At 40.1% G+C, this 144,179-nt stretch overlaps 1 protein-coding gene across 2 annotated transcripts; it reads left to right on the top strand.

Moving 5' to 3' along the window:
* The first annotated feature begins 64,453 nt into the window (after positions 1-64,453).
* Positions 64,454-137,328, top strand: CORO2A (coronin 2A). 2 transcript variants are annotated; one of them, XM_072154707.1, is made up of 12 exons: positions 64,454-64,847; positions 112,554-112,754; positions 113,646-113,762; positions 115,254-115,403; positions 116,937-117,116; positions 118,191-118,307; positions 119,747-119,851; positions 119,928-120,024; positions 121,524-121,636; positions 121,812-121,902; positions 130,788-131,065; positions 132,274-137,328. In XM_072154707.1, exons 1-12 carry the CDS (start codon positions 64,833-64,835, stop codon positions 132,400-132,402), a joined length of 1,593 nt encoding a protein of 530 aa, XP_072010808.1. In that variant the 5' UTR covers positions 64,454-64,832; the 3' UTR covers positions 132,403-137,328. The 2 variants fall into 2 exon arrangements, with proteins under 2 accessions (XP_072010808.1, XP_072010798.1); XM_072154697.1 differs by lacking the exon at positions 64,454-64,847 and adding an exon at positions 85,388-85,562.
* The last annotated feature ends 6,851 nt before the right edge of the window (positions 137,329-144,179 follow it).

Genomic DNA, 144,179 nt, shown 5'->3' with positions numbered 1-144,179 from the left:
ACAACTAAAAGGTTCCCTTGGAGCCCTGCAGGTGTAAATTCCAAATGCATTGCAAATGCATGAGCCCTGTTGTCTTGTGGGCTTTTATTTTACATCTTTCTCTGTGCGCCCCAAATGTCATGTATACAGGCGGTCCCCTACTTAAGAACACTCGACTTACATACGACCCATAGTTACAAACGGACATCTGGATATTGGTAATTTATTGTACTTTAGTTCCAGCCTACAAAAATCAGCTGTAACAATTATCACAGGCATCTGTAATGAAGCTTTAGTGTTAATATTGATTCTTATGACAATCCAACAAAATCCAATTGTCACAGAGACCAAAAAAGTTCTGTCTGGGATTACAATGATAAAATATACAGTTCCGACTTACATACAAACTCAACTTAAGAACAAACCTACAGACCCTATCTTGTATGTAACCCGGGGACTGCCTGTACTTTATTCTTTGGCTCGGAGCGTTCATGGGGGATAACAAATTTGTATAGGTTTTACAATGTTTTCATACATTTACAAAAATGAAAACCTCCAGTACAAATTTTTTTTTTTAGATTTTGCCAACTTCTAGCACTAATAAAATGTTCATACTTTGGAGTATGGAGCTGTGGTTATTGTCATTTTTAGTGACTTTTGATGACATTTTCGATGCTACCATTTTTAGGATTCTATGACCTTTTGATAATTTTTTATTGAATTGTATATATTTTTCTAAATGGCAAAAAGGTGCCATTTTTGACTATGGGTGCTATTTTCCGTTACAGGGTTAAATGCAGTGAAAAAACGCTAAACTATGAGACGAAAGATCTCCTGACAGGAAATCAAGTTGCGGGTCCAACTACAATTAACAGGGTCGTAACCCCCGGGGCATCATCTTTAAAATGTTTGATGTTCATATACCTAAAAAACAATACGCTGTCTTGTAGCAACTGGAGTGATGAAAATGTTTTCTAGAAATGTATTTCTTTGTTTTATCTGATTGATGTTATGATGTATTACAGTTGTGTAATGAAAATAAAATGTGTAAACTTATTTTGGAGAGTGCTCAGCCTGTGATCTTTCCATACTCCTTTAACGTCACAGAGACTGCTGAACTTGATAGGGTTAGTGAGACAGACAGGGACTGTGATTAAGGACAGGTGGAAATTTTAAAGAAATCTGAAGAACTGCATGATGCTACTCATATACACCAAAAAAAGGAGGGCGGGAGTGTAGTAATCATACAAACAAAATATAAAATTTCAAAATTTTATTTGATATAAAGACATAAAAAATATATAAATGTACAAATTCCAAAGACAAATTATCATATGGAGAAACCAGAAGACATATCACATATAAGTATGACTGGCTACAAAGTGGGTAGATATAGAAGCTGCCGCAGCGTGAGTGTGCACCAGGCAAGGGACTGATGTCAGAAAAACCTATGAGGACAATACCAGTTATAACATGTCCTCATAGGTGTGCTAATGGTATTATTGAACACAAGGAATATGAATATACTATAGTGCTACTCGGGATGAGGATATAAGTGATCACTAAAAAGTTAAATACAAAGGTTGGTGAGCTGAGAATCAAACAGTGGCGGAGGATCGCGTAGTAAGAGAATCTCCCCCACAAATAAATGCGTTAGTCAGACCCTTGTATACCTTGTGTCATCTTGCCAGGAAAAACACAGACACGCCGCGGTCCAAGAACCTCGACGTACGTTTCACCCTGCGGCTTCGTCAGGAGGCGTGTAGAAAGAATGAAAGAGGAAGTATATATGCTCTGAATTGATTGATCAATACATTATACCTGTGTTGAGACTCCGCGGCGCACTTCCGCTGTGATGTCGGGATCCCGTCACGTGACCGCGCACGTGATCGGAGCTCAAGCCGGCCCCTGGATGATGTCACCAGGAGTATCCTGGCAACAGTAGTGAGTGGCGCAGTCACCAGACGGGATCACAGACAGCGCACGCGCGGAGCGCGCTCCTATCGAACTCAGGTAAATGTTGTCCTAAACCCGATATATGATAACTTTAGAAAGATTTATGACACCTTACAGGGCACAAAAGGAAGTGCATCAATAACTATCGCAACAATAAGTACATATTATATACATTTAAATGATACAATTTATTGTTCAACACATTTATTCTGAGCAATTGGGTATAGAAAAAGTGAACCAAACATGTTTGATTAAACAATTAAAGTGCAGTAAGTGCATGACGTGCCAATATGTGTGGACCGTTGTCTAAACACATAATGGTACAGTACAAGGGTTCAATATGATGAGGTCAAAACAAAGTGCATGTGCATTATGATAGTGCTACATTTAAAGAGACCTTATATTAATTCACAAAAACTAATAGTGCATACTTTTATCAAAGACCGTATCATATAGGATATCATCAATATGTACTAGCCATAAGTTAGACTAAAGTGCATAAGTGCAAAAAGACAAGGTAAAATAACTAAAGTGCAATAGTGCCATGAGAATAAAAAAAGGAGGAGTGACATGGAAAAAATATTACAATTTATGTCTACTATTGTGCATGACAAAAAATAATATATACCAAAAAGAGCTCAGCTATTGAACATAGTTATTGTAGAATATGATGATACATATTGAGCTTCTTCAAGTAGGTGCCCATGATGTATGTATACATATCGAATTTCAAATCATTTTGGATTTAATCTAGATTAGTATATCATCAAAGTGGAATTTTTAATTATCTGGCTTGAAGAGTGAGTAGTAACCAACCTAAAACAGAGAATTTAGACAACATATAATCAAACAAACAAAAATTATACATACTTCCAAGACGAACAATATACATATATCACATATTAAAAATTGTTATTATAAAACATAACACTATTTCAGGAATGAAGCAATAAGAATGAATGATCTGTCATGGAGACTCACAGAAATGGTCTAAAACTCACTGATTCATTAAGGCCCGCGGGAGAGTGTGTGTTAAGAGTTACTATCCATTTGGTCTCTTTTTGTAGAAGGACCCGTTTAAGATCTCCCCCTCGACACCCCATGTACGCTCTATCAATGCCCCGAACCTTGAAACCTTTTGGGTTACAGGAATGGTATTCACGAAAGTGTCGGGGTATGGTGTCCAGCGCATCTAGGCGTTCAGCCTGGGAGGCCCTCGAGATGCGACTGATATGTTCCAACACTCTTACCTTTAAGGCTCGGGTGGTCATGCCTACATAAAGATGATTGCAGGGGCATTCTGCCAGGTAAATGACACCCACCGTATTGCATGTGATATTGTGTACAATTTTGTATTCTTTATTCCGTGCCGAATTGGAGAAGGTGGTGCATCTTACGATGTTCTTGCACGCTGCACAATGTCCACATGTATATGTCCCCCATTTTGGTCCTCGGGTACCAAATGTGTTTTGTTTGGGAGGTATATAGTGACTGGCTGTTAGAATGTCGCCCAGATTTTTTGATCTCCGCCAAGTCACTGAAGGGGATGATGGTAAATGTGGGGTCAAATCGGGATCAGTGAGTAGTACTGGCCAGTGTTTGTGCAAAATATCTTTCACCAAAGTCCAGTCTGAGCTGAATGTGGTGATGAATCTCACTTGTGTATCATGGGTTCTATTTGCTTGTGATGCATTTGTTTTACTTACCAGTAGGGAATCTCTTGATGTATTTTGTGCTCTTCTGAGTCCTTTTTTGATTTGTCGGGAACTATAACCCCTCTCATAAAAGCGTTGGGTCAGGTCCATAGATTGTTTTTTAAAAGATCTCTCATCAGAGCAAATGCGACGTGCCCTCAGAAATTGGCCAACTGGAATAGCCTGTTTCACTGGAGGGAAATGTGAGGAGGTAGCATGCAGTATCGAATTAGTGGCTGTGGTTTTCCTAAAGATATCGGTGGAGACAAAACCAGAGGCATCAACGTTAATTAGTAAATCCAAAAATTCCACCTGTGAGTGGCTGCATTTCCAAGTCAATTTAATATTCAAGTCGTTGCTATTTAGACGGTCTATAAATTGTTCCAGATGTGACGTGGAGCCCTGCCAGATGAACAGCACGTCATCGATATACCTGTACCATTGGAGTACGGCCTCGTGTCCTGGAGTGTTAAGTACCACCTCTCTTTCCCACAGTCCGAGGAACAAGTTGGCATAAGATGGGGCACAGGTTGCCCCCATTGCTGTTCCTCGGAGCTGCAGGAAAAGACGATCTTTAAATAGAAAGTAATTATGGGTAAGGGCGAATTGTAATAATGACATTACAAAATCTATCAGATCAGGGTCCAAATTTAACATGTTTAAAAAGAATCTCGAGGCTCGTACTCCATGGTCGTGTGCTATAGAGGTATACAGGGACTCCACGTCACAGGTTACCAGTAGCATGTCTTTGTCCAAATGCAGTCCATTCAATCGTCTTAGCATGTCGGTCGTGTCTTTAATGTACGACGGTAATGTCTCAACGCATTGTTGTAAATAAAAGTCCACAAACCTGCAGATGTTGACACACAGGCCGCCTATGCCAGAGACAATAGGACGGCCCGGTGGCTTCTCTGCACGTTTGTGGACCTTGGGCAATAAATAAAACGTGGGCTTGACAGGGGAATCAACTGTCAGGCCCTCTGCTAACTTGGATGAGATTATTTGTTGCGCGACTGCGTCCATTATTAGTCCGTCTAATTCAATTTTGAAATGTTCTGTTGGATCTGAGTCCAGACGTTTATAGCAGTCTACCGTACGTAGTTGTCGAAAGGCCTCCTCCTCATACATGTACACCGGCCAGATCACAATATTCCCCCCCTTGTCAGCCGGTTTTATCACTATATCATCCAACTTTTTTAGTTGCTGGATGGCTAGTCTGTGAGACCTAGAAAGGTTTGAATGAGATTTATGTTGGGGAATTAATCTCTCAAGATCGTTTTTCACCAGCTTGAAGAAGATATCCACAGAAGGGCAGGCCGACAAGGGGGGGAAATACTGCGACCGCCTGTACAGATGCTTGGGAATATTGGAGCTAGAGGCGCCTTCCTGTTCCTCCAAAAGTGCACACAAGTCGACAAATGCCTGTCTCTCAGTAGGTGAAATCGGAGTTAGTTCGTCATTGCCCTGACTAAAATGTTTCTTAAAAAGTAATTTGCGTGAGAAAAGTGCTAGGTCTTTGATTGTGTTAAAGATGTCTGACTTATCCGTCGGAGAAAAGGTAAGCCCTTTTTGCAGAACTTCAATCTGGGGTTCTGTCAATATATGTGTGGAGAGATTAATTACCTTTAATTCCTGCTCCTTTTGTCTCTGTCGTTCTGTCGGGCGCCTTTGCGTTTCACTGAGGGGGTTCGGAGATTGAAGGCGGGACCGACCTCCCTGGAGTCCCGCCGCTCCCCTAAAAAAGACTCTCCACATTCTGTATCCGATGTTGAGGATGTTATAGAACGTGTTTGTGAGGTGGAACGGAAACGCCTCTGGTTTGTCTTCCACCGATAAATCTTATTGGATTGATAATCAGCCAAGTCTCTCTGAAATTTTTTGGTCTTATTTAATTGTATCTCCTTCTCACATTTATTCAGATCCACCTCCAAAGTTTGATCGAATGTAATAATTTCCTCTGCAGATAAACACTGCTGTATTTTTTCTTTCAGTTGGTCAATATCTTTCTCAATAGTTTCCAATGCTTTTTTATCAGCCCCGATCAGTAGCTCCACCAAAGTGCGGGAGCATTTAGTTAGGGTTTCTTCCCATCTCGAAATAAAGTTAGGGTCATCAATATCGAGAGTGGGAAAAACTTGTACCCTTAATCCTCGGGGAATAATTCCCTTCTGCAAATAATTTTCTAATGCTGCTTTATTCCACCACAAGCGCATTCGTTTCCTGAGTAACTCAGAGATCTTTTGCTTCAATTCCTTAGTGTTACGAGCTTCAGTATCACCCACTGTTTTTTCTCCAAATACGGAGCCCAGCTGGGTCAACCAGTTAGAGTCCCGTTTTTTATAGTCCATATAGACTGAGGTATTTTCTGAAATGAATCAGACACAAACATAGGTTAACCAAAAGAGAACCTCAAAAAAATAGGGGGTCATCACCCAATGTCCCCACTCACTCGACTCAAAGAGCCACTGCTATACACCAAAAAAAGGAGGGCGGGAGTGTAGTAATCATACAAACAAAATATAAAATTTCAAAATTTTATTTGATATAAAGACATAAAAAATATATAAATGTACAAATTCCAAAGACAAATTATCATATGGAGAAACCAGAAGACATATCACATATAAGTATGACTGGCTACAAAGTGGGTAGATATAGAAGCTGCCGCAGCGTGAGTGTGCACCAGGCAAGGGACTGATGTCAGAAAAACCTATGAGGACAATACCAGTTATAACATGTCCTCATAGGTGTGCTAATGGTATTATTGAACACAAGGAATATGAATATACTATAGTGCTACTCGGGATGAGGATATAAGTGATCACTAAAAAGTTAAATACAAAGGTTGGTGAGCTGAGAATCAAACAGTGGCGGAGGATCGCGTAGTAAGAGAATCTCCCCCACAAATAAATGCGTTAGTCAGACCCTTGTATACCTTGTGTCATCTTGCCAGGAAAAACACAGACACGCCGCGGTCCAAGAACCTCGACGTACGTTTCACCCTGCGGCTTCGTCAGGAGGCGTGTAGAAAGAATGAAAGAGGAAGTATATATGCTCTGAATTGATTGATCAATACATTATACCTGTGTTGAGACTCCGCGGCGCACTTCCGCTGTGATGTCGGGATCCCGTCACGTGACCGCGCACGTGATCGGAGCTCAAGCCGGCCCCTGGATGATGTCACCAGGAGTATCCTGGCAACAGTAGTGAGTGGCGCAGTCACCAGACGGGATCACAGACAGCGCACGCGCGGAGCGCGCTCCTATCGAACTCAGGTAAATGTTGTCCTAAACCCGATATATGATAACTTTAGAAAGATTTATGACACCTTACAGGGCACAAAAGGAAGTGCATCAATAACTATCGCAACAATAAGTACATATTATATACATTTAAATGATACAATTTATTGTTCAACACATTTATTCTGAGCAATTGGGTATAGAAAAAGTGAACCAAACATGTTTGATTAAACAATTAAAGTGCAGTAAGTGCATGACGTGCCAATATGTGTGGACCGTTGTCTAAACACATAATGGTACAGTACAAGGGTTCAATATGATGAGGTCAAAACAAAGTGCATGTGCATTATGATAGTGCTACATTTAAAGAGACCTTATATTAATTCACAAAAACTAATAGTGCATACTTTTATCAAAGACCGTATCATATAGGATATCATCAATATGTACTAGCCATAAGTTAGACTAAAGTGCATAAGTGCAAAAAGACAAGGTAAAATAACTAAAGTGCAATAGTGCCATGAGAATAAAAAAAGGAGGAGTGACATGGAAAAAATATTACAATTTATGTCTACTATTGTGCATGACAAAAAATAATATATACCAAAAAGAGCTCAGCTATTGAACATAGTTATTGTAGAATATGATGATACATATTGAGCTTCTTCAAGTAGGTGCCCATGATGTATGTATACATATCGAATTTCAAATCATTTTGGATTTAATCTAGATTAGTATATCATCAAAGTGGAATTTTTAATTATCTGGCTTGAAGAGTGAGTAGTAACCAACCAGTAGGGAATCTCTTGAGATTCCCTACTGGTTGGTTACTACTCACTCTTCAAGCCAGATAATTAAAAATTCCACTTTGATGATATACTAATCTAGATTAAATCCAAAATGATTTGAAATTCGATATGTATACATACATCATGGGCACCTACTTGAAGAAGCTCAATATGTATCATCATATTCTACAATAACTATGTTCAATAGCTGAGCTCTTTTTGGTATATATTATTTTTTGTCATGCACAATAGTAGACATAAATTGTAATATTTTTTCCATGTCACTCCTCCTTTTTTTATTCTCATGGCACTATTGCACTTTAGTTATTTTACCTTGTCTTTTTGCACTTATGCACTTTAGTCTAACTTATGGCTAGTACATATTGATGATATCCTATATGATACGGTCTTTGATAAAAGTATGCACTATTAGTTTTTGTGAATTAATATAAGGTCTCTTTAAATGTAGCACTATCATAATGCACATGCACTTTGTTTTGACCTCATCATATTGAACCCTTGTACTGTACCATTATGTGTTTAGACAACGGTCCACACATATTGGCACGTCATGCACTTACTGCACTTTAATTGTTTAATCAAACATGTTTGGTTCACTTTTTCTATACCCAATTGCTCAGAATAAATGTGTTGAACAATAAATTGTATCATTTAAATGTATATAATATGTACTTATTGTTGCGATAGTTATTGATGCACTTCCTTTTGTGCCCTGTAAGGTGTCATAAATCTTTCTAAAGTTATCATATATCGGGTTTAGGACAACATTTACCTGAGTTCGATAGGAGCGCGCTCCGCGCGTGCGCTGTCTGTGATCCCGTCTGGTGACTGCGCCACTCACTACTGTTGCCAGGATACTCCTGGTGACATCATCCAGGGGCCGGCTTGAGCTCCGATCACGTGCGCGGTCACGTGACGGGATCCCGACATCACAGCGGAAGTGCGCCGCGGAGTCTCAACACAGGTATAATGTATTGATCAATCAATTCAGAGCATATATACTTCCTCTTTCATTCTTTCTACACGCCTCCTGACGAAGCCGCAGGGTGAAACGTACGTCGAGGTTCTTGGACCGCGGCGTGTCTGTGTTTTTCCTGGCAAGATGACACAAGGTATACAAGGGTCTGACTAACGCATTTATTTGTGGGGGAGATTCTCTTACTACGCGATCCTCCGCCACTGTTTGATTCTCAGCTCACCAACCTTTGTATTTAACTTTTTAGTGATCACTTATATCCTCATCCCGAGTAGCACTATAGTATATTCATATTCCTTGTGTTCAATAATACCATTAGCACACCTATGAGGACATGTTATAACTGGTATTGTCCTCATAGGTTTTTCTGACATCAGTCCCTTGCCTGGTGCACACTCACGCTGCGGCAGCTTCTATATCTACCCACTTTGTAGCCAGTCATACTTATATGTGATATGTCTTCTGGTTTCTCCATATGATAATTTGTCTTTGGAATTTGTACATTTATATATTTTTTATGTCTTTATATCAAATAAAATTTTGAAATTTTATATTTTGTTTGTATGATTACTACACTCCCGCCCTCCTTTTTTTGGTGTATAGCAGTGGCTCTTTGAGTCGAGTGAGTGGGGACATTGGGTGATGATGCTACTCATAGGCTGCTATAGTGGAGGGGCAGTGTTAGTACAGTTTGCATTTCCAGCATCATAAAGCAATACCCTAAAGGCAGCAGTGTTAGTACTATTTGTATTTTGAGCATCACCCAGCAATCCCTTGCCCAAACCTATATAACAGTATGTCAGCGTGCAACAATTTTTTATATGGAGAGGGCTCATTGGCTGAGCCCTCACCACACAGAAAATATTTTCAAAAAATAGTTAAAAAAGCAACTAAAAGTTCAAATCACCCCCTTTTCCCTAGAACTGATATAAAAATACAAATCCTAAACATGTTAAATATAACCATATGTCCAAAAAGTCCCTGTATATTTATCAATTTATTTTTTATTTTATATCAATATATAAAAATGGCTATTTTATTACGGTGAACCCTGTAATGGAAAATATTGCTCAGAGACAGAGACCATCAGAGACAAATACAGAGACAGTCACTGAAAGAGACGGTCAGAGACAGTCACTGAAGTTCAGAGACAGAGACTGTCAGTAAGAGTCACTCAAAGAGACAGACAGAGACAGTCGGAAACAGTCAGTCAGCGATAGAGTGAAACAGAGAGAGTCAGAAAGAGACAGAGAGAGATCGATACATATAAAATATTTTTTGTTAACTAATTCTACACTCACCGGCCACATTATTAGGTACACCTGTCCAACTGCTCGTTAACACTTAATTTCTAATCAGCCAATCACATGGCGGCAACTCAGTGCATTTAGGCATGTAGACATGGTCAAGACAATCTCCTGCAGTTCAAACCGAGCATCAGTATGGGGAAGAAAGGTGATTTGAGTGCCTTTGAACGTGGCATGGTTGTTGGTGCCAGAAGGGCTGGTCTGAGTATTTCAGAAACTGCTGATCTACTGGGATTTTCACGCACAACCATCTCTAGGGTTTACAAAAAGAAAAAACATCCAGTGAGCGGCAGTACTGTGGGCGGAAATGCCTTGTTGATGCCAGAGGTCAGAGGAGAATGGGCAGACTGGTTCGAGCTGATAGAAAGGCAACAGTGACTCAAATCGCCCCCGTTACAACCAAGGTAGGCAGAAGAGCATCTCTGAACGCACAGTACGTCCAACTTTGAGGCAGATGGGCTACAGCAGCAGAAGACCACACCGGGTGCCACTCCTTTCAGCTAAGAACAGGAAACTGAGGCTACAATTTGCACAAGCTCATTGCAATTGGACAGTAGAAGATTGGAAAAACGTTGCCTGGTCTGATGAGTTTCGATTTCTGCTGCGACATTCGGATGGTAGGGTCAGAATTTGACGTCAACAACATGAAAGCATGGATCCATCCTGCCTTGTATCAACGGTTCAGGCTGGTGGTGGTGGTGTCATGGTGTGGGGAATATTTTCTTGGCACTCTTTGGGCCCCTTGGTACCAATTGAGCATCGTTGCAACGCCACAGCCTACCTGAGTATTGTTGCTGACCATGTCCATCCCTTTATGACCACAATGTACCCAACATCTGATGGCTACTTTCAGCAGGATAATGCGCCATGTCATAAAGCTGGAATCATCTCAGACTGGTTTCTTGAACATGACAATGAGTTCACTGTACTCAAATGGCCCCCACAGTCACCAGATCTCAATCCAATAGAGCATCTTTGGGATGTGGTGGAACGGGAGATTTGCATCATGGATGTGCAGCCGACAAATCTGCGGCAACTGTGTGATGCCATCATGTCAATATGGACCAAAATCTCTGAGGAATGCTTCCAGCACCTTGTTGTATCTATGCCACGAAGAATTGAGGCAGTTCTGAAGGCAAAAGGGGGTCCAACCCGTTACTAGCATGGTGTACCCAATAAAGTGGCCGGTGAGTGTATTTTGTTATAGCTAAGAGCACCACGGGCAACACCATGATCTACAACTAGTCCCTTGAAAAGCTCCATACACAGAGAAGAAACTCATTAACCCCTTAATGACCTATTCCTTTTTTGTTTTTTCATTTTCGTTTTTCACTCCCCACCTTCAAAAATCTATAACAGCTTGTTTTCTGTGTAACAAATTGCACTTCATAGTGATGGTATTTAACTTTCCATGTCATGTACTGGGAAGCGGGAAAAAAATCCAAATGCATGAGCACCATTGTCTTGTGGGCTTTTATTTTACGTCTTTCTCTGTGTGCCCCAAATGACATGTCTACTTTATTCTTTGGGTCAGAGCGTTCATGGGGATAACAAATTTGTATAGGTTAGGTTTTACAATGTTTTCATACATTTACAAAAATGAAAACCTCCAGTACATAATTTTTTTTTTAGCTTTTGGCAACTTCTGGCACTAATAACTTTTTCATACTTTGGAGTATGAAGCTGTGAATGTTGTCATTTTTTGTGACTTTTGAGGACATTACCATTTACCATTACCATTTGTACCATTTTTAGGACTGTATGACCTTTTGATAATTTTTTATTGAATTTTTTCAAAATGGCAAAATAGAGCCATTTTTTTTACTTTGGACGCTATTTTCCGTTATGGGGTTAAATGCAGTGAAAAAACGTTAGTATATTTTGATAGATCGGGAATTTTGCAGCAATACCTAACGTGTTTAGGCTTTTTACTGTTTATTTAAATTTATATGACTTCTAGGGAAAGGGGGGTGATTTGAATTTCTAGGGATTTTATATATTTTTTTAACCTTTTTTTATTTTTAATTTCACTATTTTTTAGAGTACTTTAACCCTAGGTTGTCTGATCGAACCTGCCATCTACTGCCATACTACAGTATGGCAGTATATGGGGATTTTCATGCTTATACATTAAAATGTGCAATTAGCACATTGTAATGAATGGATTAAACCGAGACAGCCTTGGATCTTCTGAAGACCCAAGGCTGTCATAGCAACGGATCGCCGCTCCTCGATGACGTCGATGAGATAACACCCATGATTGATGCTAGCACAGATCGCGGGTGTCACCAGTAAATCTATGCAATTTGCAGCAAAGACTTACCAGCTAGGGAGAGGGCTCAGCCTGTGAGCCCGTGAGCCCTCTCCATGCACCAACACCCGACGCGTGCCATACTATTAAGGCGTTCATTGGTAAGGGGTTAAAGAAAGGGAGCAATCCTTTCCTCCAGTTGCCTCCTCCTCCTCCAACTCTGCTTCCTCCTATCCTGTTTTCTCTTCCGTGCTGTGCAACATCGCCCACCGGGGCCAAGCCTTTTCTGTTTTGTGGGCAGAGCTAGGTGTCTCTGAGCAGAGGGGGTCCCTGGGACTGGACACCAGGACTGGAGACCTTGATAGAGGCGTAAAGGAATGTAGTTTTCAGACAGAAAAACAGGAGGGGCTCCGGTACTGGTTTGGTGAATGTGAGGCTACAATTTCATATAAAAACCATCTATTATGACCATGTCATTTCAGTTTTTCTTGTTTAATAAACTAGCAAAAAATTTCTACATTTCAGGGGGTTTTTTTCTGTCATGGTGGGATGCAAAGTGTACATTAATGAGCAAAAAAAGAACTTTATTTCATCTTACCAATCGCCTGCTATGAAACAAAGAGTGAAAAATTTAATGGGGTCTGAATACTTTCTGTACCTACTACAGTGGGGGAGATTTACTTAACCCTTCGACTGAGTTCACCTAAAGTGCATTGTCCTACAATGATGCACTCTGCTGCGATTCACTAAGATCGTGCGCCCGATATCCTGCATCTGTTGCTTCCACTCAGGTCTGATGGAGTTCACAGTCATCTTTGTGGTGCATGTACGAGGGTGGTACAATAAGTACCCGTGTTTGAGCGTTGCTGAGGGAAGTTGGTGTTATCATCGTGTGCTGCCATCTATCAAACGATGGCAAAACAAATTGCAGACTGATTGATTGGTTAGTTTGGATTTGGCAGCCATTTGAGTAAGACATGTTTTGTGATTTAGAAAAAAAGAAGAACGATCACTGGACAATACTACAGTGAGTTATTGGACTGCCTCGACAAAAAATTTAAAGAGACACGGCCGCATTTGGCAAAAAAGAAGGTGCTGTTTCACCATGATAATGCACCAGCACATTCATCTGGAGTTGTCACCACCAAACTGCATGAATTGCGTTATGAATTGCTGCTGTACCCCCCATATTCACATGATCTGACTCTCTTTTTCTTGTTCCCTAACATGAAGAAATGGCTCACGGAAATGTTTTTAGCTCAAACGAGGAAGTCATCGCCAAGACAGAGGTGCTCAGTCCGAATCAGTCGGATCGTCCAATGGCATGCCCCCCAATTTCTGTTGCATAAAAGCCAGCATAGCTGCTTCACAATCCGATAGCGAGGGACACAATCCCAGCACAAACCCATTAAATACCTGTCAAAGCTGTGCAAATACTGAAAACGGCAAACAGTCCGACGAAAGTGCAATCCGCGGCCCTAAGTAAATAAGCCTCTGTATGTCATTATTTTAAGCAATTTTCTTAGCCAATTTCGTCAGGACAACTGCCCTGTTATTACCACCAATTTTCAGCCCTCTGCCCCTTGCTACTTCCATTTTACAGGAATTTTGGAGTGTTAAAATTCAGGACCCCATTTACTTCAGTGGGGTGTTTGTGTTCTGTTTTTTTTCACGATCTTCAGACAAACTTGACAAACCCGCTTATCACTAATAATGACCTCGACAATTGTGAGGTGGAGTAGTGAAGTGCAGTAAATACCGGGGGCATTTGTTTTAGACTGCCAGGTTGCTGTAAGAAGCAATTTATTATTTTATGATCCCCTGTAGAGCTCTTTTACAGGCTTATATCAATAAGCTAATTTGTGTGGTCTTTAACACTTACATATACAAAGCTTCTTTAGATTCAGATATAAATTACTCACAGAAATTTGGGAAATTAAATACAATATGATTCATGAAAATAATAAAGGCTTGCTTTCCATTGTTAGAATATTTTTCAGAAAGCAGGAAAACACTTGTGCAAGATTAATCCTGCATGTACTGTACTTGTCACATCTATTCCTTTATGCCTTGTGTGACCTCTTGAATCATTTCACTATGTCAGTAAACAACAAGACCAGGAAGAACTGCTTACTGTCATACTATGACACATTAAAAACTTTTCTTTTAAGTTGACTAATATACATCCGTTGTTGAAACACAGAATTTCCAATTCTTCCTTCCACTTCCTAAATGTATGCAGTCATAAGTATTTAACAGGTAACATAAATCTTGTGTTTGTATTGTGTGTCCTGAAGCAGATTTACCACACATTACTCAGTGTGGAGAATTTGCTGCATTTACACACCGTATACAAGGGACTTGAGAGTACCTAAAAACTTTGATGTTTGAAAGATATATGGCATTTACCATATATTCTCATATAATGCAGATGCATTTCTTGGGGTTTTTGACGTTATATAAAAACTTTGTGAAAAAAATCTTCCAGGCATGCTTTCATTTGGAAGTCCCCAAATTAAAAACCAAATGCTCTGTATCAATTCTTGGTCAATTGTGACAATTCTTTATTTCAGTACTTTGTATAACTTATGTATTATTTGCTTTCTTCTGGTTCTACACACTGAACTATTATTAGTAAGAAAATCTATTTTGTGACACCAACACTTGAACACGTTATATCATAGTTATATAGTTATATCATAATCAGTGTTGCCAACTAGTTCTCCTGTGGATCTTACACTAACAAGGACCACACTTGTTCTAGAAGGATATTGGGGTAGATGTACTATGCTTTCTCAGACAGTTTTTGATCATAGTGGGTTGGGCAGGGCCACCTGGGTGGTTGGAAAAGTCTCAGCTCATCATAATTACTATAGTCTCCACTGGAAAACTGATAGAGACTTTTAGAGTAAATTTTTGCCTGGTCTGACCTTAGAATATTCAGAAATTCATGTGAGATTGAATAAAAAGGGGGGACTGGTGGCCAGTGCAAGAAAAACTAAGTGCCCCATTACCCTATGGCAGTTGGTACCTGTTCTAACAACCAGGATTGGAAAAACCATGCTTACTATGGCATGTATGTCATATCTGAGGCAGGGAAACTGACTCCATTCGATCTTTTATCATTTATCTTTGATAATTAGTATGTTAGTGAAGGAGTCTAAATTATTAAACAGCTATATTTACTGGTATGGGATTAGTCACACCTGCAGGTCTTATTAATTTACACACTGCAAATCATACAAAATATTGATATTAATTCTATCATAGCTCTTACAAACAGCATATAGAAAATCAATTTAAGAAACAAAATTGGATTTCGTAAGTTTAGAATAAGGTTAGAGACATAACAATAAGTGACTAGTACAGCAGAGATGCACTCATAGTATAATGTTCTCAAAAAGTATGCACTCATTCAGCACTGAAAATATATATTTATATCAAAAAATGTATGGATTATTTCATTATCATAATAAGATGTAGAGATGTACATATAAAACATTGATATTTTATTATACGGCTTTATAAATAGATACACCTTGGAAACCTCCACACATGACTAAAACCTGACATAAACACATGACACTAAGGAGATGTAAGTATACGGTATGTGGTATGTAGCCCCCTAATCTTTTTAAAGGAAACCTGTCATCAGGAAGGTATTTTTGATGATGGGTTACAATAGCCTCTCGCATGTTGATTTAAAAAATGCCTTTGGATAATTCCAGTGCTTTTTAACCCTTACAGAACTCGGACCTTTTTTTGCGTTTCTGTTTTTTTTACTCACCTCATACAAAAAACCATAACTTTTTATTTTTCAGCTTACTGAGATGTATGAGCTTGTTAGCTGTGGGACAAATGATACTTTTTAGTGGCACCATTTAATATTCCATACAATGTACTGGAAAGCAGTAAAAAAAAAATCCATGTGCGGTGAAATTGACAAAAAATGGATTTGTAGCATTTTCTTGTGGGCTTATTTTGCTTATTAATGTACACTCTGCATGACAGGACAGGAAGAAATACAGAAATGTAGATATTTTTTGCTAATTTATTAAACAAGAAAAACTGAAATATCACATTGCCATAAGTAGTCAGATCCTTTGCTGTGACACTCATATGTAACTCCCATGCTGTCAATTTCCTTCTGATGCTCCTTAGGACGGTTCTACTCCTTCATTGGAGTCCAGCTGTGTTTAAATAAACTTACGAAAGGCACCCACCTGTCTATTTAAGACCTCACAGCTCACAGTGCCCAAAAAGCTCAGAGTCATAATTGAGGGTAGGCACAGATCCGGTCAAGGTTATAAAAGAATTTATGCAGCACCCAAGATTCATAAGAGCACAGTGGCCTCCAAAATCCTTAAATGGAAGCAGTTTGGGGCAACCACAACTCTTTCTTGACCTGGCTATCCAGCCAAACTAAGCAATCATGAGAGAAGAGCCTTGGTGAGAGAGGTTCAGAAGAACCCCAAGGTATTTGAGAAGGAGGAGGAAGCATTGAGAGGGAGTATAGTTGAGAAGAGGTGGAGTGCAACTATGGGAGGAGGAGCAGAAGCAAGGATTGTATGAAAGGGGGAGAAGGAGGCATTAACCAAGAAAGTATGGCAGAGAATGGAGTGAGTAAGGAGTATAAATTTGTGGAAAAGAAGACGGTGAAGCAGGTGGTATAGAATGGGAGAGGAGCAGGCATTGTTAAAAGGCACATTTGTTATGGGAGAATCAGTAATTATATAGGAACTATGAGAGGGCAGTTGGAGGTGGCAGTTTGTATAGAATGAAAGCGGTAGGGATGAGGACATATGGCAGCAAGAAGAAAGAGAAGGCGATAAAGGAGGGGGCACGAGATGGTGAAGGAAAGTCAGGGTGGTTTAACCGCTTACTGACATGTGACGTAGTATAACGTCACATGCCGGGTGTCGGTGTATGGAGAGGGATCACGGGCTGAGCCCTCTCTATAGCTGGTAAGTCTTTGCAGCAAAGTCTTGCAGTAAGACTTTGCTGCATATTGCAGCAAAGGCTTACCGGTAACACCCATGATCGGTGCTAGCCATGATCGGTGTTGGCTGTCGCCATCTTGACAAGGATTGTTGCCGCCCGTGACGTCATGGGGGAGCAGCGATCTGTCAGTTCCGAAGACCCAAGGCTGTCTCATTTTAACCCCTTCAAATGAATGAGGTGGAAAATCCCCATATACTGCCATACTGTAGTATCGCAGTATATGGTAGGATCGATCAGACAACCTAGGGTTGTAGTACCCTAAGGAGTCTGAAAAATAGTAAAAATAAAAAAAAAGGTTTTCCCGCTTCCCAAATTTTTGAAGTGTAATTTGTTACGCAGAAAATAAGCCATAACACAGCTCTGTACATGGATAAATAAAAAAGTTATACATTTTTGAAGGTGGGGAGTGAAAATTCAAAACGCAAAAACGAAAAAGGGCATCGGTGTGAAGGGGTTAAGAACATTTACTAAGGGCCATGTGCCAGTTTTCTGTCAGACTTTACATTCTTTTCAGTGCAAACTGAACATGTACTTGCACGTATATTTAAGATGTGTCTGAGACACATTTGTGGTGCGACTACACTATACTCGATGCAATACAAATTTCTGCACTAAAGGGGGCGTTCCTGTGCTCAGTCGGGCCGTGTGGCAGATTTAACATGCAAAGTCCAACACATTTGTGTTGCACGCCTTGTAGAAAATGTGCACCAAAAAAATGGTGCACTCTTTTGGAGCAGTGCAGAGCGTGCCAGATTAATGAAGAACATGCACCACAAATCCTGAATCTGGCGCCCTCTGCACACTACACAGGCAAACTGCTTATAGTGATGTTGGGATGTAGGCAGATACAGAAGTGGAATGCAGAGGAGAATAGGAGGCTGTGATAGAAGAGATATGGGGGGAAAGAGGAAAAGGCAGTAATGTAGAGAAACAGACAGTGATGGCAGAGATATATGAGGTGAAGAGTGATTGAGGAGGTATGGAAGAAATCATGCCATATTAGGAGTTCTTTCTAGGTATGAGGAACCAGGGGTAGTGGACCCACTGGACCACCATGGACGATGACGTAAGCCGACACCTGGAAGTGGAGTCTAAGTGGCACCAGGTCACTCCACAAATGCGACTTTGTCCACGATGGAGGCCAAGGTATAGTACAGAGTCGTAAGGCAAAACCGTGGTCGGGGACAGGCAGGAGGTCGATATAGTCAGCACAAGAGGTAGGTCAGGACAGGCATCTCGAGATTAAAGTCACTAACGGAATCGGGGTCACAACAGGAATTTGCAATGTAAGCACAGAGCATAGGAAACAAGCTTTCTCAATGGCAACAAGGCACAAAGATCCAGCAGGGGACACAGGATGGGGTGGATAAAGGAATAGGCAGTCGGCCAGCACCAATTATCTGATAGCAGGGGTTCTGGGGAGCAGAGAGGGTCATGGGTGCGCCTGCGACTTGGGACATGGGTTGCAGGAGCACCTGTGAGACTAGGTATATCTTGTCTGAATTTTATCCACCCCTTGAATTACAATGGTAACCTGTCAACTAAGAGCTTTAATTAAAAGTATATCCCTCTGCAGATTACAAATTGCAATGGTTGAAAAGAGTCCTAATTTTATACAGCCAATCATGACTGTCGGAAAAGACATGGGGCACATTTATTATGTAGTCTATGCCAGAATTCTGGCGAAGACTACACAGAAAAGTAGTTGCACATGTATTTATGAAGTTTTTGCACTAGTATTGTGTCAGGCCTGTACTATGCGCCCTGCAACACAATCCCGCGAAAAAATTCTGGTGCACACAGTCCTGCACGTGCAGCGTGCACAACATTCATGAAAACCGAGATCCAGTCTTTCTGAATGTATTGCCCACTGCAAACTTCCTTACTATTAGTGACTGTGGGTCATTGGCTTGCAAGTGATGAATATTTTAGTATGTTCCACAATAGGGTCATACCAATGTACAGCTTAATATGCACCAGGGTGTTTAAAATATAAGAACTTTATATCTTGTATCTCCATTCGATTAGAACCTCACGAACACATACATAGCATAATATTTATTTTTATGTTTATTTCCAGGTTTATTACAAATCACATTCGAAAATGTATTTTTCCAAGTAAATGATAATAAGTATTTCAAATTTCTTTCAACAAATTACTCAATTATTGTGACCTGTCAGAATATTACAGAGTTTATCTCTTTCTATTTTTTGATAGCCTCAAGATTAATATAGCAGATACTTATTTAAATGAGATTTCCTGTATATACAATGATATAGGTAGACGCCTTGAGAAGTGAAGAATGCATTTGTCATAGATATGCAGACAGTGTGCCAAGTTGTTTTTCTTGTTCTACATGAACTGACCTTCCTGATATTTGTTTAGACTGTTTTACATATTGTAGGAGGAGACAGCAGGGAAACTACGGTGAGTCAAACGTCTAACTGGGTTTGAGGATAAATTCATGTGTAACAGCCTTTTCTCAGTAAGAGGACACTAGCATACTGTAGCCATGGCATCAGCAGGAGACAAGATACAAATTAAGCATGTATTTATGGCCATCATCGTCATCGTGTCAACCTTGTCATTCGTTGCATCAATTGTAATGATCACGATCGGATACCTGAATCCTTTTGGCACAGTTGGACTTGGAATACTAGGAGGAGGCTGTGTTTTATGGTTTTCAGCTGTTCTCTTTCTCTGCGCTGGCAGCATATGGGTGAAAAACAGATACTATGCTGATGAAAATGACTTTGGAGAAAAGTGGTCCCAATCATCCAATGAGGATATATCTCTTTTAAAACCATCTGCAAATGTTATTTCACCTGCAACAATCGAAGCAGGATACATAGAAAAGACTGAAAGTCAGTCAGATAATATAGTTCCTTTGTGGTCAGTATCCGAAGTTTATTCCTCTGTTTCTTCATCTGTCTCTACAGTTCCGGACAAAACTGTATTATGGCAAGGAGGTGATGCTGAGGGGGCTTTGGACTTTGATGTCTTCTCCTCATCTCTTACTACCATGCAACACACAGAAATGAAGTTACAAGAAAAACTGAAATTAAAACAAGGATTGACAGAACAAATTAACCCTGAAACATCATCTAACTGCAATATAAAAGATGTGAAAAAGAAGTTGATGGCAGATTCACCTATTATTCAAAGTATTGGAAAATCTGTATCTGATATTCCTCGCCAACGCAAACCTATGGTGATGGATTCTTTGGGAACCTCATATTCCAATGCTGAAAAAAAACAGATTATGATCCACCCAATTAATGTCCAAAGTAAAGAAGGAAATATACATACACAGATGTGTAATAGAAACAATATGCCTGTGATGTCATACCCAATGGAAGACCCACCAAGTTCCGCAGCTCAGTCCAAGCATCATCAACACATGGCTGAGCAAATAAAACAAAGTTATGAAGGGAAGGAAAGAAATGAATTCACAAAAAATTATACTAAAGAATGCAAGCCAGCTTTGGAAAAAAGGAAAGTACACACTGGTGAAAAGGACAGCCAGACACCCGATAGACATTGGAATGTCATCTCAGGAGAAGAATCTTGGATACACAACCCCAGGGCTCAATTATCTACATGTAATTTGCCAACAGCTATTTCCAAGACTGAGAAAAAACATGAATCATGTGAGAAGCTTCATAAGATCAGTCATGAGAAAACAGAAATACCTCTGCAAAATCGACTTCCAAACACTTGGATTGATCAATCAGAAAAATTACAATTGTCCAGTCAGACGACAACAACAGAACATCTAAATTCAAAGGGTAAATTTATGACGAAAGCTGAAGCTAGAAAAGGTTTCTGAGACTTGCACTTCCTAAGGAATCATGTCTGTTTCCAAGGGAGAAACTTGGACAAATGAATACCTAATTTTTTGTCTCTTTTTGTCTCTGAATTTTTATTTTTGGATGAAAACAAATGTTCTGAAGAAGGTAAATAAAATGCTAATGTATCTCAATAACTGATACTTGTAGGGTATGTTAGGTCTTATTTACATGTGTATAATGACTGTTGTGAGTTTTGGGAGGGGCCCTGTAGTGGGCGAAGGAGCCCAAAAAAGGGCAACAATGCGCAAATTTTTTGAAAATTAAACAGATGGCACCCTAGTCAATTATTAAAGGATGTGTTAAACAAATACTCCATTTGTACAAGTTCACTATGTTTGTATATTTATTGCCCCAAAATTAAACAAAATTATTACAAGAAATAAAAGCCACCTTATAAAACTGATATTCCCTCTGATATGAATAATATTGGCAATAATTCAGTCAACATTGTCCCTCCACCTATAGTGAAATCAGCTCAAGATTCACTGCCTCATGTCTGGGGTCAGCAGTATTGTTACGTGTAACCAACATTTATAAGTAAAAGCCTCCTTCTACATGTTTACATATTCATTTGTTATTGTTACACAATTTTGTATATGATCATCTAGTCATAAGGGTTTAGTGACTCTAAGCACAACAGAAAGCTTAGTCATGTTGTATTCTCTTGCCAGCAGCTAGTAACCACAGTGAGAATTTGTACACATTTTAAGAACAGAATAAAAATTATTATTGTTTCTGACTGTATGATATTGTCCTATTTATTAAACATATTTTTTTCAATTTACAAGACTTTGTGCATTTATGTTGTCAGAGCTGTTAAGGGTTATTAGGCTCAGGCATACACTGATATAGCCACTAATGGAAATGCTACTGGTATCCTGCTGCATAATCCAGTAGCAGCATCTTGGGTGAGATTTTATACAATCTTACCCCATTCTGTAACTAATTCAAGTAGCATGAAGTGACCTGTAGCATATCAATTTATACTTGGCTGTCGCACAAGATTTTTAACCTTTGCAAAGTGAAACCATTGCCACTGTAAAATAATATCTAAGATAGCAGAAACTTTTAAGGAATTTAGCAGTGAGTCTACCCTGTGCAATACCAATTTCAAGAAAAATTTAATCATCATAATGTTTTTGATTGATCATGTATCTGTTAGGTTATTTAAAATAAAAATATATATATATTTCCGAAATGGACTCGTTGTCCCTGTCTCTACCTCTACCCTTCCCCCTTATGTGTCTCCCCGTTGTTCTTTCCCTTTTTACTGAGTGTTTCTTCCTGGTTTCTATCAGCATACGGTATTGCTGTTTTAGAATTTTCTTATAACATTTTTGAGTGCTCTGCAATTTTGCAGTGTTTTGATATTTTCAGACTCATATCCTCTCAATCTGCCACATGATGTATTGTTGCTGTGATACTTTGCAGTATCTTTAATAAAAAGATTTACCATAAAATAAAAAATATAAACATCATTTTATATAATTTGACTTGATGGTAGTATTTCATTTATCATTTTTACATATCCTTTTGAAACTTTAGGGGCTGAGCAAGTTCTAATAACTAACGATTATAGAAAACATTACAAAGTTCAATACTTCAAGACACTTTTATTAATGCAGTTAGACCGGTTTACCTGTTATTCAAGGGTGAAATCCACAAGCAGAGGGAAAAGACTGTAGATTCTGTATTTCTATAGAGTCTATAGCTGTACAAGACCATTGAACACATTGCACAGCTCTGTTGTCTACATCAATGTTACTATTACATAGAAAAGGAACATGAATTATTTATTTCTAGAACAATACAAAGACCAGAACTCATCATTTATTTATAGCAGTAAAATTTTGTAAGAACACAACAGGGGAGGTAGTCTTGACAAATAGAATGATAGCATAAGGGTACATCCACATTATCAGGATTGCCCTCCTTAAAATCTGCAAACATGTTATAGGTCAGTTAAACATTCAATAGATTGTATAGGAAGTACAGATTGGAATTGCAATAGAAAATGTACTTACTACATGTACATGAGATTATTCTGGTACTGTGAATGCAGTAATATTTGTAATCCATGGCCTCCTTCCTTCTAAAATCAACTTTTAAAATATACTAATTAGTCAGAAGTGCTATAGGGGGTGTTACCTGAGAAACCCTGTGCTGTATTTTCACAGGCTGTTACACTGCATGAGCACTTCCCCTTATCACTGTGTGCTGAGGGAGCAGGAGGACAGGAAACAATATAATAGTCTGTGAAGCTGTAACACAGAGTGGCTCTAGTAATACTGAAATGCCATTTGGCTCATTAGCATAATTTTAAAAGTTGATTTTAGAAGAAAGGAGGTCTTTGATAACAAATATAAGAAGATTACCATATTCAGAGTGCCTGGATCTACGAACAAGTGTTCCTGGTTGTATCATGATGGATTTTGATTAAAAATCCGTATTCTTGATGTTAAAGTGAGCACAGGCGACCAGGCATTATGCCAATCCAAAATAATTTAATACATGGACACGATGGGGGTTATGTATCATTAGGAAGGCTTTTTGTGACAGTATTAAAATGGTGGGATACATTGCAATTTATTCTGCTTTTTATATTTCATTTATGTTACTTCCCGCAGATTATTTGGTAAGATCTTACTTTTTGCTCTGTGTACTCCTTATTCTTTACCTAAGACCACATTTCTAAAACAAACTGATAATGAATACAGTTGGGCTTATTTACTAATGGTCCGCAGTTCACATTTCCGTCAGACTTCCCGACGTTTTCAGGATTTGCGCCACTGGGACAGGTATTTAGAAGGGGATCGTGTCACACGCGATTGGAATTTGGCGCAGCGGCGCTGGCTTCCATGCGACAGAAATCGGAGGGGCGGGCCTTCAGACGATCCTACTGATTCGGACTGAGCGTGGGATTCAACATTTAAATTGTGTCACGTCCAATGCACTTACATGCACCAGGAAGGAGGTGAACTCCGGCGGACCTGATCAGGGAAGCGACACATGCAGGATATCGGGCGCACGATGTTAGTGAATCGCGGCACAGTGAATTTCGGTCGGACAATGCACATCATGGAACCGATGGCATGCCCCCATTCTGTGTTGCATTGAAGCCAGCGCAGATGCGCCAAAAAACTATCACGTGACACAATTCCATAAGCAGACACCTGTTAAATACCTGTCCAAGCCGTGCAATCCCCGAAAACGGCAAACAGTCCGAAGAAAGTGCAATCCGTGACCATTGAATGAGTAATTAAGCCCTACTCTATTGAAGTGCTGGACCACCTGGATTCAACAATCATTATCCACAGGACAGCTGTAGAGCATGCAGTAACGCCTATCAATTTCATATGCTAAAACTATTTGTTCTTTATGCCATCACTCCAGCAGCGATGGTTGTATCAAAGGACAACATTTTTTGTGTTTAAGTTTCATTTCTGATTTTGGCTTCCAAATACTGAAGCAAAAACACCAGAATATTGCAGTGTAAAACTTATATAAGTCCCCTAGTTATTCATGTGTTCTTTGATATACAGCCTTTCCCCTCTCATGGCATTCATGGTAAATCAATCTCTAGCAGGTGCCCTTTAGTCATACGATCCAATGTTACACGGTACACCAGGCTAAAGCATTTCTTCACGCCACACCTAGTACCTGCCACATAACTGCAGATCAGAACTTGCTCACTTTTCCACTTTCAGAGCTTAGTGAAAGTGTAATGGGACTTTCATATTCAGGTAGCTGTCAGGTTGTCTGCCAACATAAACTATGTACACAATATAAAACACGTAGATAGTGACTTTAACCACCTCCAATGCTAAACTTTTTATATGTGAAATAAATAAATATTGAAGACGACTGGTGACATGCTGGATTTACATTTTTCTACTTGTGAGCTCTCTTCAAGCCTCAAGACTGTCCTGGCACGACGGAGGCCTGTCACTAGGGGTGATGAGCGCATGTTTCCTCACATATGGCATGACTTTATTGTGTACATGCCATTACAGCTGCCATTTAAAACATTTGCTTATTAGGGATATGCAAATGTTTCAGGTAAATTCAATCAACTGTAAAATAATGTGCATTGCACAAAACACAGCAGGCCAGCTGAATGGTAGTGGATTTTACTCCTTATTCTTGTAATTTGAGCTGTTTTCTCCAATATGTTGGCAGCAGTGCCATACTGTATAGGCTTGCCAGAATCCTAGCATATTGTGAACCCTTCACAAGAAATAACAATCGCTAAACCCATTAAAGATGTAATAATGCCAGGAGATATAATGAGTAGGTGTTATTAGTTATTATTTCTAAGTTTTACTGGATTCTGCTGTATTCAGTTTATTTTATTGCACTACTGTATAGAATTTTATAAGATCATGAACTTGTAACTTCTACCCATACTTTATTGGACCATATGATGACCATATTATGGGATGGTGGAGTAAAAAACGGAAAAAACAGGAGAAAGAAGCTATCGTGGGGCGCTAATAGGCCAAATCGTATCTACAATAGTGATAAATAGCACAGATTATTTCCAGCTATTTATCACTATTGTAGATACGATTTGGCCTATTAGCGCCCCACGATAGCTTCTTTCTCCTGTTTTTTCAGTTTTTTACTCCACTGTCTACACCGGCCTCTATTCGAGGTCCGGGTATTTTGGAGCTGTGGGAGCTGCTTAGAACAAACCATCCATCTACTCCTGCTATTGGCTTCAATTAGCCATACGATCCGGAACCCTTCCCCAGGGTGGGCTACAAACTGCACTGTAACAAGGTGCTTTCAGGTGAGCAGTACTCTCTTCTCTCACCAACCATTGATCCCAACAGTATTACACGAGGCGCCGTCCTCTCTTGTTGTTTTTTCATTCTGTTTACATATTATGGGATGACAGTTATACACCCCTTGCAAAACATTCTGTCAACTTGGCCATGATAAATTAATTGTAACTACAATACCTTAAAAAACAAAGGATGCCATGAGCCTGCAATGAGGATCAGAATGAATACATTAAACAGTTATTATTTCCTAGAAGCCTCTGTACCGACGGTATATGATTATGTCAACATTTAACTTGGGAACAAAAGTGCATTTAAGCATTACTTTTGGAAAAGTTGGCTTGTTTAAAATTCCACCATCCAAGCCTGATAAACAGACAAACATTGCCATTCGTGAAAACTACTTTGATCTATATGGAGTGCACAGAGAGGGGAGGATCCGTGTTGGCTTCGGTTTGCAGATGGAAAGAAAAAGGAGTTTCCAGCACTTCAATTGTTCGAAAAATATAAAACTTCACTTTTTTTAGACATGATAAAAACTAGAGATGCACATCCACAGAAATCTCAAGCAGCGTAGATCTTTTTCTATAGATGTCTAGTTTTTATCATGTCTAAATAAAGTTTTTTTTATATTTTTCTAATAATTAAAGTGCTGAAAATTCCTTTCTCTTCCCATCTGCACTTCAATGTCTTAGATTTTAAGAGCCAGTCAACCCATGTGTACGTCCAATCAACGGGAAGTGCCTAAGCATCAAGATTTTTAGCTTGCTAATCCAGTGCAATGTGTGTGCTTCTATTGTGATCTAAATTTGTGTTTTCCTGCTCTCGTCCATATCTACCCTGCACTGCCACCCGGCCTAACGTTAAGGTATCTGTACTTTTCCAGAGTGGTAGAAGACTAGGGTTCCTGCCATAGTAAAGTTCAGATTCCTGAATGTGGGTTAAAAGGTGAATACAGACAGCTTGGGTAATGTCCTTGGAATTAGCCTTTAGATTGTTTTTTTTTTCCCTTTAGTCAATCCAGTCTTATGGCACAGAAGTGGCCAGCAGGGTTTCACAAAATTACACAGAAAAAAACTTGGGATTCCTGCTTTTCCAGAGTCAGTAAGTTAAGTGGCTTAATACCAAAAACAGCCCTAACTTGATTATATGCAAAAGATTGTTGCTAGTTCTGCAATCAGCTAAAAGTCAACAGAAACCTGACAGGATGATATTATTTATGGCTTCTATAGGAGATATCAGAAAAGAAAAGCACCTTCTCACAGCATGCTACAGGAACACCATTTCAAGTACTATAGCAATGAGAGTTAAATGTCATAAACACATATACTTCTGAGGTGTGTCAATGTTTAACATTGCCCGCACCTTCGGAAAGATAATGGATCACAGACAAGTAAAGCAAGCTTTAAATAGGATAGAAAAAAACATATTTTCTGTGCAAAATATCATTAACATATAACCTATTGACAATTTTAACCCCTTAAGGACCAGGCCCTTTTTCGTTTTTGAGTCTTTATTATTCACTCCCCACCTTTAAAAATCTATAACTTTGTAGAGAGCTGTGTGACGGCTTGTTTTCTGCGTAACAAATTGTACTTCATAGTGATGGTATTTAATATTCCATGCCGTCTACAGGGAAGCGGGAAAAAAATTCTTGTGGGCTTGGATTTTACGTCTTTCACTGTGCGCCCTAAATGACAGGTCTACTTCATTCATTGGGTCAATACGATCACGTGGATAACAAATTTGTATAGGTTTTATAATGTTTTCATACATTTACAAAAATTAAAACCTCCAGTACAAAAAAAAATTCTTCATTTTGCTGTCATCTTGCACTAATAACTTTTTCTGTACTTTGGTGTACAGAGCTGTGGGTGGTGTCATTTTTTGCTAATTTTGATGATGTTTTCAATGCTTTTATTTTTAGGATTGTACGACCTTTTGATCACTTTTATTGAATTTTTTATATTTTTCAAAATGGCCCAAAAATGCCTTTTGCAAGTTTCCGTAACGGGGTTAAACACAGTGAAAAAACTTTATTATATTTTGATAGATCGGGCATTTTCAGACGCGGCAATACCTAGTGTGTTTATGAATTTTACTGTTTATTTTTATTTATATGACTTCTAGTGAAAGAGGGCTGATTTGGATTTTTAGGGTTTTTTTATGTAATTTTTGATTTTTTACTTTTTTTATTTTTTACTATTTTTCAGACTCCCTAGGGTACTTTAACCCTAGGTTATCTAATTGATCCTACCATATGGCAGTATATGGGGATTTTGCACACCATCTATTACAATATGATGTCACGTGGAGCAACAATCGGAGCCAAGATGGCGGCGCCCATGCCAAAAGGGTTAACACCCGCGATCGGTGCAAGCATCGATCGCGGGTGTTAGCGACAGGTGTTTGCTTCATTGTGAAGCAAGCACCTGGTGAGTCTGAAGAGGGCTCCGCCCGTGAGCCCTCTTCATACTCCCCCATGCTCAATAAAACATACAGGTACGTCTTATTGCGCTATGGGGTTAATAAATGTTTATTTAGTGATTTTAATCATCCAAATGTATTACTATTGTAATTCATCATAAAATAAACCAAATATAAACCATATTGAAACAAAAAAGACCAGAATTTCCTTATCTAAAAATCTAAAAGCCACAATTTTATTTACTCTTTTTTATTATTGAAATAAGAATATCCAATCACAAACTGAAACAAATGTATAACACAACAAAAGCATATGCATAACAATATGACCTAATATAGATATCCGAGAAATACAATGTATACTGTAATTAGGTATGGAGTGAGGGAAGAGAGAGGCAGAGAAAAAAATTCTAAAAAATCTTTACAAAATGAGTTAGTCTCGGGCAGTCACACCATATGTTGAGTAGATCTGCTGGTTGATTACAGCCTTGACAACATAATTATGAGCACAAAAATGAGTTTAAATACCTTTGCAAACTAGGTTTTGATGCCCACTATGCATTGCACCAAGCCAATCTGCTTAGGGGAGGGATTTTCCAACTTCTCGTTCCCATTTAGTCATGTATGGTAACTTCCCTTTATGTTGGAAGTCTAGTAATCTACACAAGCCACTCTTATGTCTGCCTCACACATCCAAGAAAGTTAGACTGCAGACAATACATTCATTGGACTCAGTGGAGGTTGGCAATCTGCACTAGATTCAGGACATGTCATGTGGCATCCCTGGTTTGTTTTCTTGGCATCAAGTGGAGAAATCGGAAAATAGTTTCCCATTAATGTGGGATCTTTGTCTGTTTTATGGATAGTTATAATCTTTGCCTCTATCATTTCCTCGCTATATGCATGCCAACTTTGTAATCATTTAACAATGTTACAAGGGTGCTAAAATGTTTTTAAACTATGTATTTATAAGTATTAAGTATTTATTTATGAACCCATTGCTTTTTTTCATATTGTCTATTATATTTTATTATAGCTGGCAAAGAAATGTCAGCATCTAAATAATCTTCCAGTCCATATTGTTCCTGGGCATTTGAAAACCGGTTGCTGTTGAGCAAGTAATTTTTATATGTTTAGCACAAGTCTGCAAACATTTTCACATTTTCCCTCAACAGTTATCCTTAATTCAGCAGCTGCCTATTATCCTAGATATAATAAATAACTACATATTCGCTGTGCTCATAGCTGCAATTTATTCAACACTACATGAGTATTACCTCATTACAAGAGTATAAATAATGCTGTTATGTAAATTGGGTCTAACCCTGTATTAGGAAAGGTAAAACCTTATATTTACTGAAATAAGGTTAACCCTGGATAGTTTGTAATATAATAATAAAAATAATAATAATAAATTACTGTCCCCATTGGGAAAAAGAGTATGTCACATCCAGTAAAATACAAATACATACAAAAATACATGTAAATTACAATAAAAATGTTCTTCCAATAAATGACTGGAGTGGGTGGGAAGGGTTCGTCAACCCACTTTTGATGTGTGATTGGTTTCATCACACATTCCTTGTAAAACACATCTAATTCCTAGTAAAATCAATTACCATCTTTGTCGAGCACCATTGAAAAAAGTTGCCCAGTGAGTTCCTATACTTTGTACCCACTACAGCTTTTATCAAGCCCACCAGGATAGTATCATCTGAATATTTTTGTAAAAGAAAATATTTTCCCTTCTAAAATTTGCTGTGTACACTGTAAACAGAAAAAGTAAAAGTACCGTCCCTTGCAGAACTCCAGCGCTGGACAAAACTTCACTTGACCAATTACTACCAATTCTCACCCTTGGTGATCTATTAAATAATTTAGGATCTAATCAATCCTTTTTTGATCCACTGATAATCCTCCTAGTTTATCTACTAGTAACTACGGAATGATATACTTAAAGGCACTGCTGAAATCGAAGAATGTTAATCATACAGCATTGCCCAATGAATCCAAGTGGGAGTACACCCTTTCTAGTTAATATACCAGTGCATCATCGGTCCCTAAATAGGACCAATAAGCAAATTGAAGGGAGACTTGAAATGAAGACACAATTACACTAAGTCTATTTAGTACGAAAAATTCTAAAACTTTCATGATAAGTGTCGTTAGAGCATCGGTCTATAATCATTTAAATGATACATTTTTATTTATATTATATACACAAAAGTAAAACATTGCTGTGAACACTTAGCGAAATAAAGATGATGCATTTTGGAGTGCATCAATGGGAAATGAAGCCAGAGATGACAGGACAGACTGAAAACTTTGCGATTGTCCTGCTAAACCCATAAGGGTAAAGAGCAGGGTCGGACTGGAGTACCTTGGGCCCACCAGAGGAAATAATTTTTGCGGCCCACCCTATCTTTTTGCTAGAAAGAATACCAGACTACTAATGGAAGTGTAAAACACACAGATAACGTTGTACAGTTTTAGGCTACATACACACGACGATGTGCCCGCCATACTGTAGCACGGCGGGCACAAGGTGGCGCCCAGGAGAGGAGGAGGGGGTGAGCGCTGTTTGCCCCCGCCCCTCTCTATAGTGATATATGGCGCACGGCTACGTATTACAGGGAAAGATGGGACATGTCCTATCTTTTCCCCAAGTATGGAACAGTAACATACTGCTCCTGTACGGGGATGTGCGTCCATTGCCGTCTATGGGGGACGTATATACAGCATATATACATCAGCCGTATATACGTCTCCCATACGGTTGTGTGAATGTAGCTTTAACCAGATGGGGTAGATTTATCTGAGAGCAGAACTGTTCTAGTTGCTCAAGGCAACCAATCAGAGCTCAGCTTTCATTTTCCCACAGCAGTTTATGAAACAAGATCTGAGCTTTTATTGGTTGCCATAAGTCATATTAAAAGACAAAACAATTCCAGCGCAGTACGGAGGAGATTCCTACCCCCCTCTGGCACTCTGGTCCAGTGCTGTGCCCCCCATTACCAGCGGTCTGCATGTATACAGGTCCTGGCTGTGGTCAATGTAACTCATACACAGGCTGCACAGGAGGCGCTGTGGTGGTGACATCACTGCTATATCTCTGTATACACATAGACTGGGTGTGATGGGGGTGCTGCAGGTCCTGGCTGTGGTCAGTGTAACACTTACACAGGCTGCACAGGGGGCGCCGTGGTGGCAACATCCCTGCTGTATCTCTGTATACATACAGACCGGGGGCAGGGGCGCACCTGCCATGAGGCGAGTTGAGATTCTCGCCTCAGGCGGCGCTCCTCCTGCTAGACGAGGGGGCGGCGTCGGGCTCCCACCTGCCGGCATGTGCTCCGGCCACCACGTCCCCCGTCGGCCGGCACATGGACCTGCCCTACACATCAACCTGCCCGCTGGCCGGAAGACTCGCCCATAGCCAGCCAATCACATCCTCCAGCTTGCCGGCACACTCCCCCGCGGCCCGCCCCAATCACAGCCAACCGTGCGGCACATTTCGCCCCGCATCCCACCCATCACATCCACCCGCTCACCGGCATTTCCCCTCGCAGCCCGCCCATCACATCAACATGCCCGCTGGCTGGCCCATCACATCCACCCGGCGGCACTTCCCCTAGCGGCCCGCCCTTCACATCCACCGTCCCGCCAGCCGGCACTTCCCCTCGCGGCCCGCTCATCACTTCCACCGGCCTCCCAGCACTTCCCCTCGCGGCCCGCCGGCCGGCACATCCACCCGCCCGGTCCAAAGTCCACACCGGTTCCCCACCCCCTGCTCGGATCCCCTCCCCCGGCTCCGATCCCTCCCCCCGGCTCCGGTCCTCCCCCCCCCCCTGGCTCCGTTTCCCCCCTTTCCCCCGGGACTGATTCCCACCTGCCTGGCAAAGCCTACCCCCCACTGGAGGACAAGAAGAAACAAGGTAAGGTAACTTCTTTGTATATATGTATATTTAAGTATCTATGTATATATATATTTGTATATTCTGTATGTGGTATATGTATGTGTGTGTGTATATATTTGGTGTATATACTGTTTATAAATGTATTTGCTGTATGTATAGTCAGTATGCATGTGTGTACATTCAGCATGCCACCATGTAAAATATAACATATGGCGGCACGCTGTATGTATTTTATGGTATACGGCGGCACACTGTATGTATTTTATGGTATATGGCGGCACGCTGTATATATTATATACTATATGGGGGCACGCTGTATGTATTGTACGGTATATGGCTGCATCTGTATGTATTATATGGTTTATGGCGGCACGCTGTATATATTATATACTATATGGTGGCACGCTGTATATATTATATACTATATGGCGGCACGCTGTATGTATTATATGGTATATGGGGGCACGCTGTATATATTATATACTATATGGCGGCACGCTGTATGTATTATATGGTAAATGGCGGCACGCTGTATGTATTATATGGTATATGGTGGCACGCTGTATGTATTACATGGTATATGGCTGCACGCTGTATGTATTATATGGTATATGGCGCCACGCTGTATGTATTATATAGTATATGGCAGCACGCTGTATGTATTATATACTATATGGCGGCACGCTGTATGTATTATATGGTATATGGAGGAACGCTGTATGTATTATATGGTATATGGCAGCACACTGTATGTATTATATAGTATATGGTGGCACGCTGTATGTATTATATGGTATATGGCAGCACACTGTATATATTATATGGTATATGGCGGCACACTGTATGTATTATATGGTATATGGCGTCACGCTGTATTGATTTTATATTATATGGCGGATTGTTGTATGTATTTGTGCTTTGTAGTAGCTCGCTGTGTTTATTCTATAGTACACGGTGGGATGCTCTATCTATTTTGCATTGCTTTATTTTCACATTAAACCAATATGATTGGGTCTGGTCCTGACACTCCTTTATATATTACATATATGGAGTGGGGGGGCGTCTTTTTATAGCTCGCCTCAGGCAGCAGAAAGGCTAGGTGCACCCCTGACCGGGGGTGATGGGGGAGCTGCAGGTCCTTGCTGTGGTCAGTGTAACACATATACAGGCTGCACAGGGGGCGCTGTGGTGGTGACGTCACTGCTGTATCTCTGTATACATAAAGACCAGGGGGTGATGGGGGATACAGTACAGATGGGAGAGACACTGTGTAATACCAGCAATTACTGTAAATCCAGCAACTCACACACATGGGGGCATATTTATCAGGACCTCTGCACAACACTAGTGGCGCAGAGGCCCTGAAATAATCACAAATGCTAGCTTATTGCTACACTTGCGATTATTTGCCCCGATCCGACACCTTCACGCCAGTAGGGCGCAAAGGGGGGGTGGGCGCGGCCGGCCGAGCGAAGGGCGCAGCCGGCCGGGAGTGGCTGGCGCGGGGCGTTACTGTCCCCAAGCCGGCGCACTCGCTGCTGCCGGCGACTTTTCATATGTGCCGACTTTTCCGGATTTAATATGCGCATGATTTTATTCTATTTTGTGAGTATGTTTTAATAAAATAAATTCCATATATTTGAACATAGTACCCTATCTGCTGCTTAATCTCTTCTATAGTAGCTGTACACTATTTGGCTACAGGATGCAAGAAAACGCAGCTTAAAACTGTCTGAATAGCGATCTATTCCCATCCAAATACCGTTTGTGTGGAAGTGTACTGAAGAATTTAGAACGTGATTGTGTTCTGTTGTTCTCCTAGAGATCACAATTATTCTTTTATAGTGAATATAGTCCCGTCCCCAAGTAGTCACAAGGTAGCCCCAAGAAGCCAATGATGCTGAAGTGGCCATAAGTCTCGGGGATGCTCCTAGTAGCCAGAGCTGACCCCAAGTAGCCATAGTACTTGCCCCCCGCTAAGTAGCCACAGTACCTGTCCCCCTAAGTAGCCACAGTACTTCACCCCCAAAAGTAGCCACAGTACTTGCCCCCCAAGTAGCCACAGTGCTTGCCCCACCCAAAAGGAGCCACAGTGCTTGCCCCCCCCCAAGTAACCACAGTGCTCGCCCCCCCCCCATGGAGCCACAGTGCTTACCCCCCTCCCAAGGAGCCACAGTGCATGCCACCCTGCACCCACACATTACATACATGTCAACCTGCACCTCACATCCATGTCACCCTTTACCTTGCATTACATCCATGTCACCCAGCACTGAAGCTCCATGCTGACATTTAGGGGAAGGTTCCATACGGCATTCCAAAATGTGCCATACGACAGTACAAATAAATCTTTATTCAAAAATGGGAGTCAACACACAAATCACCCGGCATAGAGATGATGGACATGATAAAAACATTTAAAAATGTACCAAGTACTTATCAAAACATGCAGTTGGTACTGCCACGTAAGGCAGTCCAACAAACCATTTCCTTCACCAACAAAAAATGAGTATATGAATCACCTCTGTTAGAATGTTTATCAAGCAGACAATATGCATGTGTGAACACAACACAAGATCTAGTACAAGTTTCACAATGATATAGTAAAGCAATATGCTATCCCTGATGTATTTAGTAACGAGTCAAAAAGAACATACGTATCTGGTTCCCAAACGTTACAGGTCAGTAAACGGGTCAGAGGGCTATGTGAACCGGAGTCTCGTGCTGTCCTCAGTCGGTATGAAGAAAATAGAGGGCTCCCCACGCGTTGTCACTTTGGGAAGGGAAAGGGGAAGGGGAACCCAAATTACATCCTTGGACCTAGAGGCAAATATGGCCCTGGTAAAATATGCATGAGAATTTTGGTGTGTATTCTGTACTAAAATCTATATGAAATTCTTTTTTTTTGAATGAGAAATCAGTAGTGCTGTTTGTAAATGCACTGTAAAAATGTAGCATCTCCTATCAAAAATGATTATGCAACCCAACTCTGAAGTTAAGAAAAATGTTCGGAACATATCCAAAGGATAATTTCACAAGGATGTATTTCATACATCTACATGTGGTCGTCCATGGAACTATTTTTTGGATTGAAACTTCTGTCTGGGAAAATGGGACAATGAATTTCTGTAACAATTTTGCACTAACTATCCGATATATTCAGTCTTGTCCTCTTGCATCAGATGATTGTGAATAATACACCAGCTAATCTATAAATCCTACATTGTTCTTTGACTGACAGCTATTGTCTGCTCGTTGTTTTAGTGTCATACTTATGACTGTTCTTCAATCACATCAACTAACCTCAGTTCTGATGGTTGGTGTAGACAACATAAGAACAATTTCTTTCATCATTTTATTTGATTATTGATTATGATTATCTGATCATGTTGCCCTAGAACTCTCACACATAAATGCTGTGTATTGTAATTTGTACCAGTAGAACTTTTTACAATATTATCCCTATGTTACAATCAAGTAGGTCTTGTGTCTTGTATGATCATCACACATTGGGGCTTATTTACTAAGGTACCGCGGCCGCATTTTCGTCAGGTTTCCCGACTTTTCGGGGATCGCACCAGGGATTGTGTCACACGCAACCGGATTTTGGTGCATCGGTGCCAGCTTTCACGCGACAGAAATCGGAGGGCGGGCCATCGGACGTTCGACGGATTCAGACTAAGCGCAGGATATAACATTTAAATTTGTGTCGTAAGCCAAGCACTTACATGTACCAGGAAGAAAAAAGTGAACTCCAGTGGTCCTGAGCGGGGAAGCGACACATGCAGGATATCGGGCACAGGATCTTCTTGAATCGTGGCAGATGTGCATTCCGGCGGACACTCCGGATTGGGGATCGCGCAGGACTGGGTAAGTAAATGTGCCCCATTGTATCTCCTGTATTAAAGAGGTTGGCCACTTTACCTCATGTTTTTGTAATGTGCAAAAACCAAGGAAAGAGATGTGTATGAATGACACAAATAAACTTTATTAGTATGACAATTAAAACATACTTAAAAACCCAAAAAGAAAATTGGGTACATATCACATAGTTTCCCCAGAGGAACCACATATATAAATGATGTAAACACCATGTAAAGCCAAATAAAGGTAAGTAGATATAAGTAATGCACAAAAAATATATATACAGGACCAAAGAATAATAAAACACTACTACCTCAGAGATAATCAGTAAGAGGCAAGGTCCAATGCGAACAAATCACAAAAGAGTAAGGTGCAGAGCTACATTACCAGGTGAAGGGGTTCAGTCTGGGCATTTCCTCTGGGGAAACTATGTGATATGTACCCAATTTTCTTTTTGGGTTTTTAAGTATGTTTTAATTGTCATACTAATAAAGTTTATTTGTGTCATTCATACACATCTCTTTCCTTGGTTTTTGCATTGTTACTTTTTGGATGTGTGACCATATTTCTCTACGGTACATTGTTACCCCAATCTTTCTAAGCACACTACATGTTTTTGTAATGTGTGTGTAAGTGTGGGTGGCAGGATGGGTGGCAAGATCAGAGCCACCACTAGGAATTTTGGGACACCTGACTGGAAGATTTTTGTGAGCCTCCCCCCACTTGCATCCATCCCACATACATAACATTGTATACACAATTTTTTTTTTTCAACTAAAACATTTTTAAGCTATGACAAGCTAGACTCTTGAAAGGGCAAACTCTAATGCATGTGCCCACTCAGTATATAGATATCCCCTGCACATGCCCACACAGTATATAGATAACTCCTGCACATGCCCACTAAGTATATCTAAGATATCTCCCCAAATCCACAGTCGGCTCCCTCCAGTCCGCAGTCAGCCACCCTTAGTCCGCAGTTAGCCCCCCCTAGTCCGCAGTTAGCCCCCCCCCCAGTCCGCAGTCAGACCCCCAGTCCTCAGTCAGACCCCCCAGTCCACAGTCAGCCCCCCCCCCAGTCCACAGTCAGCCCCCCCCCCAGTCCACAGTCAGCCCCACCCAGTTCATAGTCGCCCCTCCTCCATCTATGGCCAGCCACCCGGAGTCCACAGTCAGCCAGCCCCAGTTAACAGCAGATACCCTGTTTAATGAAATATTTGTTGCAGATGCCCCCTTTGAAATGTCCACCCGGATGCCCCCCTTTAATGAAATTTCCACCCCGGATGTCACCTTTAATGAAATGTCCACCCCGGATGCTCCCCTTTACATGAATCCCTCCCCCCATCATTAATTTATCATTTAGGATATTAGGTAATTTACCAATATACATCTATTTATAGTTCTATTCTGCTTTCTTGATATGTAATGTGAGGCCTTCTGCCTTTTACCTCATCAGCCATACATTCCTGTCCATAAAATGGCCACAGATGGCGGGTCATGTGATCTTTAACTGGCTATTGCTCTGCAGAACTATTAACTCCTTCACACTCTGCATCGTACATGTATGCCGGAGAGGTGCAGAAGCTGTATAAAGAGGGCTTACAGGGTGAACCATATTGGAAAATAGCGCTCAAATGTCCAAAGCGCTATTTTTACACCATTTTACATCACGTAAAAAATGTAATAAGTAGTGCTCAAAAGGTTCCACAGTTCTCAAAATGTCAGCTTATTTAGCAAAAAATGACAGCTCACACAGCTCTGTACACTATAGTATGAAAAAGTTATTAGCGTCAGGAGATGGCTAAACAATTTTGTTATGCAGAAAAATAAGCCTTCACACAATTCTGTACACAGAGAAATGAAAATGTTATGGATTTTTGAAGGTGGAGAGCGAAAAATGAACAAAAAAAGGATGTGTCCTTAACTCCTCTTGCTGACCGACTGCTGACTTTAGACGTTGCTGCAGATGTACTTACCTTCCAAAGCCCTCCAGGTGTCCCGTGCTGCTGTCCCATGCTGCTGTTCCGGTCTGCAAGCCATGTAAACAAACGTGGCCGCAGGATCAGTGCTGGACTACCTTTCTGGCCGGTTGTGGCCAGCCACGCCGACCCATCCCTATTCACAGCACTGTATATGCAGGACAGATGGTTGTTGGGTCCAGCCAGAAGCTGAATACAGTACTGCTCCAGCGGCCATGTTTGTTTACATGGTGCGTGTGGACCGGAGCGACAGAAGCACAGGATACGCGGAGGGTGCCGGAAGGTAAGTACATCTTTATTTTTTTTTTATAGATGCCAACTGGCAATTTTTTTCTTTTGTCTCTGTTGCGTCTCTGTTTTGCTTCTGTTTTGTCTCTGCAAAACTGAAGGTTTAACATTGCTTTGAAAAAATAATAGCTGGTTCTCAGCCTTATCAGTGGAAAAAAACAGACCCAGCATCAGTATTTTTTGCGAACCCATAGACTTCTATTGTCTTCCATGAGAAACGTCCATGATAAAAATAGGACAGGTTTCAAAATTTTTTCCATGGACAACAGATCAGTGAAAAAAATAGCTAATGTGAAAACCAATAGAAAATAAAGCCTTTGTGAGACATCCATGTAAATCACTGAACCACAAAAGTGAAAAATAATGTCAGTGTGAAAGAGCCCTAACATCAACTAGCAGGTACCTGAATGTGTTCTCTAATTTTCATCAGTATTCTTTTTTGCTTATCTCATTTACATTTATATTCTGTGTTTTAGAATATATTCAATTTATGAAATAAGCTTAACTATTGCCACTTTACTCATGTTAGGATATATTCACATAGGACTAGACATAGGAGGCTCAGTGTTTAGCACTACAGTTTATATGTTCTCTCCGTATGTTGTATGTTCATGCAACATGACTCTTTCACCACTAGGTGGTAATATCTGATTTCAAAAAGTGTGCTTTGTCCAATACTTCCAACATTTCCAATTCTCACTGCTATTGCTGTCTCACATAGTGACTATGGGGGAAATTTTTTCATACTCCGTGCGCCAGTGTTTGATAACGCTCCCCCCGCTGCCACGGCAGATACATTATGAGATTAAGACCTCATAATATATTCGCTGGCCGTGATAGCTGGTGTACAAAAGTACGCCAAGTCCGATCTGATGTGGTTTTGAGTAAAAATTCAACATTACAAATTTCAAAAAGTACACAGTCCCCACGTCTGCCCACTCCTCTGGCAGCTGTGCTCATTCACACTCCTTCACGACCACATGGTTTGAAGGTGGTGCAGTCGCCAGAATAATCGCAATTTCTTGCACTGCAAGAAATATATACTGAATGGATTTGCTAATAACAAACTGTATGTATATATTGCCCACCTATTTTCCCTAATATACCATGGACGCGATCTACCACCCACATCTTCCTCCAGAGTTTAGAGTTACTGAGCACAACTTCTATTCTGTTTTGTTAAGTCATAGAACTGTCCCAAGGAGCCTACCTACTGACAAATGCCCCCCATTGTGCCAGTGATTGTGCCAGCGCTGGATCAAATAGAGAGATATAAAATAAGTTAGTTTTGCTCATTTCTTGACATGAAGAGATCTTGCAAAACTGTAATTCAGACAATGCCTTTCATTTAACGTGTCACCTTATCAGGGCCATGTGGCGGGGCCCAGAGATGCTCGGGGCCCACATAAGGCTGTTCATAAGGAATCCATAGAGAAGAGGGGGTTGTATCTAATGAATCAATAGGGTGTGAAGGGGGCTTTATATAAAACACCCATGGGGGGACTTTATATTAAATAAGCATGATGGGGTTGTTTGCTATGATAAACCGGGGAATATATTAGGGAACAGGAGACTGTTTTAGTTTCTGAATCTTTAATGCCGCCATGTGAATTTACTGCAAAGGGGCCGACTGAGGCTCTGTCGCCCAGGGGCCTACTGAAACTTGGAGCCGACCCTTCAACTTATACAATTTACTTAGGCTTTCTAATTATTGCCAGTTAATGTGAAAGTGGAAAGTGGTGTCCATACAACATGATTGATGCAGGTGCCTTAACTGATTTGTACTGATTGTCATTGAAGAATGTGAATCTCAGGTGAACTGCATATTTTCCCTTGTAAATGTGTCATCCTAATTAGAAAAAATACAACAGCAGAATGCAGCCAAGCATGTTTATCAACATTATCACATTCTCTGTAATCTTGACTTTCCCTTTACAGAAGTTAATATATATCTTTCACATATCTTGATAATAATGTAATTCTCAAATATTTAACTATGTTTATTATTATAGTATTAATTATTTATAGAGCTCAGCTCATTGTTAATTCCATGTTCCATGTTGGGGGGTGGTAGTGGTTGGTGCAAACCTCCTTTGCTCCTCAAAGGGTAATGTTGCTCTAAAAAACCCTGTACCTCACCTGCAGGGGTCTGAGTATTATGTTTCTGACCACGCACCATTCCTCTACCTCTATTCTTGTTTCTCTGTTGTACTTTCTTAGGCTCAGCATGAAAATAGACTACCATTCTTAGATGTCTTGATTAGTAAAGACTGGAATGGGAAGATTGAGACCACAGTCTATAGGAAGGCAACTTCTACCAATGCCCTACTCAGATGGGAGAGTAACCACCCTCTCCCACTGAGACATGGCATTCCGAAGGGCCAATAACTTAGACGAAACTGCTCTTCGGAAGTGGAGTTTAAGAAACAGGCAGCGGATCTTAGGTGTAGATTCTTGGAAAAAGGATTCCCAGATAGGATTCTTAGATTGGCCTACAAGACCGCACTAAGCAGTGACCAATCCTCCCTACTCAACCCAGGAAGTGACAGTTCTCCCACTAAGGAACCGATCAGAATGGTAACCACTTACAGTGGTGACGCTGGGTTCATTATACGGATAATTGGAAAACATTGCCAATTTTGGGTATGGACCCAGACCTACAGGATGTAATAGGCCCAACCCCACATGTGACATACAGGAGGGGACGCTCCCTGCGGGATCGTCTTTTACAAAGTGACTTTGTAGAACCTGTACAGGACACATGGTTGACCTCAAATGTAAGTGGCAGCTACAGAAGCAGCGGCTGTGTGGCATGCCCCGTAATACAGACATGCAAGAGCTTTACATCCAATGTCACACGGAGAACCTATTCCATACGTTAGTTCATCAACTGTCAAACATGTGGTGTCTATATATAGGGAAGACCAAACTGGAATTGAGACGACAGGTTAGTGCCCATCTGGGAGACATTACCCACAATCGTGACAATCCAGTTGCACTACATCAATCAATGCCACGCAGGTAACATCAATAGCATTAAATTTATGGGCATTGATGTGGTGACTCCGAACCCAAGGGGTGGCGACTGGCATCGCCTGATCCTACAGAGAGAAATGAAAAAATTTTTAGGTGCAATACAGAATGCCCTAATGGTCTGAATGATAATCTATCCTGTACATCGTTCTTCTGACTGTGGTAGCACTTGCATGTTATACCTGATAGGGAACACTAAATTTCATACTAAAAATAGGGAGATATGTACTGATAATTATATTTATGACTGATGTGGTTGTCTTGGGATTATGTTTTCCCATATAGAGGATATGACCTTTTTTATTATACTGTTCTGTCCATAAAACATCTAGGATGGAAGGCATATCAGATTGATGTAAATAGTCCCATGTCTGAATATGTCTTACCTCTGACCAACCAAAAAACAATTTTATTCCTGTGTCCTTCTTTTCTTATCTAGGTCCCACTAAATAACCTTATTTAGGTCCCACTGGCCATTGAGTAATTTATGCCCCGGAGTGAATACTGGAGAGCGCTGACAGGTGGATGACAGGTATTCCGGACATAAAGTACCTGATGGGTATCCTTTTTGTTGAGGGACTTATCTTTGTAACTAATACTACAGAATGATTAGGGTCTGTCCCTTTACTCTGTTCTTTATCGTAGTCTAATGGATGTGGAGATAGGCTGGAATGGAGACGTATTTGGCTGAACCACGCCTTGACTCCACCCTCGCGTCTCCATAGTGAGTGTAAACTAATGACATGGCCCCCCCGCAATACCAGAAGTGACATGTTGGAATGATAATCCGACCGGAAATGGAGCGCCGGCGTCTCACCAGTGAGTAAACTTTTGCCTTCTAATAAAAGTAACCGCCCTCTTTATACCATCATGGCTATTGGTATAGACCTATTATAGGTGGGTAGATGAGATTGTTGCGACATGATTGGACGATAGGGGTATATTGACCAATGGGCAATTGGATATGGGGGCAGGACAGTTTAGGACTTATCGGCTGCTACAGGAGTGGACTATGCCACTGTTAATCCACAATACTGACCACTGTCAGTTTTACTGCAGCATTGACATACATATATCGGTATATATAATTCCCCTGATGAAAGTTCCACTGTTTGTGGCACTAGAGATGCGTCGGGAACACTGTTACAACTGGACCCATAGGGCATACTAGGGTATTCCTACGATTAGGGATAACCTGGGACCATCCGTGTTAGGACAGGAGCTATGTTCGGGATATGAGGGTGAGTGGAGTATACTCAGGGCCGGTTCTAGACAAAGTGGGGCCCTGGCAAAACTAAAAGTGGGGCCCCAAAATAAAACTATTTTATGACGAGTCACAGTCAGCAAGAGGCTCAATTTAGTATGGTAAAACAAACTGTAATATGGGAGAATTTTATAGGAGATAGATAGATGATAGGGAGATTGATGGGCAGCACAGTGGCTCAGTGTTTAGCACTACAGCCTCACAGCGCTGGTCAACATCTGCAAAGAGTTTGTATGTTCTTGCATGTGTTTGCATGGGTTTCCTCCGGGTCCTCCGGTTTCCACCCACGCTCCAAAAAATGACTGGTAGGTTGATTAGATTGTGAACCCCATTGGGGACAGGGACTGATCTGGCAAGCTCTGTCCAGCGCTGCATAATCTGTGTGTGCTATATAAATAAAGAATTATTAATTATAATGATTATGATAGAAGATAAAAATGAAAGATGATAGAGATTTCTAGATATAAAGTAGATGATATATACAGTAGATGGATATAAGAGATAAAGAGATACAGTAGAAGAGAAATAGAAGATTGATTAGTAACTAGATAGAGAAAAAGCAAGATATATAAATGGTCAGATTATAATAGATAGATAACTAGACAGATAGATGATAAGTATCTTCACTCAAGGGGTATTAACCCTTTCACCGCCCGGTATTTCTGGATATTTTGTCGCGTTATTGATCAGAGCAATTTTTACAATTTTGACGTTTAAAAATTAACTCGAAATTACAGCAGAAAGAATCAAAGAATCAAATATCAAATCAAACATATTTTCTGAAAGCAGACACTTGCCCCCTTTTTCAAAATTGCATTAAAGAGTTTATAGGCATAGGCGCCTTCATGCAATTTTGATTCAAACTGAAACATTTTATAAAAAGGAGTAAAAATTTGACTTTGATGGCAAAAAATATGCTCCAAACAGAAAATATTTACCTTCACATCTCCTAAATGTAATAGATGGACATGTGAAGAGTTCAGAAATGTCCCATATTGATATGTTCACATAAATAAATCCACATAATATCACTAAAACTGTAATAACTAAATATCTGCTTTTCAACTGGAAATTTTAAGACAGTCACAACCTGCAAAATATAGAAATAAAACAGAATAAAAAGTAAAGGCGCCTAAATAAAATCTATACATTTTTGAAAGCAGACAACCAGGCGATGCATTTGGCAATTAACATTAAAAATTTACTCTAAAATATGTACAAATCCAGGATACTTATATAAAGAAATTATACTTTCCTAAAACAGTAAGATGTGAGGAGATCACACATACCCCACATGTGGATATTCACCAAAATATGCAGCAAAGGGAACGTTAAATCCACAGGGGACACCATACTATTTTTGCAGAAAATTGCACTGAGCTTCACACAGATCTATCATTGTATGCTCCCTTACACAATGGTAACCCAAATAAATAACTATATATCCATAAACCTAATGAGATAATAAAAGTTACTTTTAGAAATGCGACATTCAATTAGCCGCACAATAACAGAACCCTCCGCGCTTCACAAGAATTTGAGTGAGAGCGTCATAACATGGGTGTAAATCATGCGGATGGTGTAAAATAAAAACTTTATTCCAGAACATGTGTGTGTTTTGGTGTTACATATAACTTTAATGTTCTGGGTCGCGGTGTTAGTAGCAACATTAGGGGAAGAGGATCAAATGGTCATCGTATCAATCAATTTTCGCAAAAAAAAATAAAAGGCAATAAGAGAGAAAGTGTGTTCTTAGATAGTTCTGGATAGAGAAAGGTTAAAAACATGAATATTAGTTGATATTATCCCTTCTCAAAATGTAGTAACATATAAAGTGAATATTAACATATAAAGTGAATATTTCCATTATCTGTGAGGTGCAGCAGCTCCTGTGTGCAGCAAATTCTCCCTGTAGCCTGATGGCTAAGAATCTGGAGGGGGCTACATTTCACGGGGCTGTATCACTGGCTCTGTGACACATAGAACCTCACTTCTTTTGTCAGGAAAACAGAGATATTAACTGTTAAACGGGTGTCGGGAGTGATTTTTATATATAAAAATGGCACCTGATATTCTCACTTTAAACCTGAATATCTCTGTATCCATAGCACCTAGAAACACAATTCAAGATTAATTTGAAAGAAGAGATTCTCCTCCTTCGGGGGGCCCTGGGCAATTGTCCACTTTGCCTACCCATAGCGCCGGCTCTGAGTATACTAGGGGCAGTGCTTCTATCTTTTTCCTGACCTGGAGGTGCCTACCACCCCCCAACAATAACCCTCTTCATCACAATTCGCAGGATGGGTGAGACCTGGACATTTTTTTCTATGTGACACAATTTAATATTACTTTGAGTTCATATAGTTGATGCTGTTTGTGTTTGCATAAGGACTCTGACTGCCACCGTGTCCTATTGAGAGACTGACCGTGAAGTGGCCGTCAGTGTGATATGTTAATGTACATGGTGGTTTCTTGCTGTTTTCATTTTAACTAATCTATTAAAAGTTATGTTTTAAATGCCCTCACCTATGCATATGTATATTTAATTGGGTTGGTGAATCTAATGACCCATCTATAGGGCTTGTAACAGTATATGATTTTAGGCTACTATTTCATGGTTTATAATACCAGAATAATGTAATATGATCTTGATCATAAAGATATCCGTACTTCACGGTCCAATTTCATGGTTTAAGAGCTAATGTATACGTTACTATATTAGTTGGTATGTTTGGATTAAGAGTTTATTGAGTTGCCTATCCACTGGCACTAATCTCCTTGCTCCCCCTAGTGGAAAATTTCAATACTATTTTTTATATCTGTACTTAACATCTGGCTTATCAATTACATTAGTCTGATTTTTATTGTATTGAGAATATAGCGTTCTATTTTTTCATAGATATTTGTTATTGGACTTTCTTAGCAGGAGATCTGCTAAGTTCTGAGTTGTGAGTGAATATTGGACGGCCATAAACTGTGCTGAGTCTGCCTCTTTAGCCCTAGTTATTTAACCCTGGTTAGGGGTTAATTGAGAATTTTTTTGCTTAAAAAAGGAGAAAAAAGTGGGTTCATTTCCAACTGGGGGAAAATCGGTTCTTAAAATTACAGGAAATAAGTGTATTTGTGGTCACTCTCAATTGACAATATCACTTAAAGGGAACCTGTCACCAGGGACCTCATTTTCACTAAAGACAGGTTGTAGAAGCCCATCACACCTGCATTGCAAATATGTCTTTCTGCTTTTAAGCATTTGCATTACAATATAATTGAGTGTTATAACGTACCTTGCACCCTGACAGAATCCTCTATGTAGTCCCAGGGGTTGGGCTTTAGTATGGATGCATTTCTAAAAACAACACGTGACTTGTCTGAACTGCAGGATGCCTCCATCTTTGTGCTCCTGTACAGCTCCTCCCTCCCCCACTGGTGTCAGCTCACCAGGCTGTGACCTCTGTGAAGGAGCAGGAGAGAGGAGCTGTACAGGAGCACAAAGGTGGGGGCCGAGATCTGAGGATTGATTAACACAGACAAGTCACATGTTGTTTATTGAAATGCATCGAAACCAAAGCCCAACCCCTGTGACTACCCCAGGATTTTGTCAGGGTGCAAAGTAAGGTAAGGTTATAACACATATTTATGTTCTAATGCAAATGCTTGTATAAGGCAGAAAGGCATATTTACACTGCAGGTGTGATGGGCTTCCTGTCTTTAGTGAAAATGAGGTCCATGGTGACAGGTTCCCTTAAAGAACTTAGTGTAATCAGTAATAAACTATAATGGTATAGTCATCTAAAGGGAATAAATTATAATATTTGAATATAGCGGTTTATGTGCTTTGTTTGGTAGTGTACTTCACACAATGACTAAATCAAATATGAGGAAGGTCAAGGGGGTGTCTGTGACCCCCAACCTGTCCCCCACTAAATTTCCTAAGGTCCCCAACAAATCTGAAAAATTGAGGGAATCTTCAGCTAGGTTGGACACGTATGCCCTCTACCCTAAAATAAATAAAAGTAAAGGTCAAAGCCATTAACGCAGGAAAATGACAATAAAAATTAGATAGATGGGGATGCGATACAGGAACATACAAGGGGCAAAAAAAAATAATTTACATTTTGTCATGGAACGTTAGGGGCTTGGTAACTAACATCAAAAGAATAATGTTCTTGATCTTTTAAATAGACATAAATCTGATTTAATTGCTCTTCAATGGACTCATTTTACTATGAATAACATAACCAATTTTTGACAGATGGTTTGGTCCGTTATCGTTTATCACTCATGTAACACCTCATATTCAACAAGGGTCTTATTAGCTATACACAAGGTTTCAAATTTCCACAAAAGTGAAATATGATAATGAGGGAAGATATTTTTTATTTTGTACTATTTAGGAAATTAGGATGGTTTATATACCGCCACCATTCACTCCACACATTCTGTATGAACTTGAATATTAGGAACTCACAATTACTGATACCATACTGATACTTAACATTTGTTATTGAAAACAAAGGTAAACAATATAAAACAAGGCGTACTGACAGTGTGATTGTGCAGCATAGAATCTGTTCACATCTGGTCTGATGGGAGATTTTAACACAGCGTTGGATATTAAGATGGATGTTCAAAGATGACTAAGGGCGAATTCACACGACCGTTTGGAGACCTATATATGGGCGGTGTATATACATCTCCCATAGACCGGCAATGGGCGCATGGAGTGGTACGGTGCAGCACATGTCCTATCTTTCCCCGTATTACGGCGCCATATATCTCTATGGAAGGGGGCTGGGGGCGAGCAGCGCTCACCCCCTCCACCTCTCCCATGCACCAATGTGTGCCCGCCGTGCTACGGTGCGGCGTGCACAAGTTTGTGTGAATTTGCCCTTAATATGCACAAAACACAAATATAGTAGGATGACTTTTATAAGTAAAGAGTTAGGATGGCATGAAGTATTGAGGTTATTGCACCCAAATGTATAAAATTCCAATTTATGCCCTCTAATCCAGAGGAGTGGTCTATTCTTTGTTGGATGCCTCAAAGGCCTTGAATACACTCAAGTGGCGGGCCATGGGGTTTGGGCTCAACAATCTGACATGGGTTAAATTATTGTATAATGATCCTTTGGCAACAGTGGGAGAATATCTAGACCTATAGGGTTATCTCAAGGGACACAACAATGATTTCCCCCTTGTCAGTACTCTTTGTAGTGGCACTTGAACCCCTGGCTTCCAAGGTTCTAAGATCGTAAGATCATAGGTTTTTGTCGGGGAGAAAAGGTGGGAAAAAACTCTCTAAGTGGATGATATATTGTTGTATCTGGGTAGTCATCAAATCAATCAATAGGGTATTTGAGGTTTTCGAAGAATATCTACAAGGCTCAGGTTTAAGTATTTACTGGAAAAAAATCCACTTGTATTCCATTAGATCCTTTGAACAACAAACCCAATGATATTGAAATTATAGAGGGTGGAAAATGTATAAATTATCTTGGGATTCACTTTTCTACCAAGAAAAAAATAAATATACTTCCAGTAGCTTTATATGTTGTAAATATATCACCGGTCTACTATAAATCCCACAAAAAAAAATTCAAAATTGTAAAACGTCTATTTTGTGATCTTGTCTGGCTTGGAAAACAACCAAGAATTAAATTGGATATTCTGAAACTTCATTTCCAGCTAGGAGGGATGTCCATGCCAGACATGCAACGATACTATATGGCAGCTAAATTTCTATATCTTCTTACCTAGGATCTGTACCCCATAGTCTTATTCTTAAATCTGTGTTAAGTTCAGAATATGCACATTATTACATCTTGGAGATATTGGAGTGTGGAGCTTTATATGGTAAAAAGAGTGGGCTAATGATGCAATCAAGCTGATGCATTATTTGTGGGTGGATATAAAGAAAGGTTAGAATCTTAAATGAATATTAGAAATTACACCAATATGGGAGAATACCCAATTGACATTTTCAGAAGATCTTATCTATAGACAATGGGGCAGATTTATCAAGTGTCTGAAAGTCAGAATATTCCCAGTTACCCATGGCAACCAATCACAGCTCCCATTTAAAATATTCATGAGCACTGGTAAAATGAAAGCTGAGCTGTGATTGGTTGCCATAGGCAACTGGAAATATTCTGACTTTCAGACACTTGATAAATCTGCCCCAATGGGTCCTTCATGGTATTAAGCAAATATTTGGTGAAGATTGCATAAAATCCTTGGAAAAATTGAAGAAGGAATTTGGTCTTGTGGATAATATGTGGAATAGCTATCTACAAATAGTACAGATACTGTAATCACAAATAAAGGTCCTGAATGGTTAAAGATAAGGATAACTCCTCTGTTAATTACCCAGATCTGTAGCTCTTTATTATCTACATCAAAAATTTCAAGATTTTATAAAGCCGTTATTAAATGTTATTATAATATCGGTCTGGATAATTTATTAAGTTAACCCTAGAATGCATGACCTTAAAAATCTACACTTTTACATACCTGGGGCCTTTTAGGCCCGTGTGCAAATAACATGGAATAACTCAAATAAAAATACTTTTCAAAGTTTATTTGAAAAAATGCTAAGTAAGGATGCATTCCTACTAGTACTGGTGTCTGCCGGGAGGGGATCTGTAATGGATCTGACCTCCTGGTGTCCCCAGCTAAGGCTGGTAAAATCCGGGCATTCCGGCAGCCTTAACTGGAGTTACCAAGAGATCATATCCATTATGGATCACCTCCTGGCAGACACCAGCACATCCTAAGATGTGAATAATTCAAAACATTTTGTGCAAAAAAAACCCAAAGTAACTGAACGGGCTTAAAACGCCCAATATACTCATTCGATATAACTCTTTATAATAACGTTTTTTTGTCTAAAAGTTTTTTTTTATATAAAAGTTGCAGTAAACATGCTGCAGGAATTTCCCTTTTCAAAGTTTCCTTTTCGAATTTACTAATGACCGCAAAATCTTTCACATGTTATCTGTTCGGAAGAATGATCCTTGCAGGCATTTTGTCCACAAGTGGTGCAGACACGCTCCGATTTCCTGTCCTTCTTTGCTGGACAAATGTAACATCGCTTTCTTTTTTTATCTCTTGGCTCTGGATGTTCCTGAAAATGTATACCACATCTGATCATAGCTTACAGAAAATCTGTCTTTTGGACAAGAATTGTGGAATTCCTACAGTTCCTTGAGCAACTCTTACAATATTATGTGATGGGGTGCATCCAAGAACCCAAGGAGTACTGTCCCAAAAAACATTTGTTTTGGATGTTCTGGTTGTACGTTCTGCTGGATCCATTTCTTCTTCATCATCTGAAGAATCACTCGATGATGAAGTAGGGACATTAGCTGGTAGCATGTACTCTTCATCAGACAAAGAAAGTTCACTATCTTCATCACTATCAAAAATGATTGCTTTGATTTCTTGGTCAGTCAAACCCCTGGATGTATACTGTGCCATTGTAACCTTAGAAGTCAGTAAACTATAATGAAAAAAAATGATTACAATAAGGGTTGTAGACTCTTTGTTAGTGTCTGTGAGGCCCCTCCTCTCACCTTCAGCAGGCCACCACTTTCTTTTATGTGAAGTGGAAATCTTTGGATTTTTGGAGCTCAGAGTTTCTTTTTCAAGAAACAAGAAAGCTGACTCCTTCCTCCTTCCTGTTCAGGAACTATGATGATGTCAGAGACGCATGACATCATGAGGTAGCCTCCTTCCCAAGATCACATGACCATGTAGTCAGGCACAATCCACACTCTGCGCAGCAACAGCGGAGTCATAAAGACTAAGGCTACATTCACACGACCGCATGGGGGACGTATATACAGCCCACCTCTTCCCTCCGCACGCTGCCGTTGCCCTGCTGCGGTACGGCGGGCAACGGCAGTGTGAATGCAGCCTAAGTCACAGTTTTCCCCAGCAACAGAAAAGACAAAAAAAACTTAGGATCACATGTAAACCTAGTACGGGCCTAAAAGGCCCCAGGTATGTAAATATGGGGTATTCACAAAAAAGAGTTATTATACCGAAATGCCTGTAACATAAAAATATATGAACAACTGGAAATGACTAACAACTATATAACTGAGGAATACCCAGAGTTTCAGAATTCTAACTAAAGTAATCTTGCAGTAAAAAGAAAACAATTAACAGGGCGGGCCTGCGAGGCCCCAGGTATGCATTCTAGGGTTAAAGAAATTCTTATTACAGGCAGTCCCCTGGTTATGTACAAGATAGATTCTGAAGGTTTGTTCTTAAGTTGAATTTGTATATTTTATAATTGTAGCCCCACCCACATTTTTTGGGGTCTTTGTGACAATTGGATTTTAAAAATGTTGGATTGTCATAAGAACCAGGATTAACAATAAAGCTTAATTGTAGACACCTTTGATAACTGTTATATCTCTTTATTGTAGTCTAAGGCTAAAGTACAGTAAATTACCAATATCCAGAGGTCCGTTTGTAACTAGGGGTCGTCTGTAAGTCGGGTGTTCTAAAGTAGGGCACCACCTGTATTCCAAAATATAGGAAGGTGCAACAATGTATACTATATAGACTCGAGCATATTAACGTATTTTCCCAAGAAATTAGCAAATTTTTTATCCAAAGAAGCTCTCATTGTAATAGATGCCAAGTTAAGGGAGCTGACAATGTGTATACAGGCAGTCCCTGGGTTACATACAAGATAGGGTCTGTAGGTTTGTTCTTAAGTTGAATTTGTATGTAAGTCGGAACTGTATATTTTATCATTGTAATCCCAGCCAGAACTTTTTTGGTCTCTGTGACAATTGGATTTTAAAAATGTTGGGTCGTCATAAGAATCAATATTAACACTAAAACTTCATTACAGACACATTTGATAACTGTTATAGCTGTTTATTGTAGCCTAGGACTAAAGTACAATAAATTAACAATATCCAGAGGTCCGTTTGTAACTAGGGGTCGTATGTAAGTCGAGTGATCTTAAGTAGGGGACCGCCTGTATATATTTTGGACATGTTCAAAGATTTAAGAATTGTTGGGTAAAGAGTTAATAATATTAGAAGTATTATATAATTTTGAAACATGTATATTTGGTCTACTGGAGGAAAGTAATAAAACCTATTGTTCATCCCTCCAAACGGAGGGGTAAAAGACCCAACAAAGATACACAAAACATGTAATGAAAATTAAATACTTTGTTGTAACAAAATGACACACTGGTTAAAAATGATCCTGCTCCAGAGGGGACACAAGAAAATGTTGCATGCCAAACAACAGAGCAGATCAATGCAAATGTGTTTACAAGATTTAGGTATATATAGGCACCAATGGCCATGTGCAATTGTGTAATATTTATGGGAAGCACTAAAGATAAAGTAATTATTCAGAAAAAGTTATAAGAGGTAGAACAAATTGCTTAACCATGTTTAGCCACATTAAAAATGCTCAAGCAACCAATGAACATGTCCTACAGTGATCATGTGATCGCACCGGGGGACGAGTCTCGCTGTAACGTCAGCATATCGCGAGTTGAATTGCAACCATGGTGACGCGTCGCTGCACATGTGCAATGTGGGGCCTAAACACGCAAGACAAGAATAGGTTTGTCAAGTCCGGCACCGTATCCGGACATGCGCAATAGCAAATAGACAAAAAAGCATGTATGGTTTGCGAGCTTGTGTCATAGTAGGCGGTTACAAATAGACCTAACTCTAAAATGTAATGTAAATAGGTTGCTAGGATAGTAAGTATGTAATGCCATTGCAGCAAGATAAATGCTATATTGGAGACTTATAGGACAATATGAAAAATGTGATAATCGTTAAAAGTACATGGTAGCAAATGTAACAGCAAAGAATAAATGCAATAATAATAATAATAAAAATTAAAATTATATCACATATATACACATCTTGAATATATCAAATTTCATCAAAGTTTAGTGGTGGAAAGTAATGTATTGAACAATGCTAATATTGCTATTTGCCCTTGAAAGAAAATTCTCAAATTTAAATCACTTAGTAATATTTACACAATAAAGATAATTTTTAATCCCTAACTTTACAATTTTACAACTTTACTGTTTTAGCTCCTATCACTCTCTGGGACGATCAGTATAAAATTCCAGAGTGTTGGCAGGGACTCTCTGAGCACTTCATGATCCGCCTAGTGCCGTGAGATGCTGTGTGCTGACAATGTGGTTAGATTATCACATTACAGCTTTATATACACTTTCATTTAGCTTCTGAACATTCACTAGTATCTGACCCATAGAAAAAGAGAGATGAGCCAGATCAGAGATGAAAGATCATGAGATCCGTGAGATGCATATAAAATACAATGACATTCTCAGTTCTGCTATCTCAGCCATAACATACACTGTCGTCCCTGCTGTGCTTCCCTCCCCTGGATAATGACCTTATGCTCCTGTAGCCTGAAGATTTACCCTCCTCACCCTGCCGCTTGCTGGTGGGAAGTCTCTTGTCTTCTTTAACATCTTTGTCTTCTGTCTTTGCCACCGGTGTTGTCCATGAATAAAAATTTTCTTATATGTATGGCTAGAGGCTGTAAAAATAAATATGTTATATTCACATTTCGTGCTCAGCCACAGGTTCTTGCTTTAGCAGGTACGTGGCTGTGATCAAGACAGCACCAACAGAGGGAGGCAGCAACGGAATGTACAAAGGCTGAACATGTTTGCATGTTTACAATGAGTTTGGCTGTTATGAATCAGTTTTTCTTTATATCTGGTAGCTGCGTTAACATTTTCACAGCTGCTTACAATTCCAGAAATGAATAGAAACAGTTTCAAACCAGCCATAGTAACTAAAAACAAAAATGCAACAAAATTGCACAGTGTAACCACACCCTAAAAAGTTTATTATTTTTTACAGTCACCCCCACCCATATACAAGTTCTTTCCTTGGCAACAACTTTAAATTACAAATGTGACTCGTGATATATACTTGAAATCATACAATATCGATTTTTATACATGTTCAGGTTAGAATTTATTTAATAAAATTTAATTTAGGTAGTTTCCTTCTGATGGGACTGGGAGGTAAAGCTGGAGCAATAGCACAGAATCCCTGCATATGTTGAATACTAAAAAGAGATAACCACTACAGAGTAACGCGTCAATATACTGAAACATGAAATGAATACCAATAATAGCACACAGGACCACGTTAATGAAATCACAATACAGAACACATCTTTGATGTGGTCCTGTGTACTATTATTGGTATTCATCAGAATCCCTGCATAGGTTGCATTCTCACATTACATTTTGAGGGCGCTTTCACAAGATATTGTGTTTTTTTAATGAAGTTTTTGACGCATTCCAAAGGCTTCAGCCTTGATGACATGCTAAGGTTACATTGCGTTTCTACTGCATCTGCTAAAACGCAATGAACCTCAGCATGTCATCAAAGCTGCAGCCTTTGGAATGCTTCAAAAACACATCAAAAACCCTGACGCAAAGCATCGTGTGAAAGTGCTCTCAGGGTGCATCCACACTAAGTTTTTCAGATGCAGTTTTTGAAGCCAAAAGCAGGTGTGTATGATAATGGGTTAAGACACATAATTGAAAGGTGCTACTCCTCCTACTTTTACTCCATTCCAGGTTTGGGCATCAAAAACTGCACCTGAAAAACTGAACGTGTGGACGCACCCTCAAACACAATTCAGAGGCATTTCCATGTAAACAATGCGCAACTCGTGTTGGTTGTTACCGATTGCAAGCATCCTCTTCTCAGCTGTTGAAAACGTATGCGTTAACACCGCATGTGAGTTCACCCAGACAGTTAATGCGGAATGCACAAACCTCAGACGTGGCAGAAGATATGGCATGAATGTCTGATAGCCAGTAAGCCTCCACAAGGATTTTTTCCTCTTCATAGAAAAGTGGGTTTCTGGCATAAAAAAAAAAAATTGTTTTACATACTGCAGCAATTAATCTTGTTTTATCCTTCCACTGTAAGGATACATTGGAAGAATTCCAGATCCATACAACGAAGGGCTAGGTACTGTATGCTCTTAGCCCTCATTCACACGGCCGTTGGGGGATCTATATACGTCCGACGTAGATACGTCGGATATATATACCCCATAGGCCGTCAATGGCTGCACGGTGCAGTATGGCACGGTATGGTGCAGCACACATGTACCATCATACCGTTCCCTGGAATACAGCACCGTGCCCCATTTTTCTCTATGGAGAGGAGTGGGTCTGAGCTGCGCTCATCCCCTCTTCCTCTCCCCAGCGCAGTTTGTCTGAATTTAGCCTTACAGTGGGACATTATTAAAGGACATCTACTACCAGGATGAAAGACTGTATGCAAATGAGCCTGAGGGGCTTCATTAACACCTATGGTCATACCAAAGACTGAGCCTATTTCAATTGTAATAGATGATGTGGATACTTCAGTAAGGAAGTATATGGTAGGATCAATTAGACAACCCAGGGTTGAAGTACCCTAGGGGCTTTTAAACTGCCTTCTGGGGGTCTTCCCCCACGATCGCCCCCCGAGCATATAGAGTACTCGAGCATATAGAGTAAATAATTTAATATATTTTGTATGTATTGGTGATATCTGCAGAGATTTTTAGTGCAGTATTGCAGAGTATTATCATGAACATGCAATTAGATGATTGCTTGTTCATTCCCCATGGTTGAACTAGTAAAACATTTAAAAATGTTAGTCAATACAAAATAAAGTAATAAATAAAATAAGCATCCTAACATATAAAGAGATGCAAAAAATTGCAAAAAAAGTCTAAATCTTAACACAAACCACACATATTTAGTATCACCGCGGCCATAACAACCCATAGAGTAAAAGTAAATCGTTATTAAACCCGCATGATAAACGCTGTTAAAAAACCCACCAAAAATTATGATTTTTACCTATTTCATCCCACAAAAAATGCAGTAAAAAGTGAACAAAAAACATATCTACTCCAGAAAGATACTGTTGCAAAGTACAACATGAACATGAACATCAACCAACTCCATAGCCAAAAAAGTAAAAATGTTATGCCACTTGGAAGATGTCAATGCAAAAATGATTGATCCTACATCAGGGTTTTATTTGTCAAATTTAGTAAAACGTAAGAAAAAATATTTATGTATGGTATAAAGATAACATTACTATTAGGCTATACGGTGAACATAAAAAAAAAAAAAGTTAAAAAAAACCAGTACAGAATTGATGCTTTTCTACTCCTGCCCTCAAAAAAAGTTACTAAATTTTCAACAATAGGAGATACCATCCCCAAAATTATAACACTGGATAAAGCATCTCATCCCGCAAAAAAAAAATCCTGTCAAAACAAGTAATGGCCACATGTGGGGGGGTTTCTGTACTCTGTACAGAAATTGCATAACAAATTTTAAGATGGGTTTCCTCTTTTTATCTTTTGGAAATGTAAACATTTTAGGGCTAAATGAATGTATAACTGACAAAATTTGACCATTCTAAATTTCACCTCCATTTTAATTAATTATTATGAAGATCTCAAGGGTTTAACAATCTTAATAAAAACTGCTTCTGATAGTTTGAGGGGTGCAGATTTGAAAATGGGTTGATTATATAGCAGGCTTTTGATGTTAAATATGTAAAATTTAATTCAAAACTGTATTTATCCCCAAAATAGTCAATTTCCAATACGGAAAATCGGTGTTCTATTTGTAAGCCGAGTGACATGAAAATAAATTATCCAGACCTTTCAAAAATTTAGAAAATGTAAAGTAAACATATGGGAAATGTTATTCATCAACTTATTTACATGGTAAATCTATCTGCCTGAAAACGCAATGATTTTAAATTTCGAAAATGGCACATTTTTCAAAAAATTCCTAATTTTTTCTTTTTTTTCTGTAAATAAACGCAAAACTTATCAGCCAACATTTACCACTAAAATGAAGCGCAACATGTGGGGGGAAAACATTCTCAGAATCGTTTTGATAAGTAACAGTGTTCAAAAGTTATAACCATATAAAGCGACGCAAGTCTAAATACAAAAAAATGGGACTGAGCCTTAACTCCTTCGAGCACCCTGACGTGATACTACGTCATAGGATGCGGGTCGTTCCCGCACCTTGACGTAGTATCACGTCATGGCGATCACCCGGGCTCAGAAACTGAGCCCGGGCGATCGCTGCGTGATCCCGGCGGTACGCGGTAGCTGGGATCCCGCAGTAACAGCCGAGATCGTGACTATCGCGATTCCGGCTGTTTAACCCTATAGACGCCGCGGTCATTGTGACCGCAGCGTCTATGGTGAATCGCCGCAACGATCGGCACCCTCAGTGCAAGGTACGGAGGTGCCGATCGTTGCCATGGCAACCCTGAAGCCCGATAAGGACCCCAGGGTTGCCTTTACTAGAAGCCTGTTAGGATCGTGCTGTAAGCACGATCTAACAGTGCTGATGTCAGCCTATGCAGAATGCATAGGCTGACTATGTAATATGCTGCAATACATTAGTATTGATCAAATGATCACTTGTTCATGTCCCACCCTGGGACAAAATAAAACAGTAAAAAAAAGTTAAAAAAACAAAGTGCAATTAAAAAAAAATTATTAAAAAAGAATAAAAGTCCCATGAAGTCCCATCCCATGCAATAATACAATAAAACATAAAAAAGTGAAAATCACCAAAAAAATACAACATATTGGGCATCACAACGTCCGTTATAACCCGTACAATAAAATAAAATCGTCACTGAACCCGTACGGTGAATGGCGTAAAAAAAAACACAAAAAAACTTGCAAAAATTATGAAATTTTCACATCTGACCTCATAAAAAGCGCATAAAAAGTAATCAAAAAGTAAAATTTACCCCAATACCAAGAATAAGTACAGCTTCTCCCGCAAAAAATAAGCTATGAACCAGCTCTGTAAACAAAAAAATATAAATGTTCTGCCCATTGTTACATGGCAATACAAAAACAAGCAAATTTCTCACAAAATTAGTTCTATATTCTCCAAAACAAGTTAACCATAAAAAAGCCATATAAATGGGGTATCGCCGTAATCGTGATGACCCATAGAATAAAGATAACAAATTATTTGTATGGTATGGTGAACGTCCGGCGAAATAAATGCTAAAAACCATAAACAAGAATTAATGATTTTTTTAACCACCACCATTATTATTGGCTATTGAGCCCCCCGTAAATGATGTACCTGAAAAGTGGATGTCATCCACAAAAAAAATAATTTCTCATATGTCCAAATTACAAAAAAAATAAACATTTTATAGCCTGTAAGATGTGACAATGCAGATCTGCTCTGAATGGCGCAGCTTCCCTTCTATGCCCGGCTGCGCGCCCATACAGCAGTCACCACCACATATGGAGCATCCTTATACTCGGGAGAAATTGGGTATCAAACTTTGTGGAGTTTTTTGTCATTTAATACTTTGTAACGGTTTAATTTTAGGCCAAAATTAATACATTGTCTAAAAAAATTACAGTTTGTAAATTACACCTTCATATTGTTTTAACTCATGTGAAGCATCTAAAGGGTTAACACACTTCTTAAAGTTGATTTTTTACACATTGAGGGGTGTAGTTTCTAAAATGGCGTGATATATGGGGTTTTACTGCTGTTTAGGCCTCTCAAAGTCAGTTAAAGCTGAGCATGTGCCTCTAAATAAGGGTTTTGGCGATTTTCATAAAAATGAGAAAAATTGCACCCAAAATTCTGAACCCCCTAACAACCTAGAAAAGAGAGAGGATGCATAAAAGCCTATGCCGATATAAAGCAGACATTCGGGAAATGTTAGTTATAAAGTTACTTGGGTGCTATGACTATCTGCCTGAAAAGCAGAAAATTTTGAACTTTGAAAATGAAAAATTTTCAGAAATTTTTTCCAAATTTCAATTTTTTTCATTACTAAACACAAAAGATATCATCAAAATGTTTCTATTACTTTGAAGTACAATGTGTGACGGTAAAACAGTCTCAAAATCCCCTGGATATGTTAAAGCGTCGCGAAGTTATAACCTCCTATAATGACACAGGGCAAATTTAAAAAATCAGGCCTGGTCCTAAAGGTCTAAAATGGCATAGACACGAAGGGGTTAAGCTACAAAATTGCTGTGTCCTTGAGGGGTTAATTTTAGAATTCAGAAAGGGAGTACTTTCTTTTTCCATGGTTAAATTTGTTCAAAACAAACCTACAATGATTTAAATAAATGCAAATAGAATGCCCTGAAAAAGGTAATTTGGATGCAGTTAAAGATTTGCTTTGGAATCAAAAGAGATGACTGAATTGCCCAAAGATCTAATGTTATTTTTTTGTTTGTGCACCCCATGTGGTTGAGTCCTGCTGGGATGCACTTATATGCTCTGATACACAAATAACAATTCCAGTTAAACACCCAGTGGTCAGAGCAGGGAATTGGAAGTGCTGCCTGGAAAGATTTTCAATTCATATACCATACATGTTATAGTGTTAACCTGTGAGTGAACCCAGATAATTAGGTAAAAGAATTTTTGACAAAGCCCCTTGTGTAAATTAGTTATGTATTTCTATGTGATGATATTACACTGTGCTCCCTACAGGAAACAAAAACTTGTATTTCAAAAGCTCATGTGAACCATAAATATATATTTATATAATTATATTTTACTCTTTGTGTTACAGAATCAAATTACTAAACTTATCCTATGTCAAAACTAATTGATGATGCAACCATAGTGGGTCATGAAACAAACTTGACCTGGAAAGCAGTTTTACAACATATTGGTAGTGGTTTATTAGGTCAATTTCTTTAAGCACTACGGACATCACTGAAACTAACAACCTCAGGGTAAATTCACACATGGGTTTGTTTGGATGTGTTTCTTAACACGTGCATCTGAGCACATGAGTTTTACATGTTACCGTGGCTATATACTAGGGGCAGGCCGGTTTGGCTATATACTGGGGGCTGACTGGTTGGCTATATACAGGGAAATGGCTGACTATATACTGTGGGCTTGCTAAATACTTGGGGTTGGCTATATACAGGGGCAGAGGCTTGCTATACACTGGACACTAGCTGGCTATATACTGGGGGCAGGGGGCTGGCTGACTATATACTGAGGGCTTGCTAAATACTTGGGGTTGGCTATATACTGGGGCAGGGGCTGGCTATATACTGTGCACTAGCTGGCTATATACTGGGGGGGGGGCAGGATTACAATATACTGAGGGAAGGGGGCTGGCTGGCTAGCTATATTCTAGGGGGGAGGCTGTGAATAATGCATTTCCGACCCTAAGCTTATACTCGAGTTTTTTTTGTGGTAAAATTAGGAGCCTCAACTTATACTCGAGCATATAGAGTAAATCATTTAATATATTTTGTATGTATTGGTGTTATCTGCAGAGATTTTTAATGCAGTGTATTTTGAAATTTTTTATTTAGTAAATATCATAGCCAATTTTGAGTAACGAGACTATGCCTGATCTGGTTTTTGTAATGTTACCATGCGTATGAATGGTGTGAAAGCATTTTTCTTCATCGCTGGAAGTGTGTAACGGTCACACAGACAACAGAAGGTACTTGGGAGTACCAGGGAGGAAAGTCTCTACGGGAAGAGTCCGGAGGGAGGAATCTGTGGACCAGTGGACCCTCTGGACCAACGCAGGAGATGGAGAGAGTACTAGCCGCAACCTGGGACTGGAGTCTAAGTGGCACCCTGGTCTTCACTAAAGCCCACCGCAAAGCGGGATGGTCTTGCTGCGGCAGGGTGCAACCAGATCGTTCCACTGGAGCGACTAGGCCCGCGGTGGCAGCCAGGGATGACAAGGATGCAGGACACAGTCCGAGCCTGGGATGACAGCAGGAAAGCGGCTTGTAAGGATGAGCTGGAACACAAGGTTGGCAAGCAGGCAGTAGCTGGCACAGGACCAAGGTAGGCAGGAATGGAGAGGTCCTTGGAGGAGAGTTGGTTTACTGAGCAAAACCAATATTGGAGAAAATCGCATTGTTTTTACTATCGACAACTTTTTAGGGGCATAACTTTTGTATTTTTGTGTTGACAGGTCTAGTTGAGAGTTGTTCTTTTCAGTCGTATCATATAAGGGCGCGTAACTTTTTTTGATCACTTTTTAGAACATTTTTTTGTGAGGGTATTTGATTAAAAATGGTATATTATGGGAAGTTTTTCATGTTTTTTTTTTTTACGTCATTCACTGAGCGGGTTCAATATTGTTTTAGATTTACAGTACAGATTGATACGGACGCGGTGATACCAAATATGTACGTGTTTTTGTGTTTTATATACTTTATTTGCATTTTATGTGTAACTGGGGAGATTAGGGGACTTTTATTTATTTTCTTTATTTAATTATATTACAGAATGACTTTTAAAAAAAACTTTTTAACATTTTCTACTTTCTACATCCGATCGCTTGTTCAAGCCTTTACACTGCAATACACTTGTATTGCTGTTTATAGTGTAAGTAACTGAAAATGCTGAGCACACTCAGTTACATACAGCCGGGTCCTGCCAGGAGGCGGAACCTGACGGGGGAGAGAAGCTGGCAGCCTCGGGTCAATTGCCGGAACCCGGGGCTGCGGCAGGAGGGACACGTGGGACACGCTTACACGCCGCGGTCATGCTTGATTGCGGCGTGAAAGGGGTTAAACCCGGGATCTGAGTTTTTCCGATCTCGGGTGTTAGTGCCAGGTCTGGGCTGTGACATCACAGCCCGACACCGGCACTTGCAGGACCCGATGTCCCTAAATCCATCTATGCGTCTACCGGGGGCCATGCGCTTGGGGCTGCCCGCCTACCGGGGGCCATGCGCTTGGGGCTGCCCGCCTACCGGGGGCCATGCGCTTGGGGCTGCCCGCCTACCGGGGGCCATGCGCTTGGGGCTGCCCGCCTACCGGGGGCCATGCGCTTGGGGCTGCCCGCCTACCGGGGGCCATGCGCTTGGGGCTGCCCGCCTACCGGGGGCCATGCGCTTGGGGCTGCCCGCCTACCGGGGGCCATGCGCTTGGGGCTGCCCGCCTACCGGGGGCCATGCGCTTGGGGCTGCCCGCCTACCGGGGGCCATGCGCTTGGGGCTGCCCGCCTACCGGGGGCCATGCGCTTGGGGCTGCCCGCCTACCGGGGGCCATGCGCTTGGGGCTGCCCGCCTACCGGGGGCCATGCGCTTGGGGCTGCCCGCCTACCGGGGGCCATGCGCTTGGGGCTGCCCGCCTACCGGGGGCCATGCGCTTGGGGCTGCCCGCCTACCGGGGGCCATGCGCTTGGGGCTGCCCGCCTACCGGGGGCCATGCGCTTGGGGCTGCCCGTCTACCGGGGGCCATGCGCTTGGGGCTGCCCGTCTACCGGGGGCCATGCGCTTGGGGCTGCCCGCCTACCGGGGGCCATGCGCTTGGGGCTGCCAGCCTACCGGGGGCCATGCGCTTGGGGCTGCCCGTCTACCGGGGGCCATGCGCTTGGGGCTGCCCGCCTACCGGGGGCCATGCGCTTGGGGCTGCCCGTCTACCGGGGGCCATGCGCTTGGGGCTGCCCGTCTACCGGGGGCCATGCGCTTGGGGCTGCCCGCCTACCGGGGGCCATGCGCTTGGGGCTGCCCGTCTACCGGGGGCCATGCGCTTGGGGCTGCCCGTCTACCGGGGGCCATGCGCTTGGGATTGCCCGCCTACCGGGGGCTATGCGCTTGGGATTGCCCGCCTACCGGGGGCCATGCGCTTGGGGCTGCCCGTCTACCGGGGGCCATGCGCTTGGGGCTGCCCGTCTACCGGGGGCCATGCGCTTGGGGCTGGCCGTCTACTGTGGGTAAAGTGCATATTGTATGGCTCTCTCCATAGAAGGGTGAGCGCTCCATAAGCCGGGCCACACAAGTGTGCTAACTATACCGTGCACAATGCACTCCTATGGCATCCGTATGAAAGCTGCTGTTCGTATGGCTAGCATACGGGCGCCATATATGATCATGTGAAAGGGGCCTAATAGAGATACATAGTAAGTCCTCCTCAAAATACAGTTAACACAGAAATAATAAACTTTCTGTTTTACACACAGTACATGGTCATAATGAACCTGACAATTAAAAAGTAGACTAACAAATAAGAATGCAACCTACACTTATTACCTGTGCCCTCCTCCCACTAATTTGCCCTTAATGTGACCCTAAACTAAAAAATGCCCTGCCTAACCATACCCACATAAATCAGACCCTCCCCTAATAATACCTACACAAGTAATGTGCCCACAGCCCCCATTAAGAAGTCCCCCGGAGTGCCCAGTAATGTTCCCCACAGCCCCCTGTAATGTCACCAGAGCCCTTTGTAATGTCCCCCATAGACCATATTAACAGTGCCCAGTAATGCCCAGCTTCCCTAATGTCTTCACAGCCCCTAGTGATGTCCCCACATCCCCCGATGTCTTCACAGCCCCCCAAATATCCCCCAGTAAGAAGTTCCCAGCAGCCCCCTGTAATGTCCCTCAATAAGAAGTCCACCACAGCCCCAGGAATGTCCCCCATGGCTTCCCTAATGTCTTTACAGCCCCCAGTAATGTCCACAAAGCCCCCTTTAATGTACTCACAGCCACCAATAATGTCTCTTGCAGCAGGCTGAAATGTCCCCTATAGCCACCAGTAATATCCCTTGCAAGGCCAAGATCCCTCAATGTGTCTCTCCCACACCCCCATTGTATAATTTAAAAAACAAAACAAAACAAAAACACTCATACTCACCTCTGTCTCTTCTTCGGCTTCTCGCCGTTCACTGCAGCACTGAGGAGCGGTGACATCATCACCTTGCGTCTCCTCCTCCTGGCAGCTGTAGTGAGCTGCTTGCTATCTATATCCTGAGGACACAGATAGTGATGAGAGTGGGAAAATCTGCCTGGACAGTGGGATGAGGGGACATTTGGGGCACAGGCCAAAATATCCAGGGCACGGCCCCAAATCTTTTGACCTAGTAACGCCCCTGCACATGGGACTTTGGGTGCTAATTAAGCCAGTATTCTGGTGTAGACACAGTGATACGACACAGTGATACAGCTACCCCACCCACGGAGAAGGACTTGTTCCTGCTCTCAGGGCGCGTTCACACGTTGCGTTTTGACCTGCGTTTTCATTGCGTTTGAAACGCATATACAACAGCTGAGGAGAGGTGATTTGCCTAATTACATCACTGTTAACGTTTCCGTTTACAAAACGCATCGTAAAAGCGATGTTAACGCATGTGTTAACAAAGCGTTAACACATGCGTTTTGTTAACGCATGCATTAACATTGCGTTTACAAACATAATCGGTAATGTCATTAGGCAAATTATCTCACATCAGCTGTTGTATATGCGTTTCAAACGCAATGAAAGCGCAACCAAAACGCAACGTGTGAACGCGCCCTCAATAAACATGTACATAAGAGCCATTTCAGGACCTTTGACGGTCCTCCAACGGTCCTGAAACCACAGATTGAAAACAGGCAGAAGGGACGCATCCTCCACTTTACTACCATATGAAGGAACTTGTTGGGGCTGTAATATTCATACAGCCCAGGGCCCATGGCAGTCTTAGTCCTGAGCCTCATCAAGAGAAGGAAGGGGCTGCAGAACATCCATTGGCAGGAGGCTTGGAGTGCTGTGGAGAGCAGTTACACCTGTAAGGGGTTTAGTTTCACAGCAGTTGGGAAACATGTTCATAGAATTGTGACTACATCAATGTATAGCTACATATTCCAATATATTCCTGTACTCACATGTGCCCTATTCAGAGGGAAGGGCAGCCCCATGCAGGGCAACCTGTTGTCTCCATGCCTGCCTGGCCACACCCTCCTAATAAATATGAATTTGCTTGCCCCGGGGAGGCTCCTATGACTGCATACACACAAAGGAAGGGATAACACAGCCCTCGTCCATTCACTCTCATCCCTGCCCTAAGCCCTCAGCTGCATCCCTGAGCAGCCGCACTTCATGCTCACTCCACTGCAGCCACTTGTAATGCTCCATCCTCATCCACAACCAGGGCACATGAAATAAAGCTCTCGTCATGATTTATGAATGACCGCTCCTGCAGGATCTGGAAAGGGATACTAGCAAGCAAGCACGGCGAGGGGAGGAGGAGGACGGGAGCTGATCCATAGTGTGTGCTTACAGGGTGTGCATTGGGATAGAGGGCTGGGCTTGGCTCTCCCAGCTCACTGCTGCAGCGGGCTCCAGACCAGGGACAGCACCTGAGGAAATCTGCATGACTTTTGCAAAGGTAAGCAAAGCCCCGTGCCACCTCCATACAGGACACTGGAGCAGCAGGCAGGCGCGCTTTTCTCATGGGGCAGCGTGAGTGCGGGTAACCGCTGTCTGTTATCTGCCATATGTGCACCGGTCCTGAGAGGGTGTCGTCCATGCTACAGCGCAGGTTTCTTGTGTGACACATGGGCTTGTAGTTATTCCATACACTTGTCACACATGGAGTTACTTGTTAGGCTGTCACACACCCGGTGACATCATGTAGGGCTAACATTTACCTCAGCTTTCTAGCTGGGATACTCTGCGGTGTCAGTATGGCCTGTGTTATTGTGTAAACAGCAGTGTGGGCAGAGGTTTTCCTCACATTTACTAAGGTTACATGGAAAGAAGAGATAAGATTGGCCATGCGCTAAGCCTGGTGTTAGTACACCAATGGCTTGTCCTGTACACTAATTAGGTTGTATATGGTTAAGTGCACAAGCCCCAAAAGTTATGTACATATGCTGTGTACATATGCAATACTTTATCATCAGGTCTAGAGCGGCCAATACAGTTGGTGCCAATTCGTCTCCCTATGTGCCAGGAGTGCCTCTATGGGTGCCCCCTCTGTGTGCCAGGAGTGACTCCACGAGTGGCCCCCTCTGTGTGCCAGGAGTGACTCCACGAGTGGCCCCCTCTGTGTGCCAGGAGTGACTCCACGAGTGGCCCCCTCTGTGTGCCAGGAGTGACTCCACGAGTGGCCCCCTCTGTGTGCCAGGAGTGACTCCACGAGTGGCCCCCTCTGTGTGCCAGGAGTGACTCCACGAGTGGCCCCCTCTGTGTGCCAGGAGTGACTCCACGAGTGGCCCCCTCTGTGTGCCAGGAGTGACTCCACGAGTGGCCCCCTCTGTGTGCCAGGAGTGACTCCACGAGTGCCAAGAGTCCTTTGATGATTACTGCCTAGTGTGTACAAACTGCTGTGAATTTTCTGTTTCATGCATAACATCATGTCTGACGAAGAGAACTAGTATTCTCGAAAGCTCATCAAATAAACTCCATCTCAAAAAGGTATTACCTGATTTCCCCACTTTTCTTCTTTCCCTGAGGGCGCATTCACACGTTGTCACATTTTGATGTGTTTTTGACGCATTCCAAAGGCTTCAGCTTTGATCACATGCTTAGGTTACATTGCGTTTTCACTGCATCTGAGGCTGAAGCCTTTGGAATGCGTCAAAAAATGCAACGCATCATGTGAAAGCTCCCTGAGAGCGCCTGCTATGTGCATGGTGTTTCTCCCTGTGTGCACCCCCTATGTGCTGGGAGTATGTCCCTGGGAGCACCCGCTATGTGCCAGTAGTTGCTCCCTGTGGGGTGCCCACTATTTGTCAGGAGTGTCTCGAAAGCATCCACTATGCACCAGGAGTATGTCCCTAAGAAAGGCCACTATGTGCCAGGAGCATCTCCCTGTGTGCACCTGCTATGCAGGAGTGTCTCTCTGTGTGCAGTCCCAGGAGTATGGATGGCTTACTTAAAGGGAACCTGTTACCAGTAATGTCATTTTTAGCTGGTGACAGGTTCCAATAGCCTATGTTATGCTGATTTTAAAAATGCCTTTGTCAGCATTCTTAATAATTTCAGTACTTAAGTTTATAAGTTTAGTTCACATTACCTGGTCCCCTTCCAGCAGCGTGTGTCAAGTCCCGAGGAAAGGGGACAGCTGCAGCCTGTGTCTCTTGCCTGCTCAATGCACATGACAGTAAGTGGGGAGATGGAGGGAGCTGCATGAGTTTGGAGGAGACGAGACAGACACATGCACAGATAGGCTGCAGCTGCCCCAAACTATCCACCATCAACCCCCCCACCCCTGCGAAAAACTTTACTGGCAGGGAGCCAAGTAATGTAGACTATTGGAACCTGTCACCAGCTAAAAATCACATTCCTGGTAATAGTTTTTAGCTTAAAGCAAACCTTTTGTCAGCATCGGTATAAGGAACTTTTCTCTATAAAGATTTACAGACAGTGACAGTGCATTGGCTCATATCAAGTTTACGACTGTGCATGTGCTCTTTGTTTCTCATATAATGCCTCTAGCATGTTTGTTCATGGGCCTTATAAACGTGTGCAGGATACAAATGTACAACTAGGTGTACTTTGACAGCACGAAGGAAGTTTACATACAATGTCCACAGAAAACATAGGATGAGAACTGTATGAGAACAGTTTTCTGCAAATTGTAATTCTGAGTGACTGCATTTCATATCCTGTGCCGGTTACTGGAAGGCTGAAACTGTAGAAAAACCGCATTTGCGCCAATTTCCTGTGGACACCGTTTTTACAGTTTTCACTGTATGCTCCAAATGTATTCCTTGGGTCTGTCTGATCACAGGAATACCAAATTTACGTATTTTTAAAAAAAATGTTTTAATAGAATTAAAAAAAAAAATTAACCATTTTGTATGACCTTTTGATCACGTATTATTAAAATTTGTATGTGTTGCAAAATGGGGAAAAAAGTGTTTCAGACTTTGGGGTGCTATGGGCAGCTATAGGGTTCACCACAGGGAATAACAGTTTTTATATTTTGATAGATTGGGATTTTTGGGATGCGGCGATACCTAACATGTTTGTTTGTTTTATTTTTATATCAGTTCGAGGGAATGGGTACGATTTTAATATTTAGGATTTTTAAAAATTTCGTTTTACTAGTTTTAAAACCCTTGGGGGGGGGGGGTCTGATCTTTCTTACCATACAGTCATGGCCATAAGTTTTGAGAATGGCACAAATATTATATTTTCACATGATCTGTTGCCCTCTGGTTTTTATGTGTGTTTGTCAGATGTTTTTTTTATCACATACAGAAATACAAGTGCAATCATATTATCATAGTATCATAGTAGTATCATAGTATATAAGGCTGGAAGGAGACGCAAGTCCATCAAGTCCAACCTTCAAGAATTAAATAAATGTTTTATCCCCATAACCCGTGATATTTTTTCTCTCCAGAAAGTCATCCAGGCCTCTCTTGAACATGTACATAGAGTCCGCCATAACAACCTCCTGCGGCAGAGAGTTCCATAGTCTCACTGCTCTTACAGTAAAGAACCTTTGTCTATGTTGACGGTAGAATCGCCTCTCCTCTAGGCGTAGAGGATGCCCCCTTGTCCTGGTCACAGGCCTAGGTATAAAAAGATCTTTGGAGAGATCCTTGTACTGTCCGTTCAGGTATTTGTACATTGTAATGAGGTCTCCCCTCAGTCGTCTTTTTTCTACACTGAATAATCCCAAATTTTGTAATCTGTCATTGTATTCTAGTCCCCCCATTCCCCTAATAATCCTGGTTGCTCTCCTCTGCACCCGTTCCAGCTCTATTATATCCTTTTTATACACTGGTGCCCAAAACTGTACACAATATTCCATGTGTGGTCTGACCAGGGATTTGTATAAGGGCAGAACTATGTCTTTATCATGAGAATCTATTCCTTTCTTGATACATCCCATTATTTTATTTGCTTTAGCAGCAGCCACCTGGCTCTGGTCACTAAAATTAAGTTTACCATCCACCAATACGCCCAAGTCCTTTTCAGCTTCAGTTTTACTAAGTAATTGACCGTTTAGAACATAATTATACTTTTTGTTTCCATGGCCCAAGTGCATAACTTTACATTTATCTACATTAAACCTCATCAACCATTTCTCTGCCCATCCCTCAAGCTTCCACAAATCCCTCTGTAATGCTAAACTATCGACCTCAGTATTTATTACTTTACACAGCTTAGTATCATCTGCAAATATTGAAACTTGACTGTGTAAACCCACTACAAGGTCATTAATAAAAATATTAAAAAGAAGTGGCCCCAATACTGACCCCTGTGGCACTCCACTGGTAACATCAACCCAATCTGAGAATGTGCCATTAATGACCACCCTCTGTTTTCTATCACTAAGCCAATTACTTACCCAGATACACAGATTTTCTCCTATTCCCAGCAGTCTCATTTTATATACCAACCTTTTATGTGGCACGGTGTCAAATGCCTTTGAGAAGTCCAGATATACAACATCCACAGCGTCCCCCAGATCCAGTCTTGAACTTACCTCCTCGTAGAAACCAATCAGATTAGTCTGACATGACCGATCTCTCATAAACCCATGCTGACGCTGGGTTATAAGGTTGTGCACAGTGAGATACTCCAGGATAGCATCTCTAATAAACCCCTCAAATATTTTCCCCACCACAGCAGTTAGACTTACGGGTCTGTAGTTTCCAGGATCGCTATTTGATCGCTATTATGAGTAACAAAAGATTTTATTGCCAGTTAGAATAAGTTAATGCAGCAAGTCAATATTTGCAGTGTTGGCCCTTCTTCTTCAGGACCTCTGCAATTCTCCCTGGCAGCTCTCAATCAATTTCTGGACCAAATCCTGACTGATAGCAGTCCATTCTCGCACAATCAATGCTTGCATTTTGTCACAATTTGTTGGTTTTTGTTTGTCCACCCGTCTCTTGATGATTGACCACAAGTTCTCAATGGGATTAAGATCTGGGGAGTTTCCAGGCCATGGACCCAAAATCTCTATGTTTTGTTCCCTGAGCCATTTAGTTATCACCTTTGCTTTATGGCAAGGTGCTCCATCATGCTGGAAAAGGCATTGTTGATCACCAAACTGCTCTTAGTCGGTTGGGAGAAGTTGCTCTTGAAGGGCATTCTGATACCATTCTTTATTCATCGATGTGTATTTAGGCAAGACTGTGAGAGAGCCGATTCCCTTGGCTGAGAAGCAACCCCACACATGAATGGTTGCAGGATGCTTTACAGTTGGCACGAGACAACACTGGTGGTATCACTCAGCTGTTTTCCAGATGTTCCAAACAAACGGAAAGGGGCTTGATCAAAGAACTCACACCTGCCTGCTGCCATTCCTGAGCAAGCATTGCACTGCTGGTAGCCTGATCTCGAAGCTGAAAAACTTTCCTGGCGCTTTCTGGTCCTTCTTGGGCGCCCTGGAGCCTATTTGGCAACAATGGAACCTCTCTCCTTGAATTCCTTGATGATGCAAAAGATTGTTGATGGAGGTGCAATCTTTCTAGCTGTGATACTCTTCCCTGTTAGACCAGTTTTGTGCAGTGATGACTGCATGTGTTTCTTTAGAGATAACCATGGTTAACAGAAGAGAAACAATGATGCCAAGCACCAGCCTCCTTTTAACCGGTTAAGGACCGGGCACTTTCCCGTTTTGTCATGTCCATTTTTCACTCCCCACCTTCAAAAATCTATAATTATTTTATTTTTACACGTAAAGAGCTGTGTGAAGGCTTGTTTTCTGCGTAACAAATTGCACTTCATAGTGATGGTATTAAATATTCCATGCCATCTACTCGGAAGTGGGAAAAAAATTCCAAATGCCGTGAAAATGGTGAAAAAACACATTTGCGCCATTTTCTTGTGGGCTTGGATATTACGTCTTTCACTGAGCGCCCCAAATGACATGTCTACTTTATTCTTTGGGTCGGTACGATTAAGGGGATACCAAATTTGTTTAGGTTTTATAATGTTTTCATACATTTACAAAAATTAAAACCTCCTGTCCAAAAATTATTTTTTTGATTTTGCCAACTTCTGGCGCTAATAACTTTTTTATACTTTGGTGTACGGAGCTGTGGGTGGTGTCATTTTTTGTGAAATTTGATAATATTTTCAATGATATCATTTTTAGGACTGTACGACCTTTTGATCACTTTTTATAGATTTTTTAAATATTTTTCAAAATGGCAAAAAAGTGCCATTTTCGACTTTGGACGCTATTTTGCGTTACGGGGTTAAAACGCATTGAAAAACCGTTATCATATTTTGATAGATCGGGCATTTTCGGACGCGTCGTTACCTAATGTGTTTATGATTTTTACTGTTTATTTACATTTATGTCAGTTCTAGGGAAAGGGGGGTGATTTGAAATTTTAGGGTTTTTTATTATAATTTTTAACTTTTTATTTTTCTTTTTTCCTATTTTTCAGACTCCCTAGGGTACTTTAACCCTAGGTTGTCTGATCGATCCTATCATATACTGCCATACTACAGTATGGCAGTATATGGGGATTTTCTTCCTCATTCATTACAATGGGCTATCAGCACATTGTAATGAAGGGGTTAAAACGAAATAGCCTCTTCGGAAGACCCGAGGCTACCATGGAGACGGATCGCCGATCCCCGATAACGTCACGGGGAGCGGCGATCCCAGGTAAGATGGCGGCGCCCATGCGCCGCTATCTTTTTGAGGCTGCCGGCAGCTTTGCCGCCAGCCATCGCTGTGATAACACCGATCGCGGGTGTTACCAGTAAGCCAGTAAGCAATATGCAGCAAAGACTTACCGGCTATGGAGAGGGCCCAGCCCGTGAGCCCTCTCCATGCAGCGTGACCCGACCGCCGCCGTGAATACACGGCAGGCAGTTGCGAACTGGTTAAAGTGTCCAGTGGTGTGATTCTTACTTAATCATGACAGATTGATCTCCAGCCCTGTCCTCATCAACACCCAGACCTGTGTTAATAGAGCAATCACTGAAACCATGTTAGCGGCTCCTTTTAAGGCAGGCCTGCAATGAAGTTATAATGTGTTTTGGGGGAAAAAGTTCATTTTCTAGGCAAATATTGACTTTGCAATTAATTGCTGTTAAGCTGATCACTCTTGATAACACTCTGGAGTATATGCAAATTGTCATTATAAAACCTGATGCGGTAGACTTTGTAAAAATTAACATGTGTATCATTCTCAAAACTTATGGCCATGAATGTAAATTGCAATACAACAGAATTTGGATAAAATCGAAACTCAAGGCTGTCATGGGAATGGATCGTCGCTCCCTGACATCACAGAGAGCTACAATGGTTTCAAGATGGTGGCGCCCACTTGCTTCCGGCAGGTAAATGGTTAACACCCACCATTTACCGGCCCGTGAACCTCCTGCATACATTCTTAATAACATTATGACGTATAATGACGCAATTTAATTGGGCAAATCTCCTCTTCTCAGCTGTTTTTCCATACAGTGTTTGTTTTTTGTTTTTTAGAACAATTGTAGTTTTTAATGATATTATTTTGGAGTTTATCTTTTTTGTACTTTTTTACTTATTTTTCTGTCTTTTACCATGGGGACAAAATTCTATGCTACACATTGTGGTTGTAGCAATACCTCGCAAATTTTATATTTTTCATTACAGTTTTTATAGATCCAACATGTGGGACTTTAATTAATCTGACTCTCACCTGTTAGACCCTTCCTCTAGCAAGACGACATACCGCAATTGCAATGTGGGGGTGCCTGGCGGTTTGGATCTCCCAGCTCTGAGCCCTCTGCTGCCATAGTACTACAGAGTGTGGGGCACAGGGTAGGAGAGGATCCTGGCGTGAATTACACTCTGCCATTTCACATCCTAATAAACTTTTGGCTTACTAATTATGACATTTAAAGGCAGATTGAAGGAGCCAAGCGCTTAATAAACCACACATGTCTTATAGCTTTAAAGGGGAGTTCCCACGAAGACAAGTTTCTTGTACTCAGGATAACAAAATAACACATTTTTTAATTCACTGTTATTAATCAAAGTGCAACCTGTCTCTATCAGTCCTGCTGTGCACAATTTCAGTTGCCCCTAGACACGACCGAGTAACTACTGACTTGGGGTCAGACCGCCATCTTGGATGAGATCATACAGATGAAATTAATGTGTCCCTCTGCTTTGTGTCTGTAGCCACACCCCCTGCACGGAGCTCAGAGACACTCATTGATTACTTCCTGCCAGGAGATCGTGAGGGATAGATAGAGACTGCAAACTACAAGGAGATAAGTGATCCGGGGTAAGGGGGGATGCAGGCACATATCTGTGAGATGTAGCAGATCTCACAGTGTAAGGCTACATTCACACTAACGTATGGGGGACGTATATACGGCCGATATACGTCCTCCATAGACAGCAATGGGCGCACGGCACCCTACAGGAGCGGTACGGTGCCGCACGCGTGCGGCACCGTACCGTTCCGCACCCGGGAAAAAGATAGGACCTGTTCCTATCTTTTCCCGTAATACGGCGCCGTGCACCATAGGTTGCTATGGAGAGGGGCGGGGGTGAGCTGTGCTCACCTCCTCCTCCTCTCCCCGTGCACTGCCGTTGCTCGGTACGGTACGGGCGGGCGGGCGATCAACGCCAGTGTGAATATAGCCTAACAGTGTAAAAGTCTGTCATCCTCTGTGTAATCTCATGCATCTCTGATCTGTCTCATCCCTCGAAGTGTCAGTGTGTTAGTACAATGTAAGAAGCCAGATAAAAGTGTATTTACACATGTTTCTTGATAATCTTACCACATTGTCACCCCTCAGAACTAGATGGATAATACAGTAATGTGCTTAGTGAGCCTCTGCCCACACCCTGGAATTTTGCACTGAGCAGCATAGGTAGTGATAGGAGCTAAAACAGCAATAAAACTGAGTAAAATAGTAAAGTTAAGGGTTAAAATGATCTTTATTGTGTTAACATCACTAGGGGATTGAGATTTGAGAATTTTCTTTCATGGGAAAACCCCTTTAAGACATACATCAACTTTGAGAAACCAAATTGCAAAGTTGTAAATTAGTTACATTGTTATTTATATACAACACATTCCTATTACCATAAATTATGTCTTTGTATTACTCTATCTGTGTGCGTATTTCTTTAGGAGGATTCTTGACTTCCTGCCTCTATAAATAAACTAGAACAGTTCCCTTCTTCAAACTTGTTTTTGAAATGGATTATACAGATTACATTCTAAAGACAATCTTATCAAGATCTACAGTCATCAAACAATCGCTTTAGTATGACAACACCCTGTACACACAGGTTTATGTGTTTGCAGTGTCCTGTGACTCTGGATGGAATTATTGATCAGTATAGCTTGCATTTCTTCACTGCAGTGCTGTCACAGATTTATTATTATGCTGTGGTAATTGTATTGCACAAGGCCTCTTAGACACACAACCGTCGTTGATGCATTAAAACTGCTTTCTAGTATTTATTTACTCCTAACACGTTAAAGTCATGGACACATGGGATGGAATTTCAGCCATGGAGACTATTCTGTCCAGAGAAAATGTATACCACGTAATAGCGTGTACTCTTAGAACACTTGAACCTATGCATCAACCATGCCTGTCCACCTTTCTCAGGCGCTTTTCTATTCTCAGGCAGCGTTCATAAGTTACATTTCTATTGCGTTTTAAAATGCAATGGAGAGGGGCTTGGCCCAATCACACAAGTGTTTCCACTGAAACTCATGCAATTCGTAACCAGCACCAGGTGTTTTGTATTGTTTACATTCAAAACGTGGTGCTTGTTCCCAATCAAATATGTTTTGGGGGAAACACATATGACTGCATTCACACGTGGCGTTTACCTTGTGTTTTGAAACCCAAGGCAAACCCCTGTGGGCAGTGCTCGACCTGCTTGCATATACATTTCCATTGAAATGCATGTGATTAGTAACCAGCACCTGCTGTTTTCCTTTTCAACAATGCAAAACAGTGGGTGCTGGTTACCGATCATGAGTTTCTATGGAAACGCATATGCAATCGGGCCGAGTACTGCTCACAGGGGTTCAAAATTTGTTCTCCCAGTTTTTGACATCTATGTTAAATGTAAAACGTTGCTGCTTTTCTGGACATTTTTAGAGGTTATAAAATGAGAGAGGCATTCACCTGCTACTGGGCAATCACCATTACAGGGAAATGATCCACAGAGGACACCGTATGTAAGCTTGTTAAAATGATCTTTGTGTCTGTCATCACTGTAGCTGTAACTGTATTGTGCTAACACAAATTCCAGCGGTAGCCTAGCCTTGCCTTGCCGTGTGAGATGTGTTCACAGTCTAATTCCTGCTCTACTTGGGGCTTGTGTTACATTTAGGTTCCTCTTTTTGGATATAATGTGCATTGCTCCAAGGATAAAATGGGGGGAAAAACCTACAAAACACTCCCAACACTACTACTCATAGGTTAGAACTTTGTGCATTGTTTCCTTCTAGACCTGAGAAAGTACAATTGTCATGGCAGCAAACATATAGGTTGCTTCGTATTACCTTGATGCTTCGGTGTAACAGAGGATGAAATGTTGCCAGACAGGTGAAAGTTAAAACTGGATCTTTTGTTTTTGTTTCCTAAATGAAGGGCTACAGCTGGAAGGCCGCAATGTAATGGGATAGGATGTAGTCTTCATCTTGTTTAATGCTTTCCTTTCTTGGGTAGATTAACTACTTCAGCACCAGAAAACTTCACCTTAATACCAGGGACATGGATGAGTGAAGAGCAGATACTGTGACATCACATGTGTATACATGTTATTTTTGAAGAGAATTTCTGATGGTTTGAATAATTGTGTGGCAATTAAAATATAATTACATAATTAACCCCTTAATGACCAAGCTCATTTGCACCTTGATGACCAAGGCCTATTTATTAAAACCAGCATGTGTGACTTTATCTAGTTATAGTGTAACTTTAGAAGGCTTTAACTTACCCAAGTGTTTTTGAGCTTTTCCATTACATTTTGTACTTCAAAACAGTGGGAAATTTTGAAAAAAAAAATTATTTATGAAAAAGGTGAGTTTGGTAAACATTTTGAAAAATTAGCCATTTTAAAACTTCAAAATGTTCTGTTTTTCAAACTGATAGTCTTACTACCCAAATTAGTTACCTACTAACATTTACCATATTTCATTTTGTGTTGCCATCATTTTAGAAGTGTCCTTTTGTTTTATTATGATGCTAGAAAGATCACAAATCGAACAGCATTCTCTCAAATTTTTCTCTCAAGAATATTCTACAATCACTTATTTTACGGACAGTTTAATTTCTATAGGGGTTTTGGAAGTTATGTTAATAGAAACCTCCCAAAAATGTTATCTTTCATTTCTATTACTTTTTTTAAACATTTTTTAATTTTTACTTTTTTCACATTACTATCATATGAACTAGTGATCATGTGAGCACTAGTTCATACTAATGCACTGCAATAACCATGTATTGCAGTGCATTAGAAGTGGCAGCCTATGCATCTGCCAGGGGCTGGACCGAGCAGGCAGATGCCGATGGAGGACCCAGGACCTTCATTAGGTCCCTGACCGTGCAGCTGTAAAGAGGGCACCCCACTAACGTTTGACACCAGTTTTGTTTGATTCGGTTAATGCGGGGGGAGGGGGGGGACTGGTTGAACTTTTGACCTTTAATTTTTTGTTCATATATTCAAAACAAAAGCAACACAAACAAAAATTTGAGCAGCACAAACGTAGTAGAAATGTTTGACACCAATTTTGTTTGATTTGAACAAGGTCGGGGGGGGCCAACTTCACTCAGGAATTCAGTTGGGCTTATTTACATGCTGCTTCTTGGGACTTCTGTTTTCTATCATCAGTTCATCAAAAAGTGATAAAAGCCTTTCCCCAATGAAGCTATATTAATCTCTTCTGGGCATCTGATATACAAGTATCTGATGAGTGAGGCCACGTTCATATTTAGTTCATAGGTGTTTGCGTTGAGTTTCCAAACGTATCGCACAGACTCCTGCTGAAGTAAGATTGTGTTTAGGAAATGGGATGTAAACAAGATCTTACTTCAGTAGGTAATCACAGCAGGAGTCTGTGCGATGCGTTTTGAAATATAACGCAAATGCCACGTGTGAACATGGCCTCAGAGCTCCTGCAAAATGCTGTACATTTCTACTAAGAGGCTAAGCTGTACACATTGCAATAAAGAGTTATTAGTGTTTTATAAAAGTGATCAAGCAATCATATATTCAAGTCCCCTGGTGTGTCCCAAAAAACACAAATAAAAAGGTAAAATGTATACTAGTGACACTTGTTCTTGGATCCAAATATTAGATCTTCTTATATTTATTATTCAAGGCCTCCTTCCTCCTAAGGGTGCAGTCACATGTGGCTTTCGTATTGCATTTAGAAATGTAATGCAAACACCTAGGGTGTTTGCATACTACATACTACAGAATGTAGTAGTATGTATAGTAAAGCTCTAATGTGACCTTGATAAAATATTTAGGCACAGGATGACATATACGGGAAAAAAATATGCTCCGTGAAATGCATGATGCATATACTCCTGAATTCTAATGTGAAACATGTAATGGGTGGAAACCTAGGCAGATCAATGCAGGTAATGCACTGTACACTTACAATGCACTGTAAAATCACTCTGTGTAGGACAAAATACATTCATGTTTCCCTTGTGGCATTATTAATATTAAACTGGCCTTTCTGCAGTAAGGAGCTCTTTTACTTGGTTGTAGAACATCATTGAACACAATTGTTCCTGAAAGTAAGTGAAGTGATTCATTCTGAAATTCAGCTTTGACTACTTTTAATATCTACTTGAGAGTGTAGACACGTTCTCAACTAACATATTAGAATTTATGCCAGAACAGAGGCTTCATCAGGGCCACCAAGACAAATTATAGTATTTTGTTTATGTACAGCCACCACAAGAGGGCATTTACTGCACACATGTCTGTACCGCTCAGTTTCTAGTAATTACAGGATTAATAGTTTATTATTAAAAATGACCACCTTAATACCTGTCTGTGTGGACACAGCTTCCGCCCACAATGCATTTTGAAACGCATTGCAATTGGGACAGGGAGGGGCTTGTTCCGCTGGCATCAACGTTTCAAAGGAAAAGCATGCGATCGGTGACGAGCACTATATGTTTTGCATTGTTTACATGCAAAACACATGGTCTTGGTTAACGATCGTAGGCGTTTCTTTTGTGGTCGGCACAAGCCCTTCCCCATTCCGGTTGCAAAACGCATTGCCAGCAGAACGTGTGTTCGTACCCTCAGAACTAAAGTTTATCAGCATTGGTGTTTTTTTTTCTCCAAGTACATTTTAGGGAATCGCTAGTGAAGAGGGCAAGCTGCAGGCCAAGGTTTGGGTTTTTGTTTGATTACTTATCGTGTTGACTTTGTCTTTTTGATGTGTGATGAGACCTTAGTCACTTATTCATTAACCTTTTCATTCTCCCAGTTTGTCCTTCATTGGTAGTCTCAAAAACTAGGGTTTTTTTTTTTAAGCAATATAGGATGATGCACACAATCTGTGTTTACTTTACACATAAGTTTGTGTTAAGCAGAACAGGATAAGGTAGAGAGGCCTGATCAAGGTTCTTCATTAAAGCAAAGTGGCAGTTTCAGTGGCAGTGTGCAGTTGGAAAAAAATATTCTTTTCTTAAATGGATTTTCCAACTTAAAGATATTGATGATTGGCCCTGGCCAGGACACAATCTGATAATGATGACCTATTCATATCTCTAACTTGAAAAACCCCTTTTGAAATAATGTCTGTGATTTGCCTAGTTTATAGCAGCCTGCTATGTCAATATCCAGCAGACACAAACAATACATACGATCTTTGCTCAGATTATCTAAAAGCAAAGTCCAATGAAGCCTAATCAGACCATAAACACTTAATCACTAAGGTTGGCAGAGCAAGCGCTGTAGTTTTATAGGTACTCAATCGCATTCCTAAGACTTTGTCATGACTGTCTAACATGAATGGATCATGTTTGTAGAAGTCATTACATAGCCTGAATGCTGTCTTTATAGATCAGAGCAGTGATCTACAAGGGTCAGCAGTTGTTGGATTACATCTGAAACAACATTGAAGCTGCTGTTCCTTGGCAGCTGGAGAGCCAGTATAAGAAAATGTGATATTGACCATCTGTTTTTAAAAGTTGCAGCAAATTCATATCAACCATATTTTATGACTTATGTAATGGCAGTGAATTACTGTTAGATCTCATAGTCATGAACGTATTTGTGTGCTGTGAACTATCTGCACATACACAGAGCCGTGGATGCACCGTGTCTCACTGCACTGTGAACGTAATGACTGACCACGTGCCTAATCTGAGCAGAAATAGGTCCTGCTCTATCATTTTCAGCATGGCCGGTCAGCACATTCACAATGCCGTGCTAGTTATTGCCTTTGGACATAGGCAGGGTGCGCCAATACTTTATCAAATAAATATGTTCCTGTGTAATTTTTCTCTTCCTTATTTTTTTATCTATACACTACTGACATTACTACTGATAGTTTAGTGGGGTAAAATATTGTGACAGTTTGTCTCTAAATGGCTTAGAGCATGAGCCCTAGGTACTAACACTACCTTGATAAACTACTTTTAACCAGGGTATTTAGAGCTGGTCCCTCAAACCCAGTGTTTGCCCTAGTTTAAGTTAAAAGCATAAAAAGCTTTGTGGAGATAATTGACTTCTAGAGGTATCTTGTCTCATCAATTTAGCCCACTCACGCCGATTTTCTGGAATCCGACTCCCCCCCCCCCCCCCCCCCCAGGAATGGCGAGGCTTTCCGGGGTTGCAAACTCAAAGAGGATCCTTGTATGTACACCATCATTAAGGGTCACCCACTGCTCTTGCTGGGGAATTTTCACCTGCGGCAAGACAATGTTGCCATCTCTTGGTTCGATTACTGCCAGCTGTGGTCCTTTATACTCACTGCAGGCTCCATTGTGGCATATGGGGACTCTCTCACACTGTTCAAAGGACTATTTCACTCTGACACAGCACCGATTAATGTCATTTCGCAAACATACTCCTTACTCTTGCAGGGCTCGGACATCTCCAAGCTCTTGTTTTGTCAGGAGCTGGGTCAGAAAATGTTAAACCCCCCCCCAGATCAGGAAGACTGGCAACGATCTTTCCTTTTCCTCATAAAATGTCTGCGGCTTGCGCTGCGCAGAAAAAGGGGTGCAAAGTGGTTTCTAGATTATACTGGGTACTGACAGTGTTACATAAAGATTTTCCTTAAGGACCAGACTCCTGTTGATGGTGTGGGATGGGTAAGATATATATTCCGCACATGTGGTGCACCTGCAAAAAACTCAGACTGTTCTGGGAGCAGGTATTTGTTGCATATCCACAAATATCTGGAAAACAGTCTGATCCCTCCCCTTAAGTGGCCTTACTGTAAGTTCTCCGTGGGTCGGTGGGTACTCAAAAAAAGGATATCCTAAGATTCTGCTTGGTTGCCACATCTTGCTAACCTGTTCAATCAAACGTGGAGAGTCGTGGCCTGAAGTGATTGAGGAGAAATGTTCCCTGAACCTCACATGCATGTGCCTAATTGTTTTACCTATGTAGATTTTTTTTGCAAAACACCACATATACCACATACATTGTTTTGCACTTCAAAAACTGTCTAATGATGGTGAATATACCGTATCAAAAAAGTTTTTTGATTTAACAGATGGTTGCAATAATTACTCAGCCTTTTAAATAGTTTATAGACATTTAAAGTTCTTATTTGGAATAAATCTATGCAACCATGAGTCACGTGACATTTCAGACCTACTCTGCACCAACTCTTCTCTCAGGGTTCTAATCCGTCTAAAAGAGATCAAAGATTCTTGTAAAGCAGGGTCAGAAAGAAGTATACCACAATTCTTAAAGATGGCTGTCCTAATTGCTTGTTCATAGGGCAGTATATGATAGGGGTTAAAGTACCCTATGAAGTCTGAAAAATAGTAAAAGTAAAAATAAGTTAAAAAAAAATTCTAATAAAAAAACCCTAAAAATTCATTCCCCCCCCCCTTCCCTAGAACTGATATAAATATTAATAAACAGTAAAAATAAACATATTAGTTATCGCCGCGTCTGAATATGCCTGATCTATCAAAATGAATAACGTTTTTTCACTGCGTTTAACCCTGCGTTGAAAAATATAAAAACAATCTGAAAGCATCATCAAACGTTGCAAAGAATGACACCACCCACAGCTCCGTAAACCGAAGTATGAAAAGTTATTGGTGCCAGGAGATGGCAAAATAAAAGAAAATATTCTTGTACAGGAGGTTTTCATTTTTGTAAATGTATGAAAACATTATAAAACCTATACAAATATGCTATCCACGTAATTGTATCGACCCAAAGAATACGGTAGACATGTCATTTGTGCCGCACAGTGAAAGCTGCAAAATCCAAGTCCACAAGAAAAGGATGCAAATGTGGTTTTTCAAAGAAAATAAGCCCTCACACAGCTCTTTACGTGTAAAAATAGAAAAGTTATAGATTTTTTAAGGTGGGGAGTGAAAAATAGAAATGAAAAACAAAAAAAGGCCTGGTCGTTAAGGGGTTAAAAGATCTTTTTGTGTGAAAATCCTAGCTCTATTCTGAGCTTTTTTTTGTTGTTTTCAATTATTTTTTAATTTTTCAAAGTATAAAACAATTAACAATTATTCCGAGCTTTTTTTTTTTTAACAGAGAGGGAAGAAAACCTCTTTCCAGAAAGTGACTTGCTTATTAAATGAGACCTCATTTCCATTCATTCTTGTCAAACAACCCCCTGACTTCACGTGCTTTTTGTTTTATATTCCATGCCCTGTATAGTCACCATAACATCTAAGAACTCTAACTCCTGGTTACCAAACTTATCAGTGAACTTCATATTCACGTTATTTGAATTCAGGGATGAGACAGAGCCATAAAAGTCCGCAGGAGAGCTTGACCATACATTGAAGTCATTGTCCATATACCTGAAATATGATTTATCTTTCAGAATATATGGACTTTAGACAACATATACATGTGTTCTCTAAAAAAAAAAAGGAATAGATTGGCATAGGTACATGCAACTGGTGTTCCCAACCAACTAGCTTCATGTAGCACCTCTGTCATCGAAAGTGTCTGGGGTTTTGGAAAGGATGATGTCTTTAAATGGAATGGTTGTACATAGATTCTCTACATCTATTTATGTTTGGTCCACCCTTCTTGCAATTCGGTGCACCTAAGGGTTGTTATTAAAACAATTGTAAGGTAGGTAAGTATGAAGGAATACCTTCCAAATGAGTTCTTAACAGCCAATCTATTTATTGGTATAAAGATTGTGTGATTCCTGCCGCTATCGGGCACCCAGAGCGTTTTTAGGATTTTGTATACTTTTGGAAGACGGTACCAACACTGTTTTTAGGGTACAAAGGACAACACATTTATTCTGATCTTTCAGAAAACCCTCCTACTTCCATAAATTTACACAGCAAAGACTGTAGCTTGCTTTTACATTTGTTTGTGGGGTCCTGAAAAAGGGGCTTGCATATCTGTCTCTTATAGCTTCACTAATATAGTGCTCTCTTGTCATCAAAACCACAGTGGTTACAGAAAGTTTTCAGACCTCTTTACATATCTCTCACTCTTCTTTTCATTGCAGCCAATTGGTAAGATATATATTTTGCTCAATGTGCACTCTGCAGAAAAAAAAAAACAGAAATGTAGATATTTTTGTTACTTCAGTTTTTTTGTTTAATTAATCATCACATGGTTATAAGTATTCAGACCATTCGCTCAATATTGAGTAGAAGCCTTTTGAGCCAGCACAGCTATGAGTCTTCTTGGGAATGATGCAAGTTTTTTACATCTGGATTTGGGGATTCTTTACCACTCTTCCTTCCATATCCTCTCCAGTTCCCTCAGGTTGGATGGTGAACGTTGGTGGAAGCCATTTTCAACTCTCTCCAGAAATGACCAATTGGGTTTAGGCCAGGGCTCTGGCTGGGCCAGTCAAGAATGGTCACAGAATTGCTCTGAAGCCACTGATTTGTTATTTTAGCTGGGTGCTTAGGGTCTAGTTGGAAGATAAACCTTCGGCCCAGTCTGGGGCCCAGAGCTCTGGAAGAGGTTTTCATCCAGGACATCTCTGTACTTGGCCGCATTCATCTTTCCTTCAATTACAACCAGTCATTCTGCCCCCCGCCCATAGCATGATGCTGCCACCACCATGTGTCACTGTTGGGATTGTATTTGGCAAGTTTTGAGCAGTGCCTGGTTCTCTCCACACATACCACTTAGAATTAACACCACAAAATTTCAATTTTCATCACACCAAACCAGATAATCTTATTCCTCAGTCTGGGATTCCTTCATATCAATGGAAAGAAAAATGGACATTCGCAGTAAGGGGTTAAAATTGATAATGTGTCTGGATACCATGGCTCTCATTATGAGCTTAGAGCAGAATCAACACATGTTATACAGATAAATGATAAACTAAATGCATCGTTGACTGATCTATGTCATTACAGCTATGTAATACTAGTAGTGATCTGTGTATTTTGGAGGTGAGCTCTGCAACTGGAGTCATTGCTCTGAAACCTCGTAGCGGAGATTTCCTTTCTAGTACCTCCATTATTCATTCTCCTGCTTTGCTTTATTTTGAATGCACCTGCTTGGAACAAACAGAAAAGCTCTTTTCTTTGCCGTAGGCAGTTTGTATGTTAGATCAATCATATTATAGAAAGTAAACAATATTGTGCGTCTTAAATCTCTGTTTACTAAGGCAAGTCAGATCAGCTGTAGCCAACGCCTATGAATTCTAGAATTTTGGAAAAGAAAGGGTTTTGATGGTAATATTTCACATTACTGAAGTCCACACTGGCATTTTATGAGCCAGGTTTGATCTCTTCTGTTTGAAGGTAGTTAACCCCTTCCTACCGATATATTTTTTTCCACTAGCCTCCTCTCAAATGCCATAACTTATGCTATTAATGCTATTATTCATCGTGGCTCTTGAAGGGATTTTTTTTTTTTTTTGCAGGATATATTGTCGTTGTTAAAGGTGCAATCTTTGGGTATATTTTCTTCCTTTTTAACAGTATAAACTTTGAAACAAACTACATATGAAAAGAACAATTTCTGTAATGTATAACGTTTGAACAAATGTTTTCCTTGTTTACTTTAGCTCTTATTATCTCTTTCTTCCTACCTATCATGCTTTTCACTCTGTAATGTCTACTGGTTTCCATCTTGCTACAGTCAGAAGCTCGCCAATCTTTCAGATTACACAGAAGCTCTATGGAGAAGGGAGGGAGCAGCAGCAAAGTGTCTTCATAGCAAGCTCAAAGTGCTCACAGGCAGAGACTGCTTTAAAATGAACACTATGGGGCACATTTACTTAGGGTCCGTGGAACACATTTCCATTGTGTTTCCCGAATTTTTCCAATTTGCGCCAAATTGCAAAGGGCTTTTTTGGCGCACATGATGGGATAGTGGCGAATCCTGGCGCCGTCTTTAATGCAACACAAATTGAAGGGCGTGGCCGCAGGACAACCCAAATGATTCGGACAAACGGCCGAATTTAAAATTCTAATTGTATCGCAAGCCAAGCACTTACATTTACCGGGAAGAAGATGGTGAACTCCAGACCTGAGCAGGGAAACGACACGTGCAGGAAATTAAACGCACAATCTTAGTGAATCGCGGCAGCTCCGAATCCTCATCAGACAACGCACCTCGGGGATTGCGACGGGACGGGTAAGTTAATGTGCCCCTATGAGTCATATAATAGCCAAATAACAGTCTTACTCCTACTTGAGAAGGAAGTGGATTCGTTTGCTAATTTTTTTTTATGTAATTTGAATTTAACAGTTTAAGGACATGGCCTAAAATGGCCTTCAGGACACAGCTCCTTTTTTTTCCCTGCTCAAATTCCAGTTATTAACTCTTTTCCAGCAGAATCAAACAGCTGTTTTGCCACTTGTTTTTTAATTGAAACTGTTACACAAAATGTACCAAACAGTACAATAAATATTCTAAAATTATCCTGTAGGCTAGTACGATTAAGAAAAAGCAAACGTGTACAGGTTTTCTTATGTTTTACTACTTTAGCAAACAAACATGACCGCAAATGTGTTGCTATATTCTGATATTCTGAGAGTTTTATAAGGTTTTTATTCCTCAATCAAAAGAGGGTTGTTAGGGCTTGTGTATTGCAGGAAAAAGTAACTGTTAGATTGGTACTATTTTATGGTACATCTTTCTTTTTTTGTCTTGCTGCGGATTGCAGTGCCTGTACTATCGAGAGGACAAAATAGATTGTCCAAATGTGGCAATAGGCCGCTAATCAGAACAATCTATACCATCCCATGTCTTTAACCAGTTAAATTACTTTATTTGTATACAGTGCTTAACTTTTATAGTCAGTCAGCCTCTGGTAGTGCCATATGTGCACATCTTACAGAGGTCTTCAATAGACCCCCGACTACTAAATGAAGCCATCAGCATCCTAGAATCGCTGCTGCAACACACCCCTAGGTTGCAGAGGGGTTCACCTAATTCTGAAACCATTTAGTTGGCATTTTCTTTAGATAACTTAAACACCCGAGCATGGGCTGCATCACACCAGATCATGAGCTGCAGCAGTACGCTATGTCCTGCTAACTTCTTCTACATCCTTGCCTTGTAACCTTGTCACATAAAATGAATAAGGCAGTCATCAACTCAAAACTATCTAGCAGGTGGTAAATATATCCTCTATAATTTTATACTTTCTTTAATAAACGATGAGTGTCTCTCCATGCCACAAATGTCAAGAGAGGCAACATGACTTTGACTGGATGATTTATGTAATTTACAATACAGTACAGTGTTTGGTTACTTTATGTATGTTTTATCAGGTGAATTTACATAAACAGATAACTCCCCATTCAATAAAAGAGCAAGTTTCACATTACATTTCCTCAGTATACAGACCGGGAAGCATGTGTACAGTAAGCTAATGACCTGAATGACCATAAATTGAGGGTAAAGGAGAGGAATATCTTGTGCCACCTGACATGCAAGTGCTTCACTAGTCAGGAGGAATAAAAAGGTTCTTCTGATTAAAAATATCAAATGGCTTTTTACGATGCACTGCAAATGAAAGCTTTGGAGGTAAGTGGCATGTGTTATATAGGCCGGTTCATTGCTTTTCCTGTAGAACACAGAAGAGCTTAATGGTCTTTTAGTTACTGGATGTAAAGACTGGAACATGATTTCTCCATCTGATCATCATTTCTCATATATGAATGTTGTAGCTCTTGCTTTCCACAATGTTTTAAAACCTTTGAACCGTAAGGCATGGGTAGGTAGAGGTCCTTCATGTATTGATCTCTATTCTTCATATATTATGTTCTGGTTTCCTGGTGTAGTTAAGAGATTTGTACATGCATCATTGATACTCTAGATACTTTCATATTGATGGGTTAAACAGCTGAAATTAGGTTGAATGGGACTACTAAATACTTTGGATGTTTTCAATGACCTTTGTGTAATATAAAATGTATGCAGTATAATTCACTTCTATAGTGGTAGTAATTTATTGCTTTTTATGAAATCTGTAGTACAATGTAAAAGAAATGCTGGGGATCTAACCATTTATAACCTTTGTTTGCTGCTCTATACTTTATTAACTTGGTTTATAGTTGGAGGCTGATGATTAAAGTACTTTTGTGACAGTAATAAAATGCCTGGGGCATAGTCCTTTGGCAAAGATAATTTAATATATTGCTGGTATTTATTATGAATGTTGTTTTTCCTCATTACATTGTTACTTGTTATGTACATGTTGTTATATGTGTTAACATAACACATGATAGAAGATGATACAAGAAAATATATTTTTTAAGTGGTTTTCTTAAAATCTCAGAGGGGCCAAGGCAGGGGTAACTAAATGAAATAAAAAATATGAATCCAGCTCCCTTTTCCAGCATCTGAGACTCCTGACTTTACAAGGTCCAATAAGAAACAGCAACAAGTGCCAATTACATAACTGACAAGAAATGGCTTCTGCCTTCTCCTTAGGGTATGCAAGGCTGCTCCTGTGATCTGTGCAGGGGAAAGACATCTGATAGCATCTGCAGTATTAACATCGCTGCTAATGGCCAACTATGTTGAGCAGTCATTATGAAGTTAATCATACCCTTTTGTGTGTGGTTAGTATCAGCAGGTCTGTGAAAAGTAAATTTAAATTACAGGATTGTAGCTGAACTTGCAGCAGAGTGTGGCATCTAACTGCTGTTCTGTGAAATCTCTTTATAACACTGCTTTAACCGGTTAAGGACCGGGCCCTTTCCCGTTTTTTCATTTCCATTTTTCACTCCCCACCTTCAAAAATCTATAACTTTTTTATTTTTACACGTAAAAAGCTATGTGACGGCTGGTTTTTTGCGTAACAAATTGCACTTCATAGTGATCGCATTGAATATTCCATGCCATGTACTGGGAAGCGGGAAAAAAATTCCAAATGCAGTGAAAATGGTGAAAAAATGCATTTGTGTCGTATTCTTGTGGGCTTGGATATTACGGCTTTCACTTCACACCACAAATGACGCATCTAATTTATTCTTTGGGTCAGTGCGATTACAGGGATACCAAATTTGTATAGGTTTTATAATGTTTTCATACATTTACAAAAATTAAAACCTCATGAACAAATTTTTTTTTTTTTATTTTGCCGTCTTCTTGTGCTTATAACTTTTCCATACTTTGTTGTACGGAGTTGAGGGTGGTGTCATCTTTTGCGACTTTTGATGATGTTTTCAATGATATTATTTTTAGGACTGTACGACCTTTTGATCACTTTTTATAGAATGGCAAAAAAGTGGCAGTTTTGACTTTGGATGCGATTTTCCGTTACTAGGTTAAACGCAGTGAAAAACCGTCATTATATTTTGATAGATCAGGCATTTTCGGACGCGGCGATACCTAATATGTTTAAGATTTTTACTGTTTATTTATATTTATATCAGTTCTAGGGAAAGGGGGGTGATTTGAATTTTTAGGTTTTTTTATTATAATTTTTTTTTTTATTTTTACTATTTTTCAGACTCCCTAGGGTACTTTAACCCTAGGTTGTCTGATCGATCCTACCATATACTGCCATACTACAGTATGGCAGTATATGGGGATTTTACTCCTCATACATTACAATGTGCTGATAGCACATTGTAATGAATGGGTTAACCCGAAGTAGCTTCGGGTCTTCGTGAGACCCAAAGCTACCATGGCGACGGATCGCCGCTCCCCGATGACGTCACGGGGAGCGGCGATCCTCGGAAAGATGGCGGCGCCCATGCGCTGCCATCTGTTTGAAGCCGCCGGCAGCTTTGCCGACGGCGATCAGCAAGAAAACACCCGCGATCGGTGCCGGCACCGATCGCAGGTATTTCCGGTAAGCCTTTGCTGCAATATGCAGCAGAGACTTACCGGCTATGGAGAGGGCTCGGCCCGCGAGCCTTCTCCATGTATCGGAACGTGACCGCCGCCGTGAATACACGGCGGGCGGTCGCGAACCGGTTAAACTCCTCTCCACTGCTCTGAGTAATAGCCACAGCCCAGAAGGGATGTGGAAATGCCCCCAGGAGCAGCATTAACAGTTACCCTACCCCAAAGGAAGTGGTAGATTTCCATTATGTAAAAAAAAAAAAATATATATATATCTACCATTTCAATGGGTCATGTATTTTTTGTAAACCTGTTCTAAAATGTCAGTTGTCATACACAGATATGGTTAGATATGGCTCCGTGTGCTTTCCAGAAAAGTTGGAAAAAAACACATTAGGGTTGTCTAAATATGCCCGAGAATGAAATTTCTTTGACGCTGGAATCACCATTGTTAACACATTAGCTGCTCCTGCTGCTTGAATCACAAAAGCACATCGAATAGTAACAATACACTGACAGATCTTCATCTATATTTACAAAAACTCCAGTACATTAGTTTCTGGGTTTGTTTAGGTTTAACGTTTATACATTTACCGGTAATTCTAATCGTGTCAGTATTGTACAAAGTGACACGATGGGATGGGATCAATATATTTTACTTTCCCCAGAAATTAAGTGTTAATTATTGCTGAAATGTATGTCCGCTCTTATCATAGTAGTTATTTACTGTAGCATAGCTGGCCTAAGGATGTGCCAAATTTATAAAAAGATGTGTTCACATCTCCAATAATATAATAGGGCATCTTCATAGTGTAATGGTGTGCTTAAGAATAGATGGGGAAGAGTTAATACGTAGAGATGTACTGAAGCAATTATGGTAACAATAGCATTAAGCAGATGCTCTCTATGATGCAATGCTGCTCCAGAAATGAAACTGATCAGATTTCCTGGATATAATTGAACTAGTACACATTTTAGCCTCTGTAAACATGTCTCTTTCATCTATGATTAGTGAGCAGTTTTACTTCCTCCTTGACAATACACAGCACAAGGTTTTTTGGGTACCTTCTATTTAGTTTCTACATTGTCATCAATGTGAAAGGACAATATGTCAATTATTTGCAAGTCTCCAATAAAAGGTACATTGTCAATAGATAAAATAAGTAATATTTTGCACCTCCATAGAGTTTCATTGTACTAGGTTAGCAGCAAAATTCTGGTCATAAAATATGTTTAGTTCAGAACCTATAATCATTTCTAAATTATAGACTGGTGTACTAAAAGCAGTAATGGTCTTTAGAATAATTATCTACGAAGTTCAGATATCTTATAACAAGAGATTGCTATAGTAGGTGTGTATTGTAGGCTGCATCTGTTCTGGTAAGATGCCCTGATAATTTGGAATATTTGCTTGTTGTAGCCCTTATAGCTCTTTTTATGGAACCAGCTAATTACAAATATATTTACCGTATATACTCGAGTATAAGCCGACCCGAGTATAAGCCGAGACCCCTAATTTTACCACCAAAAACTGGGAAAACCTATTGACTCGAGTATAAGCCGAGGGTGTAGTATACAGCCAGCTAGCCCCCTGTAGTATACAACCAGCCAGCCCCTGTAGTATACAGCCTGTTCCAAGTAGTATACAATCAGCCTGCCCCCAAGAAGTATACAGCCTGCCCCAAGAAGTATACAGCCTGCCCCAAGAAGTATACAGCCTGCCCCAAAAAGTATACAGCCTGCCCCAAAAAGTATACAGCCTGCCCCAAAAAGTATACAGCCTGCCCCAAAAAGTATACAGCCTGCCCTCAGTATGCCTAGCGAATAATAAAAAAATAAACGTAATACTCACCTTCCGACGATACTCACCTTTGATGCTTAGTGGCGGCTCCCGGTCCTCGGCAGCGGCGGCTCCCGGTCCTCGGCGGCGGCTTCTCTCTTCTATCTTCACTTAGCGGCGACACCGCTACATCATATTGTGTGCCCGCCGGCAGATCGCATAGACGCGACTGCCGGCAAGTGAGGATAGAAGAGGGGTGCCGCCGCCGAGCACCGGGAGCCCGCACCGAGGTTCCGAGAGCCGGAGGGTGAGTATTAATATTTTTTTTATTATTATTGACTCGTGTATAAGCCGAGATGAGGTTTTTCAGCACATTTTTTGTGCTGAAAAACTCGGCTTATACACGAGTATATACGGTATAACATCATGGATAATTTTTCTTTTAGTATGTTGGATGTACTTTTTCTCTTATATTGCATCAAAATACTTTTTTGGACTGAATATATCATCTGATTATTCATTGCTATGAAGCAGTATAATTTATACACTCACCGGCCACTTTATTAGGTACACCTGTCCAACTGCTTGTTAACACTTAATTTCTAATCAGCCAATCACATGGCGGCAACTCGGTGCATTTAGGCATGTAGACATGGTCAAGACAATCTCCTGCAGTTCAAACCGAGCATCAGTATGGGGAAGAAAGGTGATTTGAGTGCCTTTGAACGTGGCATGGTTGTTGGTGCCAGAAGGGCTGGTCTGAGTATTTCAGAAACTGCTGATCTACTGGGATTTTCACGAACAATCTCTAGGGTTTACAGAGAATGGTCCGAAAAAGAAAAAACATCCAGTGAGCGGCAGTTCTGTGGGCGGAAATGCCTTGTTGATGCCAGAGGTCAGAGGAGAATGGGCAGACTGTTTCGAGCTGATAGGAAGGCAACAGTGACTCAAATCACCACCCGTTACAACCAAGGTAGGCAGAAGAGCATCTCTGAACGCACAGTACATCAAACTTTGAGGCAGATGGGCTACAGCAGCAGAAGACCACACCGGGTGCCACTCCTTTCAGCTAAGAACAGGAAACTGAGGCTACAATTTGCACAAGCTCATCGAAATTGGACAGTAGAAGATTGGATTGATGAGTCTCGATTTCTGCTGTAACATTCGGATGGTAGGGTCAGAATTTGGCGTCAACAACAAAGAAGCATGGATCCATCCTGCCTTGTATCAACGGTTCAGGCTGGTGGTGGTGGTGTCAAGGTGTGGGGAATATTTTCTTGGCACTCTTTGGGCCCCTTGGTACCAATTGAGCATCGTTGCAACGCCACAGCCTACCTGAGTATTGTTGCTGACCATGTCCATCCCTTTATGACCACAATGTACCCAACATCTGATGGCTACTTTCAGCAGGATAATGCACCATGTCATAAAGCTGGAATCATCTCAGACTGGTTTCTTGAACATGACAATGAGTTCACTGTACTCAAATGGCTTCCACAGTCACCAGATCTCAATCCAATAGAGCATCTTTGGGATGTGGTGGAACGGGAGATTTGTATCATGGATGTGCAGCCGACAAATCTGCGGCAACTGTGTGATGCCATCATGTCAATATGGACCAAAATCTCTGAGGAATGCTTCCAGCACCTTGTTGAATCTATGCCACGAAGAATTGAGGCAGTTCTGAAGGCAAAAGGGGGTCCAACCCGTTACTAGCATGGTGTACCTAATAAAGTGGCCGGTGAGTGTATTAAGGCAATATCATTGCCAAGATTTTGTATGGTTCTGAAATGAAATCATAAACTAAAAACTTTCTTTGAAGATGTTTCCATATTACAGGTTTGACCTTAACCCCTTACAGCTGACGCTTGTTTTCAGCTTAATGGCCAGATTTAATTTTTAACATAAAAATAATATTTTATCTTTATCCTCTGGTTCAGTACGATTACGATCGTACCTCGTTTATATAGTTTTTCCTATCTTTGCTCAATTTTACTGAGCAAAACCAAATATTAGACAAAATTGCATATTTTTGGTATGGACAACTTTCAGAACTTTTGTATTTTTCTGTTGACAGATCTGATTGAGGACTTAATTTTTGCGAAATGAGTTGTTCTTTTCAGTAGTATCATTTTAGGGTGCATAACTTTTTTTAACTGCTTTTTAGAACAATTTTTTGAGTGTATTTGATGAATAATTATATATAAAGGGTGGTTTTCCATGTTTTTTTTTTTTTTACGGCATTCACAGTGCGGGTTCAATATTGCTTTAGCTTTATTGTGCAGATTAATACGGACACGGCGATACCAAATATGAAAGGGTTTTTATGTGTTTTATATACTTTATTTGGTTTTTAGGGGGTGTGGTGGTTAGGGGACTTTTATTTGTTTACTCTTTTAAACATTTTTTAAATTGTTTCCACACTTGGGCTTCAACAAGCGTTTGTCCAATCGCTTGTTCAAGCCCTTACGCACTGCCATACACTTGTATGGCAGTTTAATGTAAGTATCTGAGCATGCAGAACCCGGCGAACGTAGGACCTGTCAGCCTTGGGGCACACGCCAGACCCCAGGGCTGCCGCAGGATGGATTGGATCACCAGGTAAGCTCACATGAAGTCACAGAATATCTCCATAGAGGATGCGGAAGACTAGAGGTTCATGGAAGCATGCTGTGATTTCACATGATCAGATACATAAATGGGGTAGACTTTGGAAGTGGTACTGGCTAAAAGACCTAAGATGACATCACCCTTGTCACATGGCATAAAGTGCTGATTGGTGAGGATTGAGGAGGGGTAGATAGGAGGGGCCTACCGAGCAGGACACCACCCTTCTGATGGGTTAACAAAAAGTTCATTTTATGTGGATTTGTAGGAAACAATTTTTAGCTAAAAGAAGGGTAGCATTTAATTAATAGGGCTCTATGGGAACCTGCCGCTAGCTGTATTTGTGAAAAATGTGGTGGCAGGTTCCCTTTAAAGCGTAACTGTAAAGCTATAGAGATTTTACCAAATTATGTGATTCCCCCTTTGAAAACAAACAGAACGATGCCTACTTTGTGCTGCTCACCCTTTTCTTTCCAAAGTTATGGCATTTTCTGTTCGGAAAGTGTTTGATAAAAATCTCTCTCACTAGAGGTGAAGTGGGCGGAGACGTCTTTCTGTGTATGCCGTTAGCTGAGGCCAGCTAGCTTGCCCACAGATCCCATAATGCCTTGTGTTCTCTCTAAGTAATTTAGCATTAAATCCATTTAGTTTCCCATAAATAAATCCAGTGAACACTGCACAGTGCACATATAGGATGTATATGGTGATTAGCCTGGCAGCTTCCATCACATGGAGGAGCAGGGAACATGTAACAAGTGGTAGAAATCATTTGAACATGAAGTCTTTTCCTTCACAGGTTATCTGCACAGAACTGATATTGCCAATGACAAGGTGCAGGAATAGAGCAGCTTAAGGTGCAGAGTCAGAGCAGGAACATCTGCATTCACATATCCAGCTCTACTTCATACACATGGCCTCCTCCTCTGTGAGAAAGGAGCAGCAGCTCCTTCCCTCTCATTAAACCAAGCAAGGAAACAAAGGGTAAACAAAGTACAGACTCACAGGGCTTAGCAGCACATGGAGAAAAAGCAACAGTAATGAGGTAATCTGAGGGCTATAGCAAAGAAACTGCTGTATATCGGTAACAAAGATAATAGGCAAAGTTGTTTTACATCCCAAGAGCCTCCAGCAGGGAGTGTCAGGTTTGAAGGTAGTGGACACATTTAAATACCTGGGGATGTATATATCGACTATTCCCTCTGCCCCTTTAGAGCTTAATGTGCTCCCCTTATTTGGAGCACTTTAAAGTTAAATTCAGAACATGGGGACCTGTGAACCAGGACTAAGACAGTGGTCTGACTATCCCAGTGCATCCACACAGTGGTATATGGTAAATATGGTATACTGATCACAAGGCGGTGTATTGCTGCCTTGGGATAGTCAGACCACTGTCTGAGTTCTAGTTCACAGCAGGCAGTCAGATCACGGATTAAGAAATGTCCTGATGAAGGAGGCAAGAGCCCTGCCTCTAGAAACGTATCAGGATATTACCTGGATCAAGAGAAGGACCTTAGTGTCCCTGCTCTTTTAGTGACAGGGTCAGTAGTGCACCTGACAGGGATTGTCCTTGTCAGGAGCTATTGGAGTGATATGGCACATCTCTGCAGTATAGGGAGTACTAGGCCTTCTGATCATGCGTCCTTGTGCTCCTTCCGAGAGGACCCCTGCTACCCGTTCATTCCGTGTAAACATCTGAGCTGGTAAGATGTAACCATTTATTTACTAACTGCAAGGTCTTTTTCTACAGCCAGTATTATTTTATTGTTGGTGGCATTCTATATTTGGCTATTTTTAGCGGTCTTATATTACTTCTCTATTAAAAGTTATTGCATCATTTGGTGTGGAAATAAATGTAAGCCTTTGAGTCCTAGATCAGTATCTGTTGGACTGAACATTGGGACATGTTCATATAAATTGTCTCTAGTAAAGAGCGTATTTGTTTAAGTATCGGAAAAGATAATTTTTAGTGAGGCCTCTTTCGCTGATACTAAGCTGGGAAGTCCTTATAACTTGTGAGGATTTTTCAATGTTGTAATGCCCTACCTTGGTTCATGCATTTCCTTTTTAGGTTGGGAACGCTGGAGATAGACTGGACTAGCATGACTCACTGTCAGACAGATACAATCTAGAGGTCTGGACATGTCTAAAGGTTTTGCACCTTCAGTTGGTTTTGAAAGCGCCTATTTCTGAGTTTGATGTACGGTACTATAGCATGACAGTGGTAATAGATATTTTCAACACTTATGAATCTTCAAAACTGCTTTTGAAGCAGTCTGTGGATTAAAGACAGCTAAGTACTTGTGACTTGTATTTTAGCCAATTACATGGGAATTTAGCCGTAAAAGAAAATGCATGACTTTTTAGGATAATTGTCTAGTTTAAAGGGATATACTGTTGGCAATAAAAATAGTATTCAGCCTTAAAAAGTTTTATCCTTGATTTTTGGAATATTTGTTATAACTTGGTCATTCCAAGTATTTAACACAGATATATCCATTGTATTGTTGACAGAATCTCATCTCATATGAATGTAACCGTTAGTCACATTGTTACATTTTTACTTCTGCATCTGAACTGGAGGTTGAGATACAAGGATATAACTATTGTGTTATGGCATATATTTCCCACAACACAAGATTGTGCAGTAAACTTGCATTATAGCTGAAATTCTATGAATTAAATATCACATTTAGTATCCAGAGCTTTTACATTGAATTAATTTTGCTCATAATTAGGCAGCACAGGGCAAGTGGGGTTAATTCCTGCAGACATCATAATACATGGCTAATAGATGATGGAGTCAGCAAGTTGAAAGTACATGATCTTTCGTCTGGCCTATTTTCCAATTCTCAAAGGAACTATAGTTCTCTGTAAAAGCTTTCTACAAGATGCACATGATATCTATGCAGTGAACATTTGACATTATATTAAAAAAAAAAAAAAAAAAGGATGGAATATAAGACAGTTGTGCTAAAATAGGGTTCCAGGGGATATATGGCTTATACTATGCATATTTCTATTTAATTATAAGGAAGTGTAAGGTAGATGATGCATTTGAATTACTGGGACAGGTTTCTCAATCTGTTTGATTTCATTCTGTTTCTTAGGCTACCTGCTTTTTATTTTGAGTGGTAAGGGCTGTGAACATGCATTTAGACAATTCACTTTGCAATGGGTATATTTGTAATCCTTAGAGCAGCAGATGTGATGCAATCATGACTGGTGAGAGAAATATTGGTATTCTCTATCCTGCCAGTAGTCTCTAAACACTCTGTTACCAAGGCTATAAATCACAGGTGCCATGGTTGGCAGCATGTGCTACAATAGTTCTAAATTTATTACAGTGAAACAAATTCCCATGTGTAAAAACCTTCAATAAAAGCATCCTGCAACACAGTACTCACTGTATAAACATATGAATTTTTTCTCTCTCCCTCAATATATGTGCTTGGACATGCTGATCAACCAAGGGCCCCATTAAAATAATCTTCACTTGACCCTCAACTATAAGGCCTCTTGCACGCGCATTACATATGCCGCAGTACAGGAGGAAGTGGGGAGTGAACACACCAGCCCCTACCGTCTGCATAGCAAGTCTGGATTCCTATGGAGACAGGAGTGGTGAAGGCTGTGGCACAGTACTGTGGGGAATACAGCCATTCAAATGGATTACTGTATTGCCCATTAAAGTGAATGTGGCTGCGTGCTTCTTGTTAAAACGATATGGGTAACACATGACCGTAATAAAGCATTTGTGTGCAAGGAGGCTTAGGCTGAGATTTGTGGACTGATTTCGGTTCCCCACACATTCGAGTGGCCTTACTGTTTGAGCCAGTTAACATATCTGTTAGGTGATGAGGGGTGGCCAACTGGATGACAGCGGGGGCGGGGGCAATTGGATTATATTGGAGGGCCACCTGGATGATATTAGGGAGCGACCTGGAATATATAGCTGAGCTAGCTGGTTGATATTGGGGAGCTGCCTGGATGATCAGGGGGGCTAACTAGCTTTCCTACCCTTGGCTACTCGAGTCATTTGGGGTGACTTATCACCACATTGTCTGTTTTCTTTTACTACTTGTCCCAGTCTCAACTGAGACAAATAAGTCTCACAAAGTAGGAAATTGAACCAGACAACACTATGACGGATCATTTTATTAATGACGGGAGGCTGACCCTGGACATTTTATTAATGACGGAAGGCTGATCCTGGAAATTTTATTATTGGCGAGAGGCTGACCCTGGACATTTTATTAATGACAGGAGGCTGACCCTGGACGTTTTTATTAATGACGGGAGGCTGATTCTGGACATTTTATTAATGAAGAGGGGTCCATTGTAGGCGTTTTATTAATGAGGGGAGGATTCTCCTGGAAATTTCAGTAAAACCAGGAAGACTCTTCAAAAACAGGCACAAAGCTTTAAACAGCGCTGAGTCATTTTATCCCGTTAGTAAAGTGCTGGTTTGGCTAGGTGAAAAGCTATAGACATGGGACATTAAACTCCATGTTGAGATTGCCATTCTGAACACCTTTACGTCGTCTACATATCAGTGCCTGACATTTTAAGGAGCCTAATGACTTGACGGGGTACTATTGCCAAAGCAGAAGGTATTATCCAATGGTAAAAGACACTTAACAGTTGTTTTTGTTTGTTCCACTTATTATACATTATTAGGTTCCTTTTACATTTCTTAGCCATATTAAATCTCCCCTTTTGTAAGTGCTGTGGCCTTAGTGAAACACATGAGAAATTCATACACTATGTCATTGTGGTGAAATGTATATAAAACCCCCAAGGGCATGGGTAGTGGAAGTATGTAAAGGTAGGGTAAACAATTAGATAAGATAAACTCTGGATGTGTCACACACACACACACACACTTATATATTTTTTTTTTATATATATATATTTATATATATTTTTATATATATATATATATATATTATATTATACATGTGTGTGTGCGCTCTATGTGGCTAAAATGGTGCTTGGTTTGTCATAATCATCTGTATAGGCAGGGACATGCTTGGATATTAGGGAGGGGGTCACACTTGAAACCATAATACAGCTGTGCTCCTGTAGTGGACTTATCTCATACAGTGATTTCACTACAAAATTATGTAGCCATCGCATTAATCGCCTTCTGCTGTCCACTGACGTAATGCCTCCTCTTCTCTGATTCCATCACCCCTGGAGCTTTGGTGCAGTACAAAGAAAGAAATATTCTAAAACAGAGCAGTTCTACAACAATGATACAATTAAAATACACAATGGGGCAGACTTATTAAAAGTGTCTCAAAGTAAGATCTAGACAGATTTAAACTGCACTGGATTTATCAAAGTGCTGGATGATAAATCTGTTTTAGTAGTTCTAGACTATCTAATCTACTTTGTGTTTCTTATTAGTTGCTTTTGTTTGCGCCACATAAATGTGGCAAAATTCTGGTGCTTGTAAAAAAATAAGCGTGTAAGAGGGGGTACAGAATATTAAGGTTGCGGTCACACGTTGCGTTTTGGTTGTGTTTTCATCGCATCTTGAAACTTATTACAACAGCTGAGGAGAAGTGATTTGCCTAATTCTATTACTGTTAACATCTGTGTTCACAAAAGTGTGTGTTTTGTTAACGCATGTGTTAACATCACGTTTTGTAAATGCAAATGTTAACCGTAATGTGATTAGGCAACACACATCTCACCAGTTGTTTTAATGCCTTTCAAAACACAACTTGTGACTGCACCCTTAATTTTTCCCCTAGGAACTACAAATTGTCCTGCAGATAATAAGTGCTCATTCAGCCCTAACCAGAAAATGACTTTCAGAAGAAGAAGATATTAAATATTACCACTATGAAGTGCAATTTGCCCACACACACAAAAAAAATAGAATTAAAGTCCTGGCTTTAATTAATAATGTAATAGTGAAAAATTAGAGGTGTTGGCCTTTTTACCTCATGTTTTTTGTAATGTGTGGGGGCAGGATATTAGGTAATTTACAACTATTAATAGTTCTGCTCCACTTTCTTAACCCCTTACAGACACATGTCGTAGTAGTACGTCATGCGTCAGCTGCGGGTAAATTGAGAGGGCTGAGCCCTCTCTATGGCCGGTAAGTGTTTTCTGCATATCGCCATAACAGCCTCGGGATTTCTGGCTGTCTGGTTTTAACCTATTAATTTTAACCTTCACATTGCATCACATGATGCGTAAAATCCCCATATATAGCGATAAGCATGGTGTAGTGAGCACACCACGTCTCCCTGCACTGGGTCCAACCCGTACAACCATGCAGAAAAAGATAGGTGGGGTCCAAATCTTGCCTGTATTTATGACACGGCAGCTCAGCTCCCGTTGGAAAGGGGAGGGGGGGGGGATTTATTAATTTGTTGGACTTTAGACCAATGCAGAATAGAATTAGACAGTTCTCTGACGCGCTAGATTAATGTGATGCTGGATCATTAATCTGGTGCTGTATACAACTTGTGAGTGGTACCTCCTGTTGTTGGTCTAGTTTGGTGTGCCACAATATTAAATTTTCGGGGACACTTGCTATTTCCTACTAGTACACCCCCCCTTTTTCGGAGTCGGAAAACATAGCATTTCTGGTCCAAATTACTCCAGTGTTTTGGGATAAATCTCCCCCATTGTAGACGCAGCCTTTGCAGCATACAATGTAGTGGCAGACAACTGCACAAAATATATTATAATATATATATCTCATAATTCTGTCCCGACATATGTAGTATAGACTATATTCTATTCTTCTGGCTTCACTTTACATGAGATTCCTGTGTATTCTGTGTACTGATGAATGCTAAATATATTCAACATATTGACAAAGTGTGTCACCCATTACAATGATAATGTTTAAGAAGGAAGTGTGTGCTGATTCATCAGTATAACATGTGCTGTCATCTCTCAGCCTGGGGCCCTTAACCTGCCTCTGAACTTTTCTTTGCCTGAAAATTGTCTCTAACCCACTATGTATGTACACTGGATCTTGGGTGTGCCAGGTTTTTAGTAATTATTTTAGATCAAGAGGGATCCATGTAGAACATGCATGACTAGCATTTTATTTATTTTGGCTATCAATTGCAAAAGAAAAAAAATATTGTGGTACACTTGTGATACATAGGGGGTCAAGTGAAGCTTCACATTTGCTCATTTTAAGGTACATATAACCTCTAGGTTTATGCATTTAGAAAGAAATCGCTGTTACCTTTAAAGGAAACCTACCATGAGGAATCTACCATCAGAAGTGTATCTGATGGTAGAGCCTCCTGCCTGCCTTTGCCTTTATCTATAATTAAATAATCCTGGAACCTTGCCTAACTTGTTAAAAACCTTATTTTAGTAATATGCAAATTAACTGCAGAGACTACTGAGAGGAGTAGCCTTAGCTCCCAGTGCCTGGGTGAGCTAGTACACGCCCCAGTAGCCTCTAGTTAATTTACATATTGCTAGTATAAGGTTTTTAACAAATTAGGTTCCAAAATGTATGGCTGCATGTAAACATATGCCCTTGTCATATGCATGTCTTTATTGAGGAAATCTGTGGCTGGAATGTAGAAAAATCTTCTTAATAATAGTAACAATTCATGTAATTAAACACAAGTACACCAGAAAAATATTGTTTACTTCTGGAGGTTTCAATAAAGCTAATTAGAACTTCCTGCTCCTTCCTTTTAAGCAATCATCAATAAGTAACATTGTATCCATCAACAATGAAAACTATTGTTACTTGAATAAAGATGTAAGTTAACGGAGTCCAGATTACACAAGACCTAATAATTTTATACAGCACCACTTATATATTTTTAAAGAGAATAGGTATCCAGTGATGCCCTCCCTAAAACTCTTTAATGATTGGAAAGGTTAAAATTCTTATTCTGAATATGTACGTTTTGTCATGAAATCCATTGGCAGGGAGACTGTGTCGCTTCCATGCACACCAAGGAAATAGATGGTGTGCAGACCAGTTTCATTGTCGGATAATGCCAATGAGTGGTAAGATAAATATTCAAGATAGCATCTTTTCAGTTATACAGCAGTTTGTGAGTGTGAAACGTATGGTTTTTCTAAGAACAATTAAAACCTGCTTGATGAAAAGAATCCAAAGGAATCCAAAGGAGTTTATGTTATAGAGGACCTGTGACCAAATTTTGACCCCCCTGACTAACAATACCTGCTGATAAAGGGTTACAAGTCCTCCCCATGTCGACTAAAATTAGCTGTCAGTGGGGCACAGTACCTTAATTACAGGCGTTTTTCTGATATGCAGATTAGCTTTTGTGACTCTTGTCTCTCTCAGGCTGGCATTGAACCACGCCCCATTATTCTGACCGACAGCTCTGTGTCTCTTCAAATCACTGCTCTGCCTCTGCTTATATTCAACCACAGACATATAAAGCTGTCTGAAAGTCAGAATATGTCTAGTTGCCCATGGCAACCAATCACAGCTCCCCTTTAAAATATTCATGAGCACTGGTAAAATGAAAGCTGCGCTGTGATTGGTTGCCTTTGCAACTAGAAACATTCTGACTTTCAAACTGCTTGATAAATCTTCCCCATTGTTTCAAGTTTTTTTACACGGTGCGTGTTACATTCGGGACATGTGACCAGTGACATCATCGCAGGTCCTTCAGCCGTCTAAGAATAGCAAACTGTACCGTGTATGTGATCACATGAAATCTCGGCAGCCTCCATGGAGGATGAGGAGGTGTTGAAGTCCATGGAGGCTGCTGTGACCTCATGTGGTCGGACGCATGCATGTGGTACAGTTTGCTACTGGTAAGAGTCTAAAGGACCTGAGGTGATGTCACTCTGGTCACATGACATGAACAATGACCAGAAGGAGGCATAAGGCATGGGGAGGATTAGATGGGAGGGGCCGTCTGAGCAGGACACGCCCCCTCTGATGCCAGGTAATATAAGATAAAAGGTGATTTATGTTGATGTAAGCGAAACTACTTTTTCCTAAAAAAAAAAAAAAAAAGGCTGTCACTGGCTGTATATGTGCAAATGTGGTAACAGGTTCCCTTTTAAATAGTTCAGTTTTAACAAACAGAAGTTCATAATCAGAAGGCAAATATCACAAATCTCCACAATCAACTACCCCAATTCCTGTTTAGTTCTTTACAACTAAAAATTCATAATTCTCTGCAGGTTCCTCTATTAAACATTATAGCTGCAGCTGACCTGCTTCTTATAAGGTCACAGCAGACACACCCTGCTGTAGCTACATTACTGCAGGTAAGTACAAAAAATAAACTCTTGAAAAACAACATTGTTTTACATTGTATCAGCACTTTCCCTGGTTCAGGTAGAGTTTAAATCAGAACTTTCATACACTATCTAAACTTTCATCTCCCCATCTGACATTTAATCAGAAACCTTTCAGGTTTATTAGGATTAACAAACTTATTTTTATTTGGAAGGCAACATCTGAGTTGATTAGAGGAACATATGCATTTTAAGGCACACCTGAAACACACTGCTTCTTTGTGTAACATCATTGTAAATCAACTAAGATATCAGGAAGAGAATTGTGCTATATGCAAAAGACTGGAAAATCCTTGGGTGCAATTTCCAGGTACCTGAAGGTGCCTTGTTCATCTGTACAAACGGGTGTACACAAGCACAAAGAAATTGTGATACGAGAGTGGGGCAACCAGCCCCTCTCCATATCCACATTACTAGTGGTACTATTCTTGCTACTGGCCATAACTTGCACATGTCACTGTATTTTAACCACTTGCCACTAACTGACTTTTTACCTTCAAAAATCCCTAACTTTATTTTCCCAATATAGAGAGCTATAGGAAGGCTTGTTTACTGTGTAACAAATTGTTTTTCCTAGTGGCAGTATATTTTTCTATTCCATGCTGTGTGCTGGGAAGCTGGCAAAAAATCAAAATCTGATGAAATTTAGGAAAAACCGCAATTGCACTATTTTCGTGTGTGCTCCAAATGACACCTTCCCTTAAATTTTGTTATCATACCGACCCAAAGATTAATGTAGGTTTTATTAAGCTTTAAAAGATTTTAATAGAAAGTAATTTTTTTTGCCATATTCTTAAGGTGTAATGTTTTGCAGGACAAGATGACCATTTCATTTTGGGAAATGTTTGACTTTTTTTTAATCAAAATTTGTGTGTGTTGTGAAATGGCAAAAAAATGCTGATTGAGGATTGAGTCATTTGGACACAATTTTCTGTTCTTTTACCACCAGGAATAACCATTTCTATAACTTGAAAGAGCAGACTTTATGGGATGCAGTGATAACTAATGCCTTTTTTTTTTTTAATACTGTATTTCTATGGTAATTTAAGGGGGGTATCACTTTTTTAAAATACTGTAGCATTGCAGTATATTGTAAAATCACTGGATCTGTAAAATGGCCTGCCAGTGAGCCTGAGGAGCTCTGTGGGGCATCACCAGGCTCTCTGGGCTCCATTGGCTCACACTAATGCACACTCCAGCCACTCTTCCTGTCAGAGAGCCAATGACCTTGCCTTGTTCTTTGCAATTCCTGATTCCGTGCAGTCCACTCTTAATTTATCAGCCAGGCAGATGTGGTATTTTACCGAACAAGGAAGGCGGCAATTTCGTAATAGGAGAGAACTGAAAGCCATTAGAAGTATCCAGATAGACCATTAGAGGGTTTATCAGGAGTCTAGTAGAACTGGGGAACCTGCAAAGGCTGCTTATTCTCACCGTAGGCACACAGGTGAAAAGGAGAGCCCTAGCAGTAGAACACCCTTTTCCTCGGCATCAGAAGGGAGTCCTGATTATGCAATTGACATATCTGAAGTGCGGTAGGTTATATTGATTAAAAGCCGATTTTCAAGGGTATAATGAATGGACAACAATATAAGAAGCTTTCCTGGATTAGTCAGGACGTGATCTATAAGCAGGTATCATTAGTTCGGATGGCTAATTTAACAGGACAGATTGGGGCACATTTACTAAGCTGGTCCTGCGGAGTTCACAAAAGAGCATTGCCTGACGATCCTGCACTCTGCCCTGATTCACAAAGATCATGCGCCCGATCTCCTGCATATGCTGGCCTGGCTCCCTACTCAGATCTGCTGGAGTTCACCTTCTTCTTCCTGGTGTATGTACGTGCATTGTTTTGCAACACAATTGGAATCTTAAATCCCGCGATCGGTCCGAATCAGTCGGATCGTCTGACGGTACGCCCCCGATTTCTGTGGCATGGAAGCCAGCACAGCTGCACCACAAAAGGGCCACGTGTGCCAAAATCCCAGAGCAAACCCCTGTTAAATACCTGTCAAAGCTGCGAAAATCCCAAAAACCATGAACAGTAGCCATTTTTATGGTCAGGAATGTCTGGCTGATTTATGGTCAGGAATTATAGGGTTCTCCTTATGGAGACTTTGCTGGGCCGCACTGTGGCTCAGTGGTTGGCACTATAGCCTTGCAGCACTGGGGTCCTGGGTTCAAGTCCCATCCAGGTCAACGTCAGCAAAGAGTTTGCATGTTCTCTCCATGTTTGCATGGGCTTCCTCCGCGTCCTTCAGTTTCCCTTCATAAAACATACTGATAAGTTCATTCGATTGTGAGCCCCATGGGGACAGGGACTGATTTGACAAGCTCTGTGCAGCGCTGCGTAATCTGTGAGTGCTAATAAATAAAGGAATTATTAATGAAGGCCGCCTTATAGCAATGGCATTAATAGCCATTGATGCTCGACTGTACTGAAGAGATGCAACGATGTAAAAACAGTTCTGTCTACAGTTGGGAATCTGTTCTTTCTGGAATAGATATACTAGTTTGGCTTTAATTCCACATCATACTACACCAAAAGGCAGTAGGGTGAGTGAAAATCGGACACACCCACTTCACCCCCACATGCAAAAAGCATGCACCAAAAAAGGAATACAATGTACTCAATATACTGAAATAACCTTTATTATACACATATAAAAATTTAAAACTTATGTCCCCTATAGACATGCATGGGAACGAGTGGTAGACAATACAGGAACAACAAACAGACTAAAGCAAAGCTCTCTACCTTAATCAAAGATGCTGATAAATCCCTATGTACATGCAGACATTAACCCCTTACCGACATGTGACGTAATAGTACGTCACATGTCGGGTCCTGGTACATGGAGAGGGCTCGCGGGCCGAGCCCTCTCCATATCCGGTAAGTCTTTGCTGCATATTGCAGCAAAGGCTTACCGGTAACACCCGCGATCGGTGCCGGCACCGATCGCAGGTGTTTTACCACTGATCGCCGCCGGCAAAGGTGCTGGCGGCTTCAAAAAGACGGCGGTGCGCGGGCGCCGCCATCTTTCCGTGGATCGTCACTCCCCGTGACGTCATCGGGGAGCGGCGATCCATCGCCATGGTAGCTTCGGGTCTCACGAAGACCCGAAGCTACTTCGGGTTAACCCATTCATTACAATGTGCTGTCAGCACATTGTAATGTATGAGTAGTAAAATACCCATATACTGCCATACTGTAGTATGGCAGTATATGATAGGATCGTACAGACACCCTAGGGTTAAAGTACCCTAGGGAGTCTGAAAAATAGTAAAAATTAAAAAAAGTTAAAATAAAAAAATTATAATAAAAAAACCCTAAAAATTAAAATCACCCCCCTTTCCCTAGAATTGATATAAATATAAATAAACAGTAAAAATCATAAACACACTAGGTATCGCCGCGTATGAAAATGCCCGATCTATCAAAATATGATAACGGTTTTTCACTGCGTTTAACCCTGTAACGGAAAATCGCGCCCAAAGTCGAAAATGGCACTTTTTTGCCATTTAAAAAAAATTAAAAATTCTATAAAAAGCGATCAAAAGGTCGTACGGTCCTAAAAATGATAACATTGTAAACGTCATCAAAATTCGCAAAAAAAGACACCACCCTCAGCTCCGTACACCAAAGTATAAAAAGTTATTAGCGCCAGAAGATGGCAAAATCCCCCCAAAAAATTTTGTACAGGAGGTTTTAATTTTTTTAAATGTATGAAAACATTATAAAACCTATATAAATTTGGTATCCCCGTAATCGTACCGACCCAAAGAATAAATTAGACATGTCATTTGGGGTGCACAGTGAAATCCGTAAAATCCAAGCCCACAAGAATACAGCACAAATGCGTTTTTTTGCCAATTTCACTGCATTTGGAATTTTTTTCCGCTTCCCAGTACACGGCATGGAATATTAAATACCACCATTTTGAAGTGTAATTTGTTACGCAGAAAATAAGCCATCACACAGCTCTGTACATGGAAAAATAAAAAAGTTACAGATTTTTGAATGTGGGGAGTGAAAATTGAAAACGCAAAATTGAAAAAGGGCCGCGGCGGGAAGGGGTTAAATCAATACCAGTACATCCACATAAGACAATACAGTATATAGGGCCTGGGTAGTGGTAAAGTAAACAATGCCCAGGAAAAGCAAGGGAGGGTAGTAGGTACAAACCACAGGTAGGAGCAGAGACCCCGACACGTGTTTCACCAATTCGGCTTCTTCTGGGGGACTCCCCCAGAATTCCTGTATTGTCTACCACTCGTTCCCATGCTTGTCTATAGGGGACATAAGTTTTACATTTTTATATGTGTATAATAAAGGTTATTGCAGTATGCTCAGTACATTGTATTCCTTTTTTGGTGCATTTAACTCCACATCATGTTAATAGGCTTCTTCAAAGTCATACTTGATTTTAAGGGGGCTGCCTTTCAGGTAGGAAAAAGATGCATTGTTTTCCTTTTTCCCATCCTGGAAAATGTATTTGTATATTTCCCAGAATTTCCTAGTGGAGCATCACTGGCTATAAATGACCTCACATCTACAAGGTGGCCTTAATTGGCAATTTTCTCCATTAGGAGAACTCTTACTTCCTGACCCTAGTCAATAGCCTCTTATTCAGCCAAACATGGTCCCTGCACTGTACTGAACAGATGCAACCAGGTGGAAACAGGGCTGTTTACAGTTGGGAATGTGTTCCTTCTGGAATAGATATACTGGTTTGGCTTTAATCCCACTTCATGTCATTAGGCTTCTTGAAAAGTATGCTTTATGTTAAGGGGGCTGCTCTACAAGCAAAAAGAGGCAATGTTTCACATCCTGGAAAATGCATTTGCATATTTGGCTGATGAAGGAAGACATGGAAGCGGAGCAGAACTGTAAAATAAATGTATATTGGTTAATTACTTAATATCCTGCTCCCCACAGTGCTAGAACTGTCAGAAATGACAGTCAGATTTACTAATAATTTTAGCTTCGATTGTTCCAACAAGTCTTCTGCTAAACTCCACATTTTTTTTTTTTTTAAGACAACGTAAAGCATCTCAAAACACATATGCAGTTCACAAAATTTAGGCCATTTTTTTCCTCAAATTGTTCATATTTGAGCATATTTTTGGTAGTAAATATGCCTCTGTCACTTTGTTGACATTTGCAAGTTATGAAACGCAAGAACTCTATGGATAAACTGAATGTGATTATTTGCTGTATGAATGCCCTAGATTCTTATTAGTATCGTAATAACCAGTTATCTGGTGAAACACAAAATCAAATGCTTCTATGGTAAAAATAATGGGGCAGATTTAAGAAAAATGTTGTAATGTAAGACAGTGCAGAGTTAAACAGTCTTATGCTGCACAAGATTCATACAGGAGTGTGATACTGGATGATAAATCTGTCTAATGTAAGACACCTCTTATTATGTGACTTATTTTACACCAGAAAACTAGGACATCATTTTTCTGTGTTAGTATTATTTTTGGTACATCGACTTTTTGGCACAAAGCCACATCCTTTATGTTGTACTAGTCGTAGACGTGCCTGAAAACTGTCTAAGACCCTTCATAAATGTGACACAGACAGTTTGCAAATTATGACAGAATTCTGTTGTAAACCGATTAATAAATCTCCCCCAATGTTCATTTAAAATGGCCATTTGTTCTTACAAATATCAGAATGACAATATCTTTGGAGGAAACCTGCTTCTAATGTAACTAACCTTTTAATATTTTATGAACACTTATAAACTAGTCCTTGACATTGTGCCCTTATCTTTACTGAACTGCAGTTCTGAAGCCCTTTGTCCCAGCTGTGCTTGTAGAAACAGTGAAGATATCTCAGGAATGATGCAGTGATTTTGCTGGGACCTGTTTATCAGAGACAAGTCTGCCTGTGTTTAGATGACTGTTCCCCCTGAAGGATTGATCCACTGCCCATTTTGAAATAAAGCCATCTGTCTAAAAAGTTTCTCTTCTATATATCCCACAAATGCACTATTACTCAAGGGCGTTCTGTTAGTTGATCCCTCTAAACAGAAACTTTCCTGAGGCTTGGAATGTGAAAGAAGTTTGACACATTCACTATTTTGTCCTCGAATAATTTACAATGGTTTTAGTTTTTGAAGCTTTATTTAAAATAAATGATTTAACTAGAGGAAGTCTGTAATTTGAGGTATTTGTCAGTCATTATAAACTCATAATTGTATATGATACAGTATGTACATCTGTTTAGAACATCCTGTTTGGTTCTCCTGTGTCTAGAGGAGATTTTTATTTAATATATGTGAAGATTTGTTACTTTAAGATCAGCTAGGCGGTGGAATAGATCACTCATGGAAGTTGTCATTCATTTTTCAAGGGATTTTTCTGGATAAAATATTGATAACATACCAATATTATAAGTCTTCAATATCAGATGGAAGAGTCAAATAATAAGCTTTCAAGCAGAAAAGCTGAGGGGTGTTGGGTATTTGATACCAGTTATCTGGTATTGATTATCTATCCTTAGTTTAGGTCATTAATATTTTTAGCCTGGAGAAACCTATTTAAGATATTTAAAAAGATTGTAGAAAAAGTTTTTAATTGTATTTTTGTACATGATCGTGGGAACAGGTTGCTGTCAACAGTGTTCAGTAATAACCATAAGAACCTGGGAAATAAGCCAATACGTTTTCCAGGATGAAATAAGGAAAACTTTGCCTCTTTTGGCTACCTTGTAACATCAATGGTGACTTTCAAAAAGCCTAATAACATGAAGCAGGATTAAAACCAAACCAGCATATATATTCCAAAAGGAATAGGCTATTGAGAGGCTATTGACTAGGGTCAGGAAGTAAGAGCTCTCCTTATGGAGACTTTACCAATTAAGGCCGCTGTACAGGTGTGTGGAGATTTGCAGCCATGTGTTTTCCAATATGTTTTTCAGGAAAGGAAAATGTTGCCCTTTGAATTCAAGTATGATTTTCAAGAAGCCTAATGACATGAAGACAAATCCGTATAGCTATTCCAAAAGGAACAGATTCCCAACTTTAGACAGAACTGTTTCAATGTCTTTGCATCTTGTAAGTAGAGTGTAGGGAACTGGTTTAACTGAGTGAGAGACTTTTGGCTCGGATGCCTGGTTACAAGAACATAAACTAAAGGTGAATACAAATAAACATTGTAGCACTTGGCTATGAGATGAGAGTGCAATTTCACCATTGAGTGTAAAGCCAACTAATGCTATTCACTGCACCTGTACTGTGAGAAGCCTTTTGTCACACATTGAAAGACAATGTGTAACAGAACCTATAGAATATATAGCGATGGGAGGAATAAACAGTAATTGAAGAAGTGAGGGGATCATATATGTAGAGCTAAAAGTGGCTGATAAAAACAGTGCTAAAGTCAATGACCGAAGGTCACGCGGTAACAGGTCTGTTTACTTTACAAGCTCACCGCTCCTAGGTATTTTCGCTCTGCTGCGATAACAAGCCCTACTACGGATATGATGGGATGGAGGTCTGTGTCACATCGAGATAGTTGTCTGTCTATACAGTTGTCCAGTATTGCATCTGTATATACAACATATCCAAACTTGAATTTAACCTACCCAAAAGCTTAAACAACTGCTTGCAGTCATATCCTCCCTCCAACCCCCTACCCATCGACGTCATGACCACCTTTACTGTATGTGCTAGCCCTCTAGTCAGGTGAGAATACTGACTCCCCAGGTAAAATACACTCACTGGCCACTTTATTAGGTACACCTGTCCAACTGCTCGTTAACACTTAATTTCTAATCAGCCAATCACATGGCGGCAACTCAGTGTATTTAGGCAAGTAGACATGGTCAAGACAATCTCCTGCAGTTCAAACCGAGCATCAGTATGGGGAAGAAAGGTGATTTGAGTGCCTTTGAACGTGGCATGGTTGTTGGTGCCAGAAGGGCTGGTCTGAGTATTTCAGAAACTGCTGATCTACTGGGATTTTCACGCACAACCATCTCTAGGGTTTACAGCGAATGGTCCGAAAAAGAAAAAACATCCAGTGAGCGGAAGTTCTGTGGGCGGAAATGCCTTGTTGATGCCAGAGGTCAGAGGAGAATGGGCAGACTGGTTCGAGCTGATAGAAAGGCAACAGTGACTCAAATCGCCACCCGTTACAACCAAGGTAGGCAGAAGAGCATCTCTGAACACACAGTACGTCGAACTTTGAGGCAGATGGGCTACAGCAGCAGAAGACCACACCCGGTGCCACTCCTTTCAGCTAAGAACAGGAAACTAAGGCTACAATTTGCACAAGCTCATCGAAATTGGACAGTAGATGATTGGAAAAACTTTGCCTAGTCTGATGAGTCTCGATTTCTGCTGCGACATTCGGATGGTAGGGTCAGAATTTGGCGTCAACAACATGAAAGCATGGATCCATCCTGCTTTGTATCAACGGTTCAGGCTGGTGGTGGTGGTGTCATGGTGTGGGGAATATTTTCTTGGCACTCTTTGGGCCCCTTGGTACCAATTGAGCATCGTTGCAACTTCACAGCCTACCTGAGTATTGTTGCTGACCATGTCCATCCCTTTATGACCACAATGTACCCAACATCTGATGGCTACTTTCAGCAGGATAATGAGCCATGTCATAAAGCTGGAATCATCTCAGACTGGTTTCTTGAACATGACAATGAGTTCACTGTACTCAAATGGCCTCCACTGTCACCAGATCTCAATCCAATAGAGCATCTTTGGGATGTGGTGGAACGGGAGATTCGCATCATGGATGTGCAGCCGACAAATCTGCGGCAACTGTGTGATGCCATCATGTCAATATGGACCAAAATCTCTGAGGAATGCTCCCAGCACCTTGTTGAATCTATACCACGAAGAATTGAGGCAGTTCTGAATGCAAAAGGGGGTCCAATCCGTTACTAGCATGGTGTACCTAATAAAGTGGCATGTGAGTGTATAACGCAGTGGTACTATGGGACTGTATGAAGGAAAAGAATGGTCTTTTATTGTACGGCATGTTGATGTACAGTATACTGGTTTGATGGAGGACAAAAATCCCCACCATCAAGTGTCCAGCACTAGTCTCGGGCTACTATAAGACTTGTGAATGGGTATCGGCCAATCAAGGCTTCTGCAATTTCTGGCTGTACCCAAAATGTTGTGAAACTAATCATTAATATTTAATTATATAAAAACAATAATGTATAGTGACAAAGGGAAAATTCTCCATTTGAAACTTGACATTGATAAGAGACATTAAGGGCCAAACCCCCTTTATTGTGTATTTAGAATATGTATATCATACGCAGATATATATGTAATGCATTTAATGAAAACCTCTAAGAAACAGAATGGACGTTTCTAGCTTGGAGGTCATGTTTATGTAAAATGATAGAGGAATGTAGAATGATGGCATTATTACACTGCCCTGCCCACAAGAGACAGGATCACTGCCTGGTATGTGGAATTTTACAGCTGAGCTTCTGCATAATTAGAATATTCTAGAATGAATAGGGGTGCGACAATAGATGAACTCAAGAAAATGATGAATTTAAGAACATGTGATGGGTAAAGTGTATTTTCAATGAAAGCGTGTAAAAAAAGTACAGCATACAGTACATTGTTTGATTTATATCATTATAGAGTAAGGGCTAAAAAAACTTCTCATAAATTTCCAGATACTATAGTAAAGTTTGAAGTACAAGGCACCAGTTTAGGAATAAAACATCACATTTATGAAGACAGCTGAAATAATGGTAGATTATTTTTTTTAATCTGATGTGATAAAAAAGTACCTTGAATTCAAACTCTATTTTAGAGTCATAAGGTGTTAAAACATTGCTGAGAAGTGTATGGGCACATATGTTGGGAGATTGCTGTGTACATGCTGAATGTATCCAAAAAACAAGTTGTGAACCCAGCCTGCTGCTTGTAATGCTGCTGTGGGGAGATCAAATACTTGTCTATAGATAACAGCAGTGACTCACTGTGATTATCTTATTTTTTGGGAAAGTTTCTAACAAAATGACCTAAAAGTGACCACACCTGTAACCCCTTCATGACCGGACCAATTTCTGCTTCTACAGCCAAGCAGTTATTTTCATTGTACATTTCCACAAGCCATAGGACGTTTTTTTCCTTATTATTATAAAGGCCTTATGCTAGTTGGCCAACCTGACCTAGAAGAACAACATTTTAAGAACTGTTAAGTACTTTATTTCTCATTGAAGCCACAGGGAAGATTTTCTTCCTAAATACAGAAGAAAAACTTTGCCCTGTCAGCTACTCCCATTAGAGGCATCCATTATATACACAGAGAAAACAAAGGCTGATATTCATAAGACCTGAATTACAGTCACATGCTGCTGTTCTATAGTAACCTAGGGCTGAAAGTAACCCAAAGTGGCCATAAAACTTAACTATTTTATACCTACAAACCAAGGTAGAGGCAAACTCCACTTTTTCAATGATAGAGAACTGATATCTCATAAGTTATTTCTCCTGCTTCAAAATTCCTGGATAAGTATTGTACATTATATTTATTTTAATTTACAAAAAGTTGTTTGTTGTTTTGTAAATTCACCACACTTTCCATTGCTACTCCCAAGCTTTGCACTTCATTGAGCTGAAAGCAGTGACCTTGTGTTGTCCATTAAATTTATAGAACAAATAAATTGATTGTCTACATATTCCTTTGCTGCTAAGTCAATGGTCAGATTAATTAATCTGTTGACAACAGAATTCTGTTGTAAATTACGCTAAAAAACAAAAGGTCCTTGACTTATGAAAAGTGAGAGTGTGGCTTCATGCAAAAAGTCTGTTTGCCAAAAATAATGCCAACCCGACAGAATTTTGTCCTAGTTTTTTGGTGTAAAAAAAAAAAAAAGAAAGGGGTTAGATCCCCAACAATATTTATAAGATTTTTATCATTATTCTGGTTAACCAAGCCAATGATCGCCTCAGAAACTCAGACACATCTTATATTCCATAATATAATTTTTGCATGTATACAAATTTGACAAGTTTTACTAGTTACAATTTTCATTTTCCCTACAGATGTCATGGCAGCCTCAGTATCGAAGCTCTAAGTACCGCCATGTCTTTGGCAAGCCTGCAAACAAAGAGAATTGCTACGACAATGTACCTATTACAAGAAGCGTACATGACAACCATTTCTGTGCCGTAAACCCGAGCTTTATTGCTGTAGTGACAGAATGTGCCGGTGGAGGAGCCTTCATTGTTATACCCATACAACAGGTATGAAGTACCCTTAGAGTTTTAGGGTACATTCACACAGCATTTTTAAACATCGAAGCATGTTCTCTTTCTAGCTGTCAGACATGGATTTCAACTGGCAAGCCAAATTATTTCAGTGGAATCCTCACAGATTATTATGCATATGATTGCCATTGACCTCATAATTTTTTTTCTATACAAAATACATATACAGGATAATTTCCAATCATCACATACCATAGACAAGAAATACAAACATACTAAATTAAGAGGTAAAGCCCTAAAAGATGGCATCTCACAGTCTAAGGCAGTGGTGGCGAACCTATGGCACGGCTGCCAGAGGTGGCACTCGGAGCCCTTTCTGTGAGCACCCAGGCCTTAACCCCAACATAGAGTTTGCCAGACAGGACTCAGGATGTGCAATGCTCAGTGCCAATTTAAAGCAACATCCTAGTTTGCCATGGACACAGGAGGAACAAGAAAGTGTGGACAGACATTATTGTTGGAGCGTCTGCTCTGGGAACCCTGATTGTTCCTCTTCTCCAACATCTTTCTATTATATTGGTGAACTCAGGACACCAATACGATTTAAACCTGTGATACAGCAGGGATCAACCAGTTACTGCTTACATTGTCATGTTGGCACTTTGCAACATATCAGTGGCTTTTGGTTGTACATTGGGCGCTCTATCTCCAAAAGGTTCGCCATCACTGGTTAAGGTATTCAGCCATTAAAAATAATAAAAGGGCTTATAAATAAAACCAGACCGCTCTCCCTATCTGTGTACAGTTTTCAGTTGAACCTGAAATAATAAATTGCGTTAGGAATTTCTTATCTTATTGAGATACTTGGATTTCATTTTAAAAATACATCTTATACTTTCTGTTAAAGTTTTGTGTTTTTCTTTAAAGTCTGGAAAGCTTGACCCTCATTATCCTAAAATTTGTGGTCACAGAGGAAATGTGTTGGACATCAAGTGGAATCCCTTTGATGACTATGTCATTGCTTCCTGTTCTGAAGATGCTTCTGTAAGTTGAGCAGATCTGCTTTACTAGCTATAGCAATTTTATTAAGTAATAAGATTCTTTTGTTTACAAGTTTCAGTCATACAAGTATCACACATATATTATTATACATTCTAAATATAGTTTACTAAACTTTAGGTTACCATGAAAACAGCTGATGACTCTTTTAAATGAATTGACTTATTTCATATTTAACAAGAAAATTCAGAAACAGAATACATTTATTTTAAACCGGTGTCCAGAGGTTACGAAATCATCCAATTTACTAAACATGTGATATACTAATGTCCGTTCCCATCATTCAGTTGCACCTACTGTCATCCTAGCTCTCAAAAGCCATAATCTTTTTGTGATCTTCTCGGAAAAGGAAAAGAACCGTGGCCAAGCGGCACAATTTGCTTTTATGGGTTATGTAATGACTTCTGTCTGGATCAGCTTCTAGAACCTTGGATGAGTTTTAACTTCTCAATAGGAGGTCATAGGACTATGGTTCCGGTGCCATCAGACCCAGTTTCTTTTGAGACCGGACACAACCCATTTTTTTATGCTTCCAGGGAGTTCTGCGTATATCCTCATCCAAGTACAGGTACATCGGTAAATTCCAACGTGTTTCAGATACTAACCGCGTCCTTGACCTGTACAGCATGCGTCAGGAAGGGGTTAAAGGGAACCTGTTACCAGGAGACCCATTTTTGGCACCCCCAGTCCCCCCCATAGAGCATTGTATATACATTGCCAAACAGTTTTTGTATAGAAGAAAAACAATATCCAGCTAACCCTTGTGAAACCGCTCCTCTGTGTGTCATTTTTGAATTGATAAGAACGCCCCTCTTCTGGCATATTGACGCCCCTTGTGCCTCCAGCGGACGTCATCAATCAATGATCCGCCCACTGTCAGCAACTCTGGGAGCTACATAAAGTATGTAGCCACTCTTTTACACTACCCTATGCCTAGCAAGCAGCGGCGTAGGGTACTGCATGCGCATATGAATGCGGAGACCATTCAGCCGGGTCTGCTTCATCTGCGCGTATCCGGCCAAACATTCAGCAAGATGCTGAGGGCGCAGACGCGAGAATTCCTGATGCCTGATCGGCGTAATCAATCGATGATCCGCCCACTATCAGCAACTCTCGCTGACCGCATCTGGCATTCTCACACCTGTGTGGTCAGCATCTTGTGGAACGTGTGGCCAGACATGCGCAGATGAAGCAAACCCAGCTGCAGGTCTCCGCATTCATCTGTGCATGCACTGCTCTATGCCGCTGCTTCCTAGGCGTAAAGTAGCGTAAAGGAGTCGTTACATACTTTGTGTAGCTCCAGGAGTTGCTGACAGCCAGTGGATCATCGATTGATGACATCATCGATTTGATAACTTAAAAGCATAAAAGGCAGTGGGCGAGTTAGGCAGTGGGCGAGTTATTTGTGCTTTTTCATAATAATGCAGTCGTCTAGAGACATAGAATAATACTCTTTATTTTTTTTCCCATAAACAGGTGAAAATTTGGGATATCCCAAAACCGTATGTAACCAAGAGTATAACTAATGCACGTAAAGAACTTGTTGGTCATTCCAGAAGAGTTGGTCTTATAGAGTGGCACCCTACAGCAAGTAATATCATATTCAGCACTGCCTATGACTACAAGGTACTTAGTCATATGACACATCAAACTGTACCATAAATGTATTTATCTGCATACTGGACCAGCATCACATTTCACATGGGTGTTCTAATGGTGTAGCTCTACTAACCTCTGTGACAGGGTTATTGCATTGTACAGATTATGTCTATTTCCCCACTTAAAGGAAACCTACCACTTGTAGTGGCAGGTTTCTGATGGAAATACCGGGCACCAGCAATACCGGGTATCGCGGTTTAAAACACTTTTTAAACTTTATAGCCGGCGCAGGCAGGTACGCGCTCAGCGCTTACCGTGCGCGCGGCTACATAGGAAGTGAATGAGAGCCGCGCGCATGGTAAGCGCCGAGCGCGTACCTCCCTGCGCCGGCTATAAAGTTTAAAAAGTGTTTTAAACCGCGATACCGCGGTTTAAAACACTAATGAAAATAAGCTCCGGCACCAGCTCGCCCTGAGCTGGTGCCCGGTATTTCCATCAGAAACCTGCCACTACAAGTGGTAGGTTTCCTTTAAAACAGGCAATTTTCTATTAGCCATTTATATTGTTGCAAATCATTAACCGAATGCCAATACCCAAGGTACTGTTACATCCTGGTTGGCTGGCAAGCAGTATAGCTGATCCCTCTCATTATGCAGGGATCAGTAGGGGACCCCTTCCAGACATAACCTATACTAAGGACCCCAGAAATTACACATCATTTCCCTGCCTGGTGCCAACCACAACAGGGTTTTTATGTATCATTTTGTTATTTCATTGTGTTGGAAATGGTTCATCAATTTGCACAGAGAAGAAAAACGTAAAACCCTAAATCACACATCAGTATTTGATCATCCACAGAATCTTGTTTCATTATTTGTAGTATATTTGAAGTATATTCTGTGTGTCCATAAAATCTGTTACACGCATATTCATTACTTACACATAGACGCAACATCTTTCACTTCACATCCTATGTTTTAGCTAGGAGGGAGTCTTCTAAGCATTATTGGAGAAACTCATTCCTTGATGGGTATATAACAGTGGTGGCGAACCTATGGCACGGGTGCCAGAGGTGGCACTCAGAGCCCTCTATATGGGCACTCTTGCCATCACCCCAGGGTAGAGTTTGCCAGACAGGACTAAAGGCCTCTTGCAGCCCCAGGCAGCCCAGGACCCTAAAAGGAAGCTACAATGATAATCCAAACTTCTTCTCCTTCTTTCTACTGTATTGGTGTCCTCAGGTGCCTATACAATTTAAACCTGTGAAAGAGCAGGGAGTAATAAGTTACTGCTTAAATTGCCGCATTGGCACTTTGCGAAAAATATGTTGGTTTTGGTTGTAGTTTGGGCACTCAGCATCTAAAAGGTTTGCCATCACTGGTATATAACATGTCCATAGTTAATAATTGACCCCGTCACAAGATCATAGAGGAGTGTGAAGTAGGGCCTTTAGGCCTAGTCATGGCCAGCCCTGTTTCTATAGTACTAACAGTAAACGCTAGGAAATATAAAATAAAATATGTTATAATGTATAACCATACACTTGTGCTTGTTTGGCAGATCATGATATGGAATATTGACAACGAGGAGCCCATAATTTACAGTCCTGTAAGGACAATAGAGTGTCATAAAGACGTCATTCTCTCTATGTCCTTCAATCTAGATGGAAGTCTTATGGCTACATCGTGTAAAGACAGAAAAGTCCGAGTCATTGATCCCCTTAAAGGATGCATAATACAGGTCTGCACATTCTAATTTAGATTATTTAATGTTAGTGTTATTCTGTCCTTTGATCTTAACATTTTTCCTCCTTACAGTTGTCCACATGCACAGTCCACTGGTAAAAAAAAAAGCCTGTCATTGGCCACTATCCATTTATTAGCAACGTTGTAGGGGAGCTTTATATCTATGTATATTTGTATGTCATTAAAGTGATTTCCCATGGTTGTTATTACTTATTATCTATTTGAATGAGCTGATTATCAGAAGATACAGAAATGGCAAGTCCATTGGGAACAGAAGGTGAACAGATGATCTTCTGTTTTTATTTCCTTTACACTCTACTAAAATGATGTGTAATGTTACGCCCCCTCCCCTTGGTCTGAACTGGACCTTATGAATAGGTTAGCCATAACCTGGCAAACCACTTCAGAAAGGTAAATGTAGTCAAATTGGTAATTCAAAAAATGCCAAAACTCTTTATCACTAAAGATAAAAAAAAATAAAATGCTTAAGCTACAACCTGTTGCCAAAGTTTCAAATCCCTTTACTGCTTTGGCTCCGTTCACAGACACTACTTACTGGAAAGCTTTGAATATTCTAAGCTTAGTTCTATTGATTTGAATACACTTTTGCATAGAAGTCTTATGAAATCTCTGAATGGAGTATTGGAACTCTATAGCCTTGGGGATAGGAGAGGACCAATTCTTATAGGTTCCATCAATGTAATATCATGATATCTCTCTATACATGGTATTCAATATATAATCATGTTTGGTGAATTCTCCAAGTATTGTTTCATAGTTTATTCCAAATCAGGGTGATTATGACGCACATATAATTACAAGGAAATATTATATTATAGGGATTTTTCCACAGTATATATCACTGAGTGTTGCCACTGCATTCTTTTTTTATATAGGACATATTCACGACCATTGTTCTATGCTATTCAGTTTCATAATCATTTAGGTGTTCATGTTGGAACCCTAGTGATCATCAACTTATTTATTTTTGTTTGTTTTTTTTTTTGCCTCAGTTGCAATTTTGCCTACATACAGCAACATTACTATTATGTGTATGTTACTTTAACAGGAATCTGATGGTAAGACTCACAAAGCCAGCAAAGTTTTGTTTCTGGGAAACATGAAGAAACTGGTTTCAACTGGGACATCTCGGTGGAATAACAGACAAGTTGTCCTCTGGGATCAAGTATGTGTTATGTATCATGAAACACTAGAATTTTGAGTCTCTGTGGGAACGAGATAACCATATTTTACACAACAATACAAGATAACCCTGATTTGAAAACCCCCCTCCGCTTTATAAAATGTCAAGGTCTCCAGACCCCAGATATGCTTATACTGTATAAAGAGCATTTACAGTGATACATATATCTAAGTCTTACACAAATTAGTTGTTGGTTTGCTGCAGCAGATGTATAAACAAGTCAGGTACCAGCTTCATAAGGTGAGCCAGACCTTACACATTAACAAAAAGCCCAAGGTGAAGCAGCACCCATTGAAGACAAAGTTTTATTCTACCACAGCAATAGTTACTTGAAAATGCCTTCATTGAGAGGGCGGCACTTTTCTTTAAAGGAAACCTACCCTAGGAATCTACCTATTAATGTAGATCTGATGGTAGGTTTCTACGAACATGCCAAGTCCTAAACTATCTTTCTCTAATTCTGTAAACCTTTCTAACCTGCCATCCCTCCTACTTGCATGTCCTTGTCCTTCCTTGGCGCACTCCTTCTCCAAGTTCTATGCATGCGCAGTAACTGGCGTTAGCCACAATATGCATGTGTGCTTCCGCGGGAACTGAGCAATGATCTACTGTACATGTGCAGAACTTGAAGAAGCTCAACGTATGAAGGAGTGTGCCAAGGACGTGCAGGTACGGGTGATAGCAGAGATTATCCTCTGCCAAACATTTGCATATAACCTATATAAAGTGTACATCAGGTTAGAAAGTGTTATAGAATTAGTGAAAGATAGTTTAGGACTTAGCATGTTAGTGGAAACCGACCATCAGGTCTACGTTAATAGGTAGATTCCTGATGGCAGGATTCCTCTAACCATCGCTGTTGTAGAATAAAACTTTGTCTTCGCTTGGAGTGCTGCTGCATCTTGGACATTATTCACATATATGTAATTCTGCATTTACTAGAAAGCAATGAAGGCCAGTTTCACACAGAAGAGTTCTGGTCAGTATTAAGCCATTATCAGAAATGTATCCTTACCATAGAAGATGTACAAATCTTTCCATTTATGAGGTTTTTTTTCCCTCCCACTTTTGGAAAAAAAATAGAATTTCCCAAGTGTTGTATGAGGGGAAGCCTTAGATGGTATTCATCATTGGAGATTATTTCTACTGTTCTCTGCATTATATGTTTCAAACATTAATTTTGCTTTATATCTGTGCCTATTCTTTCACCATGTTGCTGAACTTGAGACCTCTAGTGGTGGTACATCAATAAAGCATGCTTTATAGTTTGATGTAATGCAAATCTTCAATGCATGACTAAATTTTAGGAAACGTAAACACTTTTCAATTTCACAAGGTCAACTAAAGCGTGGAATTTTAATGGTTCGCTTAACTCCTACTGAAATGTATGTTTTCTGTGTGTTTTGCTATGTATATTTCAGGATGACCTATCAGTGCCTTTACATCAAGAGGACTTGGATGGTTCCTCAGGTCTACTCTTCCCTTTTTTCGACAATGATTCAGACATGTTGTATTTAGTAGGCAAGGTAAGTCTTTATGTGTCTACTTCACACTATATAACAGCATATGTATTATGATTTAAACAACCTTATTTTACCGTAGGGAGAGGGGAATATCAGATATTATGAAGTCAATCTTCAGAAGCCTTACTTGCAATACTTGAATGAATATCGATCTTGCTTACCTCAAAAAGGAATAGGTGAGCTTTTAATATTGTGTACAAAATATTTATTTTAAACCAGGTATATAATATATATATATATATATATATATATATATATATATATATATATATATATATATGATTGTGTAAAAATCTAAGCATCCTTAATGGAAGATGCAAAGTCAAGACCAGAAGTGTCTTGAACTGTATGTTAAATCTGACATAGTTTCAAGCAGTATAGTCATCCTAATAGCTGTAATGTAATGTCCTACACACAGTGGAACGTGAAGAGTGTATGCCAAGAGCTTAAATCTAGAGCATGCAACCAAAAAAAACATTATTATAATAAGTTATTAAATATAAATGTACAGTGCCATCATAGCATGTGGAATACAGAATATATAGTACAGATTTCATCACAGGATATAGAGTACATATTTTATCATTGCAGACAAGTAAATATAAATCTGTATACTCATGCAATGTGCAAATATTTGATACAGTACAGAAAGTACAGCAACTGTATTACGCAAATTCAAAATGCCATAAATAGATAATTAAAATTATAATTAAAGTGAAATTATAAATATGTTGTATTCATAAAAAATTATATATAAATATATGTGCGATAATAGTACACAATTAGCAAATGCTCCAGCACCCGCCTGGCAGCTTCCATCACATGGAGGAGCAGGTAACATGTAACAAGTGGTAGATATCATTAGAACATGAAGTCTATGCCTCTTCTGCGTAAGCACTAAGGGTTAATAGCTTATCTACACAGAGCTGATTCTGCGGATGACAAGGTGCAGGAAGGGAGCAGCATAAGGTGCAGAGACGGACAGAAAAAGTTCTGTAGAATCACTGACTGGGATGGAGGGACTGATGGGGAACAGGGAGATCTTGTACCTCACTATTCTGTGCAGGAGACATCTGCATTCACACATCCACCTCTGTGTCATACACTCTCACATGACCTCCTCTTCGGTGAGCAGACAGCAGCAGCTCTTCCCTTTGCATGAAACTGACTCATAAACAAATTCTAAACAAAGTATGGATTCATAGGGATTATCAGCACATGGAGAGGAAGCAGCCATTGCTGCTCTGAGGTAATCTGAGGGGTATAGCCTGCTATTTGCCTTATTAGGGAGAGGAGGGTGATTAGAATTTTTAGGGGGTTTTTTATATATACATTTTTTTAACCTTTTTTTTATTTTTACTTTCACTATTTTTCAAAACTTGATTTGTGAACGATAATCCAATTTTATCTCTGTATTGCTCTCTATGGAGGTCAGTGGTTCGCACGTGAGAAGAAAATAGTGCATGCGGCAATTTTTTTCTCACAGTCTGCAGATCCATGAAAAAAACAGACATGTAAACAGAACCATATAAATCAATGGGTTGTTATGTTATCTGCAAAAAAAACAGAAAGCATACGGAGGTCACAAATGGCAGTCTGAATGAGTCCTTACACTGTATAAAATTTGTTTTGGAAATGTTTAGATATGATCTAACCAAGTCTATTTATCATATAGGTGTTTTGCCAAAAAGAGGGGTTGATGTGTCCTCATGTGAAGTGTTTAGATTCTACAAGCTGGTCACAATTAAAGGACTAATAGAGCCCGTTTCAATGATTGTGCCTAGGAGGGTAAGGATGATTTCCTTCATGGTATACTGCGCTAGGACTGGCCATGAGTACAAAAGCTCATTTCTGTGTGCCCTGTCTTACAGTACTTGGAATTGTTTGACATTTAATTCTCTGCAATCAGAAGTTATGATTTACCCCTTTTTAACTCTGTATCTTCTTCCTTTGTGCCTTGCAGTCGGAATCTTACCAGGAAGACATTTACCCAATGACAGCTGGAACACGGCCAGCCCTTACTGCACATGAATGGCTGAGTGGAATTAATAGAGGTCAGACAGGGATATCCTGAAAGACGTTGCTTTGCTGCTATCAGAGCACTTATTTGATTTCATTTCTAGCTTTTTTCTTTGAATGTCAGTGGGAAAGGTTGGCTCTCAGAGCATTTATCAGAGAGAATATGAAACCCATGTGTGAAACTGGTCTGGGTTTTGAAACCCTGATGTAGCTGAAATTATGTAGGCTGCTTGTAGATAAATGGAGCTAAGCAGCAAGGAATGTTTCAAAGAGCTTTAATGTTTAATATTTAAATACATGTTCAGCCAGTGAACAGCCAAAGCTTGTGCTGCTGTATTGCTACACTGTTATACACTGTTATCATTTATAACAAAGCTTCCACGCAAGACTTTTGGTGTAAGGACATCAAGACTTTAGTGACACATGTTTAGAAGCATACATATAGGTGAATAGCCACATGTAAAATTGTCTGGAAAGGGAGTAAAAACAACAGGGGTTCACCTGCACGTAACATTTTCTCTTAGCACAGCATTTACAAAATGTTGATTTGACAGGTGTACACTTTTTATGCTTACTGCATCTATAGAAATGTACTTTTAGAATACAATGGGGCAAATTTACTTACCCGGTCCATTCGCGTTCCAGCGGCGGCTTCTCCGCTCTGGATTCGGGTCCGGCCGGGATTTAATAAGGTAGTTCTTCCGCCGTCCACCAGGTGGCGCTGCTGCGCTGAAAGTAAACTCATCGCGCCGGAATGCACCGAGCTGGACCAGGTGAAGGTAAGCGGTCCTTATGCGACACATTTTCGGTTTTTAAATGCGGCGGTTTTTCCGAATACGTCGGGTTTTCGTTCGGCCACGCCCCCCGATTTCCGTCGCGCGCATGCCAGCGCCGATGCGCCACAATCCGATCGCGTGCGCCAAAATCCCGGGGCAATTTAAGTACAAGCGGCGCAAAACGGAAATATTCGGGTAACACGTCGGGAAAACGCGAATCGGGCCCTTAATAAATGACCCCCAATATGTTTTAAATAAAACTAGTTGTATAATTGAAATATTAAGAAAATACTAAATATGGGATGCAAGTAAGATCAAAATATCTGTACTTCCTCCATTATTCTCTATTGTTATTTTATTTAATCTTATTTCCTATTGTAGTTTAAAGAAATATGTACTGTCATGTAGGTCTTTAAATTCTATGGGGGAGATTTATCATTAGACAAGCTCCTTGGGACAGTTCTCTGTCTGTCTTTGGAGCTTCCCTGCCCGACAGATTCGTTAAAGTATCTTTGGCCCTCTAATAAATGTTCTAATGCCCTACTTGTGCCTGGGATTTTTCTTTCAAAAAGGCACAAAATGCATAAAATGCCGCAGCACATTACACCAGCAGAGGACTGGAATGACTGAGACTTTTTTCCAACTTTTTTTTTTTTTTTTTTAAACTCAAGTCATGAATCTGGCATTGTAGCTGTTCTATGTTTATGCCAGTATAGTGCAAGAGTCAGAAATGGTCCTGAGCAACTTTTTAGCAATGAAAAGTTGCATAAAACCTATATGTGACTTTTTTGAGACTTTTTTTTTTTTACACCAAAAAAAAAGCCCAGCAAAACCAGTGATAAATCTCCCCCTCTGGTTTTCTGTATTGGTGCGTAATACAAAAAAAATCTGAAACTCTATGAACAGGACTCCCAAACTGAGCCCTTGATATGCAGGGCATGAGTCTTCTGTATTATAGAGCTGTCACCTGCTATTTGATCTCATACCTTATGAACCAAACATACCTTGAGAATGCTGTAGCTACACTGATACATAATCATATCGTTAATCCCTGTGCTGAGTGGTTTTGCTGAAAAAAACAATTATAAAATTCAGGACCTTGGGAAAGTTGGATCCACGTTACACACAAGCTTTCTGAACAGCCAAGACAGGACTAATCAACCTGAGCTGGATCACTCATACACAGCTGCTGAGGGATGATGCAGCAATTGATTGTTCTGCCTGGCAGGGAGAACAGTGATTGCATTATCCTTTGGTGCAGTGCATAACTAATGTGAAAGGAAAAGTGCTGAGCCCAGGCACAGAAGAGCTTCATTATTATAATTTATATAGTTATATTATGTTTTTTAAGCAAAACCACTTGGCACAAGGATTAACCAAGATATGATTCTGCATCTTTGTAGCTACAGCATTCTGGAGGTATGTTTGGCTCATAATGCATCAAATCAAATGGTAGGTTTACTTTAACCTGTTAGTCATATTAACACTGATCGCCAGTGACTGAGGGTGGGGATATACAGTACAGACCAAAAGTTTGGTCATGCCTTCTCTTTCAAAGAGTTTTCTGTATTTTCATTACTATAAAAATTGTAGATTCACACTGAAGGCATCAAAACTATGAATTAACACATGGGGAATTATATACAGGCGGTCCCCTACTTAAGAACACCCAACTTACAGACAACCCCTAGTTACAAACGGAGCTCTGGATGTTGGTAATTTACTTTACTTTAGTCCCAGGCTACAATAAACTGCTATAACCGTTATTAAATGTGTCTGAAGACTTATTGATTAATTATTTTATTGTTAGATTTATTGTTAATCCTGGTTCTTATGACAACCCAACATTTTTAAAATCCAATTACAGAGACCAAAAAAAATTTGGTTGGGGGGGGTTACAATTTTAAAACATACAGTGCCGACTTGCACACAAACTCGACTTAAGAGCAAACCTACGGACCCTATCTTGTACGTAACCTGGGGACTGCCTGTACTTAACAAAAAAAGTGTGAAATAAATTAAAATAGCTCTTATATTCTATTTTATTCAAAGTAGCCACCTTTTACTTCGATTACTGTTTTGCTCAGTGAGCTTCTTTGGCCCTTTTTGCCTTCACTCTGCAATCCAGCTCACCCCAAACCAATTCAATAGGGTTAAGGTCTGGTGGCTGAAGGTCCAACTAAATGCAAACGGGATGGAATAGCATGCCGCTGCAAGATGCTGTGGTAACCATGCTGGTTCGGTATACCTTCAATTTTGAATAAATATCCAACATTGTCACCAGCAAAGTACCCACACACCATCACACCTCCTCCTCCATGCTTCACGGTGGAAACCAGGCATGTAGAGTCCGTTCTTTCACCTTTTCTGCATCAAAGACACGGTGGTTGCAACCAAAGATCTCAAATTTGGACTCATCAGACCAAAGCACAGATTTACACTGGTGTAATGTCCATTCCTTGTGTTCTTTAGCCCAAACAAGTCTTTCCTGCTTGTTGCCTGTCCGTAGCAGTGGTTTCCTAGAAGCTATTTGACCATGAAGGCTGCTGCACTCAGTCTCTTCTTAACAGTTGTAGAGATGTGTCTGCTGCTAGAACTCTGTATGGCATTGAGCTGGTTTTTAATCTGAGCTGCTGCTAAACTGCGATTTCTGAGGCTGGTGAACTTACCATCTGGAGCAGGTCTTGATCTTCCTTTCCTGGGGCAGTCCTCGTGTAAGCCAGTTTCTTTGTACCAATTGATGGTTTTTATACTGCACTTGGTGACACTTTCAAAGCTTTCCCAATTTTTCGGACTGACTGACCTTCATTTTACTTGTTTTTCTTTATTTAGCTGCTTTTTTCTAGCCATAATACACATTCTAACAGTCTATTCAGTAGGACTGTGAGCTGTGTATCCTCCCGACTTCTGCACAACACAACTGATGGTCCCAACCCCATTTATAAGGCGAGAAATTTATTAAACAGGGATGTAATGTGAAAACCTTTTCTGGTGACTACCTCTTGAAGCTCATCAAGAGAATGCAAAGAGTATGCAAATCAGTAATCAAAGTGCAAGGTGGATTCTTTGAAGAACCTAGAATATAAGAGATATTTTCAGTTGTTAAGTATGTAATTCCACATGTGTTAATTCATAGCTTTGATGGCTTTAGTGTGAATCTACAAATTTTACAGTCATGAAAATACAGAAAACTCTTTGAATGAGAAGGTATGTCCAAACTTTTGGTATGTACTGAAACTAAAATCGCCTAAATGTAAAGATATCCACAATATTATTACCGTTTGCAAATTCATAGCAAAACAGCACCTAGGTAATTCATAAAATCCAAAGTTTATTAGAAAATAGTTAAAAAAGGTAATACTCACTTAAGAGCGGATAAGTCAGGTCGCCTTGATCAACACCACAAAGTACAGTGTCAAAAATCAATAGATACACCAAAAGGTGAACATATTACGGCTTATATTAAGATAAACATACAGCTGGGTAAGTAATGCTAGGTGGCGGGTACGAGATGTCTTGCCGACACGTATTTCGGCCTCAAGTTGTTTCACATAATATCTCAATCTATTAGATGTAATGTCTTACCGTACCAGCATGTAATATCCATAGGTGATATAGGGCTAGGCAGGAGCCGTCTGATCCTGTCCTCACATATCGCGGCAGGAGGGAGGGTGACAGACCCTAGAAATCTTACCCTATCACCCCAAGACTCCCGTCCTTACAAGGGCAGTACCAAAGACTGTGCCCTGTACTAAGCACAAATCACGCCTCCCTGATGCGTTTTGACAAAGGTCTCATCAGAGGGAGAGTATATACAAAGATAGCCCTGCAGACAAATAAATAAATAACAGGAGCATATTATTTAGTTGGGCTCAAAAATCCACAGTTAAAGTTAAAGATGCAGAGCAAAGTGCTGCTTACCATAGATCATATACCTCCAAGTGTGGTTAGCTTGAAGGTGAAGGGGAAGGAGTTCCTTCACCCTTCAAAGAAGCCGATGTTAACCAACATGTGACATCCAGCTCATATGTGAGTGGGTTTAAATAAGAGACCCGATCCGCCCCTCAGTGACTTACCGAATCACGGTGGAGAACGCCGTACACTTAGAATTTGGCGCAGCTGTACATAAAAGGTTCCCAGCACAGCCTGCCTCCAACAGAATTACAGATTTACATATTTGTAAATCACACCCCTCTTTCCCTAGAATACAAATCAAATTAAAAGGCATAACATAAGCACAACAACACATTGGAACTAATATATAATTAGACTAGCTCCTTGAAACAGTCCTGTCCTGCCCACAGATTTATTAAGGTGGCTTTTGGCCCTTGATAAATGTGTTGGCACTGTCGTATGCTATGGGGGTTGTTTGTAACAGTTGCATAAAATAAGCATATATAAAGTGTACCCTGATAATATAACCACACTGTTAGCTCACAGAACTAGAGGACTCATGAAGTGTCTGCTTAAAGAGTCCCAGCCCACACTCTGGGATCTTACACTGACCTTAACTGAGTAATAGGAGCTAAAACCGCAATAAAACTCAGCACAATTGTGAAGTAAAGGATAAAAAATGATCTTTATTGTGTTAACATCACTAGGGGATTGAAATTTGAGAATTTTCTTTCATGGGAGAACCCCTTTAAATCTTTAAAATCATATAGGAAACTACTTTAACCATTCTTTTATACCAGTTATTAAACGACAAATGTGTTTTGTCTGTAGTATTTTCTTTACTTTTTATGTCAGAAATAAGGGTTTGGCAGTTTCAGATCTTTTAGAAGATAATTTTATCCTCAAGGTTTATCTGTGGACTTCAGTAGAAAGTATTTTACCTGATGTACCAATAGAAAAATACTATTTGTGAATATTTACCCACAAATCCAAAAGTTGACTTCAGAGTCATAATAGAAAGGATAGCCTCATGTATTTAACTTTAGATGCAAATCAGTATAAGTGAAATAATATTTTAGATAAATCTATAAATAAATATATTTGGAACCCAAAACTTCACACTGTACAGCTTTTGGTCCCTGCCATTAAATCCAGGCCACAGTTAAGGGTCCAATCTAAGTCTAGCAGCCCAAATCACCCAAAGTTAAACACCATCTTGTGTAAGAGACTTTATAATTTATTCCAGAAACATGTATCCTGTTACCCAGTGAACTTCTTCTGTTTAACAGAAAAGTCAGTTTTTATGTTCTGTATAAACCAAGCATAGAGCTGTCCATGCAGTTGCACCTATTGTTATCTGTACTGCTCAGTCTTTGTACAATGAATAATATCTCCTTTAAAAAGAAGGGGAAGTAATGTGCAGCAGTAGGCAAGGCCAAAAACGTAATTCACGTTAACGATCACGTGAATCTCTGCTACAGATAGGTCCATACGTTATAGATCAGACATGTTGTTGTGAGGTATGTGCACATCGTAGGTGATAAAGTGGCAGAGCAGCTGGATTTATTTAATACACCAATCACATGATAGTGGGGGACTTGGGTAACTGCACATGCTGCGGATTCTGCTTCAGAAAATCTGCAGCGTATTATAGTAGTATTAAAGTGAATGTGATTTGGAAAAAAGTAACAGACTATATTGCTCATTGCAGAAAATAAAATAAAGATCATGTCACTTTTCTAGTGCATTCTCATTTTTTTTAGTTTGTAATCTATGGGAGAGGGAAAACTGCATCATGATGCAGACTTTCTAGCAACTTTTGCTTAAAATTACGTAAGACAGGTGAAAGAAAAGTGCCAAAATAACATATGCAGATGCATCCCGTATGAAGAAACTAGTTGTATGCATTGCTAACGTGAGACTTGCCAATTCTTCCACACAAACTCTTCAAATCCTGAAGGCTGCATTGGCTGATCCTATGAATTCTACACTTTAGTATTGAATTTAGGTCATATCATTGGCTGGGCCCAGAAGTCGCAATAACGCCTGTACAATCGTCATCGACACTTATACAGGCAATGTTATGCTTTGTATAAATATGTGATGTGTATAAAAATTTTATGCTTTGCATAAATACGCATAAGACTTTTCATGGCACAAGAGGGCTGTGCAGCGCTGTCCATGGTACAGAAGGACTGGGATGTCCAGTAACTGTGCTCAGTACTATGTATGACTGGAGTGCTGCTATAACTCTTCCCAGTGTTGCAGTGATGTGTGGGGGAAGGTTGAATTTTAAACACAATGCAAGCGCAGCACAGAGGAGTTTCACTAACAGTATATGCATTTACACCTAAGTGCTTGCAATTGGGAATGAGCAACATGTGTGTTGTACATAATTTACCAGCAATGCCTGTGTTGCTTATTCCCGATTTCAAATGTATTTGAGATTGGTAGAAGATCCACCCCACTGTGCTTGAATTGCGTTTCTCAACACAATTTAAATGCAGCGTGTCAAAGCAGTCTCTCTAAATGCCATGGAATTGTGTTTTTAAACACATTGCAAGGGCAGTAGGTGAAAGTTCTCCCTGCCGTTTAGGTAAAAACACTCATGCTTCAGGTATGATTTTCTCATGCGCTTGCATTGTTTTCAAGATGCAATTTCCGCACATTAAGTGAAGGCAGCCTGATTGCATGGGGGATATTTCTGTAATGTACCCCACCAGTTTGTAAGTAAGGTGAGGCTTATGTTTAGTGTATGCTGCAAGATGCGTTTGGATTTGCCATAAGTCCTTATGGAGAACCATGGAAAACCGTGAAACTACTGGTTAACATGCATTAGTAATAATCTCTTTACTTTATCTACTCCTGCTGAATATTTATTTGCATTACTGCAAATTTTGTACTCCTTCACAACTAAAAATACTCCTTAAAAAATACTATGAGTATTTTTACTCTGTCTGAAAAAATGAGTGCGACTTCTGACTGGGCCATTCTGACAGCTTTATTTTCTTTCTCTGAAACCAATTGGCTGTATGTCAAAATCAGGATTTTTTTCTTCATCTTCCTTATCCTTCCTTCCATCTTATCTAGAACATTTTGCTATATTTGTTGCATTGCTTTTTGGCCTGCAAACATGGTGTTTATTATGGACTCCAGTTTTCTTTGAACCAATTGTACCTACTGATTGCAGGTCTTCCTGCAGCTCTCCATAAGTGGTCGTTGGCTCTAGGACAACTCTTCCGATAATTCTTATCACTTCTCTGTCTTATATCTCTGTCTATACCTGGTTATGGCCAGTTTATGTTGAAATTATGTTCTTTCAATTTCTAGATTATGACCATTACATACGTTTAGAAATTGTTCTATAACCAGTGCCATCAGTAGGATTTTGCAACAATAAGGTTTAAAAGGACTTAAGGCAGCTCACTGGTTTAGCCATCAAGAGATGGCTTTTGTGGCAACTTAGCCTATAAATAGGTTTCTTGTTACCATCACTTGAACTAGCCAAAATAAGTTTTCACTAAGGGTGCGGTCACACGTCCCCTTTAACGAATGGGTTTAAAAACGCATTGCAACAGCTGGAGAGAGATTTGCCTAATTAAACAGCTGTTAACACTTGTGTTAAACGCAACCGTTAACACATTGTTAACGCATTTGTTAACAGTGCGTTAATGTATGCATTTAACACATGCATTAACGCAAGTGGTAACATTTAGCATTTTGTAAACACAAGTGTTGACAGCTGTTTAAGTATCTCTTCAGCTGTTGCAATGCGGTTTTAAACGCATGCATTAAACGCGACGTGTGACCGCAAAGTGGCAGCATTCATTTAGAAATTTATGATAGAAATCAGCTGGGGTCATGACTTTCACTGGCTTTTTTGCACCTCTCTGTGTTCATGTCTTATTCCCTTTTTCCCTGTGCCATGTCAATAGCACCAAGTAAATTGGTGAGATGTTCAATATTTATTTCATCTGCTTTATATACAATGTGAGTTACATAAAACAATCTGTTACACTATTTATTGGAGTGGAGTGGGTTATCACATTTGAAAAAATGTAAAAACTGTACAATTGCATCACAAAAATATGTCACTTCAATGATGCAATTCAACCCACCGCCAATGCGGTGGGTTTAAATAATGTTATTTTCTTATGTTCTCTTCCCCTTAATGTTCATACATATTGTTTAATAGCATCTGGTTCAAGAAAACCTCTGTATGAATGAAATTGGGTTTATTTTCTCTTTAGGTCCTCTTTTGGTATCTTTAAAACCTGGATTAAAATCATCACAGTTTCACATAGCAAACTCCAATGAGGAAGATAAGCTGCTTTCTAAAGAACCAAAGAAATTGTGCGAAGAAAAGCCTCCAACAAAGACATTATGGGAAATAGAATACAAAACAGAAATCATAAGGGAAGACCGAGGAAGGCGGAGATTCACTGAGAAATCACAAGAAACCAGAAACTCGCTGATTTCCAATGGATTGGACTTATTTGAATGTCCAGCACCCAAGACTGAAAACGAGGTATGGTAGATTGCTAGTTTCCAATGGTCTGACTCCAGTGATCTAACAATAAACCCCTATTCTGTATTTAGAGGGAAAACTCCTTGTATGATATTTCATTTAACCCTCAATGACTGCCATATCGGCTTTTTATGCCAGTTATTAAGGATACTTCTTCTGATGCAACACCATTCAACGGTGCCAAAAGCTTAAAGAACACTTGGTCCTGCTACTTTCATGGCTGGGCTGTGTTATCACAGCCCAGCCACGGCACTAACAACCGGGAACGGTAAAGCTCAGATTCAGGATTTTTAACTCCTTAGACACCAAGGTCGAACATTAACTATCACCCCTCTGCACCCTGCAGTAGCAATTGTGGGGTACTGATGACATCTATGGCAGTCTGAGGATCTTTGTGGAAGCCTGGGCTGCCTGTAGTATCTTTCTATTAGACCATGCCAGAAATTGACAGTATAATGCCAACACTACATAGCTTGTGCAGTGCATTATAAAAAGCGGTCTGTATAAGTGACCTCCTGTCAGTGCCCCCTTGTAGAGCAACAAAATGAAAAAAATATTAAAAAATAAGTCTAAGTTTATTGACCCTAAAAAAAAAGAAAACCCACAAACACACAGAAAAGGCTAAATTAATTTTTTTTGCTTAAAAAAGTGAAATCACAGACATTTTGTTATTCCACGCCCATTCCAACCCAGGCCACAAAAACTACAATAGTATTTCTTTACAATGAAGATATCTATAGTATATTCTGTTACATATGTCTTCAATTACATATATAAGAACTGTGGCTGATAACGTGAAAGCTGTTACATGTTTTGTGCTTAACTTTTCTGTGTAATTTTTATAAACTTTTTCAATGCACCTAAAAGTACAAACCCCATACCCCCTCACTCAAAGCTCAATTACCTCCTCCATTTCCATATACAAAAAAAGCTGGCTTATATAGATAAACAAGTGAGCAGTTTGACATTTTTTAAAAGTTATCCAACAATGGATTAAACCTTTTTTGGACCTATAGCCTTTACTTTATGTACACACTAATTATGTGATCACAATGTGAAATAATAAGGAAGAATGTAGTGTTCTAAGTAAGACGTGCATGTAAAAAAAAAATTACTGGTGCACTGTTTGAACTCGCACCCAACAAGTTATACCAGTTATTCAGTCAAATAAATTGCTCATTATATTTTCTCCACTTTATTTTTTGCAGCTGTTGCAGATGTTCTACAAGCAGCAGGAAGAGATCCGTAGGTTACGGGATCAGTTAAGCCAACGGGATATACAGATACGACAACTTGAGTTAGAAATCAAGAATGTCCGAAACAGTTCTGTATATTAATTGTGCCCAATGTACAGCCTACAGAATGTAACCCTCTAGAAAAAAACAAAACAAAAAAAGAACAGTCCATTTTATTTTTATGTAAAGACAACAAGCACTGATTGAGATGTAGCAATGGTACACGGTGCGCATAATATTTATTCTTAATTGCTCATGTTTTTAATATCATATAAAATACAATCAAAGTTTGTGAACCCTCAAGGAGTTTATTCATCAAAGGCTCTTAATTCTGTAATAATGTAATATAAAAAAATAATAAACATATGCATTGCTGCATACTCATGATGGTCTTATCAACTCAATACATCAATAAAGGTTGAGTTCTTGTTTTCTATGATAAGAGAACCCATGATGAATAGACTATTTATGTTTTATTTGTTGGAATTGGTGCATAGCAAAACACATACTTTAAATTGTTCCTCACTTTTTAGCATTTTTTGAGTAACTCAATTGTTCAGTTTGTCTAAATGAAGCGCAACGCTGTTTATGTGACTTGAAGTCTTAATTTTCCAGTAGCTCTAATCTCTGCAGCCTTGTCTGTGAGTTTTGCTGTGCACTTTCCGCTATGGTTGGATCCTTTCTTACTAGCACATGAATCTCAGTGCTGGTTGGAGAGGATGGGTAGGAGAAGAGCCAAGGAAAATGGACAAGGAAGCGCCTTTCTATGATAAAGATCTATTATAAAGTTTCTTGTAATCACTTGCACTACTGATATATGCAAAATTTGTAGTAAATATTTATAGACCATTTAAACATGGAGAAACCCCACAACATGTCTATTCTCCATTAAATAGCCATGCATGTAACTTTTCCAGGATTGAATAAGGAAGACCACACCTCTTTTGGCTACCTTGTAAGGCAGAGGCTGGTTTTGCTTATCCGATCCTGGAAAGCTTGTTCGCATATTTTCCCAAAATCCCCTAGTGGAGCGTCCTTGGCTATAAGTCTCCACACGCCTACATGGCGGCCTTAATTGGCAGTCTTCGTAAGGAGAACTCTTATTACCCGACCATAGCTATGCATGGGCATTCTTCTTGAAACTCATGCAGGTATTTCTAGGAGGTTCCATTCAAAGTTGACAATTATTCCCACTGTAAGAAGGCATCTGTTACAATCTTTCCAAATTTAAGAAAGACAAAAGCAACACAATTTACCATTTACAAATACATTTCCAAGAGGATTAGAATACAGAGTTCTAAGCAGGATTGATATATTATAGGCAAATGTGAGCACTTGTATTGGTAAAGGCAGTGCCACGGGCGTATACTAATTGCATCCCGGCAGAGCCGAGACTATTAATTGTAATATTTTAAAAACTTCAAATTGTAATATTTTAAAAACTTCAAAATGCGCCGTTCCAAGAAATAACAAACTAAGATTACCACACTGGGAACAGGGAGGTGAGTACTAATCATCTATCATTAGTGAGTCTAATGGTAGATGTCCTTAAAATCCTGGTTTTTACAAAATAAGGACTTTTAAAATTATGCAAATGAGGCTCTTTTCTTTTTTTCTTTAAAAAAAAGGACATAATAAGCTAAAAGAAGAGCAGATCCTGCCAGAGGGGGCACACACCAGTATGTCAGTGTGCTTGGTTTACAATCCTTTATGCTGGTGGAAGATGTCCTTTAAGACCACTTTAAGATGAGCCTTTCTTTTTGTGTCCTTAAATTTTATTTAAAAAAAAAAGTTGTGATTCACCAAACTCTAATCCGAGAGAATGATTTAGTTGAACAGTGCCAAACCCCCTCGCCAACTTTGTGTCCTTGGATATTGCTTAAACAACTGTTAGACATTGTATTCCCAGCACCTAGTCTTAAACTCCACTTTTTGTTAAAAATATGCAGTGGCATATCGTGCAGAGAGCAGAATAGTTGTAAACAGTTTCAGTGCCTCTCTGCGTTTCATTCTGTGTGTTGCCGGTTCACTGTGTATAACCTGATGACACTTGGTACCAGCAATTACACGTAATCTTTGAGGGAACCTAAAGACCCGTTCCGTTCAGTTCTCTTGCAAAGCCACCACCATGTGATTGAGACATTACACAATACCCCTTGACATCATTAGAGAGCTTTTCTCATTTCTCCAGGCCAGCCAGATTGGCGGTTAAGTAAGGAGAGGGGAAGAGGGGGGATGATGTTTAACAGTGAAATAAGCACCTTCCCTCCTGGAGCCTCTGGCTGAAGTGGTCATGTGACCACCGACACTTCCGTACAAACCAGAAGCATTAATAAAAGACCAGAACAAAATTGTCTCTTGGGACAAGGTTACAATATCCTTCACTGTAACTACCAAGTAGATGTAACACTAGAAAGAGACCATAGCACTCACACAAGCACCACAGCCACCCCTCCATCCCCCCTATTCAACCCCCTGATCTAATATGTCAGAGGTTGTACAACATTATAATGTGCTAATTCCAGGATGCTTATTTAATCTCGCAAATAGGGTTATCCTTCAGCAGTCACCAAAGTTTTCCAGAATGAAACAGACAGCTGATTATCGTTTATTAGTTATTGTTAATATTTTTAATATATCAGTTTTAAGATTGTTTAAATTCCTGGATCTTTGGTAATAAGAGGAGGTTTCTAGATAATCAAATATAAAAGCATACAAGTTCTAATCTGCCTTAAATATACCTTGTGGGTTTTTGAAGCCACAAACATTATGCCTATACAATCTTAAATCTTCCATTTTTATTACACTTGTGTACTTTACCTCCTTTTTGGTTGGACCCAAATATTTTTACAAAATTTCTTTAATTTTTAAACTGGTTTGTAATTTATTTAGCAATTGTTGAAATCAGAAGTGCCTAGTATATGTCCTTCTGAAAGCCAAAAAGAAGGTAGAAATGCGGCATCTGACAAATCAGGAATATACAACTCATATGTGTTATTTTTATACAGTTAGACCGCCACTTACTTAGCCTCATGTACTCATATAGAGGTAAGTTTAGTCAAAGTAGCAATATTTCTCAGGCTCTTAAACGTGTTTGCCAATTTACCTCATGTTTTTTTGTAATGTGTGTGCAAGTGTACCAATGTACATCTAATAAAAGTTAAGAAGACTCCTGTCTATTTCCTCATCAGCCAGACATTCCTATGCATAAAAAAGGCTGCAAATGGAGGGTCATGGGATCTCTATCTGTCCATGAACAATCAAGCTGCCAAGATCCTGATCTTTTATATTCATGAATTCTATCATAAGATCCTGGCATGGCAATTGTTAATGGACAATTAGAGATCACATGACTCTCCATGTGCGTCCATTTTATGGTCAGGAATGTCTGGCTTATGAGGCAAAAACAGAAAGATTCACTTAACATATCCAGAAAGCGGAGCAGAACTATTAATAGATGCATCTTGGTAAATTACCTAATATCCAGCCCCCACACTTACACACATTACAGAAAACTTGAGGTACGGTGGCCAACCCCTTAAATACTATAGGGCAGTGGTGGCGAACCTATGGCACGGGTGCCAGAGGTGGCACTCAGAGCCCTCTATATGGGCACCCGTGCCATCACCGCAGGGTACAGTTTGCCAGACAGGACTCAAGGCCTCTTGCAGTCCCAGGCAGCCCAGAACCCCAGAAGGAAGCTACAATGATAATCCAAACTTCTGCTCCATCTTTCTACTGTATTGGTGTCCTCAGGTGCCTATACAATTTAAGAGCAGGTAGTAATAAGTTACTGCTTAAATTGTCGCATTGGCACTTTGCAAAAAATACATGGGTTTTGGTTGTAGTTTGGGCACTCGGTGTCAAAAAGGTTTGCCATCACTGCTTTAGGGATTTCATTGGTGGCAGTGGGCATTGCTACTATTCTTACTGCACTAGTGCGTATACATACAGGTATATACTGTCACTGCTGATGTATAAATGTTTTGGAAAATTTAAGAAACATTTTAGAACTTTCTAATGCATGAAAAAGACGCATTGCACATTTGTGTATACGGTTTAGAAGGGAATCTACCATCAGATTAAGATATGTTAATGAGCCGAAGGCACTCTGGCCTACCTCACCGTTGCACCTCTTGGCTCTGATGTCTAATTATATATATACTCTTTGAATTTCAGAGAGAGGGGTGTACATATATAATTAGACATCGGAGCCAAAAGGCGCTCTGGTGATGTAGGATGGAGCGCCTCTGGCTCATTAGCATATTTTTACTCAAGAAAAAAGGTTCCTGGAACTTGAAAATGGAACCAGCAAGTAAGTTAGGGCAGTCTACCATCAGAAATTCAGTAAGCAAGATTTTATTTTATATTGAGTAAATAATTATATTAAATACAGCTGTATGTAGAACTGGGCTAGCAGGTCACCTGTTGGGAAAGCTATGCAGTACGCTCCATCTGTAAAAAAGATTAATGGTAGCCTGCACTGCACCTCAAAATGGCCGCCTGTGAGCATATCAAACTGCTGATACGTTGTAAAGATCCTTTTTTTTTCCCGTTGTTTAAACTGAATCCCCGCTTTATAGAGTTAAGGAAACTGTATCCACATTAATATAATGAAGCATGATCTATGGTCTTTCTATTAAGATGATTATTTTCCTGTAGAATATTATATTTAAATTATTCCTTATTCACATGAAATATAATGTGTATTTTATAAGATTCATTGCTACTGAAATATTCAAATGCATTATGCTAAAGAAGTTTTTTTTTAAATAAAATATGCTTGTATGCATCAATTACTTGAAGAGTGACACTTCTAATTGTTTACAATGTAAGCTTTCCAGGAACAAACAATTAGCACTTGACTGCTTTAAATACTACTATAAAAATGCAAAAACATACCAGTATGTTTATATAAATAGATATATGTTACCTGTGAATTAACTGACTTTTGTGCTTCAGTTTTTAGGCCTTCCAATATCAATTGTTTGTTTCAAGTTTGCTCACTTTTATGCTTTTATTTGTACGATACGAATAATAAAAATTGATTTTTTTTTGTCAATGTTTTAGTGTGGGATTGTTATTTTAATTAAAACTTTAAAATGTTGTACATAAGGAAAGAATTCCAAAGGAAATCAACCACTTGGATTTAGTGGTTTTAACTGAAGCATACTTACACACTGGTGAAGGCCTCCTGGAACGGGATCCATTTTTCATTTAGCTGTTAGTGGCTTATTTTTCTCAAAAGGGGACTTTAAAAAAAAAAATAAAATCATGGGCTCCTGTGTACATCAAATAAGCTTGCTTTGTCAGCTGCTAATAATTTACGCCTTCTTTTGGTGCTTATGTCCCCCTCCCCTCTTCCCCTGTCAGAGAGCTGGTGATGGCCAAAGAAGCCAGAATGTTGCTTCTGTCATATACATAGGAGCATATCTTTAAAAGACCTATTTAGGAAAAATAAGCCATTATGAGCTGAATGAAGAATTGATCCTCTTTTAGGGGACACATGCCAGTGTGTATGCTTGGGATTAAAACACTAAAGTCATGTGGTTGATATCCTTTAAAGTACCTTACTGTCAGCATACAACAAGAATAGAAAAACTGGCACTTATTTGGGTGGTTGAAAAACCAAACCACTATGCTATGATTTCTGTAGGCTCCAAATTCATCAGGATGAGCACTTGAAGACTGTGAGGGGCTGTTTCTAGATGGAGGAACTGTATGTAGATGGGGGGGGGGGGGTTACACTGGGGGGCTATATATACACTAGAAAGGACTGTATATAAATAGACTGTGGGGCTGTTGTTTCTAGTTGGAGGAACTGTATGTAGATTGTGAGAGCTGTTTTTACACTGGGGCTGTGGCTACCTATTTACTGGGGGCCATGTGCTGTGGCTACCTATTTACTGGGGGCCATGTGCTGTGGCTACCTATTTACTGGGGGCCATGTGCTGGGGCCACCTATTTACTGGGGGCCATGTGCTGGGGCCACCTATTTACTGGGGGCCATGTGCTGGGGCCACCTATTTACTGGGGGCCATGTGCTGGGGCCACCTATTTACTGGGGGCCATATGCTGGGGCCACCTATTTACTGGGGGCCATGTGCTGGGGATACCTATTTACTGGGGGGCAAGTGCATATTTTATGGCTCTCACAGAATTACATTTTAAAATACGTGCATTTCATTACTTCTGTTCTACACAATCCCATACAAATCAGAACCATCATACTCTCAACCCAAAAACACGCACATTTTCCAAAATAATACATTTTACACCAGAAACTGTGAGAATATATACAGTTATAATAATATATGGGTTTCACCACTTGAATTGAATTACAGATGTCCCCTACACCCGACTTAGACGACCCCTACTTACAAACGGACTGGATTTTGGTAATTTACTTCACTTTAGTCCCAGGCTAAAATATACAGCTATAACAGCTATCAAAGGTGTCATTAAGATTTATTGTTAATCCTGGTTGTTATGACAACCCAACATTTTAAAAATCCAATAGTCATAGAGACAAATTTTTTTGTCGGGGGTTACAATTATAAAATATACAGTTCCGACTTACATACAAATTCAACTTAAGAACAAACCTGCAGAACCTATCTCATACGTAACCCGTGGACTTCTTGTACTGAAAAAAATACATTTTTGCTGATATTCTGATTTAGTGAGGAGCACTTGTTTATGGAATACATTCCCTACATAATGCCAAATTTACTTGTGGAAGAGATGTGAGGTGGTATGCTCCCTTTTCGGTCTCTTTCACATTTGTGTTATTTTACATCCCTGGTTCAGTGTTTCCATGGATGCATCAAATTATGAAACCTGTCCAATTTTTTTCACGGATGTGGACCACGGAAGCTCTTACAAAACTGGGTGTGCAAAAATAAATGATAACATGTCTGTTTTTTTTTTAATAAAATAGGTGTGCGGTTTTCAAAGCAATGTTAAACCTTCCTGTTTTTTTTGGCGGACGCGAAGACACCACGGAAGTATCAGAGACACAACAGAGACGAAAAACACAATGGAAGCGCAGCACCAATGCCAATGTGATACTATCTTAATTCATGTAATATATATGTTACTGTATTATAGGACTTCTATTTAATCCAGGGATCACCACATTCTTGCTCTACAAAGATCAGATGATAAAAATTTGGGAACTAATATATATTGCAAATAAAGCCATGACCATCCTTGAAAAACATTACAATGAAGCTCTACAATTGCTGAAGCAATTTTAGTAATGAGATAGTATGGAATTATTCTACATTAATCACAGTGATTATCTGTTAGCAAGGGGCATTCACCTTTTTTAACAATTTTGTTTAATTGCATGTCAGTCTCTTGTTCTGCTGATTAATGATGGAGCAAACCAGGAAAAATAATTTCTATTAGTGAAAGATAATTAAAATTGTATAAAGACCCAAAGTATCACACCATGAAAATTATCTGCGTTAACCAGAAGTAAGTGATTGGACTAGGCATTATGTGCACTAAACCCTAATGAATGTGTACAGGCCATACAGACATGTAATACATTTCACATTTGCTGGGTTTTGTTGTAGAAGATCATATTATAGACAGCATGTTAGCAAGACAGACATAAAAGCTTTGCGAGAAAAATACAATTTACATCCCATCAACAACAAGCTCTTTCACTGGCCCACTGTTCCATATGTTGTGCTGAAACCAAAAAACAATTGCAAGCAAGACGCACTACCAAGCAGAACTTCTCTCTCTGCTAAGGCTACATGCACTTCCGTTGCCCGCCGTGCACATGGCAGTGCCGGGGGAGAGCGCCCTCTCCAGAAATATATGGCGCCGTATTCCAGAGAAAGATAGGGCGTGTCCTATCTTTCTACTGGGTACGGAGCGGCATGGTGCACGCTCCCATTGGGCACCGTGCGCCCATTGTGATGTATGGTGGACGTATATTGGCCGTATATATGTTGCCCGTATATACCCCCCCCCCCACCCCCCCCCCCGTGCATTCGTGTGCATGTAGCCTAAGATATCCATTTTTCTCTGTTTAGATCCGCCTGCTGGTGAATTGTGAGAAAGATAGGGCGTGTCCTATCTTTCTACTGGGTACGGAGCGGCATGGTGCACGCTCCCATTGGGCACCGTGCGCCCATTGTGATGTATGGTGGACGTATATTGGCCGTATATATGTTGCCCGTATATACGCCCCCCCCCCCCCCCCCCCCCCGTGCATTCGTGTGCATGTAGCCTAAGATATCCATTTTTCTGTTTAGATCCGCCTGCTGGTGAATTGTGGGGGATAATTTTTTGGTTTCCTTCAATGGGCAATATATATATATATATATAGCAATCACTGTAAAAGAGAGCATAGGGGGGCACTGCACTTAGACGGACATTTGCACGTTTCTGGCAAAAGACTGCGCTTTGCACAAAAAGGAAAACTGTTGCAGGGGTATCTATCCGTATGTATGCTGGGGTGGTGCTCTAGCTCGAGCAAAGCAATAGTGGCGTCAAACAAATGTTCATAGGAGAAGAAAAAAAGCTGGCACTCACCCGATTAAAACTTCAAGGCTTTATTTCGTCAAGATTAAAAAGACATCGTTGCGGGAGGGAAGAACATGACCTGCAGGAGCCCACTATATATATAGTTTTGTTCCATCAGGTGCATTACACGGACACCAAAAGAGCCCAACATCATCCGCTAATTTACTGGCCTAAAAAAAAGTGCTACCTAGCAATTTATCATCTGGTGCCTCACTGAACCTTTAACCCAACTATGAACGTAGCCTTCATAAATAAACGTTTTTATTCTGCAGCAGGTTGAATTCTGCTCTTCTCCATTCTAAAGGAATTCCACTAGAGAGATGGTTTTATGACCTGTCCCTGAGCACTTGTCTCTTTACTCCAAGAGCTCATTAAAGCCAATTAAAGTGAGTTAAGAATTCAGTTTGAGGCCTCATAGACACAAATGTAAGGTGGACTGTGACGGTAATATGCCATATTCCTCAGCTTTCATAGGAGAGAGGAGGAGTAAGGAGCGCTCACCCCTCCTATCTCTTGCACGTGACTGTATACTCGCCCTAGGTAGATGTTCATCTACATGAGGCCTGAATATGGGCTTTGGAAAGCACAGGATTAGAGGACAAGATCTGACAATGATGGAATAACAAACTTTACTAATGCTAAAACAATACTGGTATATTGAAATAATTATAACAACATCATTTCTCCGCTTGATGTCAAGGTAGCTGCCTTACAAGGTAGCTAAAAGAGGCGTGGTTTCCCTTATCCCATCCTGGAAAACGTATTTGCATATTTTCCAACACACTGGGGGACATTTACATAAAGTGTCGGTGTCTGCACTGGCTTTGTTACCGACCTGCTCTGGGAAAGAAGATACACATTTAATATTGTAGAGCTGTGCAGATTCATTTCTGGCGCCGAGACCATTTTCTGTCCCTGGGACCAAAATTTCTCCCAAGCACCAGAAATGTGTCCAACAGTTGGAGAACAGGCAGCAGTGCAATAGCATTGTTTTGTGTCCCTGCTAGACCAAATTTCTTTTGGTCTACTTTCCGCCAGTTTACAGCGCCCAAAATTGGCTCCGACACATATTAATTGTGTCTGAGTTTCCACTCCGCCAAAGCCAAGCCCCTTTTCGGAAAAGTCGGAGCAGGCAGAGAAATTCATTTTTTCTGGTGCCGCCAGCTAATAAGTAGGTCCGAGAGCAGAACATGTGGTGAGTGTCACAAAACTGGCGGAAACGCCATCGTTAATGTCCCCCACTGTCTCCACGCCTACAAGGCCGCCTTAATTCGCAAAGTTTCCATAAGGAGAACTCTTACTTCCTAACCCTAGTCAATAGCTTCTCACTCAGCTAAACCAGTTCCCTACACTGTACTGAAGAGACCCAACCAGGTCAAAACAGAGCTGTCTACAGTTGGGAATCTGTTTCTTCTGTAATAGATATACAGGCAGTCCCCGGGTTACGTACAAGATAGCTTCTGTAGGTTTGTTCTTAAGTTGAATTTGTATGTAAGTCGGAACTGTATACTTTATAATTGTAACCTCAACCAAATTTTTTTTGGTCTCTGAGATAATTGGATTTTAAAAATGTTGGATTGTCATAGGAACCAGGATTAACAAACTTTAATAGCAGACACCTTTAATAACTGTTATAGGTGTGTACTTTAGCCTTAGGCTACAATACAGTAAATTACCAATTACCAGAGGTCCGTTTGTAACTAGGGGTTGTCTGTAAGTCAGTTGTTCTTAAGTAGGGGACTGCCTGTACAGGTTTAATTAAATCCAAATATTATTAGGCTTCCTCAAAGTAACGTGTGATGTCAAGGTAGCCGTCTTACAAGGTAGCTAAAAGGGGTGTTGTTTTCCTTATCCCAGTCTGAAAAACGTATTTGCATATTTTCCCCACATAATTTCTCAAACTGCTCTGGTCCCAATAGAAGTTACCAGGTCCTCCCTAGCCCTTATCCAATTATGGGACTCTCACAATCCATATTGTAGTGTAATATACACTGTGGCACTAAGCGGTCCGATCTACTGAACTCCAAGAAGCAGCAGTCCAATGTATTCATGAAGGGGCCATCCGGGCACTCCCCTCTCAGATGCTGCCTCCCAGGACTGCCACTCCCATAGTCACCAATTTTCACACCTAGTATTTAGGTGTTATTTCATTAGATATGTGCATTTAATGCTCTGTTTTCACCTGACAGGTTTCCTTTACATCTGGAAACGTGTCTCTAGTTTTGGGGATTTTTGTAAGGTTTGGTGCTTGCCTGATTTATCTTAGTGGTGGATGTATGAATCACGCGAGTCTGGTGTTTTTTTGAGACTTTCATCTCATAAGTCATACAAAAGAGTCAAATGTTTAAGCAACCCCTTGCCTGCTCTGGACTGGCTGTTATTTGCACAATTGTGACTTTTCACTGCAATTGCACCAAAGTTTGTGACTTATGACAAATCAGGCGCTCTACTGAAAAAACCAACATGGCGAACTTTGTGAAAAGGCAACAAAAGTCCAATAAAAAGTCTTAAAAAAGAAAGTTGATAAATGCCGCCCCCCCCCCCCCCCCTCCTTGATGCTTGGCTTTAACCCCTTCAGTACTGGACCCATTTATATCCTGCAAGTACAACAGAAATTACCTATATTTTTTTTCTTTTCGTCTTTGAGTCACCACATTCTAAGAGCCTTTACTTTTTGACTCAACGTGTTATGTATGAAGGATTATTTTTATAAAAACTTTTTTAGAACAAGTTTAGAAAAAAAATTAATTAGTAATTCTTTCAATTTTGGACAATTAATCTCATGGCATTAATAAATTTGCTGCCTTTATCTGTGGGTCTGTAAAATTAACAGTTACAATACTGTAGTACTTATTAACTGCAGGTTATTGTAACAGTGATCAAGGCACATACGGTATATGTTAGTCACTTAAAGGGCTAATGGGGTGGTCCCCAGAGATCCTCTGTGCTGCAAATTCACAGGTACCCACAATGTGTAAGGAGCATTTCTTCCTCCTTATGTGCTGAAACTTTCCGTGCTGCAGTGAGATTACATGAGGGAAAGAGGTTGAAGGACCATAGAGGGGCTCTGATAACAACCATTCCAGGGCCTTTCTGGCTCATGAGCATAATTTAAAAAGTTGATTTTAGAAGGGAGGGGGGATATAGATAAGACTATCACAGTCACAGTGTCTGGATCTATGAACAAGTGTCCCTGGTTTATCTATACTTGATTTTGTTATACATATTTCTGGGAGATGGGCACGAGGGATTTTTTTAAAATAGTATTTTTTCAGTTGCACTATTTTAGTTGTAAATTATTAACCCTTTTTATGAGAAAGTTGGGGGGGGGGGGG

This window comes from Engystomops pustulosus, chromosome 1, assembly GCF_040894005.1.
Source record: "Engystomops pustulosus chromosome 1, aEngPut4.maternal, whole genome shotgun sequence".
Lineage (NCBI taxonomy): Eukaryota > Metazoa > Chordata > Amphibia > Anura > Leptodactylidae > Engystomops > Engystomops pustulosus.
Note: the sequence above shows the minus strand (reverse complement) of the source record. Positions and strands in the feature narration are given on the sequence as shown.

Excerpts from the sequence above, each read along its gene's own strand:
- CORO2A (XM_072154697.1), top strand. The coding sequence starts at position 85,524 with ATGGCTTTTTACGATGCACTGCAAATGAAAGCTTTGGAG. Across the intron at positions 85,563-112,553 it reads TGCAAATGAAAGCTTTGGAG|ATGTCATGGCAGCCTCAGTA; the intron begins GTAAGTGGCATG and ends TTTTCCCTACAG. Across the intron at positions 118,308-119,746 it reads AAGTTGTCCTCTGGGATCAA|GATGACCTATCAGTGCCTTT; the intron begins GTATGTGTTATG and ends TGTATATTTCAG.